This window comes from Anabrus simplex, chromosome 10, assembly GCF_040414725.1.
Source record: "Anabrus simplex isolate iqAnaSimp1 chromosome 10, ASM4041472v1, whole genome shotgun sequence".
NCBI classification, from domain to species: domain Eukaryota; kingdom Metazoa; phylum Arthropoda; class Insecta; order Orthoptera; family Tettigoniidae; genus Anabrus; species Anabrus simplex.
In genome coordinates this window covers 101,656,715-101,800,893 of record NC_090274.1, presented here as the reverse complement: position 1 = coordinate 101,800,893, position 144,179 = coordinate 101,656,715, and positions in this window count along the sequence as shown.

The window sequence follows — 144,179 nt, the reverse complement described above, 5'->3', positions numbered from 1 at the left end:
GCACTGATCTGGGTGTTAAAGTGTTTACTGATTGTGAAAGTACCATTCAGTTTGCAATGTTCCTAAATCATGCGTTTGATTTAATAAATTCATGCCATCTTACATGTAAGCATATCAAGGCTGCAAACAGATATTCCAATGAGGCCAAAATCTGTTCTGATATTGAAAAATGCATAAGTTATCCTAATAATATTAAATGATGGTTTGTCCTTCTGTAACTCTGTGAAAATAACTACAATGTAAGGTATCATTTATGATTTGTTAAGTGTGCAAGGTCTTGCAGAAATATATGTCTGGCGAAAGGATTCTGTACTAAGATACTTTCTCACATTCAATTTAAGCCAAGATCACCTGGAATTCTCCTCTCATATGTGAGGAACAGAGCTGGATATAAAATTCTGGTCAACTCAAAGCTGCATACAGGAAGTGTCCCTATGGTCAGATTGTTCGGCTCCATGGTTAAACGGTTAGTGTGCTGGCATTTGGTCAAAGGGGTCATGGCTTCGACTCCCGGCAGGGTCAGGAATTTGCCGCATAATTGGCTAGCTTCGCTGACACAGGAGCTGGGTGTATATGTCGTCTTCATCATCATTTCATCCTCATCAAGATGCACAGGCTACCTACGGGTGTCAAATCAAAAGACGTGCATCTGGTGAGCCAAACTTGTCTTTGGTCACTCCCAACACTAAAAGACATACACCATTTTTTCTTTCACTGTTCAGATCGACTCATCTTGTAATTCTATTACACGTTTTTGAAAGGTACTGCTTTATTGAACCCTGGTCTTGTACAGACAATTCAACAAGAAATTGATTTTGACAGACTTGATCTAGATTAAGTCACCAATTAAGTAGACCTTTCTTTATATAGTGAATATGTTGATTATATTGCAAACAGTATGTAAAATATTAAGAGATAAGTATTTCATAGTGTTCTGTATTGAGGTGAGTTCAGTATTAAGTTAAAAGAAGATATATGATGATTTAACCTTCCATTACTATTAAAACAAGAAATGTAATTTGTACATTCCTACTTAATTATAATTGGTACCGGTTTCGACCATTATTCTTGGTCATCATCAGCCGATCACAAATAGGTATAAAAGAAAATTAACAGGTAAATAAAATGTGAAGTTTAAATAATTCCTTCAGTTGCTGTTTGTGAAGCACTAAAACATTTTATGGAGCACTGTGTGTTAAAATTTCAGCCTATCACAAAAAAGTTTAGTATGCGCAGGTAAACAAAATGTGAAGTTTAAAAAATTCTGTCAGATGCTGTCTAAGAAGCACTATAACACTTTAGGGAGCACGGTGTGCTGGAAATTCAATGCTGTGAAGAAGTCTAGGATCAAAAACGTAAATGTAGTATGGAGCAAGTTCTTGAAAAGTACCAAGACATATGTGCAGATCAGTACTGCGCTTATTTAAACTTCACATTTTATTTACCTGTGCATTCTTTTAATACTTATTTTGTGACCGGCTGAAGATGACCAGGAATAATGGTCGAAACCGGTACCAATTATAATTAAGTAGGAATGTACAAATTACATTTCTTCTTTTAATAGTATTATAATAATAATGCTATTTATTTTACGTCCCACTAACTACTTTTTAAGGTCTTCGGAGACGCCGAGGTGCCGGAATTTAGTCCCGCAGGAGTTCTTTTACATGCCAGTAAATCTATTGACACGGGGCTGTCGTATTCGAGCACCTTCAAATACCACCGCACTGAGCCAGGATCGAACCTGCCAAGTTGGGGTTAGAAGGCCAGCGCCTTAACCATCTGAGCCACTCAGCCCGGCCTTTAATAGTATTGAAAAGTTGAACAATCATATATTCCTTTTAACTTAATAGTGTGCAAATATACCACTAAATCAATTAAACATTTGCATCCTCTGCAGTGTTACATAATACCTATCAGCTTCATATCCGTACAAGACTTTACTACATCCTCCTAACCAACACTAACTTCCAGGTAACTTCACTGATAACATCAGGCCATGCTACCAATAGGGTAAAAACATGGACACTGCACTTATGCAATTCATATCATGTATTGAATATGAGGATCCAATAGAGTCCTATAAAGGTATAATTCCATCGTAGTGCACAAGCACTGACACATGTGGATTGGTGCAGTGTAATGAGTCTACATTTAACACATCCTTTTCTTATCATCATGGTTGAGATACACAGTATGGAAGATATGACACATTTATTGTTCTTTGCCTCAGTGCTTAGACAGGCATGTTGTTCTATAGGTGTCAGTTCAAAAAATCTGCAACAGGCCACAATTATTATTATTATTATTATTATTATTATTATTATTATTATTATTATTATTATTATTATTATTATTATTATGAATACTCTGAATGGCTAAATTAAGAGTACAAGGACCATTCCTTGAAAATTTAGTTCCATTCTTATTCAAATAGCAAGACTCTTCCTTAATTGGGCTGACTGATCAAAAATCACCATCAAGGAGGTGAACTAAGAGTGAACCAACACTCGAATCAGATAGCATTTTTGTATATCATGTAATAAGGCAATAAACTAATGACTGTATGTAAGAATGCATTTAGTAAATTGTACTGCATAAAGAACAGAAGAATCTTCCAGATAACTTCAGGCCATGCTGCCAATAGTGGCAAACATGGACACTGCGCTAATGCAATTGTTATCCATGAGCACATTATGAAATGTCCTGTTAAAGAAATAGACACATGCATACATATTCATTATAAACCATTATTCCTTTTGGTGTTCAGTCTGTAAGCCTCTGTGAATATACAAATCACCACAACAATCCCCTATTTCTAACTAGTTCTATATCTCTTATCTTTAAATCATTAGAAAATGAGTCTAATCATCATCGCCTTGGTCTCCTTGTATTCCTCTTACCCTCCATGACCAACTCCATCATTCACCTAGGTACCCTATCCTGATCCATTCGCCTCACATGACCCCTCCACAGTTTGCTCATGACTACAACTCCACATCCATTGAGTTCAATCCTAACTTAGCCTTTATTTCTTAATAACAAGAACACTCCTACCATTGTTCCCACCTGTTTTTACCAGCAATCATTGTTGCTACTTTCATGTCTGTTACTTCTAAGTTGGGAATAAGTTATATTGCGCCCACCGAGCCTTCACTCCCGTATATCAAAGTTGGTCTGAAAAAACACCTATGTAAAGATAGCTTCGTCCAGGAACTGACTTCATTCTTCCAGAATACTGTTGATTGCAACTGTGAGCAGACTGAATTAGCTTGATTCAAGTTCACTTACTATACTACCAGCCTGGGAGTGCACACATCCTAAATAATTGAAATTATCTACCTGTTCCAACTTTGTATCCCCAATCTAACATTCATTTATCTTGGATGCCTTATCTACTGACATCAATTTAGTCTTAACAAGGCTAATACTCATACCATACTCATTGCACCTATTTTCAAGTTCCCAGACAGTAGACTGCAGGCTTTAGGCAACACCTGCCATTGACATAAATTTGTCAGCATATGCCAGGTGGCTTACAAAATTTTCACCTTATTGAATCCCTTCCTGCCACTTTATGCCTTATAGCAGATGATCTATGTAAACTACAATAAAAAAAGACTTTTCAAAATTCTGGCAAATACAGAAAATCCGATCTTGACAGTCCCGTTATGGTCTGATACCACACTGCTTTTCATCCTACTTCCTCAGAACCACTGACCTTACCTCCATTCCAAGATGCCACTGAACACCTTGCCTGGTATACTGATTATTAAGATACCTTGATAATTGTTAAAATCCTTCTTCTTTGCTTGCTTATAGGTAGGTGCAAATACAGATTTTATCCAATCTGAAGGTGCCTTACTAACACTCCATTATAATCTTATTTTATGAAGGCATTTCAACCCTTCCTTCCCACTATACTTCACCACATTAGGTCTAATTTCATTCATTCCTGCTGCTTTATGACAATGGAGTTTATCTACCATTCTTTCCAATTCCTTACTGCCTTCCTGACACAAGAGTTGAGAAACAATAGGGATTGCAAATAATATATGACACAGCGATGTTGCAGAAAAAAGACTGTGTTCGATGACTGAGATAATTATTCATGAGAATTAATTTGATGAGTATGATGCTGTACTGCCGGAATGGGCTAAAGATGGTATTGTTGAAGAGAGACATTATGAAGGGGCTAGAGGTAAAAGTTACATTCTACCTCATTGGGGTGTATTTAAGGACAGTGCGACGATGTGAATTAGGCTTATTTGATGTATCCAGTAAAAGGAAGGAGGAGTTCTCACTGACTGACTGACTGACTGTATGGCAAAGGTCCAAACTTAATTGAACTCATTCCCTCTGTTCTGTTCAGGTTTAGAGAGAGGCCAGTGGGTGATAGAATATTACATGTTGGCACTTGCATGTTACTGCTGCACTTGTGCGAAAGATTTTTGGTTATACAAGGATGAAGGAGAAGCAAGACCATGCAGTCAAAATGTGCGAGATGAAAATTGGCACAAAGCTAAGACGGTGGATGCTAATTCTGGAACTCTATCAGAAAACAGAATAAAAGATGCTGTGGTATTTGAGGCGACAGGTGTAGAACTTGCTAGACTCTTGATACTGAAAGTAAAGAGGAAGGGGCGGATTATGCTCTTTACATTTGTTGTGTATAGAGCAGTGCACTTGGAACTGGGCATCAATTTCATAACGAATGGATTTTTACTGAGTTTTTGACGGTTCATCACTCGATGAGAAAGACAAAAAGTGTTTACAAAAAACAATGGAACAAATTTCACTTGTACAGATAATTTGTTCTGAACTGTCAACTAAAACCACAGAGAAAGAGAATCCACAATGCAGCAGGCTGGTGGGGTGGTTGGTGGCAAAATCTGATTCAGATAGTAAAGAGAAATTTGAGTTGTGTCCTTGGGACAGCTACACTGTGTTGCAAAGAGATGATGACAATACTGTGCGAGTGTGAAGCCGTCATAAATTCCCGTACTCTTACCTACTTGCCTGGGAAGCCAGATGATCTCAACCAAGTTTCACCTTCAAGTATTTTGCAAGATGATGTCTGCCTGGCAATTTTAGATTTAGATCAACTGGATTCTGTGAACTTATCAAGGAGGTTTTGATTTCTACTACAGCTGCAACAAGATTTTGAGAAAAGTACCTAAGTCAGTTGATCCAGGAGCAGAATAAGATGTCTATAAACACTGGAGAAGGGGATGTGGTGCTGGTTGCAGCCGATGGGAAGAAATGGATCGACTGGCCATTAACACGGGTGCTGGGAGTATATCGTGGGAAAGAGTTTGAAGATTTGTGAGGTTGAAAACATTGTCAGGTGAGGTGACTAGTCCACATCAGTGACTTCTGAAACTGTTAAGGAGAATGCTGATGACTGTCCGAGTAGCTTTCACTCTCATGAACAGTCTGACTCATCACTCCTCAAAGTGGTATTATGACAGCACATCTACAGCTTCATGTGAATATAAAAACTGATTAAATTTAAGTGATTTACAAGAAATGTTAAGTTCCTCTCAGGTAGAAAGGAAGTTTCTCACAGGCTATGTGCATTAGGAATTAAGACTGTAAGGCAATCTGAAAAGATATCTCCCTCATTAATCCTCGTATCAAAAGAGTGTACATGAGCAGAAAGTTTTACAAATAGATTTCCAGTAAGGTTGGTTGAATTCAAATACGGTTGACCACGCACTTTTTTGGGAATGTAAAATCACTATTTCAGTCTTCACATAAATCCCCAATCAATTCACAGATGTTGAAATGATATTGAACCTAAAAACTATCCACGGATAAGACGTCTCTAAATGTGTGTTCAAATGCATCCGGTAGTTTTTCTGTAACAAGAACTCAAACAACAACAAAAAGAAAGGCAAGACCCCTAAGCTAAAATATTTAGGGATAATTACTACACCTGAAATGGATAATTAAAAGAGAATGCTGCTAAAATAATCAATACATAGATACACAGTTGTTACAAATTTTTCATATAGATTACAGTCATTACTAATATCCATGGTTTATCAGTCCATGGACTAGAATTATGCAGCTTTCCATGTCAATTTAACCTGTCCTACCAGCCTCTTCTTCTCTAAGTAGTGCAGTGTTTTCCCTAGAAATTTTGTCAGCCAGGTATCAGGAATGAGTGGCTAGGTGGGGAATTCTGTGCACTAAAATGGATATGAAATTTTTTTAAATTTATTCCTCTCATGGCATTCATATTAACAGACAGATAACAGTAACTGCAATATATAACTATTTTAGTATTTTGAAACTGAGCAAGACAACAGAGGATTTTGAACGTCTTGTGTTCTACTTCTCATTCATGATCATTCAATACCGGGCATTACAATTCCATTGCTGTGGAGTGCCATACGGGTTTGTGACATCATTCAAAACCACTAAACATTTAAACTCCGATGTAATTATACTGAAAATGATGATTGATCATTCAACCAAACAGTTTTTCAGTATGTAATTAGTGCATATCTAGGTTATGTTAGCTGGGCGGTCTGTAACCATGGCAGGGCACTTCACCCATCAAGAGGTCTTAGGGATAGCTCTGTAGTTCAACTAATATTTAGAACAATTCTTTTATCACCTGAACATAAACCTCTAGACTTGCTCCCAAATTAATTAATGAAATCCTGCAGGAATTTGTTTCTCTAAAGATAACAATCAGAAGGTTGTTATAACATTCCTTCAGTTGTGCTAGATTTCATAGAACATTAATAAAGCTGGCCCCGTTGTTTAGGGGCAACGCGGCCCTGGATTCGATTCCCGGCTGGGTTAGGGGTTTTTAATTGTAAATGACTAATATCCCTGGCCTGGTGACTGGATGCTTGTGTCATCCTTAACATTCCTTTTCTCACATTGAACACTCCATACTTCCTCCCTTCCAATTACACACGGGTTCATATCACATGTTGCAATAAGGGGCAAAAGATCTCTATAGGTCAATGGCCCGAATAGCAGTAAAAAAATATAATAAATAAAGTTGTTGCAGGACCTACAGCCACACAATCAGGTTAGGTGATACCAGTGTTGTAATATCATGGACGAAAAAGAGGTGGTCAACTATTCTGCCATTAATTGGTTTTTCAGTGCAGTTTAAGGTGAATTTTCATTTCAATGGAGTACCTAAAAATCTCACTATCCACATGACCCCTGTAAATTCCTTACCCTAACAGGGAATAATTATTCTTCTCCCATAGATTTATCCCTCTGTGCAATCTCAAAAGCAACACTTTAGGAAGCCTTAAGAGTATTGTGACAGTGGAAAATCCAGTTATCAAAGTTGACCATCAATGTTATAAAATCTTTTCAATCAGGAGAAAAGAAGAGTAAAGATCAATACTGATCAATGTCCCCATATAAACGTTATTTTAAATCTGTTGGTGCCAAAGAGGATAATACAGAATTATCAATACTGCATTAATGTACTCAATCCCCTCACGACTTTAGGTGAAAAATAAGCAACCAGTCACAATCAGTAATTTTATCATGAACAGTAACCTAAATGTCACTGTAGTAGTTTTACCTAATGAGAAGAAAGTCTGCAGCACTGATAGGATCGAGAATCAGCACTATTTTTCAGATACTCATTTCTCAAACTCATTGGAAATCTCACTGGGGCCTTGTAGGTAAGATAAAAAGGCTCATTCTTTACAGATAAGGACCTGTTCAGTTAATTTACACTGAAAATAATCAGTGTTACATAACCAATCGTTAAACTATCCATGGGGAAAAATAATGAATACAAGGTTCCAATGCGAACAACTATTCACTATTTCCAATAACAATGAATGACATCCAGCATACCTATAAAACACTACGGGTGACGGTTTGGACTGTGCCATCAATACATAATCAGTTTCTAATTTATTACAATTATTTCACTAGTACATGTTTCGAGAGACCCAACTCACTTCATCAGCGATTTCTACATTATAAATCAATATTCCCCATACCTTAAGGTCTAACATAATTCATCTATACAAAAGACATCATCAATACATACTGTTATTTATAACACATACACACATAATGACCATTTCTTGATAATGTTTGTCATAATGGAACACTTTAGAAATTTTTTTTTGCTACTGGCTTCACATCGCACCGACACAGATGGGTCTTATGGCGACAAAGAGATAGGAAAGGGCTAGGAGTTGGAAGGAAGCGGCCATGGCCTTAATTAAGGTACAACTCCAGCATTCTCCTGGTATAAAAATGGAAAACAACAGAAAACCATCTTCAGGAATGCCGACAGTGGGATTCGAATGCACTATCTCCTAGATGCAAGCTCACAGCCGTGCGCCCCTAACCGCAGGGCCAATTCACCCGGTTTAAAACATTTATAGACAGTTCAACTGGTTATTCTTATTTTATGTAACACTTTAAAACATGTATTAAAATGTCAGATCATTTACATAGAAAAATCGATCAGTGATAAAATGCTTCTTGCTACTGTTTTTTCTGTTGCCCACTTAAGCGTAGGCCTATTAAAAAATTAACTATTATACTAACCAAAGTTTATATTTGTGCCTTGATATTCTTAGAACACTTTCTAGAATGAACTGGTTTACCATTGAATTATTTCACTTGCAAAGATCTAAATGTGTAATTTATTATATCATGTCAGATGGAACCTTTCTATGTTGGTGTTGGGCTGGATTTTTGACAGAGCGGATCAAACCTCCCATCATGTTCTTGAATTCGCGGCTATTATTTGCTATTCTTATTGTAAATTATCAAAGCGTTCGAAGACTACCCACTCACCAGCCTAACACTTATTGATTCTATGTCATGCAAACTAGCCTTAAAGATGACAGAAATTGTTCCCTCGAGAGGCTAATGTATTTGAGCACCTTTAATACAAACAGGGTGGTAAAGGATTTAATATGCCAAGTTGAAACCAGCAGGCAAGCCATCCACATCCTGAGCTACTCAGACTGCCATTTTTCCTGACATAAGCTACAAAGCAAAGAAAGATGAAGAGAAACCCACTTCTTCTTCAGCTTTCAGACATGCTGTGCCAAATAAAAGGTGCATACCTGGAAATTCTGCATTTGTGTAATCATAAAAAGTATACTTAGTCAATTTGGGATTAGTATACAAATATACATGTGCCTTAAGAATAGACAGCAAGATACTCATATATATCTCGAACTTCAGATAAAAGTTGAGTTATGTAACCAGTCAAACTCAGACGACTGCTGAGGGTTTAATTGTAATCACTATAAAGTTACCTGGAATTGTACTTACGCATGAAGTATTTGAAGTTTCCTCTGAGCAAATTGGTTCCTCTTTTATCTTTACTTCCAAGTCCATTTTAAATAGCGTGAGAAGGTTTAGACGGTTATGGGATGCAGATTACCTCCACAGACCTTGCACTGAAACATGAGCAACAAACACTATTATTGTTGTTTTGTAGTCAAGTCTGTAGTTTTAGGTAACTTGATATTGTGCTCATAGCCACAAGACCTCCAGTTTTACCTGGAAAATGAACCTCAAGGATAAACATTTTCAATGAAAGAACAACCCAACCCACACAATGGGATTAATTTGCACACCCTATGTAGAGAGTGTGACTATGCAACTTGCATATCGCCCACTACACTGGGAGTCTAATGACTGGTTTGATGAACCTACCTTTCTTTTTACGACTTGTTTACATCACACTGACCAAGATAGGACTTAAGGCATTATGGCTAGGAGTGGGAAGAAAGTGACTGTGGCCTTGAGTAAGGTAGAGTCCCATCATTTCTTTGGTGTGAAAATGGGAAAACACAGAAAACTGTCTATATAGGGCTGCGACTCCCTTCACACTCCTAGCCCTTTTCTATCCCATCATTATCGTAAGTCCTATCAGTGTCAGTGCAATGTAAAGACAATAGTAACAACAACAAAAAATCTACAACCGAACATCCAAGCTATTCATCTCCTGCTCAACTTACAGGGCAAATGATACACTTTCAGCCACTGTGAAGACACAATCCCCGCGCCCAGCCCCCCGCTAGCTCTATTTTGTACTGCTCAATATAAACCTCACTTTCTCTACACTAGAGTCCAGCGGTGATTCAGATACAATATAAAATTTGAAAGTCTCCATTAGGAACGTTCTGATATAGTACATTCAGTTTTGTTTTCAATCCACAAAACCTCGGACAGTAAGTGGAGAGCCCAGTCTTAATCATAACACTTACAAATTATGTAAATCATCCTGGACGTTAAAGACAATTGGAGGTAATACCTGTGCCTTATGTATTTTAATAAGCCAGTTTCTTATACAGATATAGCCTTAGTTCGTCTCTCAAAGTACAGTAATCACCTGGGCTAGCAGCCCCTTTAAGAGCTACCGTACCAAATGGTATGTTGAATTCAGTAGCAGTTTAGCTAGATCCCTTATTGATCAAACAAATTACTTGACAGAGGATAGCCAGGTACTCATTGGCAATTTTATCCAAAAAGTTGCAACCATTATTGATTATGCTACAATATATACTGTATTTCCATTACACCAAACAGTTCCGAACTGGTTATGAACTACTTTGTTACAACAGTCCCGAACTAGCTAATAGTGCCTTCAACATTATTTCAATGAGCATATACGAATCAGAATGTTTCCAGGGTGACTGCTAATAATGGTTTGTTGGAATTATTAAATGGTATTTGTGAACTGTATCAATGCCATCTACGAATTCTTACAAAACATTAAACAATGGATGATGGAAGAGCTCACTATTCCAATGAGAAATAGGCCTACTGCATTTAGTTACACCATTTACTGGTCGAATCAAATGTGCATGTATACAACATGCAGTCCCTGGTATTGAACGCGCACTGCTGGCATTGGCTCTTGAAATGGTTCTGAATGTAGTTAGAACAGCATAAATTCAGAACTCACAGTTCAGAAGCAGTTCTGAATTTCTGTTGGAACAGCATGTACACTGGCACCAAAAAAGTATTGGCACAGACACCTTTTGGCACATAACACAATTGTATAAATACTAGGAACATCGTATGTATACCACTAACACTGTCTGTCTCCATGGCTAAATGATTAGCGTGCTGGCCTTTGGTCACAGGGGTCCCTGCTTTGATTCCCGGCAGGGTAGGGAATTTTACCCTTAATTGGTTAATTTCGCTGACAGGGGGGCTGGGTGTATGTGCCGTCTTCATCATCATTTCATCCTCATCATGACGCGCAGGTCGCCTACGGGCATCATATCAAAAGACCTGTATCAGCGAGCCGAACTTGTCCTCGGTCACTCCCGGCACTAAAAGCCGTACGCCATTTCATTTCACAACTAACCCTTACTCAATAAAGGAAATAATTTGTATAAACTCTTTTCTAAGCATAACATAAACACATGTAATCTATTAAATTAGGGTTTTCTCCTGCTCGAAAAAGTATTGGCACACTGTATGTCATCCGTTACTGAGCTTTACAGACAGCGCCGCGTCTACTAGATTTGTGAAATCGGAGTTGACAAGCAGTTCAGTCGCAAGACTTAGAATCTGAGGGCGAAGGAGCATTCCATGGCGTTCCAAACCGAGGCTGTTTTATTCTTAGAGCATTAATACTATACAAGGTCTGTCTAGGGAGGTCAAGTCACGAATGCTACTTACTGAGCCGCCATATTGGGTCTTTGAGCGAGAGTAACCAAAGGCAAGTGTATTCGAATTTAAAGGATTTCGGTACCGTACATTGAAATAAAAACAAGATACCAACTATTTTTCATAAATAACTTAATTGGGCATCTACTGGTCTGTATATATAACTGTATAACACTTAAATGATTTGAATACATTCACAGCTATTTGATACGAAGATAATTAACAGAGCCTCCATTTTTTTTTCTTGAGAAACAAGAATCAACAGAAAAGCTCACGTTCTTTCCTTTTACTTCCTTACAACTTGGTCTTACTCTGTTTCTTATTAATATCATCTGTCAAATATGTAATCTTATTGACAGAAACATAGAAACCTGTATCATATTATGATTACCGGTACATGATATACTGAACTTGAAGTACTGTATTTAAAGTACTAAAAGAGAGCTGTAATAAATTACCTTAAGCGTTTTCTTTATTAAGAAAGTAATTACCGATACTGCGTTTCTAAAAGGTACTCCAGTATGTTGACAAACACTGAATGCCATTTGAATTGAGTGCATTAAATTATGTATGGTAACTGTTGTTATCCATTCATGTGGTATTTCTTTGGGTTCTATGGCAAAAATATTCTGCACATATGCAACAAGAGTGATGTTCTTAATTACTCTTAACTAGTTTATTGATAACCGATGCAGCTGTATAGTAAAAAGTGGTGGTGCTTATTGTTTTAAGAGGAAGTACAACTGGACAACCATCCTCTATAAACACTAATCAGAAGAAAACAAATGGAAGGTGTCCAACACTTCGAAAAAATGAAGGTATCTGCAAATTGTTTATTATATAGCTGGCTTTGTTGTAAAAAAATTGTTGAAGACCATACAGTACCGGGCGAGTTGGCCGTGCGGTAAGGGAGCGCAGCTGTGACCTTGCATCCGGGTGATATTGGGTTCGAACCACATTGTCGGCAGCCATGAAGATGGTTTTCCGTTGTTTCCCCATTTTTACAGTAGGCAAATACTGAGGCTGTACCTTAATTAAGGCAACAGAAATGTGGTCTTCAATTTGCTTCAGAAGCAATGTTTAAAATAGTACAGTACTCAGAGAAGTGGTTCCGCTCTCTTATGAGGTTTTCAGATTGGAGCAAGCCATATATGCATGCTCACTTTGTTTATTCTGTCTCACACTATTTTAATCTTCATTGCCCAAATATTGTTCAAAATAACCACACAATTAATTCTGCTATTGATGTTGAAGATTTACATGAGACCAAGGTATTGAAAGACATTGTCTCTACATACAGTATATTTCAGTTAGATTAAGAGCAGTAACAAACAGTGCTACAAATACTACTGCACGACGACAGCTGACAAAGCTCATCTTATTTTCCAATGTGTAGTTTACAGCTGAATAATGTATGCTGCTCCTGTAATATGTTATTTTTCTTCCTTCCTGAAATTCTAAATATTTGTCAAATTTCTCACTTTTGCTATAGTAATGTACAATAGGTATGGTATAAAATGTGAACTAGTATTCTTCATCATTTTCATTTTCCCTTGTCCAGCTCCTGCCAGGTCGGGATGTGGATGGTACTTCTCCACCGCTGCTTCTCCTTCCACTACTTCTCTTCAGTAATTGTATTCCATTCCAGTCTACATTTTGATATATTGTTCTTGACAGAGTATATCCATCTTTCTTTGGGCCTCCCTCTTGCCCTCTATCTTAGCCGCCAACGCTTGATTTGGTATCCTTCCCTCCTCCTCCAGCCGGGCTGAGTGGCTCAGACGGTTGAGGCGCGGCCTTCTGGCCCCAACTTAGCAGGTTTGATCTTGGCTCAGTTCGGTGGTACTTGAAGGTGCTCAGATAACTCAGCCTCATGTCGATAGATTTACTGGCACATAGAAGAACTCCTGTGGGACGAAATTCCAGCACCTTGGCATCTCTGAAAACTATAAAATTAGTTAGTGGGACGTAAAGCCAATAACATTATTATTATTTCGTCCCTCCTCCATCCACACAACATGTCTCAATTTATTATTCTCCATTCTCTGTTTTTCTACCTATTTCCTTTCTGACCTCAACATTTGTTACTCTGTCTCTCCTTGTCTTTCCTAGCATACCCCTCAGGAACTTCATCTCACCGGCCTGAATTTTACTATAATTTCTTGCTGCCAGTATCCAAGTCTCTGATGTATACATTAATATAGGGGTTTAATACATCTTGTACATTATCTCTTTACATTTCATAGGAATGTTCCGTACCAAGTTCCTTACATTCTGGTAGAACATATTTCCCACTTGTACCCTTCTGCTGTTTCCAATCTTGCATTATTTCACTTCTCAAATATTTGAAGCATTCAAAAACTCAAGATTTTGTCCCCAGGTACGAACGATACCTTTCCTTCTCTTGTCATCACCACTGTTTTGCTCTTGTTTTTATGCAGTTTTCATTAACTTCTCCTGTGCTTTTAATATAAGTGGTCCATTATTAGAAATTATGAATTCTCCAGCTTTCTTGGTTGCCAACCTTTGTGTCCAGTGTGCCGATTTGGGCTCATTAGTTGGTAACTAGCACACCTACCAAGGCGCATGGCTAGTGCAATTAGTGGAGGCCACTGCGTACGCTTTTTTGAGGCACTGGAAGTGCCATGGATTGTGAGAGAATTTGTCTCTTACAAAAATTGATGCCTGATAGGCCATCAGATGATGTCAACAAGAATGAATTAGCTGGGATATTTATATTTTGCTATAATTGACCATTGATATTTGAATTATGAATTTACTCATTCAGGACAAATGATTTCAGGTTCCCGATGGGAACTGATGTTCTTGCTGGTGAGACCTAGTGTTTACAGTGCACTTTGTCATCTGGTATGGGCTAGAACAGATTTTACTTTCATTGGTCTGTCTCAATCCCATCCTTGGTTTTGACAGTATGAAAGTGACTGAGGTATGAGTGATGCTGGTAATGCCATTCCTTATGCAGCTAGTCCCTGCTATGAATGGTGTGAAAATGTTACTCATATAGTCGGTTGGTTCATGCATTTCAGTTGTCTTGGCAGGCTAATATGTAATAGCAACTTTTGGCCCGGCAAGAAAAAGAACAGGAAACGACCTTGCTCCTCATTTCCATAGAATACCTCTTCAGTGATTCCTACAACATCTACGAACTGTTCGGGATCGGACCAGCTTTTGGGCTGAATACTCAATATACTAACATGGTAATCAAAACCTGTATCATATGATGGCCTAGCTGGCATCAATTTTTGTAGGAAAGATCAAGACATTGGCACTTCCTGTAGCTCCAGGTAGCCTTCATTACATGCACTAGCCATGGTGTGCTGGTTACCAAATTAACACACTGGGGCGAAATACTGGTAACCAAGAATGAGTTAACTGGGAAATTCATTATTTCCAATAACGGACCATTTATAGAGAAATTGTGAACTTAGGCTACTCATCTGGGACAAATATTTCAAGTTCCCTATGAGAAGCAAAGTTTGTATCATCTAGTGGCCACCGGGGGAGTTTGCCGTGCGTTTACGGCCAAGTGGCTCTGTGCTTGCATCCGGGATATAGTGGGTTCGAATCCCACTGTCAGCAGCCCTGAAGATGGTTTTCCATGGTTTCCCATTTTCACACCAGGCAAATGCTTCCTTCCAACTCCTAAGCTTTTCCTATCCCATCGTCGCCATAAGACCTACCTGTGTCGGTGCGACGTAATGCCCCTAGCAAGATAATCATTTAATGGCCTAACAGGCATCAATTTTCGTAAAAGAGACCAAGTCTCTCGTAGTGCATTAGCACTGCCTGTGGCTCCAAGTAACTTACGCAGTGGCCTCCACTACCCATCCCACCCTCTACCAGCCTCTTCCATCCATGGAACGTCGCCTGGTTTACATTGTTCTCCGTCTCCCACCCCTCAATTGCACCAAAGACCACTATACCATATTCCCAAACTGAACACCCACGTCCCCCTCCTGTTCCAAAGATTCCTTGATAAAGCCCTGATCCCCAACAACCCCGTCACATCCCAACCCTGGTAACTACCCTTTAAGGCCCCTCGACATAACTCATCCCCGCTCCACTTTTACCACATCCTCGTCCAACCCACAGACCGGCCACCCCTGTAGAGACGACTGTGTATCCCACACACCCTCTCCACACATCATTAGCTCCCTAGTCCATCTCATAGGTCACTATTACTTTTCGATATTCCAGTTCCTAAGACACTACATCGACCACCACCCCATTGACCATGAAATAGCACTCCCCTTTTGATACACTTAGCAAGCATTCGAACCTGCAATGTGTTCCCGCCATAGAGACAAATCCAGCTTCTTGCTACAACGTGACATTCTGTACGGATGTATCTCTCTCTCTTTCTTAGCATTAATCCCGACTTGCAGGGTCTGCTGCTTTGCTACATCTCCTCCATTTCTGTCTGTCGTTGACATCTTCTGGTGTTAAGCCAACACTGTGCATATCTGACCTGATGTTGTCAGTCCATCTCTTTGCCGGTCTTCCTCGTGGTCTTGTTCCCTCTGGGTTGATGTGGAGCGCTGTTTTGGCAACTGAGTCGTCTTGTTTTCTCATGACGTGGCCGTACCAGCGGAGACGGGCATCCCTCATTTCCTCTATGATGGGCGCGACACCAAACCTTTGCCGGACGTCCGTGTTCCTTATGTGGTCTCATCGGGTCAGCCCCATGGACCATCGAAGCATCTTCATCTCCATGGTTGTCAACATTTGCTCCTGTTGTTTCGTCGTGGGGCGACATTCAGTCCCATAGATCGCTGCTGGCCGTACTACACTCTTATAAACTTTTGCCTTTAGATATTGAGGCATCTTTTTATCACAGAGGACTCCAGTGACCTGTCTCCACTTTAGCCAAGCTGCATTTACCCTCATCCGAGTATCAGGAGTGGTGTCACAGTTTGAGGTGACGATGGATCCCAAGTACTTAAATTGCATGGTCTTCTGCAGGTCTTCTTCACTGATACTTATGGTACCTCTGGTTTGGGGGCCACATTCCAGGTATTCTGTCTTCTGGATATTGAGGTGCAGTCCATTTTCAGCCAGTCTGTCCTTCCACGTTTGAACCTGATGCTGGAGTTCAGGGCGGGTTTCTTGTGCAAGTACCACATCATCGGCATAAAGAAGGGTCCAGGGATGTGAAGTCTGTATGTCAGATGTTGCCGTATCCATGCAGAGGATGAATAGCAATGGTGAAAGGGCAGAACCTTGATGAACAACCACAGTGATATCGAAAGGCGGAGAGATTCCAGCAGGACTCCGGACGACACTAGTGGAATTGCGATACAGAAGTTGCACCCAGCTTACATACTCTTCAGGGACGCCATGACAGCGAAGAGCTCGCCAAATAAGTTCGTGTGGGATACGGTCAAAAGCCTTTTCTAGGTCTGGAAATGCCATGTGTGCGCTCTTCTGTCTCTCTCTCTGTGCTTTTCCATCAAGAGGCGTGTGGCATGCATAGCATCGATGGTACTGCATCCCTTAACAAATCCACACTGGTTTGGTGTTACAGAGACAATACATCTGAGTCTGCTGTCAAGTACACGTTCAAAGATCTTGAAAGTATGACAGAGGAGTCGTATAGGGCGATAGGTCGAGCAATCACTCACATCTCCTTTTCCCTTCCAGATTGGAACTGTTGTGCTAGTTGTCCATGGGTGTGGAAGCTGTTTCTCGGCGATGATTTGGTTGAAGAGTGAGACAAGGAACTCTGATGATGATGATGATGATGATGATGATGATGATGATGTTTGTTGTTTAAAGGGGCCTAACATCGAGGTCATCGGCCCCTAATGGTACGAAATGAAAAATCAAAAATGTCAAATTCATCCATTGACCAAAAAACTTATAATGACATGAAGAATGAATGGATGAACATGAACCCCACAAAAAAAGAGGAAACAAACAGCCAAAATACAGTGGATCAGACTCAAACAAACATCATACATAATTGATTACTGACCAAGGGACCACTCATAAAGCACAATGATGCTTGATGTTTAAAGGGGTGCAAAATCCATGTCTAAGGCCCCACAGAATGGTACATGTCGCGAGTAAAGTAGAACCATGGTACTTGTCATGTTGCGGTACTAATCAAAAGTAGCGAAACCCACGGTGTTCCGCACAAGACGGTACTACTCACAAGTATTGTACTTCGTGCAGGTAACGCAGACCTATGGTGTTTCTCACACAATGGCGCCACTCATAGCCCACGCAAAGCAATGAGTTTCCTCACCTAGGTGTACTAGTCACGGCTGCCGGTCCCACGGGCCCCGTGGTGTTCCTCACAGAGTGGGTACTAATCAAAGGCAACGCAGACCCACGGTGTCGCTCATATAGTGGTACAACTCACAGGCCACGCCCAGACCCGCGGTGTTACTCACATGGGTACGACGCACGGGTACTGGAAAACCCACAGGGGAACCAACTCTCTGCTGCAACTAATCACAAACCCATTCCGTACCGAATATAGTGGTACAACTCGCAAGTACAGGCAACCCATGGTGTTCCCCGCGTGATGGCATGAATCAAAAGCAGTTTCATGGTTCCAATTTAATCATCCCTTGGTCGCCCCTTTTAGTCGCCTCTCACGACAGGCAGGGGATACCGTGGGTGTATTCTTCATCTGCGTCCCCCACCCACAGGGGGTAGTGTGTTTGGTCCGCGGGAGGTATTTTATTTCCCTCAAGTCCGCGGGCAAGCCGGTTAGGACTCCCCTATCCGCCACCTGGGACGCGCCACGTGGGAGTATCACCTCTCCCCCTGCTACGCCTGCGTAGCAGGTTGGTGGAAGGAACTCTGAAGCAGGCTTTCGGAGCATTTTCCAGATTTCCGCTGGTAAGTCATCTGGACCAGTTGCTTTTCAATTTTTCATTTTGCTAATGGCAAGCATTACTTCCTCGGATGTAATTGAGGGAACAGGGGCTACGACAGGATCAGGACTAGAAATTGGTGGATGCGTAAATTCTTTGTTGCTGATGTTATTAAAGTAATCTGCCCAACGCTGGAGAATGGATTGTTGATCTCGTAGCAGTTTGGCGTCGGCCCCCTTGATGTGCATGACGTGTCCAATGTCCTGAGTTGAACGGTGCCGAGACTTAGCAAGACGATGTGTATTGTTTTCTCCTGATGGTGTGTCGAGCTGGTCGTATAGTGACTGGTATTAATGGTCCTTTGCTGCAGCTACAGCTCTTTTTGCTGCAGATTTCAGGTAGCGATATTGCTGAAGATCAGTATCAAGACGTGAGTTCCACCAAGTCTTGTAGGCTATCTTTTTCTCCTTGATTGCTTGCCTGACTTCGTCTGTCCACCACCAGGTTTGTTTATCAATATATTTTCGTCCGGGTATGGTTTTTCCCAACGTTTTTGTCGCCGCCTGATGTATCTTTCCACATGTCTTGAACCGATTGATCGGAATTCACGGAGAAGTTTGCTAAGGCTGTCATCAACTCGTTTCGTTGGGCATTCATCCGCCACCATTTAATTCGGTCAGGCCCAGTCTTAGGTTTGGGTTGTGTAACATTGCTACGAATATCGAGGACAAGCAATTGGTGTTGAGGGGCAATGCTGTCATACGGAATTACTTTAGTGTCCGTTACCAGCTTAAAATCTAGTTGACGGATTAGCCAATAATCAATCTGAGTAGCATGACCACCGCTTGTATAAGTAGCCGGATGTGTTGGCCTCTTATTAAAATATGTGTTGGTAACAATCAGATCATGAGCCTCTACGCAATCGAGTATCCGACATCCGTCATCGTTTCGCACACCAAACCCATGTCCTCCATGTCATCGCATATATCCTTCTTTGTGAGCCCCGACATGTCCATTTAACCCTTTGTTGCCTGAATAGTGAAAAATAATAGGTGAACTTTATTTTTTCACCTTATTCTAATGGAATACGTTCAAATAGGGAATGCTAATACTTTCAAATCATAATTTTAATTTTTGGTATGTTTTTGGGGCCTGGTACTTTTACGTACCGTCAGGAAAATAGGAGGCTTCATATTTGGGTAGATAAGAATGTTCACATTTTGGAATTATATCACATTTATTGTCTCAAAATATTAGAAGAACATTTTTTTCATACTCAAAACTATTACAAAAATGTAAAAGCAAATTTTAAAGCAAATGTGTGTAATAAGAGTGAAGTTTCCTAATATTATTGTTCATATGTAGAACATCTTTTATACATCCTATACAGCTGACACATTATGATACTCTGCAAAGCAGTTCTTTTTTTCATTGCAGCAAAGCAAAACACTACATGTAGTAAACTTTGAATGTGGTCTTGACTGCACCTTCTTCCTCGAACACACCTCACATCGACCACGGTTTTTTACAAAAACAACAAAATGATTTCCACGATTACTGAGTCTGACATCACTAGGCATAGAATATTCTGTTTACCTCCTTTTTGGTAGACAAGTTTGCTCTGGTGACTTTGGTGATCTCATATCATGTGAAAGTTTTCCTGGAAGAGGATTTATTTTCTGGTTCATCAGTCCTGGGGCAACATTACGCTGGAATGCCATTAGAGGGACTTTTTCATGCAGATTACAGTATATGATGTAGGCATTGACAAACGCTATCTCAATCATTCCCCAAAAAATTTATGCCACCATTTTTGGATCGACGGTCTAAACCACATACGCCTCGAAGTCTGTCAGCATGGTCCACTCCACCCATATGTACATTGTAGTCTTGCACAACAACCGGGCAATCAACAGTAACATTACTTCCATCATTCTGTTTGCTAGAAACAGTTGTGGCTTCTGTTCCATGAAAATTAGATGCTAAGCACGCACCTTTACTGTCTTTCCATAGAAAAACACTGATGTCCATCGAAGGAAAGCATTACTTTCGGTTTTGGATATGATTAACATGAGACCCTCCATATGGCCTGACGGTACTTCTAAGTACCTCGCCATTTACTAGCTATATACCCACACCGATTGCAAATTTCATTAATTTTAGTATTTTATTGCATTACAGAAGCATACTTACATGTACTAAGATCACTTGCAGGTCGAATGAAACAATAGGAGCTAAGAAATAATCAATCAAAATGTCATTTGTTTACAAAGGTAACACTATGAGTACACTCCTAAGAATAAAACGATCTCCCGCGTTTTTCATCAATACCAACCTCAAAAATGAAATATCTCTGTTTCAAGAATTAGTTACTTGAAAGTACCATGAGGAAAATACAAGGGTAGGATTTTCTGAATAATTCCAAAGCCATGAAATATGAGATGGTACTTTAAAGTACCGTCAGGCAACAAAGGGTTAAATCTCCTCCAAGAATAATGGACTCATCCTGGGGAATTGCTCGAAGGAGGGCATCCAGACTGTTCCAAAATTCATCCTTCTCATCCTCAGTGCATCCAGTTTGAGGTGCATAGCAAGATACAATGTGGGCAGTGATGGAAGTTGAGTCAATCTTGATAGACATAAGCCTATCTGACGTCCTGTTGACACTGGTGACATTGTTGCGGTAGTTCTGGTCGACGACTATTGCTACACCATTTCGTGTACTGGTACCATGATAGATGAGTTTGTAGCCATCTCCGATTTCTTTTGCCTTTGAACCTTTCCACTTGGTTTCCTGGATGCAGGCAATGTTGACACGTCTGTTTTTAAGCATTTCTGCTAGTTCACGATGTCGGCCTGTCAACGTACCAATACTGAGAGTAGCAAATCTCAGTAGTTGTTTGGGTTGAACTAGCTTCTTTAGCCTACCCCGTCCATGAGTAGGTAACCCTTGCTCATTTATCACGTCACTCGGGCGTAAGTGGCGCGCGTCGCTTTGAGGGGACGCCCTAGTATGTTCCGAATTAAGAAGAGACGTAGCCATAGATGCGACAAATGATTCCTCAACCGACGGGTCGCTTCGTCTCTCGTTGAGGGCATTTTACAGCTGCTGCCAGCATATAATTAGGCCGCCCCTAACCTGGAGAACAGACGCCTTTTGCAGCCGCCCCTCTGGGGTACAGACGCTGCAGCTCAATGGTATTTCAGCAGCATTTCCTCTGCTGAGGGTCCATTATCCTCCCACAAGAGCTGATCCGCCCGAAGCCGTTGGCTCCTGTGGAGAGTCAGGTTATTTTCCGCCGTCCAACACTCGGCGTCGAGTCCCTGGCTGTACGGTCTACTCGGTTACCGTAGAATGGCAAGCATGGCCAGACAGGATCTGTACGGATGTATATATTCCTAAAATTGTGTTATATATAGTTAATATAGATCAATGTTTTCTCACCAATTTATTTACTCAGACGTTACGTTCGTAGCTTATAGTTGATTTAATTTCAGTTATTATACGTTTCAACAATCTTTACATATATTGAACATTACGTATTCATTTAGTTGGCGAAAATAGCTAAGCTGCTATTGGTTATGATGTCAAGAACTCAAAATTAGAACCCACAATGTGTTCCAGGTAGAGAACTGATGTAGCATATTGCTAAAATGTGGCAAGCTGTACAAGTTCCAAATTGTATTGTATATAGTTGGTATAGATTAATGTTCTGTTTAAGTACTTTGTAACATTCAATATTTTCTTTGCAGATTGCAGACTTTATTCATTCGTTTCATAACTAATAATACTAAGCTCACTGGACCCATTTATTTAAATACTCTCATTATTAATACTGCAGAAAATAGTGAAGTTTCTATCGTTTTGCTGTTAAAGAAATAAGCCTGTATTATCGTATTATTGTTTCTTGATACGTGCAATCAAGCAAAATCTTCTGTTCACATGTAGATGGTAGAAGACAACAAAACTAATTCAGTAAAAATAAAAATTAACAAACCAGAAGAGAGAGAGAAAAATAGAAAGACTATCGTTCAGAACAATGTGTATACCACAAGACTCCCTAGCTAAGATGCAAACAATCCATTCGCCCACTCCTATCATCTCTATTTACCCTCCCCCACATCTAACACATCACCTTAACCCGCCCCCGTACTAGGTGGCCTGTCTCACCCTGTAGGGGAGGAATTAAAGCTCGAATAGATAGCCTCCACTACATGCAATCTTGGTAGGTGTGCTACTTACCAACTGATGAGCCCAAATTGGCACACTGGGGTGAAATGCTGGCAACCAAGAATGACCTTGCTGGAAAACTTATCATTTCCAATAACGGATCACTTATATTTGAATTATGAATTAACAAATTTCGGACATATATTTCAGGGAATCAAATTCTGTACCTTCTCCTCTGCTGTCATAGCCAGATCCTACATATCCACAACTACGTACGTACATCTATCTATGTTTTTAATCCCTGGCCCATACTGTATAGAAAATACTTTTCTCATATATTTCTTTCAGATATGAGACATGCTTATATAGGACAAGGGCATTTAACGGTAGGGAGGTGAAATATCAAGGGCCACGAACATTGGGAGTGTAATGTAATGTGAAGCAACATTACATATTAAGATTGCCGGACTGAGTGACTCTGACCCCTCCTTCGCAGGTTCAATCCTTGCTCAGTATGGTGGTATTTGAAGGTGCACAAATAAATCAGCCTCGTGTCGATATGTAAAAGAATTCCTGCGGGACTAAATTCCGGCACCTCAACGTCTCCGAAAACCGTAAAAGTAATTAATGGGACGTAAAGCCAATAAATTTGTTATTATTAAAACATATGAAGATTAAAATGCTCCCTTTTTACTGGAAGATTGAAATTTAAATAATAATGGAACAAACAACCAAATTTTATACTCATTACAAAAATGTGCTGATCACGTAAGGTTATTGATTTTACATCCCACGAAATACTTTTACGGTTTTCGGAGACGCCGAGGTGTCGGAATTAAGTCCCGCAGAAGTTCCTTAACGTGCCAGTAAATCTGCTGACGTATTTCGACACCTTCATATATCACAGGACAGCCAGGATCGAACCTGCCTAGTTGGGCGATCACATAAGGTTCGTTGCAAGTAGTTAACACAGGTACAGTCCTAAAGAGTCTTAAGACATCCTCAAGATAATTAAATTATTAGTGCCCAAGAAAAGTGTAATACCGTATCGCAAAGTTTGTAATGAAAAGCTATTTACCGCTTTTTTTTAAATGCGACTACTTACTACCGTTTACCTTCAAGGTACATTCACACCAGATTCAGATTAAACGAATAATTTTAACAAACCGCTTTGGTATAAAATTATTTTCGTCACAACTTACATTAAAAACATCAAGTCGTTTAAATTTGAAAATATTCGTTCATAATAGTGGTTTAAAAAGGCCAATATTTTTCCATGATTCCAGTAATGTTTGCATGACTACGTACAGGACAGGAGTAAGAGAGAGACAGACATACGTTCACTGTCATCGCGGACCGCTAACTCTGTCGTCACGGTTTTCCATCATGCAGTGCTACCTCCAGTATATATTTGAGCTCACTGATTTCAACATAGTGTCAGCACATGATCATCGGTGCTGCAGGGCAGACTAACATTTATGATCAAAAAGACCACATCGGTTGATCTGAGTATGTAGCAAAAATGCAAGTTTGATAAGACTTGATGGAGGAGTAAAATAACCGAGCAGCAGTGCCAAACTAAGTCAGTTGGTTTGAGAGACCTGCCGTCGTGTGCTTGACCGAAATATAAATGCTTTTAAACTCCACATAATTTCAAGTATGTCATTTCTCAAAGCCAACCAAGTGCACAATAATAGAAAATTATACAACGAGTAGAACGTGGTGCCTACAGGGATAGAAACAGGATCAAGAGAGACAAGGTCTCCACGTCTTGATAAACAATCTGATTAACCGATTACGTTTACAGAATGAACTCTCTTGCTGTTTGCGGACTGTATTCAGTTTGAAACACACACACACACACTATAACCTGCATCACACAACTTCCATCGTGCTGTACTCTCCGCAAGGAAGTAAATCTCTCTTCCTGAAGAATTGTTTCGTTCAATAAAAAGGCATTACTCACTAAAGGGTTGCGTGCTGAAACAGGGCCGAAATTACAATTTGCAAATCAAAAAATGTCTGAACTCTAGTTTAATTATTGTAAAAATAGATATATTCTCTAAATACATTACGACTGGAGGAAAGCTCCTGTGGACAGCGATACTATCAGGTCTTCTTTTCCGAGCACTGATTTACAGTTACTGCTGGAAAGGGAATACAATAACAACTAATACTAACAGATTGAAAACAACTTAAAGTTCTAGCACACAAGGAAAAGATCACGCTGGGAATTGCTTTCCAGACAGCACTAACTGCACATTTATTTCTCAGTGTAAAAGCTGGTCAGACCATAACTGCAAAGTGGCCGAATAAAACATGCAGCAGTAGAATTTTATCCTAAAATCCAAGATAAAAAACGAGTGTTCATTGTATCCATTCTCACGAAACCGCTCATTTTATCCTCCGTCATCTGACTACATTTCAGACTACAATGTGCCATCCGTATGTGAAAAATAAAGTAAAATGATGAAAATGTACCCAAATTTCACCCCATTGAAATATCGTAACTCAATCGAACCCATAAATATGTGAGATACGAGAAAATGTTTTAACACCAAACATGTAGAGCGATAAAAGGGACGTCAGAGGGTGCAAACGGTTTGTTTGTATGATGTACCGTTTAGCAGTAAATCTCGAAATGAAGGTTTGCACTTTCAAACGTGCCCATGCTTATCTGTCATCTATATAAATATAATCGCAGCGAGCGTCTGTCTATACATTGGCTATTGTGGCGGAATTTCCGTACAGTTTTCCGTTTCAGTTGTAATAATGACCATCTGCATATTTCTTAAATTTGGTGTCTGCCGGTTTGATTGTATGAGTTTTTATAACTTGAAAACTACTGAATATATTTCTACCAAACTTGATATTTAGAATCCACCTGTCCTTGTGTAGGTTTTAGGGCCAATATTATTTCTGAATACCTAAATTCACTGGGGGTTTATCCGAAACCGGTACCATGATTTTGCACTTCCTCAAAATATGCACATCCGAAATTAATCGAAATCTACAATCCGTAATGGAAATCTATTTCTAAAAACTTTTGTTCACATGTGAATTTTTAGACAGAAGGATTAATAAGTGAGATATCATAAACGGCTGGTTTTGCAGGTTAAGTCCAGCGGACGTAGCCAAAATGTGTTGTACGTGGAGCAGATTCCTTATCTATCTATATAAATAAAATCGTAACGACTGTGTGTGCCTCTACATTGACTATTTTGGTGAAATTTTCGTACAGATACCCGTTTGAGGGTAATAATGACCGTCTGCATATTTTTTATTTAATTTCCTGAAAGTCTTAATTTTCACCCCCTCACCCAAAATCCAGATAGAAGCATAATCTGCCAGACAAGCAAGAAAATTGAAATTTGGCAAAATTATACGTTTCAGCCTGTAACAAACGAAGAACTTCACAGATCTTTATTTCTTATCACTTTTATCCCCGAAGAATATCGAAATATGCAAGTAATTTTAATGATGGTGCAGACCTTCGTTTCGAGGTATTCCGTGGAATAAACGGGAAGTCCTATCACATAACGGATGGCACAATCTTCGTTGAATTAGGAATGATCTTCCACCTTGGTCTTATGACTGTTTGTCGCATGTGTATCGCTTATACGTTAGATTCGTCTCTATTTCTCGATTTCAAGTAACTTTGGACTCTTTATCTATATAATTAATACTTTCAATCACTTACAGGAAAGATAATATGATCAAACTCTACACGAACATTGGCCCACAAAGTACCCATATGTGAGCCAAATGCTATGTTACATAACTATCCGAAAAGTAATGCAATGTAAGATAATCTTACACAAATTTCAACCTATTAAACGTTTCTGACTCAATCTGACCCATGAATAGATGAGATGCGTGAGAATAACATAGGACCAGCCATTTAGATCGCTAAATACTGCGCCTTACGGAACAATCCTTTGTCAATATGACGTACCCTTTAGCAGCAATTAATCTGTAAATAAAGGTCTGCAATATTGTAAACATGCATATACTTCCATATGTCCATCTATATATATTCATTGATGTCGATTTGTAACGATCGAGAAAGGGTGTGTCTGCTATTGTAATCAGTACTCCCTACACCGACTTTCACTGCTGGCAGTAGGAATGGGGTCCTTCTACAACTCCTGTGTAACTGGCATTAGTAAGGAGGGCCTACCATTTTAATGAATAATTCACTTCTCGATATGTCTTGCAGAAGGCAAGAGATCATGCAGTTTTGTTCGAAAGTCCCCTATCCTATTGTGTTTGGCTCCAGGCCAGGGTGCCCGCCATTATAAACAAATGTTCCAATCTAAAATTTGACTAGCATTAGGCATAGTGGCCTGCTATTTTCAGGGAAACTCACTAATTCTGTGTGACTGGCAGTAAGCTGGCTGGCGGCAGTAAAAAGGGCCTGTCATTATAATGATAACTGCACAACTCAATTTTGACTGGTTGTAGGTAAGTTGCCTGTTATTATAATAAAAACTCCTCAACTGTAATCTGTCTGTAAGTAGGAAATGGGTCTGCCATTGTAACTAAAACTCCCCAAACCGATTGTGACCCCGGAGTAGGCAATGGGGCCTGCAATTATAATGTAAACTTGCCAACTCGATTGTGAATGGCAGTAGGCAAGTGAGCCTGCCGTTACCATCACAACTCCTCAACCCTTACTTTACATTGGAAACAACGTATGGGGACCTCCCCGTGCTATTACTCGGATAAGGCTAAGAGACATGCAATTTCAAAACAATCTCATTTACTGCACGCACAGTATTTACGTCGATATCCGTATACAATGTAGAATACCGTAGCGAAGCACGGGTACATTTGCTAGTATTTAATAGCGTTGAAAGGAAAGTACATACGTGTATTCATCTTCTCAATGCATTTTTGGCTGTCTTAGTGGGATGGAGTGATCCGTTTTGTTGTTGCCTCAAATGTATGAATTGAAACACTTATTAACTCGGAGTGATGGATTGATAATCAACAACAATCCAAATCTACCCCAAACTAAAGAGTAAACCTTAATACATACAAGGTAGATACCATGTCCCTTATGCGTGCAAATCAGACAGAATTCCTAATTAAATTAAAAAACAGCCTATAAATAATATCATGTCTAACGTTGAGTTGTAGATTAGGTGCACCAGAATGCAGCACATAGGCTAATCAGCATCGGTGAGGATCGAGTCAAAACAGTATGTTCTCTCATTTGAAGATTCCTCGTGTGGCAACACATACGTTGACTGTGAATATTCATAACTTCAGTGCAAAATATCGAAGGTTTAATTACTAGTCCTGTGCTAATCATCACGTGAGAGCATGCCTGAACATTCCAGGTTAACTGAGACTTGGGTGTTCTATGATGAGTGTAGTGAACTCGGGAATGCCATCCAGAAGATATGCAAGTAGGAGAAATACCACGATAAAGTACACTTATATTTCTTTCTTACGGACCTCGTACACTCGGTCTTGAATTCATAACTCTGTCACTGTAATCGTCTCCATCATGGTGAGGATTTACGATTTATAGCTGCATACGTAGGTACATTATCAGAGGAAAGACAGAAAGACAAGTTTTATAATGCAATTAAATATATGAATGTGAAAGGTCCATTACCGTAATTTAAGAGTTTGTCTCTTCATTGACAACATTGCACAACACCTCAAAAATTTGTCATCTCCGGTGTCGTGTTATTTTTTCACTACTTTCCCAATTATGTTAATTAAAACACCAGATGTTTCCAGTTGCGTTGTAACTTATGGCCAATTTCCATAATGGGCCTTTGTCATACACATTTTCAGAACTCATGGGTTGTACATTTGTATAGGCAACTGAATATTCAGAAGTTAATTGAATAAAAGGTTTGCGTGATTTTACTGTAATGTTCTGCGTAATTCTAGTCAGCTTTAACTCAAGTGCCACATGTAGTAAGTACAAGCTGAGCAGGATGATGAATACACTGCACAATTTTCCTACATTTTAATATTTTCGTTTCATCTTTCTTGACATCTTTAAATTTAGCCATTATATTGCCACAAGAAGCAAGTATATGTTGCCATGTATAGTTGATACGCTTGGGATTGATGTCAAGTATTGTACTATTGCTGTATCTCCAGCATTCAATGCACAACTTGTGAGATTTAACTGATATGCTCTGCCTATTCCAACTTAGCTTTAAACCAAGTGCCTCATCATGTAACTATACGATGAGGTGGTATCTTGCATAGTTGTATCAGAGCCCCACGCCACGCGGACAATTTCAACACGGACGCCCTTACTAATAAGCAACATCAAAATTGGATGGAAGCAAAGAGCAAATTTCGTTATTCACCGAGAGAAAATAACGTCAGATTTATAGTTTAATGAATTTATTGAACCCTACCAAACAACGATCCCAGGACGTAATACGGAGTGCTTTTGTCGCGCCGATCCGTGAACCAGTAGCCCACAACGAAGGAATGCTCCGTTTCTCAGACAAGGTAGACAAAGAGCAGGGCGCGCCAAGCCCCACTGTGTGAGAGAAACGCGCAAGCGAGGCAGTCACAGAAATTTAATAACCCAAGCTCTTTCAATTTGTTCGGGGAAATACAACTGCCAATTGTGAGGGGGAAAATATGAGATGCTTCAACGTTCGAAAACCCAACGAACTGATTTCTATCCAGCACGGGTACCCGGTATGGGCGAAATAAAAAGACAAAACAGCCAGGATATAGTTACGGTAGCTGAGAACGAAAGAGTAACAACTCAAGAAATGATTTTTTGAAGTTTTTCTGTCAATGTCTACCATATGCCGACCTCTACAACCTCCGAAATTGTAACAACACAACATCTAATGCCTTCATTTTAGCAAGCACTTGAGCAGTTTTCATTGTTCTGAAATTCGTCGCTTTTATTATTTTATTATGAGTTGTAACTATTTTCCACATTATAACAACCACCTAATATTCGCGTACACAAAAATTTTCATAAAAATTATGTAACACGTCAATTTTTGAGAGGCAATGATGTAAACTGCTAAAACTCTAAACTCCTCTCTTGAAAAATATAGGATTTAAATTGTAACTCTTTCGTTCTGGGCCATCGAATTATGCAGCCATGCCCAATCATACTTTAATTCACCTTTCTGGTAGAAGCTAGGAAATTACAGCGAACCAATGACAGGAAGTCGGCTTCCCTCAGAAAGAAATGTTTGCTAGTGTCTATTGAGGGGCCGTGACTTCAAAGTATTAGGGTGCGATGCTCCGCCTTTTTTGGGTCCAGAGCTGTTGCTAGAAGTGCGTGTCACCCGCCGAGAAGTCGGAGCTCTTTGTGAGTTTTACATTTTGCTCATCGTTCAAAGCGATTGGAGAATAGAATCCAGTAAAAAATATGAAAACCTAGAGGTGTGAACACTGGATTTGTAAACAGATTTAATAATAATTGCAACCGCTAATGTGGGCGCTGAACTAGACAAGCTTATAAAATTTGTATTACGGGATATGTACTTGTGATGGACGAACTAAGAACTTGATGATGTTGATGCTTCTTATTTAAAGGGGCTTAACATCTAAGGCCATCGGTCCCAGCTAATACCGTTAGGTGTTATCTAATATCTGCTTATGAGTGGACGGACTAATTCCAGTGAGGCAAGTAAGCACACCAAACACTATCTGGTATTGTTTCAAAGCTGGAGACCTTGAGTTCGAGTGTCGGGCGCGGTAAACGTGTACCATAACGTTCGTGCGGCCCGCTAGTTGGGAGAGGTGTAAGTGAACAATTACTAAATAGACCAATGTTTCATTTAGCAGTGACGCATTTCTACCCATCAAGAATAATGCCTCACTAGTATGGTGGTCGATAAATGAAATGGACCCATGAACTTCCCTGCAGTCAATATTATCGCCATGAAACAGGAATCAACAATGAAAGGCACTACGAGGCCCTTGTTCATCACAAGACAAAGACCAGGTAAGTACTAATTATTATTATTTTATTTAGGAGAGCAGTAACTGCACACGATCATCTATGTAAATCTGTAAATATGATTCATTGTGGCGATTTAAATTTCCTAATTACCTTATGGTTGATTGATTGCCAAAGTGAGTATTAGTTAATGCGGTGTAAATATTAGTAATCACGAGTGTACAGGAGTATTTTCTTAATGATCAATTGACATGAAATAAATTTAGTTTATAAAATATTATAACTAACGTAGAAAAATTAATTTATATTTTGTCATAGACTATTCATTGCCTGAGCAAAAACGTCTCAGTCTTCAACTATCATGGCAAAACTATCGGGAAGGTAACATTAACTGAATGAAATATTTCATGATGATGAGGCAGATATAATTCCAATGGAAGGTGGGAACTCAGAAACACACTAATATTTCAAGAAGAAATATTTAAATTTAATTTATGATCTCCCTGAAAGGAAAGCTACTATGAAAAACTATGGTATTGCAGAAACTATTAAAAAGCTGAATTCCTCATCTTGCAAGTAATCCGAAAGGAAACTGTTTTATTGCATAGCTAACCAGGGTATTTCTGAAGAAAAGGGACGGCAGAAATCTAACAAAATGTTATATGCAAATATAAAAATAATTGTCAACGACAAAATTATTTGAGATTCTAAAATTAATGTAACACTGCTTGCGAAATAATAAATTATGATATTGGTAGGAGGTAATAAGAGAGTCAATAGCCATTGCACCCCATATCCTGATTTACTTTTTTATAAACAAGTACAAACTGGAAAATAAATTTGATATCCTTGAGGGGAGTTACAATTTACCTCCTGATATTCTGTGTCGCCATTTATTACAGATGTAATGATGTAAATTTAAGTGACATGAAATTACATTTAAAAGGCCTGCCCACGGTAACTGGTAGTACACATGAATTCTGTATGACTAGTGGCAAGTAAATAATAATATCCTTGTGAATAATTTATATTGCTCATATATCTACAGTTGCCATCGCATTTGTGTTGTTTTGCTGCACATGAATTCCAATTCTCTAATATTTCATATTCTCGTTTACTGCAGTACGACGGTATTTGCTCCTCTTATGTCGATTCATAAAATAACATTTTAAACGAGAATTACATGCTCGTACTCCTATGCCGCCCCTCATGATATTACACACCACAAATATAAAGAGTACAGGTGACTACACACGTATAGATTTCACACAACTTAATAATCAGCACGGAGCACTATTATAGAGTAAATACACTGCATAACAATACCTTGGAGTGTCATCGAGCTCGAAGTGTGGAACTATAGATTGCTGAGAGCAACAATATTATTCTATTCATACAGGAAAGCAGAGATCTACTTCCACTGTTGTTGTCACACTATTACACTTTTAAAGATATTTCCACAAATCGAACATCTAATCAGCCATACTACACAGTAAGTAAATAAAAGGGCTTCATGGGGGAACTGATGGACAAACAAACTTTTAGGCTCAGCAAAACTCCACGACACTTCTCCAGAGAGAGATAAGAATGCTATAGAATAATAACAATAATGTTACTGACCCACACATCCCGACTGTTGTTCAACGAAAGACCAATTAGAGGAACGTGGCACTGTATACGTGAGAAAAGTGCGGCCTGAATCGTGTGTTAGTGGACTGGTAACATCGACGATTTTACAGCTGAGAAAATTTCCTATTGTGTACATCGCTATGAATGGGCGTTCGCTCCAACCATGCTAACCCTAGAACAGTAGTGTGGTAATCGTAACATGAACGGCCGGGCTAGGTGTGATAGACCCATACAAAACAATTACGTAAACCATTTCGGTGATTAATTTTGCACCAGAAATGTTTCACAATAAAATGGCATGTCAATACTCTGAAAACATTCTTGGAATAGACGACTCAATTAAAAACTTTAAAATGTCCACTGAAAAATCAGGATATTTAGGGTTCAAAACACACACGGATATGAAAATTTGTGGCAAGCAATATGTATTTAATACATCCATCTGTTAAGAGTATTGTCCAAAAAAGTTTTTTATCCAAAAATGAACACAATAATTCCCAATATGGCAAGCAAAATGTAACATGTACATGACACTTAGAGAAGATCGAAATGGATCAAATTCGTTGCTTTTCTTCTGCCTTTATGAACAAAATAACAAGGAGAGCTATTTACATTTCGATCATGTGTATTCACCGTAAAATTGGAATTAGCTAGAGTTGCACCCCCAATGCTTTCTTCTCCTTCAATAAATTAGCTGTTGGATTCAATATTACTTGTTATCACAAAATCTGCGTCAGGGTTTGAATCATCATTCGAGGGTTAAATAGTCGTCAAACAAGATTAGACTTCAGATATAAACACATCTGCACGTTGAATGCAAGGGTGTAGCCTTTCTATACAATCTTTCCTAAGATTAAGATTACCAGAAAATAACGTTGAAACGTACCATATAACAACATGGGCGTTACCGGTATGGTCTATACATGTGTTCCTTGAGAGTGTACTTACAAGAAGAACAAACGACCAATGATACATAACACCAGTGTAGATGTTCACTGTGATGAGCTACCAGGTTTGTCCGAAAATGATTCATTTACTAAAATGCCTTGATCGTTCTGCAGTGTTAGCGGGTGAGTTCTTCTGAAAATAAAACTTCTACGAAACCTACTACCGCACTTATAACACAGAAGCATCTACTCTGGAGACTGAGTGAGCAGGCGTTTACGAAAATTACCACACTCGTTACAAGAGTGAGATACGTTCCACCAAATTCTTCGGAAGAACGTCCCCGTTCCACACTACAAGTCAGCATATGATGTTTTATTCCACACTTCAGAAAATTTACCATCACATTGACATGAACAGTGTAACCGTAGCTTGGGTTGAATCACCGGATGTTTTCCAATTTGCCTCTTCCCTCTTACATTACACACATGTACAAGTGACCTTGTACATTCGAAACATAGATTTTCTGAATTACTTACTGCTACATTCTTTACACATTTGTAGGCGCCCAGCACTATGCGTGGGCAGGTGTGCTTGAAGACGGGATATCAGGGGAACGTTCATCACTAGAGTAAGGAGACTTATAAATGTCTTTTAGCAGATGCCCATTAGGTGTGTTCTTTTCACGAATTATTTTACCACATTAATTACGACAGTTTGGGCGACAGATGTCTGCGAGAAATATATTGGCGGAAAACGCACTACAACATTCAACATGAGAGTGTTACCAATATTCATCCTGTGTTGTGATAGTACATCACATCCTCGCACTATATTCAAAAGTAGGAGATATTGTAAGTATTCGATTGACTATCAATATTTCATTTGTATATTTATTCCTAATATTTTAAACTGGAAGGTGTCCATATGTGATATGAGTAATTTCCTTTGTACAAACGGATGGGAAACATTGCTAATTACAGCGTGGAAATTTTTATGAGTCATGCGGACATCCCCGAGTCCGGTAACCGTGCTGATGTTTAAGATGGAAAGTTCCTTTGAGTAATGTGAATAGCCCAGAATCTGATGAGGTGGCCTTGTTGATGTCAGGAGATCCGGAAAAGGTTCGGGGTGTGTTCATGATAAGATCTTCTACACGTCATTGGATGGCAAGGATCAATCTGGGCACATCATGTAAGAGGTCTATATAGGCATGTGATCAAACGCCGAGCAGCATACTGGACTCTGCTCCATACTGGACTGGACTTTAAACTATGGTGGAGAAAACTTGACTTCTATCAGCAGAGGAGAGACGTAACTCGTAGGAACCTGGTTTTATTATGTTTGCGAAGTGTGGTAATAACCTATAACTGTGGAGTTCTTAGGCACTTGGAATTGTACCACTTAAGGCAGCTTTGTATTATATGTTGGTGAGAGGTATGTGGTGCTGTAACGTTCCACATTGTATGCTCCAGAACAAGCGTGTGTTGCTCGAGTGATACATCTTTAAAGCAAGTGTTAAAGTCAGTGAACACAGTATTATAAAGGTATAGTATCTGTTTGATATAAGTGCTAATAATGAGAATATGCAAGTTGTGTTGTTACATATAAACAGTTAAGGGTACTTATCTATATATGTTCTTTGTTCAAGGGGTTGACTGCAAGTGGTGGCTTAGACCTTGCTTTTGGTTTCCCACTGTATTTTTTGTCGATTATTGTGTAAATATGGAGTCTTCTAACGATATGTTGTGAGTGTACATTGTGTATATTTTGGTGTGTATATGTGGTTCCGATCACGGATATTTTTCAGAATATAGTTAATTATTTTAGAATCAGTGGAGTTATTGATGAATCTGGCAGAAGTTAAGTCGTTTTCAGAAGGGTAGGTAAGGCCTGAAGATGATGTACCCGTACTAAGCCTTACGTGCACGTCCTACGACAGAAAGAATTATCACACTCCATTAAAATTTAAGGGATCCATTCTGGTGAACTCTTGCGCCTATACAACGAACATTTCGAAATATTATTTTACTACTTTATTTTATGTTAATTATGTTAGTAATTTATTCAGAAAGATTTCATTTTATGTCCAAGCATGAGACAAGTAAGTATTTTATTCTTATCTAATTTTATTTTAACCATATTGCATTGGTTATTTGTGAACATTATATTTCAAATGGCACCAAGCGTGAGGTGCTTAAGTATTTTATATGATCTCATTATTTTAGTCATATGGCAATGGTTATTAATGATTTTAATAGTTCTACACATACATTACAGTGTGTGTAAGATATTGTATATAGAGTTTGCACTCTTCAAGAAAAGAAGTTACTACATCCAGCAGTGGGCGATCCACATTAATCGCAAAAATGCGTTGTCGAACATTAGAATACGTTGAAATATTACCACATTGATGTGGTCATGTCTGATAACCGCTGTCTTTTCTTCCATGTATCTAAGATATATATAAGCCAGTGCATATCAAACTCACAATTGTGACCAAAACTGTTACGTCCTTCTTAACGAAGTGGGGGAGCTGCAAAAAATCTTGTTTTTAAGGAGACTGGACTTTGTAATATAACTAATTACCGCATTCATTACAAGACTGTAGACATTCCGGTGTATGGGTCAGCATATGTTGTCAAAGAACTACACTTTCAAAAGACTCTTCCGCAGTGTCATAACCAGAACGTGGACGCGCACTAGTATGCATAAGCATGTGTTGCTATACAGTTGTCTTGTCTGGACGCTCAACAGTATGCGCACGTAGGTAATGTGGACGGTTTAGTATGCATAAGCAGGCGATTTCGAACATATGATTCCTGAAAAAACGTCTTCACACATTGATCACAGGAAATGCCAGCTCACCAGTTACGAAAGTAGGTGTGTTCGAAGTTGTGACCTGTGAGAAAACGTCTTACCACATAGCTTAGCTGAATGAGGAAACAGGCTTGTATGTGGTGGCAGACGTTGTCGAAGGTGGACGCTCATCTGTATCAACAACCAGGTGCTGGCAAAGATACGACTTCTGAGAGAACCATTTAATTTATTTTCCGGGTTGAACCGTGTTGTACTTGTACGCATATCACGTACAGTTTGCCGACGTTTCGAATACATTGCAGTATTCTTTGTCAAAGCGACTGAAATACCCCTACTCGATCCGAGGTAATCAGTCTCGCCGACAGAAATTTAACTACTAGAGTGGCCTTGATCTTGGCCTTTTATATCCTAGCCTATCTGGCTGACGTAAGCCCTGGCTGTCTCGTGGTCATTCATACAGACCACAACATAAACACACGGGCCGCAACCCCCATTACATAACAGCGCGGGCAAGCCCCCACTACCTGGCTGTGACATAAACTTTCCAGAAGCCTCGCGAGACAGCCAGATAGGCTAGGATATAAAAGGCCGAGATCAAGGCCACTCTAGTAGTGTAATTTCTGCCTGCGAGACTGATTACCTCGGATCGAGTAGGGGTATTTCAATCGCCTTGACAAAGAATACTGCAATGTATTCGAAACATAGGCAAACTGTACGTGATATGCGTACAAGTACAACACGGTTCATCCCGGAAAATAAATTAAATAAGTCTTCACACCTTGGAAGCTTCACTTCTGAGAGGACCTTTTACCAAAGTGTTCACAAGAATGTGGACGCACACCTGTATGAACAACAAGATGTTGCCGTAGTTGCGAGGTCCGAGAAAACCTCGCATTACATTCTTTACAGTGATGAGGACGGTCACCTGTATGAACAACAAGATGTTGCCGAAGGTGCGAGGCCCGAGAAAACCTCGCATTACATTGTTTACAGTGATGAGGACGGTCACCTGTATGGATAACATTGTGTTGTTGAAGTGCAGACTTCGTTGAAAACCTCTTACCACATTCCTCACAAAGAAGTGGTCGCACTCCGGTATGTGTAACAAGATGTTTCCGAAGAGTTGACTTATGAGCGAACTTAGAACTACACTGATCACAGGCATAAGGACGCACCCCTGTATGAGTAACGAGGTGTTCCCGAAGACGAGACTTCTGTGAAAACGATTTTCCACATTCATTACAGGAATGTGGACGTTCACCAGTATGTGTAGAATGGTGCCGGAGCAGATTACACTTGTGTGCAAACGTCTGACCACAGAGACTACATGAAAGTGAACGCTCACCGGTATGTATAAGAAGATGATTCCGAAGAGTTGACTTTTTAGCGAACTTAGAACTACACTGATCGCAAGAATAAGGACGCTCCCCTGTGTGTGTAACGAGGTGTTCCCGAAGACGCGACTTCTGTGAAAACGATTTTCCACATTCATTACAGGAATGTGGACGTTCACCAGTATGTGTAGAATGGTGCCGGAGCAGATTCCTCTTGTGTGCAAACGTCTGACCACAGAGACTACATGAAAGTAGACGCATACCGGTATGTATAACAAGATGATTCCGAAGAGTTGACTTTTTTGCGAACTTAGAACCACACTGTAACAAGAATATTGACGCTCACCAGTATGTTTTACCGGTTGTTGCCGAAGTTGAGTCTTCTGAGAGAACTTAGATCCACGGTCTTTCGAACACAGAACCGAATGATTAATGGGATGGATTGGCCTTTGATCAGAGTCACAGAACATGTGTAGGTTGCATTCATTACGATTGGGAAAAATGCATTTAACCTCACTTCCTTCATTCAATATCATGTACCTACTGCTACATGTAACCACTGGACCTCCAGTCATTAATGCAACGTTCCCAACTCTAGAAAGGAGAAAAAAAGCTATTGTATTTTACAATTAAGGTAAAAAAATCAAAAACAAAATCCAGAAGCAAACACAATATATGTAATAAGATTGCTTCTTATCACATTACATAGCATGCCAAATCTCAATAATTTCAGCTAAAGGCTCTAAGACTTCAGCACATATAATTTCCAATTGCCAAATAGAATGTATGACAAGTTAGCACATAACCACAGCACATCTAAACAATTCAAGAGGGTCCGATGTGGAAGCAATTGTAGTGAGAATGCTTCCCTTAGTGATTTCCTTATTCTTCAACTTTATTTTAACTGAGATTCATCATGTTTAGGATGACAAATAATACCTAATGTTTTAATAACTTCAGCCTTAGAGAGGTTAAATGTTGACTAGATTTCTCTATCATCTACAGGGACATTGGCAAGGGCTTCTGCACAATTTGACATCCAATTTCTGAGATAAACATGTGTACTAGAAAGTCAGGAAGAAATTTATGACTGAAGCTCCTCAGCAACTTCAAATGATCTGGTACCTGTCAACACGAGGTCAACATAAAAACAAGGATATGGAGTAGGGTGTGATTCTGTGTGTTCATCAGCAAGTTGAACTAGAAATCTCGGAGCAAGAATTGGTACAGAACTTGTATCAGTAGTAAGGTTGTAGTCCTTGACCTTTTCATCAGAGGATTCATGCCACACAACATTTTGAACTCTCCTGTGGTTGGGATGTATGAACACAAATTTGTATATATTAGAAATAGCAACTGAATGAGTAACAAGGTAAGTTATGAACCTTAAAACAATAGACATGAAGTCAGGCTGCATTTCAGGGTCAACCATTACCAAAGTTTCAAACCTATCCCTTTTCAAGATTCACAACATCAGTCAAACTCAACTCCTGGCTTGGTTGCCATGCTAGAATCAATGATGGGGCATATGAAAGCTTAATGAGTGAGAAGTCACAAGGGGTAATTTTTCCATCTGTCCCATTTTACTGTATTCATGCATGAAAATTATATATAGCTGTTTCAAATCTGGAAATATAGCAAACTTATTTTCAATGAGTTCGAGCATTTTAACAGCATTATGCTTAGACTGAGCTACAGGTGATACTTGGGGACGAATAGGAAATTTGCAATTAAACCTGCCAGAATCATCCTTTTGATCATTATGCAAGAAAATGTTCTTCACATGCCCTTTCTTCAGGAGTAAGAAATGGTTGATGGAGTTCTTCAAGCCTCCAAAACCTTTGCAATTTTGTGCAAACAGAATCAAAATTAATAAGCATGGCACACCGAACCTTGGTGTTATTCTTAAGAAAATTCCGGGATGGTGTCTGACAATACCCAATCAAATCTGGTCATCCAGCAAGGTGAGATAACTTTTCTCATGCAAGATATTAGAAGACAAAATATCATAGTAGACTTCAGCTCTTAGCAAGATATCCATAGCAGAACACTGCTCAAATATACTAACACTTAAAATGACGTCACGAGTAATATACCAACTGGAACAATCAATTTGCCGTGCTGGAAGTTGGCTTGTGGTTGTATTCACAAATCTCAAGCTTCGTGACAAGACTACAAGAGACAAAGTATAAATGACTCCCCAGGTCCAGGTACAACCTCTCCTGAACTGTTCTTCACTGCCACACAAGTGCTTAACTGAATATTTCAGTGGGTGGGAAAATTGCAGAGCTTCTAACATTCATAATATTATTGGGAATTAATTGTTCTTTGCAAACCAATAAGGTGTGGGGTCCATTGTACTGGGGGCACTTGTGTAGCTTACACTGTTTAGATAAGTGAAAAGCAAAAAACATAGATACCAAAGGTTATTTTCTCTCAAACTTGCGGTGATAATCAATGTTGGTTTGAACTTTCTACAATCAGAATTGCTTTCATTATAAATTTTTCAACACCTACAATTAAAAAAGTGCTCTTGTTGGTATAGTGAAATAAAATCTAAAACAGATGACAATGACAAAATGGCCACGATTCAAAGACAATCAGTGGATCCAATTAACAATGCCTTATTTTCAGAGACAAACCCAGTTGTCGAAAAGGGTCCAATATCCATGTCACTGAACCATGCAATAATATTAATTACTGGTAAAGCAGAACCATGGCCTACCTCCTGTAGTGGCACATGTATTGTACTCATGGCTCTCCTCTCATGGTGGTACTAATCACAGGTAATATAGACACATGGCATGTCATACATAATGGCACCACTCACAGGTAACACAGACCAATGGTCGACTTGCACGTCTGTGAAGATGAGAGCCCTACCGAGGATGACTTCTAATGCTGAATACGCCACACCCAGCCGCCGAGCCATTGGAATTGACCAATTAAGGCTAAAATAACCGACCCGGCCGAGAATCTAACCCGGGATCCTCTGAACCGAACGCCAATACGCTGACCGTTCATCCAGCGAGTCGGACAACCGGCTAGGTAACCCCCGGGTAACCAGAACCTATTGGTACGAGGTGCAACAAAATGAAACGATAATTAAAAATTCATCATGTATTCATCGACAAGAATCTAGAGTAAATGAAGATGAAAAATTAGCATGAATTCAAAACAATCAGTGGATCCGATCGACAATGTTTTAATGACTGTTCTATGGGGGGTAGGATTAGAAAGACATTTAGGATAAAACATACAACTTAGCTTGGAATCCCAACGCACAATGGTGCATCAGCCCGTTTGCATCCCAGAGTCGGCGTGCTTTCCGCTCCATAGAGCGAGTTTGCTACATGTTTTTAGGTCCTATAGCCAAGAACATCCACCCGAGGGATGGTAAGTTCGAATCCGCAGTTAAGAAGACTGTTTTAAAGTGGCTTCATATTTTCATACCAAGCTGGTTGACATAACGTCACTGTAGTGTGAAACTTCTCCTCAAAGACGTAGTACCACTTGACCTCCTCCTTATGGACAGAGTACTGTATGAGCTCTTCCTACTCAGTACTCATTCCTGTTACAAAATTGAATAAACCTCAGATTTATCTCTCTGATCTCTTAACAAACAATCAAACAGCTTTATCGAATACAGTAAAACCTGTCTTAACGGACACCTCTCATCGGCGGACACCCCTCATTGGCGGACGACTTTCTAGGTCCGTAATTAAATGCCATGTTGTGTATGAGTAATTTACCCCTGTTATACGGACACCCTTCATTACGGATACACCATAGCCACGAGAAACTCCAATTAAACCTCTCCTAACGGACACTTTCTTTCTCAAGAAATTCTGTATTTGAGTCCTGTACAGTATGTATTCGCTTACTTTTTGCACAGCCGGTACTTCCAAGAATCACAGACACCGTAACTTTTGATCCTGGCTGTACACATTCTTGGAAGGCAACACTATGCTACGTTATCACTTCCGGAAGTTGTGTGATCTGACATGCTCGACAGCCCTAGAATTCGTACCTTCACTGTCAGGTTAATTTTCATTGACTCGTGGGCTTTTGATGTGTTCAATTTTACGTTAGTAAGTGTGTGTAAACATGGCTCCGAGGAAGGTTTTAACTTTAAAAGAAAAGGTAGGCATAATAGACTATCATAAACGTGAGAAGTGTGGTGTGCGTAAACTGTCAGAAGTGTTTAAGACTGGAAAGACACAGGCATCTGAAATTGTGAAAAAGCAAGAGGAACTAGTGAAAGAATGGCATTTGAATGGCAACGAACACCGCATTAAACTGTTTCAAAGTGGTAGTGGAGCTCTCATTGACAAGGCAACGCTAGAGTGGTTCACTAAAATAAGAAGCCAGAATGTCCCTGTCTCAGGACCAATGATAAAGCAAAAGCGTTAGAATTCGCGACAGAATTAGGTATTGGAGATTTCAAAGCCTCGAATGGCTGGCTAGAAATATTCAGAAAGCGACATGGTATCAACTTCAGAGTGATTTGCGGAGACAACTGGCAAGACGGGTATGCTCCGGAAAATATTTTGAATGCCGATGAAACTGGATTATTTTTCCGTGCTTTTCCCGACTAAACTTTGTGTTTCAAAGGAAATCGTGGTACTGGTGGAAAAGTTGCGAAAGAACGTCTTACTGTCTTGTTATGTGCAAGTATGAGTGGAGAACGGGAGGAGCCCCTTGTGATAGGAAAAGCTGCAAAAGCAAGGTGTTTTAAAAATATGGACGTTACGAAGTTTGGCATTGAATGGAAAGCGAATAGGAAAGCATGGATGACCAGAGAAATAATGACAGATTGGCTAGGACAATTGGACAGAAAAATGAGACGCCAGGAGCGAAATGTTTTATTATTCCTCGATAATGCAGCAATGCATCCGGATACAATTAAGTTGCAAAATGTGAAGATCGTCTTTCTCCCACCAAATGTAACATCAGTTTCTCAGCCGCTTCGATAATGCAGCAATGCATCAGGATACAATTAAGTTGCAAAATGTGAAGATCGTCTTTCTCCCACCAAATGTAACATCAGTTTCTCAGCCGCTTGACCAAGGAGTGATCCAGAACTTCAAGGTTATGTACAGACAGTTAGTGATGAAGCACACAGTATCAGAACTTAACGGGAATGAAGTAACCCTTCAAACACTGACAAAGGGGCTGAATGTTCTCCAAGCAATTTCATGGATAACCAATGCATGGAAAAACGTCACGGCCTCAACAATTCGTAACTGCTTTCTGAAAGCTGGGTTTCCCGCTAGTGGTCGTCATCCCGAAATAGAATCGGATGCCCTTCCTGACAGCATAGAAACAACACAAGAGTTGATTAATGCAGCAGGTTACAGTGTACAAGTGAACACCTATATCGAAATTGATTCAGATATTCCAACAGAGTGTGAGAGTGGAAACACGAAAACGATTCTTCAGTCGATCCAAGGGAAGAGGGACAAAAATGAAGATTCTGACGAAAGCGGGAGTGAAGATGATGCTAATGACGACTTTGAAGAAAATACGGAAATGAATGTGCTGCCAATAACCTCGTACAGTGAGGCTCTCAGCATTGTTAAGCGACTGAAAGAATTTTATTGTAAACAAAACGATGAAAAAGGTGTAAATTTGACCCAGGATTTAATTGCACATAGTGAAAACATCATTGCTAAACCGAAATGGACAAAACAGACGAACATTAAGGATTTTTTCAAGTGCTAATGTTTTACTGTACTGTGCTAGATATTGCTACATCTACATACTGATTTGACGTTTCAAAAACTCATACGTTCTTTTTAATTTTAACATGGTGAACGGTAATAGTGTACAGTGTGCTCAATAGAGGTCTCCATAGAAGTGTTTTTGTCTCTTTAATACAGTGCATCGCAGCTGCAGCATCCCATCTACAACTTTCCATGTGAGTACAGAGCAGTATATTGTACAATACTGTATACAGTATACAATTAAAGGTACATTTGCGAGAATTGTTAACACATACTATACATGGGTTATTGTGTTCCAACTTATGTTTAATGGTACCGGTTTCATAACCTCTCGCGGGCGGACACCCCTTCATAACGGACATTGTTTCGGTCCAGAAGGTGTCCGTTATAGGGAGGTTTTACTGTATACCTTAATGACTTGCCGTTAAAATTTATACTTCATCCATTCAGATTAAAGTAAATGCCTTCCTCACCACCACAATTAAGAAACAAACGCTGAATCTCTGAGTTCTGAGACAGAGATTTGAACACCAAAAAACTACAACAAAACCTACACTCGTATTCACTTAGCAAACTGGTATTGATATAGTCTTTTTACAGAGAATCGGTTCATCATGAGATTCGACTATTGAGTAGTATCACTATTATAAATAAACTTATGTTTTAATGGTATACCTTTTCAATCCTATATTATGCAATGTGTATAGACTGTATAGCATTGGAAAGGTGGACCATTAAAACATACGTTTAATTACTATTGTGATCACAATTCAATACGGACCAAAACCATGCATTTTATATCCTATGATATTGAGTAGTATGGCAAAGCAACTATGAGCTGCGACATAACAACTTCAACAGAAACCAACAGAGAGCACATCAGTAAGAAATATACTACCTGCGGGGAAACCTTCGATGGTGTCTGGAAATTCTACATCATCACCACCACCATGAGGACAACGTTCGCTGTAGTGAGCAATTGCTGTATGTCTGGGGGAAATTGCTTAACAACCGACCGAACCATTTCCATTTGTAGCAAATCGAGTTCTTTTAACTGGTGGAACTGCACTGTAAAATAATGAGCGAATCCATTCGGTCCTGTCAGGGAATATTTCTCAGAATACAACTCGAGTCTAATTTCTTGCTGTACGCCAACTCCCCAAAATTTATCCAGGAAAGCTTGTTTGAAACCAGCGTAATCCTCAAAAATATATCTAAAAGCTTAGTACCAGATTAGTGGTGCTCGCTCTAAATAACGTTCATCTGTCTTCAATTGACGTTCTCGGGATATCTTAGCCACTTGGAAATATTGCCATATTTCCATAAGAAATCTGCGAGGATTCATGCTGGATCTTATGCTTCCATTAAATTCCTTCGGCCCGTCTTCGTGCGTCTGTATTACGTTGATAATCTGTGTTCCATTTACCGTGTGAGCTACTCCATTATCGCTTACATCGATGCTAAATTGTGGTATCTCAAACTGGCTACTTATTTCAGTTTTTCTTCTGTCCTCAGTTGATGTACGGCGGTCGACCAAAGACGACATCAAATTTTTACTCATTTAAAATTCTGAAGTTATGCATATCTTTTTGAATTGCATTTAAGTCATCCTTCAGCCCTTTTATTTGCTGATTCGCTGAGGCTTTACTTTCACCCTACTCTTCAATTACTAGATTAAATATGTCGTTAATCAGTTCTGTACCCTGCGTTGTCTCCTGTATATCTGGCTTGGTACTATTCACTTCATCCGTCACTCTTGAATTTCTCCTCCCAACTAATGTCTGATTCTCTCACATTTCCTTGCATCACATCAACCTCTTCTTTGAGTTAATTAAGGTCCTCATCGACTTGAACTTGTGATTCATAAACGTTCAATTTAAATTCGGCCTCCAATTCCTCAAATTTTTCTTGAACGCTCATTTTATTCTCATTCATCGCTGCATTCACTTCTTCTTTTAAATTTTGCACATCCCCTTGTACTTCGGATATCCTAGATCCTAGCGACACGATTTCTTGCATTACGTTCAGATTTTGTGGCACCATATCTGTGATTTTGCACAAGTTCCCTTGCATGTCAGTCTAAGATAGATAGATAAAGCCTTTATTTTCTGTGGCGAAGATTGGCCGTTTCTTCCACTTAACCACACACTTATTATTATTATTCCATACAATGACATTAACTTAAAATACTAAGAACTAGAAATAACATTAATTTTTAAGACAAACGTATGAATATATATACACGCAAAGAAAGAAAGAAGAAAGAAAGAAAAAGGAACTGCCTACATAATACAGGTTTGAAGAAAATTCAATACACAACGAAGGAAATGCAAACGTAAAAATACGAGTAAGCTTAATAAAAATATTAAATGAAACTTAACTAACTGTATGCTTACAATACTAGAACTAAGTTAAATACTGTAGTTACTACTAGCTATTTTAGGCTACTTCTACTTCGTAAATACAACATGGATGTTTTTAATTTAATTTAAATAATCATATTGACCCAAATTTTATTGTGCAATAATCTCAAATAATTTTCACACACAATAACTCGTTCCACTCTTATAGGTACCTTGCTGGAAGCACTTAACGAGGAGCTGCTGGTAAGAGGTTTTAAATATATTTTTGATGCAGCATCCTTGATGTCTTTGCGAAGAGCATTCCACCACCCCGAAGCGGTGATAGTAAATGGTCGATGGTATGTGGTTGTTCGGTGGACAGGTATTTCTAGGAGGGACACTGAACGAGTATCATGGAGATGTAAAGAACCAAGGTGACGAAAACTGCTGGAGAGATAAGCAGGGATGTCTTCAGACAGTACCTGGTACACAAGAGTATTTGAATGTAGTTTACGCCTGTCGTCTAGTCGTAACCAAGATAATTGTTTATAGTAGGGAGAAACTCGAGCGTCATACCGTAAATCCATAGCGTATCTAAGACAAGCATTTTGAGTGCGTTGTAGTTTCAAGCTTAATTCATTTGTTATATCCGTAAAAATTACATCACAGTAGTCAGAAATGGGAAATAATAATGACTGAACAAGTTGAATTTTTAATGATCGAGGGAACACATTTCTAAACCGTTTTACGGGGTGCAAGCCACAATAAACCTTTCTGCAGATATTCTGAACTTTCCGTTATAATAACTGATTCACAATAAGGTATAACAGTATTATTTAAAGTTATGGGAGGAATGCAATTTTGTTATAAAATGTGAAGATTCTTTGATGTACCGATGATAAGGGCTTGCGTTTTATGAGGGTTTATTTTAAGGTGGTTTTTAATTGCGTAGCCACTAATTTGCTCAAGGTCAGCGTTTACATTACATATTGCTTGTTGTACATTATTAGTTCTAGTGTGGTAATAAATTTGCAGATCATCAGCATAAAAATGGTACTTGTAGTGCTTAACTGATCTGGTGATATCATTTATATATAAAGTGAATAGGAGAGGGCCCAGGACTGACCCTTGTGGGACACCAATAATTTTTGTTCGCCACGCCGATTTGTTATTATTTGCAACCACACACTGCCGGCGGTTTGTGAGGTAAGAATAGAAAAATTCCAGCACTTTCTGGCTAAAGTTTAAGGACTGTAATTTAGTAAGAAGCAACCTAGGATCGACAGTATCAAATGCGCTACTGAAATCCACAAGAGTAAGTATTGTCACTCGTTTGTTGTCCATTGCATATCTAATGTCCTCTGTCACTTTCAGCAGAGCTGTCATGGTACTATGTTTTTCTTAAAGCCTGATTGGTAAGAGTCGAGTAAAGGATATTTATGCAAGTACGTAAGGATTTGCTCATGTACCAGGCGTTGCAGCACTTTCGACAGGGGTGGTAGAATAGAAACTGGTCGGTAATCTGAACGAATATTGGGTCCATCCCTTTTCGGGATTGGGATGACGAGGGCATCCTTCCACGCCGTAGGGAAAATTCCTTGGGTTAAACAGTAGTTAATAATGTGTGTTGCGATCGGCAGAATGATATATTTATAGAAAGACAGAGGTATGCCATCGTGTCCAGCAGCATTTGATCTGAGAGAATACATAACTCGTTTTACGTCATTTATACCAACCTCTTTAAACACAAATGTATCTTGAATTGGCATAGAGTAAACATTATTATTATTATTATCATTATTTGCTGTTACAGCGGATTCAGCCGATGTGAAGTGTAAATTTAAGTCATCAAGGGATACATTCGGCGCCTGCTTTAATGACTTTCGACCTATACCCATCGTTCGTAATTGTTTCCATATTTCTGTCGAGTTCTTGCATTTCGATACTTGACATATGTGTTTATATTTACTGTTTCTGATTAACTGTTTAACACTGCTGCGGAGAACGCGATAATTTTCAAAGTCATTAGCATTACCCGTTCGTTTAAACCGTCTGTACCATGAGTCACGGTTTGCCATTTCTGATTTAATCTCACAAGTCAGCGACGGAGAAGGTGGTCGAGTTACCCGGATCTCTTTCGTGGGAGCAAATCTGTCATAGAGTTCTAACACCAGATCAGATAGTTTATTTATTTTTACGTCAATATCATCCATGTGTAAAATATCGTTCCACGGCAGATAATATGCTTCGTGTCATATTATTTCCTTGTCCAGATTTCTTATATCCCTGCGTGTTATATATTTAGTTTCATATTTTGGCATCTCTAATGAATAGCAGACATATATTAGATCATGGGTAGAAATACCTGGCACTGCAAGCTGTCCGTGATTTAAAACTTTCTGAGGATTGTTAGTTATGATCAAGTCAATCAAAGTATGAGTCAACCGGTTTACTGTATGTAGATGATTAGTAGCATTTAGAGGTAGGATGTTCAGGTCTAAGCTAAAGAACATATTTTGTAAATGTAATGAGTCGTTTGTCGCAGTCAGCAGATTTGTATTAAAATCTCTAAATATAATTATAATTTCGTACAGTGGAATTAACTTGGCTAAGCAAAGTTCAAGGTCCGATATATGTCTTACGTCTGGGGGTTTATAAACTACTCCGATCAGTACTTTTTGATTGTTAGCCGAAACTTCTAAAAGCATAAACTCTGGTAGATTGGGAATTGTCTGGTCTGAAGAAGCCACTATTTTACTTATGAGATCATTACGACAGTATATAGCACACCCTCCCCCTATAGGTTTTCTTCGGACTAGACGATGTAAAGCCATGTTATTTAATTCAACAAGGCCTGAGTTTAGTGCAGGTTGTAACTAAGTCTCAGTTACACATACGAGGATCAGTCAATGGATGACCCCAAAAGAGGAACTCCCTCCTGGCCATGTCAGAGATTGGGTGAATTGGAGAGCACTGAATAGGCTGCGCTCTGGTGTTACGCGGTGCAGGGCAAATCAGAAGAAATGGGGTTTCGAAGTGAACAGTACCTTGTGTGTATCTGGAGAAGAGCAGAACACAGCCCATTTGCTGCAATGTAGTTCATGCCCATTCAGCTACACAACAGAAGACCTGGTTAAAGTGAAGCCAAATGCACTTGATGTTGCAAGATTTTGGGCTCACGTAGTTTAACGTGGGTTTCCGTCATTGAAGTATTTATATTGTTTTATATTTTTCCCTTATATTTAATTTTAAACTTGTTTGTGCTTCTGACAGATATAAATAAAGTTACACATTTGCAGTGCAAGGTATTACTATCATGAAAGAGGGATTGTATTTCGTCAATTAAGCCATTAACGATTGTGCGTTAATGTGACAACACTGTAGGGCTCGCCGATATCTTGAAAGACGCGCCCTGAGAGTGTTTCCCGCTGACGCTGTTAAAGGGTAGGGTGAGAGGGGCGACTGGGGAGGGGGTGGGAGAGGCTCAGTGACATGAAGGTCACCACAATCGATAGAAATAACACTTGTATTGTGACTAGCCATTATCTAGAAAATACTTCTGCTTACTCACTTTGTTTTCTCCACAAGTACTTCCAGGGGCACAATCACATTCACTCACACACATACACGCACATGTACTTAAAACTACAACATTACGCGTTAATGGCATCTCAGTAACGAGCTCGTATCAATGCTCACTCGTGTTTTACAATAAACAAACAAGTTGTACCATTGTAGTAATTAACACCTTTCGTCCATTGTCACATAGCAAAACAATGCGACCGTCCTGGCTCAACACACGGTTTAAACCAAAGTGATCTCGTGCACGGTTTAACATGTTTTTCCTGGTACCCGTGAGCGATTCCGTCCGGAGAAGGTGCGTGCCGTTTAGCCCTCCAGGTGCGGTCACGATCCTGGTACCGCAGGAACTTAATAATCAAAGGGCGTTTACCCGTGCCAACCACACCAGCCGTTGTTCGCTTCGGACCATCTAGGCGATGGCAACGGTCAATGTCCGACATATTAAGCTCGATATCCAGTTTGTCTTTAATAGTTGATAATATTTTAGGGTACATGTTTTCACCTGGTGCTTCCGGGACGCCATGCAAAATTAGGCAGTTTCGGCCGCTATATTGTTCCGCTTCGTTCATCCGTTCACTTTGCTCGTTCAGCCTTTCCTCTATTTTTAAAATATTGTTTTTTATGTCCTTCAGTTCACCAGACACTTTCTCTTGAAACGCGCAGAACTCCTCCTCCAGCCGCTGTAGTTTCTCCTCCCGGCTGGCGCTACTGCTCGCCTCCTTGAGTTGAGCGCGGAAATGCTGCATTGCATCTTCAACTGCCGATACCTTTTGAACTACATCCCGTAGCGTCATGAATGTTGTCAGTCTTGGACGGTGATTACGAAAACTATGGAGATTAGGTCGCGAATGGCAATTAGCTGCTGTTTATCTTGCAGATTTACGAGTTTGCCTTGACACACACTTTACACTATGACTGAGGTCTCCGCCATCTTGGTATTGTAGTCTAAATTCCTTATCTGATTTATTTTCTGGTAATCTCTTGCATTCCTCTAATGTCCTTCCTCGCAATTTCCTGTATTCTTTCCTGTGATTCGTGCATCTCGTTCCTCGTCATTTCTTGCATTCCTTCTTGTGATTCAGGGATTTCTGTCCTCGTATTTTCTTGTAATTCACGGATTTCTGCCTTTGTATTTTCTCGTGATTCACAGATTTCTTGCATTCTCCTTTCTGTGTTTTCTTGTGACTGACGTATTTCCTGCATTCCCTTTTCTGTATTTTCTTGTGATCCCTGCATATTTGTAATTTTTCCCGTTAGTTCCTCTAGCAACACCTTAACCTGCGCTAATGATGACATTTTATTTCTCTTATTCATTGCTTACTCTTGCTATAACTCATTTTTAATGTCTAAAGGACCTCTCACCTATACCAAAATTGTATCCGCACACGGTACCTCCTACAACTACCTAGCATGACCTGTTCAACAAACTATATTATTCAATAACCTGAACATATGGGTCCCTCCGGATCTGGATTATGCTGAGATGAATGACTAAATGACAAGTGCGAATGAAAAATCTCTTCGTATCATTTCCGAGTTAATAAATTAACCCATTTCTCACCAACAGAAGTCTCAGTTTGCGGAATATCCTTCGAACATCTTATCAAACTTAAATTAAATAAATATTCCAAGCTTCCTTCGTAAGTAAGTATGCCAATGCCTCAACATCAGATGTCATAAATTTTAGTGCCTATTCTCGCGGTGAATATTATCTCAGATTCCTTTCTTTATAAAGCCATTTCATGAGTGATACTTGTCTTTCAGGCTTTGACTATCATGTATGTTTATCTTCTGGACTCAAGCCTCTATTTATACTTTGGACTCGAGCCTTCATGTTGGTCGCCAAATAACCTTCTTTTACTTCTGTGACCTTTCATGCATCTCTACTCTCCTCTACAACTCAGTCACACAGATGAAGTTTGTTCGATAATATCAATCTGTAACATGCATATTATGTGTATTACTGAAACCTGGTTATCCGATAAAATTAGCTCGACCCTTGTAAATCTCTATTGGCATGATCGCACTGCCAGACGCGGTGGTGGTGTAGCAGTATATTGTAGAGATGATACTGACCGTAGAATAATTATCAAATCATCATCTGGCATCACTCCACACACGGAATATATGTTTGCTGAGACCATAATTAACCGTCATAAAGTATCGATAGGAGTTGCCTATAAACTACCGAATGTTACAAATATCTCAGACCTGGAATCTGACCTTCTCAAACTAGTACAAACCTACGAGCATATACTACTTCTTGGTGACTTTAACTCAAATATCTTAGCCCCGACTGGCAAATCAGAACGAATCAGCAGCCTACTTACATCCGTCGACATGACGATCTTACCGCTTGGTACAACTAATCATGTTCATACACTTAGATATACAAGCCATACTGGAATTGACCTCCTGGTTACAAATAACCCACATCAAGTTCTTAAGTACGGTAAATTTCCTGTACCTGGCATCTCAACTCATGACTTAATTTACCTGTGTTACTCTCTACGTGTACCAAAATACAAAGCCAAATACATTAGTTATAGGGATCTGAAAAATATCTATATACAACAACTCCAAAATGATGCGTACAGCTTACTTTGTGAAGATATAAAGGACACGGACATGAAAGTGAGGAGATTTCACTCCCTACTCATAGGACTATACGACAAGCATGCTCCAGTTAGGCAAGCTAGAGTCACTCGCTCGCCTGCACCTTGGTTAACAAGCGATATAAAGGCAACAATGGCTCGCCGTGACGCAATGTTCCGCCGATACAAGGAAACTAATAATGAACTAGATTTTGAACAGTATCGTCTTTTACGTAACAGAACAAAGCAATTAATTCGCAATAGCAAATGTAATCACATTAAAAACGTAACAAGGAACTTAAATGCACGTGAAACCTGGAACGAACCCTACAGAAAACGAAAATTATTTCTCCTTTTACCCTGTCAGTGTAAGTGATGTAATGCGTACTTTAGATTCAGTTAAGTCATAAGCTAAAGGAGCAGATAACATCCCAATAGGCTTTTAGAAAAACATTATTGGCGAGGTCCTACCAATTATTATCCACATTGTAAATCACTGTCTCACCACAGGGACGTTTCCAACTGCATGGAAGGATGCTCTAGTAACCCCAATATTAAAGCATACCGGTACCAAAGCAAATGCGCCATCTGATTACCGGCCTGTTTCGATTCTTCCCCCTCTCTCGAAAGTTTCTGAACGGGTTGTACACTAGCAGCTAGTAGAATTCTTAACCAGACATTCTCTTTTTGACCCACTGCAATCTGGCTTCAGAAAGGGACACAGTACTACGACTGCACTTCTTCGGGTAACAGATGACATAAGACTAGCAACGGACAAACGGCAGGTGACGATACTGACACTCCTTGAATTTAGTAGTGCGTTCGGCACGGTAAATATAGACATACTATTATCCAAGCTACGCTCTCTGCATATCGGCGCGATAACCCTTAATTTTTTTAAGGCGTACCTTACAAATCGTCGTCAGTGCGTAGTGGTAAACAATCAAAGATCCCAATAGGCTATAAAATCATCAGGTGTCCCTCAAGGGTCTGTTCTAGGGCCCTTACTGTTCGCCTTGCATATTAATGCCATATCTTCCACACTACAGTATTGCAACTACCACATATATGCTGATGATATGCAGATATACAAACACACCACTACAAACAATTTACATGAAACAGTTCAGCATATTAATTAGGATATTGAAAGGCTTACCGCCTATACTAAAAACAACTACTTACTCCTAAATCCTCGTAAAACACAAAGTATTATCATAGGAAACTCTAAATTATTACATGTAATAAGCAATATTAATCCTTCTCCAATCATAATCAATAACATTGCTGTACCGTACCTTAAAAATGTAACCATCAATGAGAATCTGACCTGGAATGAACACGTAACAAATGTATGTAGAAAGGTTCATGCAGCACTATATCCCCAGAAACGTCACAAGAATTCTTTTCCTCAAAAACTTAAATTAAAATTAATCCAAGCACTATTATTCCCAATTTTAGACTACTGTGATACGGTACTAGTCAATCTAAATGTTGAACAAGCTTTGAGACTTCAGCGAGCACAAAACTCATGCATACGATATGCCTTCCAACTGCGACATGACGCTCATGTTACACTATATTTCAAAATATTGGGATGGTTACGCATAAATGAACGAAGGAATTTTCACCTAATGACACTTGTTTACCAAGTGCTCTCGACGAACACTCCTACTTACCTCTCTTCTACTTTTCATTTCCTTTCCTCATTCCATGAAATTAGTACCCGTTCTGGTTCCCTACTTAAAATTCCACTACGTCGAACGAATTCCTACAATCATTCCTTTTTAGTCACTGCATCGAGACACTGGAATACACTCCCAATGGACATTCGGCACCTTACTTCGTCTCATAAATTCAAATCTGCCTGCCGAAAGTTTTTCCTGGGAACATAAAACTGAGTTGTGTGAGTCATTATGTGTATGTTGTGTGAATGGGTTTTCTTTATTTATTGTTATTATTATTATTATTATTATTATTATTAATGTCACATTAATTGCTGTACTGATATGTAGGCCTAACTTAGTCTTAGAATTATCTGTCCGTAGTATTATTCATTTTTAGAATGTCTATGTCTTACTTTTATGTTTAAATTTTTTTAAATTTTATTGTTTATAGCTGTTAAGTGTAAGAGAGGGCCGTGAGCCCTAACTTCGCACAAATGTAAGTCAGGAATAAATAAATAAGATTAAAATATGACTCGGCTGGTGTCACGCGAAGATGCAAGAGATTCCACTCAAGGGACGTGAAAGTTCATAGAGCCTGGCCACAGTATCGCACCATTTATTCCTCTAAGATCTGACTGACATATGGAGATGAACATGAACTACTTACTTAATGTAAACCATTATGATATAAACTTACCCTATTAATGAAAGAATCGAGAAAAATTATTTTATGGAAGGATGTTCCGTTTAATAACTATCAAATCGGAATATAAATCACAAAAAAATTAATTGGAAAAGCAACACAAATGGATGTTTAGTAGTAATTGAAAGTCAAGTTAATCAAAATTATTCCAAATCCGTAAATTTTGTGGTTATGATCTTTACAACATCAAGCTCTTATCATAATCAAACATGTTGGTTGCATTATTAATTTTTAAATTTCAACAAATCAAAAAGAAAACCAACATTCGTGTTGCTGGAGGCTTAACTCAAAATATAAGTCCATCATTTACTTAATCTATTTGCTGGTCAATAAATAAAATTAACGAAATCTTGTTCTCCTGGGACTCATATTCACTGACCTGAAAATATAACTCACAATATCCCATTATTCTCTTAAAATCATCATCTGATTCATTAAAATCTAGTGAAACAACTTGAACACACCAATAACCTGTTCGTACTGCTACTGCTCATATCAACAAGTAATCAATGAAACACAGGACAACGTTATGATCGTTCCAAACACTACGGTTGCATAATAAAGAAGAAATCAGCATCCTCTGAAATCCGGCAGCAGCTGCACGTAAACAACAAATCCCTGAAAATACTATCTTCACCAATAACAATAATTCAAGATCTGCGATGACTCTGCAGCCTCCGGGATTCTCCATGAAAGAAACCTGAAAATCTACTTTCAACTCTAACCACCAACTTTGTAATCTATTAGAAGAATATCAGCAAGCAGGAAGACCAATCTACACACTACCTACAAATAAAGTCTACACATTTCATCCGTAACATGGCTTACATCCGCATGATGTCATTAAATAACAAAGATCCTGTCTCATCCATTCATATTTGTGTGCAATTACCTATATTGAATCACAAATTAAGGCATCTTTGATGATCATCATACAAGCCAACTCATTCGATGGCCTCTCCATCGTTGATGTTTCATGCCATTTACTTACATTTATTCATCTTCTGCCTGAAGAAAATGCAATGTTTATACAATACAAATCTAAATCTTCGTACTATGACATTCTATTACCGACCGTAATTTAACAAGATATCACGGGGTTCTGAACTTACTAATTCACTGGGACCTTCAATCTGTTGTCTGTTATTTGTTCAGTTAAGCGAGTTATTTGACTTACTGACGTACTTGGACGTATGATTTCATTAACTTAACATTACTATAAACTTTCAATGTTTCCTTTAACTCTAATGCAGCATTCATTGGAAGGTTAAATATATATATATATATATATATATATATATATATACACAATTAAAATATCTTTTTAAAATGAACAAAGCTAAAAAAATGAAGAACAAATACCATTTAATGAATTTTAAATAGAAATAAATGAAAAGCAGATACTATGACCTTTCAATGACCTGTAGCAATATGTCGGCCGGTCATTGAAAGTCATAAGTGAAATGAAATGTGTATCAATGACTTGGAAAAAGATGTAACGTGTCAATGTGCGGCTTACGCGCATATTTATAAAAGAACCGATACAACTCGTAAGTGTAGAATAGACATAATGGATGAGAGCCGGTGGATCGAACTCAAGACCCCGTGGTATATGTCGAATTACGTCAAGATCAGCTTTATCTACAAGCAAGAGCTCAGTACAATGTCAGCATCAGCGGAGAAGAATGTGGCTAGACATGATATCTAGTTTGAAGTTGTAAAGGGGGCCATGGATTAGCATGAAACTTCATATGGCAAATCATCTAATGGGCCCGTGCTGACGTGTTTCATAGTAAGAAGAAGAACAATAGTGTGTGTTTTCCTTTAGCAACTTCTATGATGAAGGTTAGAGTTGTTATTCAGTTCCTCAAATGTCAAAAACACATGTATAGCTAGCATAGGATTTCTCTGCTTATGGAAAGCAACTTATTATTATTGTAAATAATAATGGAAGGAGTTCGTGTTTTACTTACTGATTACTGTATGAAGGAAGATAATAGAAGCAAGCTTAAAGATCTGGTTCTGTAATTGATAAACATAAAGAATAAGCCCAGATATAAGTTATATAATAGCCAAAATCATTTGCAAACCTCGAATTATATGTTTCCTCAGGCCAGTATCAAACTGGAATAGTGAAGATACAATTAGTGTGAAATTGTATTCCTAATTATATTGTACAAGTTTCAGGTGGCGGCCGGAGATGTTAAATCACTATCTGACCAGGGAATGTAAATGAACAACATGAAGTGCTAAACCAATATAGTGCCCTGGCGGACTCAGGCCTCTGCCGGAATGGACGGAATTACAAAAATGATGATTAAACCGCTGCGGAATTACCATGAAGAAGCCAGATAAGTTATTGTACTTGTCTATCTTTTGCTTTCCTAGAATGCTTTAGTAGCGTTAGTCCTTTTGTCAATGTCACGTAGGTGACAAGGGTGTGTTAACTTGAACGATCTAACAGATTTTCGGTTGTATTTGTCGGGTTGCGATTGATCATATGTAGGTAAATATTGTATGCCGTCAATTACCGTGGATGAGACGTTTTACTGCGTTGTGTCCGTATTATTTATCGCTGTGAAACAAAAATAATATCATTTACTACAGGTAAGTTGCAGTGTGACAGTGTGTGTGAAATATTGGTGCGTGATCTTGGTATAATTCCATGATGTGATATGGATGTTCATTAAGGTGTATTAGGTAATGTTCATGTATAATGTTAATAAGACTCTTCCTTAATATTGCTTGTGCAGTTAGGATGTGATGATTTTGTGCAGTATACAATGAGATGACGAGCGTAGGGTCGTCATAAAGCGTGGCGGACACGAGATAATTTAGGTTGATTTTTATGGTTTGCGTGTCGAATTATATTGAGTTTCGAGACGTGTTAAGTTGTTAATGGAGTTGTTAATAGAATTTCCGCTGCATATTTTGTGAGATGATTGAACAAGCTAGTCCAGCGTTAGGCATTGGTATTGAAGAGAGTCATCAAGTACATGAATTAATAAATTAAGATCCGTAGTTGCAAGTAATGAAATGTTGGAATATGCGCACGGTTAGGGTCTTAAAATGCAATTCAGTGATAGTTATGTTTAAGATCAGAGTCACCTATTGCGATCGATGTACATGTAGTAGATGCTTATAGTAGATTCATGCTGTAGTAGCATTTCAGCTGATGGTGAAGGCAGACCTCGACGCAGTCCAGACGGCACCAACTTATATTTTCATGCCAGTAGATAAAGATTCATTTCAGGTGCAGCCCAGCAGCTCGATGGGTGGAAACGACGTGCATTTTACTCATTTATGTGTATTGTGTTGCCATGTGTGATCATTTATAAATGCTGAAATCTGTTGGGGGGGTTCAAGTTAACCGATATTTAGTTAGTCAGATAGGAACAATGATAACTATGAAAGGCAAGGCGGAGTAGACAGGTACAATTAACATTTGCGACGGCGAGTGAATGACATAATATGACCCGATAGACTTTGGTATATCCATAAGATTCTACATTTCTGTGAATTTGTGTTAAATAATTATTTCCGGTTTATGATGGACAATGCAAGATGGACTCGGTCCTTATTTAATGTTAATGAATGCATATGATTTATTTTACGTTGTTCATTTCAGTTGTTCATATTCAATCAATTGATTTTTTTTTTATTAAAATGTGATCCTTCCAATTTCTGTTGCGATTTATTTGAAAACTTTGCCTTAGTGTAGAATTTACACTTTATGATTGGCAGTATCTATAGCTCAGTCGTCGTTATCTGAATGTGACCGAATACTCTTCGAAGGGCCATGCCCTGAGTGGAGTATCATGCGAACCTTCTGAATACTAGTCGGCAAATAATTTGATAGTTCATGGTTATCTACAAACCACGGCGTCCACGAACGGTCACATAGTGAAGTAGTGTTTTTGGTCGCCCACAGTTGGGCTGAGTATTGACGAGTGAGCAGGTTAATATATTATATTTTGATTGTCAATCGCGAGGCATTGAACGAAAATAATGATGTATTTTGTCCGCTCGATGATGATGCGTATAGTAGGCAACGGAGCGATGATGGTAAAGACTTAGTTTGGCAATGGGAAGTTGGAAGGATAAATTAATCAGGGTCAGATTATTCGTTCATTCATGTGAGTATGGTAATTATTCGGTCATTTCGGTATGAGCTTGGGTTCGTCAGGGCTTAATCAGTGAATTTTGTGACTGCTAAAGCAATAGTGATAGGTTAGGTGATATTTGAGGAACGTAGGATAAAGACATTTACTGCTTGAATATCAGTGTTATTAGTAATGGCGTCATTAGCGCAAGTAAAGTTACTGCTAGAAGAGTTAGCGGGTAGATTGACGAAAGTGCAGGAATCCCAGGAAACGACCGTTAATGAAATGCGGAAAGAAATTAGAGAGTCGCAGGGAGTCGCATTAAAAGAAATTAGAGAATCGCAGGAAATGTCGGCGAGAGAAATGCGAAAAGAAATTAGAGAGTCACAGGAAATTGCAGCTATTGAAATGCGAAAGGAGGTTAGAGAGTCACAGGAAGCAGTGGCAAATGAGATGCGAAGAGAAATACGAGAAAGGCAGGAGGAGACCAGTAGAGAGATTAAAGAGAATCAGCGTGTTGTTTCAGAATTAGTCATGCAGAACTCAAGGGTGATGCAGGAAGAAATATCAGCACTAGGGTCGCGAATAGCCGAAATACAGGCGGACATACAGGAGGACATGAAAAGCTTGAGAAGTGAGGTGACAGTAGCAATAAATGAGAATAGAAAAGGGATTAACGAGAGGTTCACCGAACTTCAAGCTGAATTGAAGGTCAACGTGAACGATATTCAAACACAAGTTGACCGTGATATTAATGAATTAAAAGAAGAAGTAATTATTATGCAAGGGAAAATTATCGAATCGGATACTAGTTGGGACGATAAGTTTAGGAAAGTGACTGAAAATATTGAAGAAATCAATAGAGGAGTTCATGAGGAGATGGATACGGCGAAAGAACACATTAATAGTAAATTTCAGTCCATTATTGATGAGACAGATAGAAACAGGACCCAAACGGATCAGCAGATAAAGAAATTAAGTGACGAGTTGGAAAATGTACAGAAGAACATCCAGAATATGAGGATTGATTCTGAAACAACCAAGAAACTTGTGTTGACGACTTTGGAGAAACAGTCATCGGTCGATAATGAAAGGAAAACTGAGCTAGACTATCAGTTTGAAATACCGGTATATAACACTGACAGTAGTGAGAATAGTGTTGCGCATACGGCGAATGGAACCCAAATAATAAATGTAATACGCACAAACGAAGATAGACCAAAAAAGTTCACCGGAAATATAAAGTCGGGGATGACTCCTCGAGGGTTCATTCGAGAAATCGAAGAGTATTTCCGCGAGGCAAAAATAATGCCGGAGAGGCAATTAAAGGCAGTGGAACGACATTTGGACGGAGCACCACTGATATGGTACAAAGCGTTCAGGTACATTTTTGAAGACTACGCCGGATTTAAGAGCGCGTTCTTAGAACGTTTTTGGGGAATTGACGTTCAACAAAATGTCAGATTGGAGCTGTATTCAAAAAAATATTCTCTCAGCGGACCGAGTTGTTTCTCGGACTATTTTACCATGCAGTTTCACCGTTTGAAAGAGCTTGACTCACCCCCAACGGAACTCGAAATGGTGCGAGCCATAATTAAACAATTTCCATCTGATGTTCAACGGTTGATGACAACAGCGAACGTACAGTCCGCGGTGCAAGCAGAGGCAATTTTGAGGCAGCTTGACAGCACAAACACGCAAGTCGGAAATAGAATAATAAGGCATGTAGATCCAGTGGTAAACGTCGCAACAACAGTGGAACAGGAAAATGAATGTCGGGGGAATAATCAATGCTACTGCATGAGGAGAGAGAAGCAGGAGAGACATGATAATTCAGAAGACAACCAACGCGACCGAAGATGGACATCATGTCAGAATGGTAATGGAAGATATCCACGGTTTAGAAGAGGAACACGTTGGGGTTACCAACGAGATAGATGGCCGTACCGGAGGAATAGAAGTCAAGGAAGGATAGGATATAGAAGTGAAAATCGAGAAGGAGACGTTGACCAAGAAAAGAGGAAATATGTAGAAGAATTAAAACGCCAACAAGAGACTAAACGTTGGGAAGAAGCGATAAGGAGTCAAGAGATGAACGCAGATTGCATTGGTGCGTCGAGTCTCGAGTATCAGCGGCAACAAAGAAAGGATGCTGCAGACCGGATGCTCAATCCTAATGCAACCTCATTTGATGATAACTCCCACGAGAGGAATGGGGTGAAAAAAAAAACGCCAAATTAGAATTTAAGGAGAATAAGATAGATTTCAAGCAGCAACTGAATGAGCAACGTAAAGGGGTGATTGGAAACATAGAATCTTGGGAATTTGAACCCGAAGAGTTGTTGGAAGACCGCCAATTGGGCGAATCTGAAATTAAAAGAGGACTTCCGGTCATATGGGTCACAATATTAGGTATTAAAATTTACTCGTTGTTGGATACAGGCGCCAGTATTAGTATTATTTCAAAGGTATTATTTAACAGAAACTTCCGGAAACCGCTAGAAGTTGGGACTTATGTGTTGATTATGAAACCTGTTTCTTCTGACCCTAAAGCAAGGTTCTTTTCAAAGTTCGCTCCATTGTATATTGGTCCGTTTAAGGTTATAGAGGATCTGGGCAATAATGCTTATAAGATTCAGAGCTTGAATTCTAGAAATATGTCAATATTCAATTCAGCAAATTTAAGACAATATTATTTCCCTGTTACTGATGATGATGAAGAAGCCAATCTCGTTTTTGAGGACGATATAACAGACGATACCTTGAGTGGAAACGATCTCACGAGCGAGGAAGTAGATGTTCATAAAGCTGATACCAATGCATATTTCTGAAGATGAATGATGAGACGTAGCAAATAAATACACGGGTTTTGATCTGAGTGATAAGCACGAGTTGTTCGGAAATGAGGCTTGGAAGTATTGATATTTTAAGAAAGGAAGGATTTAGCCAGTCAAAGACTGATATAATAAGAAATTTCTCCCCATGTTCGAAATTTCTTCTCCAAGTAGAGGGGGAATATGACCTTTCAATGACCTGTAGCAATATGTCGGCCGGTCATTGAAAGTCATAAGTGAAATGAAATGTGTATCAATGACTTGGAAAAAGATGTAACGTGTCAATGTGCGGCTTACGCGCATATTTATAAAAGAACCGATACAACTCGTAAGTGTAGAATAGACATAATGGATGAGAGCCGGTGGATCGAACTCAAGACCCCGTGGTATATGTCGAATTACGTCAAGATCAGCTTTATCTACAAGCAAGAGCTCAGTACAATGTCAGCATCAGCGGAGAAGAATGTGGCTAGACATGATATCTAGTTTGAAGTTGTAAAGGGGGCCATGGATTAGCATGAAACTTCATATGGCAAATCATCTAATGGGCCCGTGCTGACGTGTTTCATAGTAAGAAGAAGAACAATAGTGTGTGTTTTCCTTTAGCAACTTCTATGATGAAGGTTAGAGTTGTTATTCAGTTCCTCAAATGTCAAAAACACATGTATAGCTAGCATAGGATTTCTCTGCTTATGGAAAGCAACTTATTATTATTGTAAATAATAATGGAAGGAGTTCGTGTTTTACTTACTGATTACTGTATGAAGGAAGATAATAGAAGCAAGCTGAAAGATCTGGTTCTGTAATTGATAAACATAAAGAATAAGCCCAGATATAAGTTATATAATAGCCAAAATCATTTGCAAACCTCGAATTATATGTTTCCTCAGGCCAGTATCAAACTGGAATAGTGAAGATACAATTAGTGTGAAATTGTATTCCTAATTATATTGTACAAGTTTCAGGTGGCGGCCGGAGATGTTAAATCACTATCTGACCAGGGAATGTAAATGAACAACATGAAGTGCTAAACCAATATAGTGCCCTGGCGGACTCAGGCCTCTGCCGGAATGAACGGAATTACAAAAATGATGATTAAACCGCTGCGGAATTACCATGAAGAAGCCAGATAAGTTATTGTACTTGTCTATCTTTTGCTTTCCTAGAATGCTTTAGTAGCGTTAGTCCTTTTGTCAATGTCACGTAGGTGACAAGGGTGTGTTAACTTGAACGATCTAACAGATTTTCGGTTGTATTTGTCGGGTTGCGATTGATCATACGTAGGTAAATATTGTATGCCGTCAATTACCGTGGATGAGACGTTTTACTGCGTTGTGTCCGTATTATTTATCGCTGTGAAACAAAAATAATATCATTTACTACAGGTAAGTTGCAGTGTGACAGTGTGTGTGAAATATTGGTGCGTGATCTTGGTATAATTCCATGATGTGATATGGATGTTCATTAAGGTGTATTAGGTAATGTTCATGTATAATGTTAATAAGACTCTTCCTTAATATTGCTTGTGCAGTTAGGATGTGATGATTTTGTGCAGTATACAATGAGATGACGAGCGTAGGGTCGTCATAAAGCGTGGCGGACACGAGATAATTTAGGTTGATTTTTATGGTTTGCGTGTCGAATTATATTGAGTTTCGAGACGTGTTAAGTTGTTAATGGAGTTGTTAATAGAATTTCCGCTGCATATTTTGTGAGATGATTGAACAAGCTAGTCCAGCGTTAGGCATTGGTATTGAAGAGAGTCATCAAGTACATGAATTAATAAATTAAGATCCGTAGTTGCAAGTAATGAAATGTTGGAATATGCGCACGGTTAGGGTCTTAAAATGCAATTCAGTGATAGTTATGTTTAAGATCAGAGTCACCTATTGCGATCGATGTACATGTAGTAGATGCTTATAGTAGATTCATGCTGTAGTAGCATTTCAGCTGATGGTGAAGGCAGACCTCGACGCAGTCCAGACGGCACCAACTTATATTTTCATGCCAGTAGATAAAGATTCATTTCAGGTGCAGCCCAGCAGCTCGATGGGTGGAAACGACGTGCATTTTACTCATTTATGTGTATTGTGTTGCCATGTGTGATCATTTATAAATGCTGAAATCTGTTGGGGGGGTTCAAGTTAACCGATATTTAGTTAGTCAGATAGGAACAATGATAACTATGAAAGGCAAGGCGGAGTAGACAGGTACAATTAACATTTGCGACGGCGAGTGAATGACATAATATGACCCGATAGACTTTGGTATATCCATAAGATTCTACATTTCTGTGAATTTGTGTTAAATAATTATTTCCGGTTTATGATGGACAATGCAAGATGGACTCGGTCCTTATTTAATGTTAATGAATGCATATGATTTATTTTACGTTGTTCATTTCAGTTGTTCATATTCAATCAATTGATTTTTTTTTTTATTTATTAAAATGTGATCCTTCCAATTTCTGTTGCGATTTATTTGAAAACTTTGCCTTAGTGTAGAATTTACACTTTATGATTGGCAGTATCTATAGCTCAGTCGTCGTTATCTGAATGTGACCGAATACTCTTCGAAGGGCCATGCCCTGAGTGGAGTATCATGCGAACCTTCTGAATACTAGTCGGCAAATAATTTGATAGTTCATGGTTATCTACAAACCACGGCGTCCACGAATGGTCACAATACCTACATAGACAATTTCAATAAAATTAAATATTTGGAAGATTTAAAAAAACTTATATCTTCAAATAAATTAATAAATAATATTTAATATGTTGAAAAATTAAAATACTGGAAAGGTTCCAACGAATTTAATAAATTTTCATTACTTGGACCAAAAGGAAAATTCATAAATAAATACCATTAATTAGATGATCCCAAAAACCCAAACCCCACGGCACTAAGCGCCCTTGAAAGGGCCTTGGCCTGCCCAACGACCGCCGCTCAGCCTGGGAGGCACGCAGATTATGAGGGGTCGTGTGGTCAGCACGCCGCATTCTCTCGGCCGTTATTTTGGGCTTTCGAGACCGAGGCCGCCATTTCACCGTCAGATAGCTCCTCAATTCTAATCACAAAGGCTGAGTGGACCTCGAACCAGCCCTCAGGTCGAGAGAAAATCCCTGTCCTGGCCGGGAATCGAACCCGGGTCCTCCGGGCGAAAGGCAGGCACGCTACACCGACACCACGGGGACGGCAATTAGATGATCATTTAACATAAAATTAATTCCCACTTGATAAATGAAATACGGGCCCGCAACTTCTATGAACTGTTCAAAATACAAATTTGCTAAACATTCCTACATCAATAATTAAGCAATTCACACGGACACACGCACCAGAAACCAAATCTGCCTCCAACAGCAAATAAAAATGACACGAATAAATAAATGAAGTTTATATGACAGTAAATAAATGACAGAAAATTTCCCAGCTAAGTTGAATATCACAGGGAGAAAAAAATATAAACATTCCACAATTAAGAACAGAATAAGGACGCACACACTGGAGCTAGTCGTTACCGAAGCCAAGCTATATTACATTAAAAGTAGCCAAAGCCACCAAAATTAATGTGTGCCAACAAGATAAGATAATACATGATGCAACAATTAACAAAGCATACGACCGCAAACAAAGGGGAGAATGTGACAAGAGAACGTTAACCGAATGTTGATTTATAAAAATGTAAAGGCAACAAGCAAATCTCACAAGCTCGACGTTTTAAATAATAATACCGGGCTGAGTGGCTCAGACGGTTAAGGCGCTGGCCTTCTAACGCCAACTTGGCAGGTTCGACCCTGGCTCAGTCCGGTGGTATTTGGAGGTGCTCAAATACGACAGCCTCATGTACATAGATTTACTGGCACGTAAAAGAACTCCTGCGGGACTAAATTCCGGCACCTCGGCGTCCCCGAAGACCGTAAAAGTAGTTAGTGGGATGTAAATAATAATAATAATAATAATAATAATAATAATAATAATAATAATAATAATAACAATAATAATAATACCGGGCTGAGTGGCTCAGACGGTTAAGACGCTGGCCTTCTAACCTCAACTTGGCAGGTTCAAACCTGGCTCAGTCCGGTGGTATTTGAAGGTGCTCAAATACGACAGCCTCGTGTACCTAGATTTACTGGCACGTGAAAGAACTCCTGCGGGACTAAATTCCGGCACCTCGGCGTCTCCGAAGACCGCAAAAGTAGTTAGTGGGACGTAAATAATAATAATAATAATAATAATAATAATAATAATAATACGCCAATAATAATGATACTAATAATAATAATCCCTAAGAATGAGATAAAAATTCAGCACAAGCGATGAGTTAATAAATTTTAAACAAATATAAGAATACATAACCTCATAGTGATTCCAAATTACCTCACAATTTAATTACAATTAGATCTTGAAATTTAATCCACTAAACGTTTAGAAGTAGTTACATATTTAAAAAAATGAATCTTCAAGTTGAATTGGTCCCTTTTAAGAAAATTTCACCTGGAGAAGTTAACACAGTTCAATTACATAAGCAAACGGTTGCCAAGAAGGTCCATTAATATGTAGACCAAATTCACGCTAAAGTCTTTTACTGCAAATAACCCACAGCCATAGAAGAGCTCCCAAATATATTAAGATTTGGCAGTACTTACATCCTTGAGGTAGAATATATACTTTCACAACTTGTGCCACATTTATAAGCCAGGCATGCCAGTAACGGTCAACACTCACACAACATTTCTAGTATAGCAATTTAAATACAGGATGGAGCCACAATAAATCTATATTAAAGGCATGTCCTTAATTTTCCACCCCCTAGCACAGAGTGTCTAACTCCATTTTCAAGACTCTCCAACTACACCAAAATGTCTTCCAAAGCACACACAGCCATCTTGTATTACTGCCACCAGATAAGTCGTGTTCTCCACTCGCAAGCAACCTGTGCGCACAGAGCAGAAGTGAGTGATGTACATGAACGCAACTTATTGATCCACATATTGAGCGAATGGGGGAAGATCCAGCAATTGACGTAATAATCGCATATAACAGTTTTAAAGTAAATTTGCATTGTAGACTGCACAAAACAGATGAGCGTTCCAAATAATGGATGATAATGGGAGATAACATTCCAGTACATAAGCAGACATGCCGCCATTTTCATGTCACTCATTTCCTTAACACGTATGCACTCACCTTATTGTTCAGTATTTTCCGATCAAACCTTGAGTATTCATGTACAATTTGGTCCCCATGTTGTACATATTATCGAAATCAAGTCAAAAGAGTGAAGAACAGCGTTTTAAGAATATTTATCATAAAAATATAATATATTACCTTTTTGGAATTATGTTTCGTATGAATTTTTGTTGAATGAATTTAAATATGTGTCGCTAGCATTGGGCGTATCTCTATGAGGTTGTTAATGCATTAATCGACGAAAATAGTTTGCTTCACGAGATATGCTTTAATGTCAGAAAAGCAAATTTAAGATTTCTCCAGTCTCCAAAATGTTTTGTAAGAACTCTCCATTTATCAATATGTGTGAAACATACAATAACTTAATAAATATCATATAGATCGTGAATTTGTGTATGAATATGACACATATGTAAATATCGTCGCTGCCGGGACAAAACCTCCTATGTGAAATATTTTAGCTTAGAACTTTGGCCGGTAAGGTTCTGTCATCTAAGATGCAACATTGTGTGAATACTGTCAAGGCATTCCCGCTCTCCATAATGTATGTGCTGCGGGTCAGTATATCTCCAGAAATATCATCACATAGGAGGTTTTGTCCCGGCAACGACGATATATTGAAAGAATTGTACTCATCAAAGTGATTTGTTTATATGTATAATATTTCCAAGATTTGGTTACAATTTATTTTTTAAATGTACTAACAGACTTCTGTATATGAAGTACTGTTTCATCCATTTCATCATCTCATTTACATAACATTTTCATATTTTCTTCCTTTTGGTATTTCTGTGTGATTTGTGTCAAATAATTTGTAAAAGCCACCAATAATTGGAGTGTGACTCTGTTGGTGGCACATTTAATCTTATCTTACTATATATAAAAATGGATGTATGTATGTAAATGACACATCTCCTCCTAAACCACTGGAGCAATTTCAATCAAATTTTGAACACTTATTATTTGCTATCCACAGACGAGCACTGTGGGGGTAAGCCACCTCGAGCCCCATTAGCAGTGGGGGTTAGGAGGCCAACGTATAAAAATAAGCGAAAATAGTGTCGAATCCATAGTTTTTGGGGTCGCTGAGGTGAATAGTGACACTCCCGATTTTTTAAAAGTAAAATTTCTGCTCCCATTTGGGTGGGGGCGAGGGGGGACTGATATATAAACTTAATCGAAAATAGTGTCGAATACATAGTTTTCAGGGTCGTCGAGGTGAATTGTACACTCAGGATTTTTAGTATCAGGAGACAAACCACGTGGGGATAAGACAGCCCAGGAGACCTTAGGGGCGGGGGGGGGGGAAACAAAGAGGTCAGGTATACAAATTAACGAAAATAGTGTCGAATCCATACTTTTCGGGGTCGCCGAGATGAATAGTGACACTCCGGGTATTTTAAAGCCAAAGTTCAGCCCCCCTTGGGGGATCAGGGGGGAGTGATATATAAAAATAAATGAAAATTTTGTCAAATACATAGTTTTCGGGGTCGCCGAGGTGAATTGTACACTTCGGGTTTTCAGTATCAGGAGATAAACCATGTGGTGGTAAGACAGCACAGGAACCCTTGGGGGGGTGAGGGGGGTCAGATTTAGAAATTAATGAAAATAGTGTCGAATCTATACTTTTCGGGGTCGCTGGGGTGAATAGTGACACTCGGGATTTTTAGTAACAGGAGACAAACCACGTGGGGGTAATACACCCCAAGAAACCGTAGGGCAGGGGGGCAGGGGGCTCAGATACAAAAATCATCAAAAGTAGTGTTGAATCCATGCTTTTCGTGGTCGCTGAGATGAATAGTCACACTCCGGAATTTTTTAAAGTCCAAGTTCAGCCCCCTTTGTGGTAGGGGGCGATGGGAGAGTGATGTATGAAAATAATCTAAAAGAGTGCCGAATCCATAGTTGTCGGGGTCGCTGAGATGAATAGTGAGACTCCGGATATTTTTTAATGTCCAAGTTCAGCCCCTTGGGGTGAGAGGCGAGGGAGAGTGATATATAAAATTAATCAAAAATAGTGTCGAATACATAGTTTTCGGGTTCGCCGAGGTGAATTGTATGCTTCGGATTTTTAGTATCAGGAGACAAACCACGTGGGGGTAGGACACCCCACGAATGCTCAGGGGCGGGGGGGCGAGGGGTGAGACACATATATCATCGAAAGTAGTGTCGAATGAATACTTTTCGGGCTCGCTGAAATGAACAGCAACACTACGGATTTTTTAATGTCCAAGTTCAGCCCTCTTCGTTGGGGGGATGGGGGAGTGATATATATAAAAATCATCAAATACAGTGTCGGATCCATATTTTTTGGGGTCGCTGAGATGAATAGTGACACTTTGGAATTCTTTAAAGTGGAATTTCAGCCCCCATCGTAGTGGGGGAGATCGGAGAATGATATATAAAAATAATCGAAAATAGTGCCGAATCCATAGTTGTCGGAGTCGCTGAGATGAATAGTGATACTCCGATTGTTTTATAAGTCCAAGTTCATCCCCCTTTGGGACCGGGAGTGACGGGGGAGGGATATATAAAATTAATCGAAAATAGTGTCGAATAACTTACACTGTTTTCGATTTCGCCGAGGTGAAATGTACACTTCAGCGAGGGGGCTGAGATATAAAAATCATCGAAATTAGTGTCGAATCCATACTTTTAGGTGTCGCTGAGATGAATAATGGCACTACGGAATTTTTTAAAGTTCAGCCCCTATTGTGGTGGGTGGCAATTGGAGAGTGATATATAAAAATAAACGAAAATAATGTTGAATCCATAGTTGTCGGGGTTGCTGAGATGATTGGTGAGACCCCGGATATTTTACAAGTCCAAGTTCATCCCCCTTTCTGGTAGGGGGTGAGGGGAATTCGGATTTTAAAATAATCGAAAATAGTGTCGAAGCCATAGTTTTCGGGGTCGCTGAGATGAATAGTAACACTCCAAATATTTTAAAACTCAAAGTTTAACCCCCTTTAGGGGGGAGGGGGAGTGATATATAATAATAATAAAATATACTGACTAATCCATAGTTTTCCGGATCGCTGAGATGAATAGTAACATTCCGGATTTTTAAAGTACAGCTTCAGCGCCCTTTGGCTTAGAGGATGAGAAAGGGTGAAAAAATAAATTGTCAAGAATGCTCAAGGTAATAGACGTGTGTATGTTCCAGTATGACTTTCAAGTATGACTTACTACCTGGAAAACATACTGTGGGAGTAAGACGCCCCTAGAACCACTTCGGAAGCGGGTGAAATATATAATCCATATTAATAAATAGAAGTCAGTTTGGCGCGATCTATATATACTGTACTATATATATATATAAATTAAGGCTTAAAAATGAAAACAGACGTGAATAAATTAGACCATTCTAGGCATCCTAGAAACTTAAAACTTGGTACCAGACAACCTGATGACTTCAGGATCCCTAGAAAACATTAAAATTCTCAAAATTCTCTGAGAGGGACACGTTGGGAGTTTCAAAATTGCATAAGAGCACAGTCGGTGATATTTATCCTGAACGATAACCTATAGGTTTCATGGGCTTAAAAGTTTCCTGAAAGTCCTCATTTTCAAACCACTCCCCCATATCAAGATGGCACCACAATCTCCCAGACGAGTTAGAAAATAGAAATTTGGAAAAATTATACCTTTTTGCCTGTAACCGATGGAAAATTTACGAGATGTTTAAAAAAATTATTTTTTTACCCCCAAAAGTATCACATATGGAGGCAATTTTAATGAAGGTGCAGACCTTCCTTTCGAGGTATTTGGTGACCAAATGATAAGTCGTATCACAAAACAGATGGCACAATCTCCATTCAATTTCCAGTAACCTACAACTTTGGTCCTATGACTTTTTGTCGTATCTCTACCCCTTATGTTAAATTTGGCTCTATTTCTGTATTTACCTAAATTTTGCACTTTGTACACTTATAATTGATGGTTTGATTCAGTTATAGGAAAGATGGGATCATCAAATTCTACACGAATATTGGCCCAACCAGCCAAATTCTATGTTTGAAGCTGATTCTCTTTATCATTAGGTATTGGTGCCCCCGATTATAAACAGATTTACCCATCAAAATGCGACTGACGTTACGCATAGTGAATTGCGGCAGACAAGTGGACCTGTCGTTATCATCACATCTCTACAACTCGCACTTCATATTGGAAACGTCTGCGGACCTCTCTATGCTTTTTCTCAGATAACGCCAAGAGACATGCAATTGAAAATTTTTTATTCACTACATGTACAGCAATTTACTTCAATATCCGTATGCATTGTAGAATACCGTAGTGAAGCATGGGTACATTTGCTAGTAAATAAATAAATATAATGCTAAGTTCACTTCTGACTATCTTTCTTAGGCCATGCAGTATTTCAAGACTCAAGAAGCTAGTGCTCTGCCACCTGAACTACTCAGCCTGAGTCAGTCCGCAATGTTTTAACAGCACAAGTTTACTTTGCTTACCTCTGTCCAGTGATCCTTAGATCAGCCCTTTAGTCTGATGACAATGGAGCACTCACCTCCTCAGTTAGTCTACACAGACTTGATAGCTATCTTTCAACACATTTTTCAAATTCTGAAGCCAAAGCTTTAATCTCTAAGTGATGCAAACATTATGGTATGCAATTAGAAGTTTCTAAAGTACAAATCTATGAGCTCAAAACGTTAAAATCAACGAGTGAAACCATGGTCGCTCAGCTCTGAGATCAACCTCCATTACATCCATGTAAGCAATTCAAATTTGTTAGGCCTTACACCACATCCATATATACTCGCTACTTTGTACAGAACTACAAGTTCAACTCCGATTCCCTCAGGTTGCCTTCCATTATGCCCCTGTCATTATTAAACGTTACACAATCTTCCTAGTCCCATTAGCAAAATGTGTAGAAAACATCTTGTTGCAAGTCCAGCTCTGAGTCCCAAAGATCACCCTCCAATCTTTCCCCTGTATGAGTAAAGCATACGTATTAAGCCTTACACCTTGTCCCTAGTTTTATTAGTACAATGTGTAGCCAAAATTCTGTACCAAGGTCTGCTCCGAGGGAGCTAATGCTTCTGCATATTGCACAAATGATAATTGGAGGTATGTTGTCAAGTTCGGAAGCAGCATATTGAAGGCTGTTAATTACCTCGATCTCCATGAAGTTCAGGATGGAGAGGAGGAGGGGTAAAGGTTTAGCTGTGTTTGGGTGCAAATTTGTACTTTTCGTTGCCTCATTATAGCCAAATTAAATTTCTCACTGAACATTGAGGCAATGGGCTCAGGGGAGGCAACTATTGTCATTAGAGTAGAATGCAATTTGTGCCCATTTCCCATGTTTACTATTAAGGTATTAACACATGTCTTTGCTGTTGTTACTTATCTCTTTTCTGTGCAGTTTTTGTATGCTTCATGGACAAGTTTCTTGGTGGTAGACCTCACACATTTATAATTGTCCCACATAAGATGGCTTGTATCCTGCTTCCATTTCCTGTAAAGCATATTGCTTTTGCGTATAATTTTGTCTATTTAATTTGTGATCTATGAAGAGTTTTTCTCGGTAATGATGGGTAGAAGGCTTCTTCGAGGTTATGATAGAAGTTCCCAGCCAGCTTTTTTGTAGTAATAGACTTCTCTATTACATTTCTTTACTGGTGGTTTCTTTTATTTTGTGGTAACTGCTAGGTGTTCAAAGGAGCGGGGGATTACTGCTGTTTCCAGTACTGAGGATGGAGGGTTAGTAAGGACAAGAGTTTTCATTATACAGGTTGGTTCAGTAATTAATTATTCAAGGAACACGTTGCAAAATTCTACAACAAAATTTGCCGCTAATGGACTGCTGCCAGAACATTCCCAAGATAAAATCACCAGCCTTCCAGATACTTTTGCATCAATGCTGAATATTTTGTACATGGCTTAGAGACAGTAGTAATTCCCCATTGATGTCACCGGTCGAGTTTGGAGCTCGGTACATGGAACACAAAATGAACTTGCCTCCAGCGCACATGAATTCCACCAAAATAAATTCTGCATTTGTTTCCAGCAGCTCGAAGTGCACACGGATAAACTCGGGTTTCATGACAATAAGCGATCCTCCCACTGAGGTTACCTACATACTGTGTATGACTGAGATACCACTTCTATGTCATAGATTGAAGAATTGAGCCAGGTTTCACTAACGCACACAATTGGTGGTTCTAAAGCAGCAAGAGTGGCCACAACTGCCTGTTTACACTTCACATATTTCAGGCTGCAAGTACTAAATCACAACACACACAGTAACTGTCCTGTTATGTGCAGTCCAATATTCTCAGTTGCTAACATCATCATTTACACTGCTTGATGTCATGTTAAAAAATGATTCTGAGTTTGAGGAGAACTACACTTCCAACATGACCATGTCTGCACCCCTGAGTTAATTCTCTACAGTAGAGATGTATTAGTCATTGCACACGTTCTCTGGACTGGTGAGTAGAAAAATGTACATGTCACTAACAGCTGATTTACATTATGTTTAGAATTACACATGTTACACAGGCATTTGAATGAGACTTCTGAGTTTGGTCCTGGGATCAATTCCACATGTCCACTAAGAGCAATTGAACACATCACAATGTGGGGAAATAATATGGAGTGTTTGGAAACTTTGTTCCCTCCGGCAACCCTCCAATCCCCAAGACATCCGATACCCATTTCTAAGGTGGACTGTAGACCTTCATGTCTACACCATGTCCAAGAATTGGGAACATGCATAATTTTCAAAAATATTTTTTTTGAAAAGTACACCAATGAAATAGTACGTAAACGTATTACACTGTGGTATGTTGCCTTGTTTTCTACCATTAAAAAAATGTTTAATTGTGCCTTTCCGCAAGGCGAGTGAAACGGCCTCTGACGTAAGCGGCGCGCTGTGACGTCACGATCCAGTACCGCATGGAGCTCTACCAGCCGTTGTGCATCAGCCGTTGCTAAAAGCCGATTGTTTATTATTCATGATCGCGAGTAACTTCGAAATGACAGAAGAAAGGTTCGAAACAGCACAGTCAGACAATCTACCATGTGTAGATGTCATCATTCTTGAAAAATGTGACTTTTGTGACCGCAGAAATTCGCGGATAACAAGCAAGTTTGTAAGTGGCGTCTTTTATATGCGTGCAATGTACTGAAACCCATAGTATTAGGATAACAATGAACCTGGATAGATATCACATCACTTTCAACATTTCCTTCTAGACTGATTCCCCTATTAAAGAATAACATTACATTTTCGGGCTTTCAGCATTAGTAAAGTAAGAAATCGGATTTCAGCACTAACATAAACATATAGGTAGCATTATAGTACTAGTCCGCTTCTGTGGTGTAGTGGTTAATGTGTGCCACTCCCGGAGGCCCGGTTTCGATTCCCGGCTCTGCCATGAAAGTTGAAAACAAATAGTATGAGGACTGGAACGGGGTCTACTCAGCCTCGGGAGGTCAACTGAGTAGAAGGGTTTCGAATCCCACCTCAGCCATCCTCAAAGTGGTTTTTCGTATTTTCCTACTTCTCCTCCAGGCACCTAAGGCCACGGCCGTTTCCTTCCCTCTTCCTTGTCTATCCCTTCCGATCCTCCCATCCTCCAACAAGGCCCCTGTTGAGCATAACAGGTGAGGCCGCCTGGGCGAGGTAATGGCCCTCCTCACCAGTTTCATCACCATACTCAAAGTCTCAACGTTCCAGGACACTGCCCTTGAAGTGGTAGAGGTGAAATCCCTCGCTGAGTCCGAGAGAAAACCAACCCTGAAGGATAAACTGATTAAGAAAGAAAGAAAGAAAGAAAGAAAGAAAGAAAGAAAGAAAGAAAGAAACAAGGAAAGAAAGAAAGATCATAGTACTATAGGGCTATAATCTATCATTCCCAAAAAAATATATATTTATGGTTGGGACAACTGGCCTACCCACTTCCAGGGCCCATGAAAGAGAATTAAATATCTTTGTGGAGGGAAAAAGTTAAACATGATAAAGATAAATATGACTTCATCCAGTCTTCACAAGTCGGGCTGAGTGGTTCAGACTGTTGAGGTGCTGGCCTTCTGACCCCAACTTGGTTCAGTCCGGTGGTAGTTGAAGGTGCTCAAATACGTCAGCCTCGTGTCGGTAGATTTAGTCACACGTAAAAGAACTCCTGCAGGACTAAATTCCTGCACATCGGCGTCTCCGAAAATCGTAGTAGTAGTTAGCGGGGCGTGAAGCCAATAACATTAATTACATTTGGCTTTTAACAAGCTGAACATATCAGGAAAGAAAAGTGTCCTGGTGACATTTTAGTCGCTCAATACAGGAATGTCTTTGGGTGCTGTGACTTTTACTTTTTTTTTTTTTTTTTTTTGCTTTACGTCACACCGTCACATATAGGTCTTATGGCGACGATGGGAAGGAAAGGCATAGGAATGGGAACAAAGCGACCGTGGCCTTAGGTACAGCCTCAGCATTTGCCTGGTGTGAAAATGGGAAACCACGGAAAACCATCTTCAGGGCTGCCGGCAGTGGGGTTCAAAACCCACTATCTCCCGGATGCGAACTCATGGCTGCGCGCTCCTAACCGCACGGCCAACTCGCGCGATATTTTTACCCTTCGGTTTATTGACTTGGCTTGTATAACCTAAAACTTAGGCTAAGTTGGATAATATTTTAAACACCTACATCACTATTTTCACCTGTGTGCAATTATGTTATTTATCTCATTAATATTATGATAATTATTATAATTGAGCATTGTTAACTTATAAGACCCCAACAGACAAGCATTGGTTTTGTGTAGAGTTATACATTTGTTAAATTCACGTTGTTTCCTTTCATGATGTACACGCCTATTCTTTGTTACATTATAGAGTATTTAGATATAGCCTAAATTTCTTTACCAATTAAGCTCTTCAATAAAGACATACATAACTGTCCCATGCCAAGATATATTGGTAGAATTAGAGCTGTCAAAATGGTTCATAACCCCTTTGATTTATTATCTTGACATGGATCACCCAAAACATAGGTTAGGTTTGGAGAATACTTTAATAATCAGCATTATTTAATGCACTGTTTATTACTTTCATATTCCAAAATGTAATTGAAGCATTTAAATAAAGCATCATACATTAAAATTTAAAGTTTTACCACTAGAACAGCTGACATGGAAAAGTGATTTGAAAATTCAAACAAATTCATCTTACGTTAAAATATTTAAAAAAAAACACAAAAAAACTGTAGACTTTTCCGACATATCACCAGCATTTCTCCGGCTCGCCAAAATCCATTTCTTCCTAGTTTTAGCGTCTTTGGAACATTTATAAACAATTTGTTTGGTATGGTATGCGATGTGCTATTGCACATCGGAACTCTACACCATTTATAAGTTTTCTGCCTCACTGTCTGCGCAGGATTCATTTTAAGTCTAAAATATACCACTCAGATTATTATCCAATGTATAGACCTCGAATTTAACCATACTAGACACTAACGTAAAGTAGAAATACGCGAAGTGTATCCTGCTTCTCACAGCACACTATGTGTTATTTCGTCTGCTAATTCAGTCAACCTGTACGATGACGTCAGACCAATGAGATCGCGTGCATGCGTGACGTGACATTTTCGTAGATTTTTATCATGTTTGGAGTTATTATTTGTACATTCTGATCACATTTTTGAATTCTGCATGAAATTTTGAATCAGATTAGCATATTTTTAATTAAAACCCCGGATCATGCATGTTCCCTATTAATCTCACATTTAGGTACTACTAATAAGCGGTTATTAATTTCTAAATCTGTATACAATTCTCTGTTTGTCAAGGAGTACTTGATTCCACTTTTGCATACGTTATTACACTTTATACCATTAAAAATATGACACAAACTCGGAGAACTCATATCACTACGAAGTTACCTGCCACCTTTTTGAACTATTTTCTGGTTATTTTGTTGTGATGAGCTGCAGATTTAAATATTTAAGAATAGCATTCCTGCAAAACTAAACATTTGAATCCTTCACTTTCATCCAACACAGCCAGACAAGTGGCAGAATATACTTTCCACCTGCCTGAACACTGAGGATGCCGAGGCCAACTTCTCGCTCTGAATCAACCGCACTTTTTCTTTTGTTTACTCACTTAATTTAACCGCACCAGGATGCATTTCTCAAATAGGTTGCTTACCTGTTATCTATGATCATATTTCAGATTTATTGATTTGATAGTTCTTGGAATATTGTGATGAGTGAGTGAGTGGTGTTTTGCATTTCTACCATACATTGCCTGTGATTGTGCAGAAATCAGCTACTACTTACACAGTCAGATGTAAGAACAAAGATTGTGAAAGAGCAACAGGAAGCCAAGTTATATGTTGGAGAGCAATAAAGAATTGATATTTAGACACATACATATCTCCAAACTGCATGGAGCAGTGTTTATAATGAGGTGATAGAGGTGAAGAAGAATAAACAAAATACAGATGGAATATAACACACCAGCCACTTTGGATCATTGCTGGATTTTTAGCCACTGGACTCCAAGATCAATTTCTCAAAGGTCAGAATAAATTCTGAGTATGGAAAGCAAATTGAGTACATCAGAACATGGGCATCCAACTGCAAATAATCAGGCCTGGAAATATAAGAAAGATTCCAGACAGGTTTTTGATGTTATTCTTCCACCGGAAACAACATTAAAAAATATGTACCTAATAACACCAAGATAAGAATGTACTATGCCATCAAAAGAGCCATTATATTTAATGGCTTTGAAACTTAACAAGCCACTGATGGCCACAGTAAAAATATCAATATCACAGAAAGAAGGTATTTGCAGTTTCACTAATGAAAGAAATAGGGGTTTTGAAATAAGAATCATAAAGATGTACAGAGGTATGAAAGGAGACAGAATCACATGCCTAATACACAGCAGATTGATTTTCTGAACTGGTCATGTTGCATGAATGGCCAACAGCAAAGTCATGGTCAACCAGATACCCCAAGAACACCTATTACAAAATGGAGAAAAGAACTGGTATGGTAATATTAATAATCATTGTACTGGCTCAGATACTGAGTGGTGCCAACTAGACGGCCTGCTATTCACTAGATACTACAGGCTGACTTATTTCAATTTTGTGGAAATTTCTCACGAGCAATGATCAAACCAACAAGTTCGGACAATGAGTGAAGTATAGGAGACAGAATTTGAAAATGATCTGGATGGAGCTGTGCTCACCTTGAACCCAAGATATTGGGATATCAAGGACTTCACTCGACCAATTGTCTGCAGAGGGAACTACTCAACTTTAAATACCAAATTCCATATTATCGAGGGTTAGGGTGTAAAATCTAAGTAAAATAAATGGTACTTACTCGTCTTCTTCTTTGAAAGAAGCGACCAACTGGCCTACTCGGTGTTCATCTACACTTATTTCATTCTTAATATCACTGGAAGGCTGTAAGGAACAAATATGCAAAACAAAGTAAGAAATGTAGAGTAAACAGATAAATAGAGTAAAAGGTTACAAAATAGACATGACATAAATGACAAAATAAACTACATAGTTGCAGAATAAATATATCAATTTATTCTCCCAATGTAAAAAGGAAACAAGTAGACAAGTGTCAAGTCAAAATTATATGAAGAACAGGAACATGAAAAGGAACTCATGACAAGATCAAGAGAAGAGCACTGGAAGAGGGAGCAAAAAAAGAAGAAAAACTTGAAGGACAACAATAATCTCTGCAATTTTTTCTTCTCTTCCTACAACTTCCTGTCATCGTATTCATCCTATTATGTGTTCTTAAATCACTGGTCACTTGTTTGTTTCTTGTGTTCGCACAGATGACTCTGATTGTCTGACAGACATAAATTGGATCTTAACCTGAGAAAGGCCGATCTCTTTCTTGCCTACCATGTTCAAGTTCGTAAAACAAATAGTCAGTTGTTGGACTTTTCATTGACTCTAGGCAATCTGAAGGCTTTATTAATATAGATTTGCAACATTTCCATTCAGATTTTAAAGGACAATGCTGGCTGTGTTCTCTACGCACAGTAAGTACACCGCATTCCCAAAATTGAATCACGGACAAGTTCAAGATTATTATCAGACTCTGACAGCTAGATGTTGGTCCACTCAGGCTGTATAAGGAAAAAGTAGTTGTTAACTGCTAGAGAGGTAGAGTCCATATTCTAAAAAGCCAAGACTAATGGCCCAGAAAATTTGTTTCATTCACCACACACCGACTTTTAAACTACAGGCCATCAGGTTGAGCAGGGGTCGCTTGACAGGGTAATGCTTATCAGAGCTCTAGAGTCACAGGTTTGGGTTTGGTCTTAAAAGGACTCTATTGAGAGAGATTTAAACTACCTACTATGTTTCCTATACAAGACCAGAACAGCCTAACATTTTTAACAAATTATCATTCAACTGAAGAAGTCTACACGTGACTTTGTATGCAACGTTAGATTAATGTTATCTCTAGGGTTTTTTGAAAGAGAGAAACCTTACACTTTGCTTCCACACAAGTGAACCTTCCACTGTTCTAACAAAGTTGAAAGGATTCTATTTAGTAAAATGACATTGATTATTTCATCAACAGTGCAATATTCAAATGAATTCATGAATCTAAACCTTAATAATGACAGTTGAAGGATCATAACTAATGTTGTATATTTTGAAACTAACAACCAGCTAAAGAGAAAAACTCCCATTGTCCTGTGTAGCAAATGCTGCAAAAAAAAAAAAAAAAAAAAAAAAAAAACAATCAAGGATCCAAAGCACATGTGAAACAACAATCTATATTAACTCCATGAGAAGAAACATGCTTGAAACAGGCGATTCTCCAGATATACCCATAAAATATTTACAATGGACTGGTCATATAAAGATTAAATAGGCCACAGGTGGATGAAAACAGAAATGATATTTAATTAGCTGTAGAAAATGAAGTACAGGAGATAAGGTGATTGGAACATTAAGAGTGACAACACTGCTGATGAGACGCCATGCAACGGAATCTAATAATGTCACGGACAGCGCACGTTACTTGTATACCTGCCTTACCTTACAGCATACCTTCTCATATAACAACCATGCAAACTGGCTTAATGAACACAGCCTCGGATTAGCTGGCAATCTAAGTCAGTACTGTCAAGATGTTTTTGAAACAGGAACAATGTAACTGATTGTGCCAGAGGTCGTACTGCACGAGAGTGTCCTCAAGGTCTTCAAGAAGCTTGCAGTGAAACTGCACAGCCTTAAAGGACAGTGGCACGGTGGGTAAAAGCCTTTAATGAGGGACACCAATAAGTGACAGACGCGTGTCAGCCAGGTCATCCTAGTGTCAGTGAAGGAGATGTGCATTCTCTTGCTGTGTTAATGGACACGGGTCGATGTCATATGATATGAGAGACACCGGGTTAGGGAATATGACTGTGCTTCATATTAGAAGGAACACCTGAGCATGAGAAAAATTTCATATAAATGGGTTCAGCATGAATCAACGGAAATGTAGAAATACAATATGATGCCTTTTGTAACCATTTGGAGTACCGTGATCATGAAGAAGGGGCTTTCTTATGCAATATCGTTATACTGGATGAGACAAGGGCTAAATTGTATGAGCCACAGCTGAAATGCTGATCGAAATAATGGCATCATTTCGGGAAACCACAAAGATTGAGAGTTCGTGAGAACCCCAGCCACGTGAAAGTTATTGTTATACTCATGCATGACTGTGATTGTTTTATCCTAATGCACTATGTTCCTACACAACTTCAATGTGTATTAGCCATAATTTTCCACCACAATGCACGGCCACATACAGTGCAAAACGTGGCTGATTTGTTCGGTTGATGGGGCTGGGAATTGCTATACCATATACTACAATCCACAGATTTAAGCCATTTTGACTTTGATTTGATTCACAATGAAGGAACCACTCTGGGGCCTTTGCTCCAGAACTGTTTCAGAGATTGATCAGGCAGTAAACTGCTCCATTTGAACTATCAAAATAACAGGCGCTGCAGTACATATCCTATGATGTCCACATCGTTGGTAGCAGGATGTACACAATGCTGGTGACTACTCTGAACGACAGTAAAATATGGTATAATATTCAAACCTTCTGTATGAGTTGTAATTGAATATTTGCCACTATTAAAGTTCCAACCCTCGTATGTGTCCAATAAGTTTCTATTTACAACTTGCTTCAAGGTGCTCTGGCAAGATATGTCTTATGGCAATGATGGGACAGGAAAGGGCTAGGAGTAGGAAGGAAGCAGCCTTGGCATTAAACCATTCCTTACACCAACAATTTGAACCAAACACCGACATACGGAACTGTTCCGTACCAACCTATAAACGTTTGTCGTTTTAGTTACTAGCAAGCGATAAGTCTTGCACCACATGTAGATTACTCCTTGAAGTTCAGTGAAACTTCTCCACTTGTGTCCAGAAGTTAAGCATAATCACGAAACTAGGCCATACTGCCTATAAGGAATGTCAGATGGATTGCTGAACAAACAGAAGCTGAACAAACACCGTATGTCAAACAACTTGTCCAGAAAACAGGTTCAGAATGGTTTTGATAGCTAAGGTACACATTTGCCAACAACTAACAAAACTTGCCAATGTCTACTACAACAAAACATGCTGTTAATAGGGTGTATGGTTACCCATGACAGCCACACATGCTTCACAGCGACGAAGCATGCCCTCTATCAGATGGCCCAAGAGCTCTTGTGGAAGTCGATCCCATTCCTCCGAAAGGGCACATGCAAGGGTCTTGGAGGGTCCTTGTTGGAGGCTTACAGATCACAATTCACCTACCCAATGCATCCCACCAAGCATGTTCTATAGGATTCAGATCCACAGACCTCACTGGCCATTCCATGTGATGAATGACTTTCCCAGCAAGAAATTCATCCACCAGAGCAGCGCGGTGCAGTCGGGCATTATCGTCAATTAAGAGGAAGTCTGAACCAACCACACCTCTGAAGAGTCGCACGTGGTCCCAGTATCTCATCCCTATCTCTCCGAGCATTAACAGTATTCCTCGGACAACCCTGGAAGATGTGCAGGTCCATATGGCCATTTAACATGACGCCGCCCCACACCATAACGCCACCACCACCATACTGGTCGTGTTCCACAATTGTTCCTGTGGTTGTTTCGGCTACCCGGTTCCCTCCAGATTAATGTGTGATGGGAATCATTCTACAAACTGAAGTGGGATTCATCTGTGAAGAGCACACTGCCTCCATTCATTTATGGCCCAGTTTCGATGTTGACAGCTCCACAGTAAACGGGCACATCCCTGTGCTGGAATGAGCGGGACGCACACCGTTGGATGTTGGGCAAACAGTCCTGCTGTTCTGAGGTTCCAGTACACAGTTTACCAGGAAACGGCAACCCCTGAGACAGCTGAAAGCTACGCAGACAATTGTCTTGCAGATGCATTCCGATTTAGTCAGGCAGTAAAGGCCAGATATTGGTTCTGCTATGGAGTGGTTATCCTTGGTTGACCTGGCACTGGCCTACGGCTAACATCTCCTGTGTCTTAAAAATGTCTTCAAAGCCTGGAAATGAAACTTGGTGGCACATTCAAGGATACGGCAACTTCAGTCTGTGTCTGGCCTGCTTTCAGGCGGCCGATTATTCTATCCTGCAAAACAGGGTACAAATGGTGTTGTTGTGCCATTATGTTGTCACGTTCACAATGAGGCTACACTCCACAGACTATAACAGGGCAAACACGACAGGAAATATGGGGCGCAGGCACCAGCTGTGCTTACCTTGCATTTACGCCGCTAAGCAAAGCTGGGAGCACTCCTTACCTATACAGAGCAAACACGCAAGGTTGATGGGTGCATAACACAGAGATAAGTTTTTTTAAGGTTCAATCTCTTCAATACAAGTTACGAATTGTGTAAAATATTATTTACAACATTTATTTAATAATGGTACCGGTTTTGACACTGAAATGTCATCATCAGCCATAAAAGACATTAATCACACAATTGAGAATGGACATGATAAATAAAATTGATGTTATGATACATAAATATATACATAGCTTTTTAACAATAAATGATTAAAAAGTTTTGACATGTCATCGACGTATAAGTCTTTTGAAATGTTTTTTTACAATGTGAGCTGAGTGAAATATTAAAAAACTTATAGCAATCACTTTATACACTGTTTTTGTTGATCTGTTTATGAGCTAATAATCAAATCATCACGTCATATTTTCGGTTGCATTTGAATCTTTGGTGATAATTTGTCCATCCTGTAAGACACTTGTTATTCAAATGTTGTCAAAGTGAAAATGTAACTTTAGTTGATTACACCTTGTTCATGTAAAGAACTTGTAGAAATATGTGGTAGTATACCTCATTACAATCGTTGTCTCAAAAGGCTTGTTGTGTTCGTTGAAATTATACAATGATGTATTAATAAAATTATGAAGTAAGAAACGGTTATTGGTAATTGGTTGTCCTTCTATCTTCTCTACTGATGTAATACAGGTGAACTATAATTTTCCAGTTCAATCCGAAGGATTTGCATTAGCCTGAAGCGAAATCAAAACAAGGAATTATAAGTATTAAAATATAATGGGCATGGACTTAATAAAGTGTGTGTAATATATGGTATATGTGGCTCACCTTGGACAGTGTTTTGAGAAGCTACAGCTTGTGAGAAGGTACGGACTAATGCTGATGGGTGGTGGAGGGTAGTGAGGTAGGTTATATATGGTGGGGAGAGGGGAAGGAGCTGGTTGGCTGAGGAGAGGATAGGAGGAAGGCTTAAGGCGGGTCCTGCGAACAGTGTGGTAGGGGTTTGCAACGTGATAGGGTATTGTGTATTATGCTAAATATAAGACCGTCCATTCGGAAGATCGACACATCTAAAAACCTTCAATAAAAAATCAAACAGATTATTAATTTTTTCTGAGATTTCATTCAGGTCGAATTGGAGTTAAAGAACTGATCCATGTGAATGAAGCACTCCTCTGTGACATTGAGAACAGGGCCTTTGTTTACATTAATATGAACCTCTAAATCCTGATTTATGTTACTGAAGTTATGCTTGAAATCTTGAATCTGTTGTCCGACTGCCGAGTATCTATTATGTTTTATGGCAATTACATGCTCCATGTGTCTGATTTTGAAGCTCATCCCGGTCTGTCCGATGTACAAGGACTCACAGTTTAGACATTGGAATCTGTAGACATCTGATTTTTGAAAAATGTCAGTTTTATTAATTGAGCTGGTATTATATATGATGTCCATATTTCTGTTATCAGTTCGATATGCGATTTTTGTGTTATGTTTCTTCAAAATATTGGTAATGCTGTAAATATCTTCATTGAAAGTAAAGGTTGAATAATGATCAGGTTTAGTGTCTCTATAGTTAAAGTTGAATTTAAGCGATATCTGCATTTATTCATAATGCACTCCATAAATGCATTATCATATCCGTTATATTTAGCTATGGAGCAAACTGTATTTAATTCTTTGTTTAAATTTCCTTTATTTGGTGGTATACTGTTTGCCCGGTCTATCATACTGCTGTAGGTAGCACATTTGTGTGCTTTGGGATGGAAAGAATATTTCTAGATGGTAGTAGCTGTCTCTGTCAGTTTACCATATGCTAAATATTGTATTATATAGAAGTTGGAAGTCTGTTTAATGTGAGATCTAGAAAATTTGTGCTTCCATTTGACTCAGATTCCAGAGTGAACTTTATCTGCGGATCAATATTTTTTAAACTGTTAAGGGTGGAGCCTGCAACTGTAATTCTTTTGTCAAGGATAACGAGAATGTACCCTATAAACCTGGCACAAAATTTTATGTTCGCAAAGTCACTATTGTTCTTAATTGCCACATGCTCTACTCTATGTATATTTCCCCTAATATCCCTGAGGCCGGCGACCCTATAGCCAAACCATCCTTCCGATATATACAATTATTAAATTGGAAGAAATTATTTTTAACTACTAGTTTCAAAGCTCCCATGAAATCTTGCAAAACGAATTTACTGAGGTTACTATATTTATTTAAATTACTTTTCTTCTTCTTCTTCATTTTGCCTCATGACTGAGGTGTAGTGACTAACATAATATTCAGCCCTCTAGCCGATGAACCATACTCCGCCATTCTTCCCTATCTAAAGCTTTCAATGTGGTTGCTCTGAGAGAATTCTGTAGGGGGCCATTCACCATGTCAATCCATCGCGTTGGTACTCGTCCTCTTTGTCTGGTTCCCTGGACTTTGCCCTCAAGGATTAGCTTCTGAAGACTACAATCTTGGCGCATTATATGTCCAAAGTAGCGTACAATCTGCTGAGAGACCTTACATGACAGACAAACTTTATCTGAAGATGGTACAGGATTGATGCGTTTGTGCGATGAGCTGTCCAAGGAATCCTTAACAGACTTATTCGAAAATTATAATTTTTCTTACAAATCTCTGGATAAATTGTGTTAATATGTACAATGACCTTGGCCTATAATTGATGATGGCTATTTGTTTTACTTTGGATAAGAGGAAAAAGTTCCTTAGTGTTGACACTCGGATACATATTTCTTATGATACAGATGTTGATTCCCATTGGGAATCTGTAATATTTGTTCCAAATGAGCAAATTTATAATACCAATATAAATGGTCCGTTATTGGACATTATAAATTTTCCAGCTAACTCATTCCTGGTTGCCAGTGTTTCGTCCTCGTGTGCTAGGCTGGGCTCATCAGTTGGTACCTAGCACACCTACCAAGACGCATGGCTAGTGCATACCGTGGAGGCCACTGCGTAGGCTAATTGTAGCCACCGGCAGTGCCAATGCACCATGAGACACTCCGTCTCACTACCAAAAATTGATGCCTGCTTGGCCATCAGATGATACAGATGTTGATTCCCATTGGGAATCTGTAATATTTGTTCCGAATGAGCAAATTTATAATACCAATATAAATGGTCCGTTATTGGACATTATAAATTTTCCAGCTAACTCATTCCTGGTTGCCAGCGTTACGCCCTCGTGTGCTAGGCTGGGCTCATCAGTTGGTACCTAGCACACCTACCAAGATGCTGGCAACCAGGAATGAGTTAGCTGGAAAATTTATAATGTCCAATAACGAACCATTTATATTGGTATTATAAATTTGCTCATTCGGAACAAATATTACAGATTCCCAATGGGAATCAACATCTGTATCATCTGATGGCCAAGCAGGCATCAATTTTTGGTAGTGAAACGGAGTGTCTCATGGTGCATTGGCACTGCCGGTGGCTACAATTAGCCTACGCAGTGGCCTCCACGGTATGCACTAGCCATGCGTCTTGGTAGGTGTGCTAGGTACCAACTGATGAGCCCAGCCTAGCACACGAGGGCGAAACGCTGGCAACCAGGAATGAGTTAGCTGGAAAATTTACAATGTCCAATAACGGACCATTTATATTGGTATTATAAATTTGCTCATACGGAACAAATATTACAGATTCCCAACGGGAATCAACATCTGTATCATCTGATGGCCAAGCAGGCATCAATTTTTGGTAGTGAGACGGAGTGTCTCATGGTGCATTGGCACTGCCGGTGGCTACAATTATCCTACGCAGTGGCCTCCACGGTATGCACTAGCCATGCGTCTTGGTAGGTGTGCTAGGTACCAACTGATGAGCCCAGCCTAGCACACGAGGGCGAAACGCTGGCAACCAGGAATGAGTTAGCTGGAAAATTTATAATGTCCAATAACAGACCATTTATACTGGTATTATAAATTTGCTCATTCGGAACAAATATTACAGATTCCCAATGGGAATCAACATCTGTATCATCTGATGGCCAAGCAGGCATCAATTTTTGGTAGTGATACGGAGTGTCTCATGGTGCATTGGCACTGCCGGTGGCTACAATTAGCCTACGCAGTGGCCTCCACGGTATGCACTAGCCATGCGTCTTGGTAGGTGTGCTAGGTACCAACTGATGAGCCCAGCCTAGCACACGAGGGCGAAACGCTGGCAACCAGGAATGAGTTAGCTGGAAAATTTATAATGTCCAATAATGGACCATTTATATTGGTATTACATATTTCTTATGTCGAAAGAATGCAGTGAGTGGAAAGGCTGTATTTCAAAGCTATCTATTTTTTTAATTAACTCAATGGTATTTTTCACAGACTCATTCGACAGAAAACTATAATTCTTTCTTAGAAATTTCTGGATAAATTGTGTTAATTTGTACAATGGCCTTGGCCTATAATTGATGACGGCTATTTGTTTTATGTCGCACCGACACAGGTAGGTCTTATCGCGACGATGGGAAAGGAAAGGCCTAGGAATGGGAAGGAAGCAGCTGTGGCTTTAATTAAGGGTCAGCCCCAGCACTTGCCCGGTGCAAAAATGGGTAAAAATGGATAATCATCTTCAGGGCTGCCGACAGTGGGGTTCGAACCCACTATCTCCCGGATGTGAGTTCACAGCTGCGCACTCCTAACCGCACAGCGAACTCACCAAGTAATTTATGATGGAGGTTATGGGGATGCCGACCTTATGGATCTTAGGTAAAGCTTTAGCTACTGGCAGTCTGTGCTTCATAAGTATTAGTTTTGTCTTCTCTTGTTCTGTAAACAAAAATGATGTGTCTTTTAGGGTTGATTTTATGGGACATTGTATCTTTTGGGTCGGATCTTCTTTATTCGCAGTAAAAGAGCACTTCTTGAAAAAAACTTTTTTTTGGTGTAATCTGTTTTTTCCATTATAACTGTCGTGTTCCCTTTATCTGCCCTAGTGAAAATGAGGTTCTCATCTATAACTTTCTTTTTGAGGTTTATTACCTGTTCCCATTCTACAAAATGTTCTTGGTTTCTATTGGTACTAGTATATAATGTTCTTCCTTTTGATACATAGATTTTGTTCAGTTTCCTCCTAATATAAAATCTGATCTCACCTTTAATTTCTTGGGGCATTTTATTAAGAGCTACCACCGACTCTATAATCATTTTGGTAGCGGCATTGATTACATTCGTGTTTGCCCAATTGTGTATAGGACCTTTTTCAAGTATCTCGCTTTCCCGATCAGTTAGTACTGTTTTTGACAAATTAATGTCCAGCTCCATAGCTAAATGGTTAGCATGCTGGCCTTTGGTCACAAGGATCCTGGGTTTGATTCCCGGTGGTGTCGGGAATTTTAACCATCATTGGTATCGCTGTTACTGGGGCCTTTATCATTTCATTATCATCACGACGTGCAGGTCGCCTACGGGCGTCAAAGAAAAGTCCTGCACATGGCAAGCCGAACATGTCCCCGGACACTCCTGGCACTGAAAGCCCTTCGCCATTTCATTTTATTTCCACAAATTTATAATGGCAAGGTGAAATTTCCCAATCAAGTAGATTAAATGTTATGATTTTCTGTTTCCCTTTTTGTACCCCTGTTTTTGTCCCATAGCCATAAGTGTATTAAGGACTTTGTCTAATATCAGCTGTTTTGGGGCTAATATTACAGAGTCGGAAGTAGCTGTTAAAATTTTTTTTTGCTATTGGCTTTACGTCGCACCGACACAGATGAGACAGGGAAGGGCTAGGACTGGGAAGGAAGCGGCCGTGGCCTTAAGGTACAGCCCCAGCATTTGCCTGGTGTGAAAATGGGAAACCACGGAAAACCATCTTCAGGGCTGCCGACAGTGGGATTCGAACCTACTATCTCCCGAAGACTGGACACTGGCCGCACTTAAGCGACTGCAGCTATCGAGCTCCGTAGCTGTTCATAAAATGCCCCCCGGAAATACAAGATGAGGTCAGATTCAATATTTGGATAAAACTGAACAAAATCCATCCATCAGAAAAGGAACATTACCTACTGTAAAAATAGAAACCAAGAACATTTTGTAGAATGGGAACAGGTAATCAATATCAAAAAGAAAATTAGAAGATAATAACCTCATCATCACTAGGGCAGATAAAGGGAACATTACAACAATAATGGAAAAAACAGATTACACCAAAAGAAACTAAGAATTTTCCAAGAAGAGCTCTTTTATGGTGACTAAAAAAGATCCGACCCTGCAGATACAACATCTCCTAAAATTAACACTAAAAATACGTCATTTTTATTTACAGAACAAGAGAAGAAAAACCTAGTAACTATGAACCCCAAACCGCCACAGCAAATGCTTTACTTACGATCCATAAGCCTGGCGTCCCCATACACCCCATCATCAATTATAGGCCAAGCCCATTGTAAAAATTAACACAATTTATCCAGAAATTTCTAAGAAAGAACTGTAATTTTCTGTCGAATAAATCTGTGAAAACAACCATAAAAACTGGATAGCTTTCAAGAACAGCCCTTCCACTCATTGCATTCTTTCAACATAACAAATATATATCCGAGTATCAATACTAAGGAACTTTTTCCTTTTATCGAAAATCATTTAAATACGTATAATAACCTCAGTAAATTCGAGATCCAAGATTTCATGGAAATTTCGAAGCTAGTAGTTAAAAATAATTTCTTCCATTTAAATAATTGCATATATCAGCAAGGATGGTTTGGCTATGGGGTTGCCGACCTCAGGGATATTAGCGGAAATATACATTGACTATTTAGAGCATACAGCAATTAATAACAATAGTAGTGACTTTGTGAACATAACATTTTGGGCCAGGTTTATAGATGACACTCACGTTATCCTTGCCGAAGGAATTAGTGATGCAGGCTCCACCCTTAACAATTTAAAAAATAATGATCCACAGGTAAAGTTCAATCTGGAATCTGAGTCAAATGGAAGCACAAATTTTCTAGATCTCACATTAAACAGACTTCCTTCTTCTCCAGAATACAATATTTAGCCTACAGTAAACTGACACAGACAGCTACTACCATCCAGAAAGATTCTTTCCATCCCAAAGAACACAAATGTGCTACCTACAGCAGTATGGTAGACCGGACAAACAGTATACCGCTAAATAAAGAAAATTTAAACAAAGAATTAAATACAATTTGCTCCATAGCTAAATATAATGGGTATGATAATGCATTCATAGAGTGTTATTATCAATAAACGCAGATATCGCATAAATTCAACTTTAAGTATAGAGAAAACTAAACCTGATCATTATTCAACCTTTAATTTCCATGAGCCAACGGCCGTAGCCGTGTTGAAACACCGGATCCCGTGAGATCTCCGAAGTTAAGCAACATTGGGCGTGGTCAGTAGTTGGATGGGTTGCCATGCGCTGTTGGTGGAGGGTAAGGGAATGGAGGAGCGGAAAGGAACTGGCCACCCTACCGCACGTAAACTCCGGCTCAGGAACACCTCTGCAGAGGTTCGGACCTGCCTTCGGACAGATTAACCCTTACCTACCTACTTTCAATGAAGATATTCACAGCATTACAAATATTTTGAAGAAACATAACACTAAAATCACATATTGAACTGATAAGAGAAATATGGACATCATATATAACAACAGCTCAAATAATAAAACCGATATCAAAAAACAGGTGTCTACAGATTTCAATGTCAAAACTGTGAGCCCTTGTATATCGGACAGACTGGGAAGAGCTTCAAAATCAGATACATGGAGCATGTAAACACCATAAAACATAGTAGATGCTCTGCAGTTTCACAACACATTCAAGATTTCAAGCATAACTTCAGTACCATAAAACAGGATTCAGTGGTTCTTATCAACGTAGACAAAAACGCTGTTCTTGACGTCACTGAGGAATGCTTCATTCACATGGATCAGTTATCTAACTCCATTTCGAACCTGAATGAAATCTCAGAAAAAAATAACATTCTCTCTGATTTTTTAATTAAAGTCTTTAGATGTGTTGATCTTCCAAATGAACACCCAAGATCTAACACGACACACAATACCCTATCACGTTACAAACCCCTACCACACTGTTCACATGACCTGCCTAAAATCCCTCCTCCTATCCTGTCCTCTTCCAACCTGCTCCTCCCCCTCCCTCTCCAGATATAATCCTACCTCATTACACTCTACTTACCAGTATTAGCCCGTACTTTCTCACAAACTGTAGCTTGTCAACATGCTGACCAAGGTGAGCCACATATACCATATATTACACACACTTAGCTTGTCCAGACCCATTGGGCCGATTGCAGAAACGATGACTAGTTTTAAGCCTTAGACATCATCTACCTAAACAACGTCTAAGTCATTCACGATCTTCCATTGCATAAACAATGTTCAGTCGATGTTTAACTAGACATCCCTTAAAGTTTCAATTTTGGTTTGGAAATGGAGACAGAAGTATCTTTCATGCAACTCTTTGCTTGTCGCAACCAATGAAATTCGTCGGTGCACGCGCCGAACGCCAGTCAGCTGTTTGTCTTCCTACACATTACTCAAATATGGCTGAGCATGACTTGCCCACAGATAAGAGTACCGCTTTGGGTGCAAATTAAATCTCATAATATTATCGACACTAGTCCGACTCGTTGGCTGAACGGTCAGCGTACTGGCCTTCGGTTCAGAGGGCCCCGGGTTCGATTCCCGGCCGGGTCGGGGATTTAAACCTTAATTGGTTAATTCCAATGGCACGGGGGCTGGGTGTATGTGTTGTCTTCATCATCATTTCATCCTCATCACGACGCGCAGGTCGCCTACGGGTGTCAAATAGAAAGGCCTGCACCTGGCGAGCCGAACCCGTCCTGGGATATCCCGGCATTAAAAGCCATACGACATTTCATTTCATCGACACTAAAGCGACACGCCACCGTACGGGGAAGTGTAGCTTTCATTATAATGTTGTTACAGTGAGTGTAATCTACTCATAAATACGGTAGCTTCGATGAAGGGAAGATGAAGCAGTAGTAATGTGTAACCGAGTGTGTTGTACGGGCCATATAGATGTAGCTTGCATTCTGGAGATCATAGATTCGAAGCGCATCATCGACAGCCGTGAAGATTGTTTTCCGTAGTTTCCCTATTTTTACACCAGGCAAATACTAGGGTTGTTATTATGGCCACAGCTCTTCTTCCGCAGTCCTCTTAAAACGATAATCGTAGGTTCGAATCCCACTATCGGCAGCCCTGAAAATGGTTTTCCGTGGTTTCCCATTTTCACACCAGGCAAATGCTGGGGCTGTACCTTAATTAAGGCCACGGCCGCTTCCTTCCAACTCCTAGGCCTTTCCTATCCCATCGTCGCCATAAGACCTATCTGTGTCGGTGCGACGTAAAGCCCCTAGCAAAAAAAAAAAAAAAAAAAAAAAACGATAATCACCACCACTTGCCTTTTCCTATCTGATAGTTGCCGAAAACCTATGCAATTATATATACAAAAATCCCATACAACCTACTTTTTAGTTTTCACTATTATGTGTGTTTACTTGGCAGTAAATATAAGTGAATCTTTCCCGGTTGATGTATGTGACAGCCCTCGGACGATCGAGACACGTAATTGCGATATGTATATTGTCGATGTGACCTATAATTCCATGGAAATTACCACATGTATATAATAAAATATATCGACTGCTAAGAATTTATTCAAGTTGACAGTTACCGGACTGTCACTTAGTCAGTCTCAAGAAACAAGTCTCTCGTAAAGCGAAACCTTATTTTATGATTATCACCCCGTGCATGTCACGAATTGCTGCAATTTAGCAGCGGGCGACCCACAGAGAGGCCGTTGAACTAACCTTTCTTCCCGGAATCGTCTCAACATGATAATACAAATTACATATTTCACGGTACATAACCTATCACTGTGAATTCACTCCTGTCATTTCAGGTTAAACAGTGCTCTCGGCAGTGTTTAAACATGACCGGTTGAACATCGGTTTTAGACAGTGTCTAAGCGATAAATAACGTCTCTGCAATGCGGCAGCCATACTTAGGCATTGTTTAACTGTAGACATCGTCTAAATGCCGTTTCTGCAATCAGCCCATTATATTTTAATACTTATAACTCATTTGTCTTGATTTCGCTTCAGGCTGATCCAAATCCTTTTGAGTAAATTGGGATATATTAGTTCACCTCTATTACAATAGACGAGTAGATGGAAGGACAACCAATTACCAACCATTAACCATTTCTTACCTTATAATTTTATTAATACATCATTGTATAATTTTAACGAACACAACAAGCCTTTTGAGACAGGTGTAATGAGATATACCAACGCATATTTCTACCAGTTCTTAACATGAACAAGGTGTTATCAACTAAAATTATGTTTTCACTTTGACAACATTTGAATAACAAGTGTCTTAAAGGATGGACAAATTATCGCCAAAGATTCAAATGCAACCATAAATATGACGTGATGATTTGAGTATTAGCACATAAACAAATCAACAAAAACTGTATCAATTGATTGCTATAAGTTTCATACTATTTTATTCAGCACACAGTGTAAATAAGCATTTCAAAAGCCTTTTATTCGCCGATAAAATGTCAAAACTTTATATTCTTTTACTGTTAAAAAACTATGTATATATTCATGCATCATAACATCAATTTTAATTACCATGTCCTTTCTCTATTGTATGATTAATGCTTTTCAATGTTGAAACCGGTACCGTTATTAAACAAATGTTGTAAATAATACCTTATACAACTCGTAATTCATATTGAAAAGGTTGAACCTTAAAAACTTTCTCTGTGATCCCAGTTCAATACGGAAACAAAAATGAAGTTTACATCTTTGAACAGGTGCATATGTCATGTGATTTGAGGCCTATTTCCTGTTGCCCTGTTTACTCGTAACTTACGCTACACTTTTGGACACTAGTGTAAATGGAATCTACCCTTCCCAGACCACAGAATACTGTATAAGAAACAAAATGCTATCTGCTTGTGCTTGTTAGTAAACAAACATGGCTGATGACTCCGTGGATACCTTCAAGTGGTTAGAAAATGATAACGAGAATGAATTTTCTCCCAAAGACTGTGCTATTACATACACTAATAGTGATAGTGTTATAGAAAATTATTCTAGTGATGGAAACAGCATGGACAATGTAAACGAAGACCGAGGTGGTGAGACTGCTTTACGAGGTGGATCTTCCACATGGAATTCGTCAAACATTTCCAATACACCAAAAACTATTCTATTCACAAGTGTTTCTGGTCACAGTGCTATGGTTTTGAGAAGACTGTATTTGATGTGCATTCAGAATTTCTTGGGGAAGAGTTCTGGGAAATGATTGCGATAGGAACCAATGACTAAGCTATAATTTGATGACAAAAAAATCTGACATGTGACAGTAAATGGTATCCTTGCATGGTTGATGAGATAAAAGTGTATATTTTGCTAATGTTTCTCAAGAGTCGGGTAAGAAAACCTAAACTCAAGTTGTGCCGGTCTAACAGGAAGGTTCAGAAAGTAAAATGTTTTCAGAAACTATGACATTCGAACTATTCTGTCATATTTCACAATTTCGCGCTTCACTGATGACAAGTTTTCAGATCCAAATGACCATCTAAGAAAAATCAGACCATATTTGCAAACAAAATTTGAGAAATTCTACAATCTTGACAGAGATATAGGTATTGATTACAGTGTCATGAAATTTCTAGGTAGACTCCCATTTGTGCAATACAATTCTTTAAAAAAAAAAGCCAGGTTTGTTATTAAAATTTATAAACTCTGAGAAAGTGCTTCTGGATAAAAGACAAGGCAAACAGGGTGTTATTCCAGCAACTAAAGCAGCAGTGTTGGAACTAACGGAAGCAAACTTGAACCAAGGTCATGCATTATATCTTGATAACTAGTATGTTTCTCCTGAACTTTTTCACACCTTGTTGGACAATGGAACTCATGCTGGGGGTACCGTATACTGTAACAGGAAGAATGTGCCTCCAGAGTTCCACACAGTAAAAGTGATGAAAGGTGAGGCCATAAAGTGGAAAGACAGAAAGGATGGTTTTTTACTTTCAAATGTTGATACGGACTTGGAATTTGATCTGAAATTCAAAGACAATGAGGTGGAGGAGAAGTAGTGAAAAACCCCAAGGGTATTGGAAGATACAACCGGATAATGAACGCAGTATATCAAGACCAAGGCCTTGCATGTTTCCCCATAATGCGATGGACTATGAAGGGTTATAAAAAGATAATGCTGTATCTATTGGATATGGCTATCTTCAATTCATACATTGTGTTCATGAAGGTTACTGGCCGGTGGCTGCATTATACAGAATTTCTCACAGTGTTAGCCGAGGAATTGTTGCAGAGTGTTGCTCTCCTGCCTAGGACAACAAAACGAAGAACATCCAGTCAACACAGCCAACTGCGGCTTCAGGCAAATGTTTGGGGAAATTTTCCAAGGCCTATTCCTCCAACAGAAAGGAAGAAACTTCCTTCTAGGCCCTGAAAAGTATGCAAGGGTCATAAAAGAGTTAATGAACTGTTAGACATTGATCTGTGATGTATGTGGCTTTGAAAAATATGTCACTTTTTGATTAATCCTCAATATACAAAATTAAAACATAATTTTCGAAAATAATTTTCTGTCCCCGCTGGTTAGACTATTAGTGAGGTTCCTATGGGTTATTTAAAGCATAGTTTCAGAATGTGCCCGGTTTAAAAATGGGAAATAACAGGAAACCCTCTTTGGAAGAATGGCTGAAGGAGAAGTGCAAGGACGTTCAAGGTTTTATGGTCCTAGGAAAGGTAGAAGCTGCATGCAGGAAAATCAAGGAAGCCTTTGGAGAAAGGGAAACTAGGTAAGACAGAGTAGTGATGCGTGATACAACAGTGCCAATGGATTGGATATGGAGGAACATAGTCAACAGTTTGCTGACAATTCTATGAGACTGCAGTCCAACCATTGGGCTCATTTCATATGTGCAACTTTCCCACTGTATCCAAACAAATCCCCTCAACAAGAGCTCAAATGGAAGAAACATCTAGTGAAAAAGACAAAGAAAAAATATGGCAGGAATATATCCAACACCAGTATCAAGGTAAAAAGGTACACGATAGGGTTCTGGAAAAATAACAGGCTGTTGTCGCTGATGAAATCGGAGTCCCAACTTTGAGATCAGAATTCAAGAAGTTCTGAAAGTCCTAAGTATAAACAAGGCACCAGAAATTGACGACATACCCTCAGAATTACTGACTGCCTTAAGAGAAACAAGCATGGTGAGTTTATTCCCCTTAGTGTGCAAGATGCATGGAAAAGGAGAATTGCCATATGATTTTTGGACGAATTATGTCATATCTATTATCCTGGAAGCCGGTGCTGACAAGTGTGAAAACTATCACACCATTAGTTTAGTTTGGAAATACAATTTGACAGTGAGTTGGAGGACATCAATTTAGCTACAGAAGAAACGTAAGAACACATGAAGCAATCCTGACTTTACATGTAATCTTAGAGGATTGAATTAAGGAGGACAAACACTCATACATAGTGTCCGTAGAACAAAAAAAGGCATTCATTATCAGATACCGAGAAAGAAAAATAATTTACAATCTGCATAAAATCAGTCTGCTGTGATAAGAATCGAAGACTTTGAGAAAGCAGCAGTATTCCATACGGGAGTGAGGCAGGACTGGAGGTTCCCCCTCCTTTACAATGTTCACATACAAGAAAGAGGCAGTAAATAAAATCAAAGAGGAATTTGGAGAGGGTATCACAATAGAAGAAGGGGAAATCGAATCTATGAAGCTTGCTCATGATATTGTTATTTTATCTCAGTCTGCAGAAGGTCTGGAGAAATTATTGAATGGTAGAGACAGAGTCTTGGGGAAGGAGTACAAGAACAAAATAAATAAATCCAAAATGAAAGTAATGGAGTGCAGTAGAACGAAGTCAGCTGACACAGGAAAAATTACATTAGGAAATGAACTTCTAAAGGTAGTAGATGAATATAGTTACTTGGGTAGTAAATAAACTAACGAGAGCAGAAGTAATGAGGACATAAAATGCAGACTGCAGGCTAGCACAAGCAAGGAAAGCCTTCTTAGAAAACAAATTTTCACCTCTCAAACAGTGATAAATGGACTACTTAGATGTTTTTGAACACATTTGTCTGGAGCATGGTGCTCTATGGAAGAAAAACATGGACGATAACTAGCTCAGGAAAAAAAGGGTAGAAGCTCCTGAAATACAGTGTTAAGGATGAATGCTGAAGGTGAGTTGGTTATATCGAATCATGATCAGAGAAATATTGAATTAAATTGGTGAGAGATCAATTTGGATAAATTTGACAAGAACAGATAGAATGATAGGACATACCTTAAGACACCCAGGACTTGTTCAGTTGGTTTTTGAGGAGGTGCAGTCAGTAAGAACAGTAGGGGTAGAACAAGATATGAATATGACAAGCAGATCAGAGCAGATAAAGGATGTAGTAGTTATCTAGAGATGAAAAGGATACCACATGATAAGGGCACATGAAGGGCTGCATCAAACCAGTATTTGGACTGATGACTCTAAAACAATAACAAGTACGATATTGTGTCCTGTTTAACAGAGACTGCAATTCGTTTCCAAGAGGACATGCTGAGAACCTGGTTATATTCATTAAGCAAGATGAGCAAGCACTAATTAAATAGACTGTATTAAGCCAAACATAGTCATACTGTATTACACCTTTCTCCATATCACCCAGAATTGAATTCCATTAAACTGATATGTGCATGTGTCAAGAAAGGCATTTTTGACAAAATGTAATGAGCGGAATAGAAGCATTACTATAATTTATGGTGAACAAATTGCTACAATTGCAAATGAGAACTGGAAGTAAAATTTGTGAGCACGTAAATAAATTTGAAAATCAGTAATTTCATGTGAAGGTTTATTGGACCACCACATGGGAAGTGAAATGGACAGAAATAGTGACAGTAATGGAAGCAATACTGAAACACAAGAGAAAGTGGTAATGAAACCACAGACACCACCAGCAGAAGTGGAATAGGCATGGATACAGAGTATGATGAAACAGTGTGAGGGGCATTCCCTAGGAGATTTAGTATGCCTAGATATAGTGACAGTCTTCTACCAAGTGATTACCATACTGAGTTATGTGTAATGTGCAGTTATAAGTGTGTAATTATTATAAGTATTTGTGAAAGGCTTCTTAACAGGAACGCTATAATTTAGGGTGAGACTGTATGTATCATAAGGCATGCACTGTACAATATCCTCACTTATACTCTCCTATGTACGCTCGAACCTAGTCCTTGTCACCTTCCACTACAGCGTACTTCCTGTTTTGCACTAAAATGAGTGTTCTCCACAATTTGCAAAAGCTGTACCCAAAGATAGTGACTTTGTCCTCAACACAACAGAAGCAATGTAAAAAAGAAACCTATACTGTCAGAAATGTTTCTGATGTACAACATACAGGCAAACAAGGTAAAAAATTATTGTATAGACTGTATAATTTTGCTGAAATTGAATGATGGACAGAGACAGCAGAGCCCATCTTCATTAGCATGTGGCAACTCCTATTCTGAAACGATCTCAGAATAAAACTCGAAAAGAGAATAACAAAGTGCTGTGTCCTCTCCACCCTACTAAATACTGTAGAGCCCTACATATTTTATTACCCACAGAAAAGAGAATTAGAATTTCAAGACGTGGATATATAATGGCAAACTGTGTAATTCCTGTGGGTTATTTTCATGTCGCACCAATGGAGATAGGTCTTATGCCAACAAAAGGATAGGAAAGGGCTAGGAGTAGAAAGGAAGCAGCCGTGGCCTTAATTAAGGTACAACCCCAGCATATTAATGATATGAAAATGGGAAACCATAAAAACGATCTTCAGGGTTGTTGACAGTGCGATAACCCACACAATGAGCTGTCAAGCTCAGTTTATCAAGACAATTTAACTCATGCGACTGAAATACATGTATCACATTATGAGGACTCCTAAAAAGGACAGCCTGTCACAAGTAATACTGTAAGGAAAAAATTTAGGCAAAAGAGGACTCAGAAGAAGCCGGACATCTCTGATCAATATTTTGAAGAAATGGGTTGGAGTTCTTTGGCAAATGACAAAAGGAAGATAGCCATGATCATAGCCTAAATCTGGTTAGGATAAGTTTGCAGTAACAGTGAGGAAACCAGCCACCGTATGCCAAGCATATGAGGGACTTTGATCAATAATAACTGCTATATATTACCTAGCACAATTAAATTAGAATCTAGTGGGTTCCACCTTTTCAATACAAAATACAATGTTGTTGGATGGTATTTACAACATTATTTATTACAGAACATGTTTAGGTGTTCAATTTTTGACACCATCGTCAGCTGCTCAGAAAGTGCGAAAAAACTTGGCAATCTAAACATTAAACAACATATTGTCATACGTAACTCCTTAATATACATATATACAAACAATAGAATATTGCACTAGTTAAATCCTAAAACATCTACAGTATATTATGCTATATTAAAACTCTAATATGTAACAAGAGAATTCTTGTAAGTCATAAATATAAAATTTCTCGTCTGTTTGATGAGTTGTCTTCACATTCTTTAATGTCTGTGATTTTGTACTATCGTACTATCGAATTCAAATGCGAACTTAAGCTTGAGGATTTAAAATTGTATGCAGTCCATTTGATGTTAAAATGTTCATTTCACGTATATAATAACCACTTAGATGGATTAAAAGCTCGTTATATACAATATGATTGTTAAATTTATTAAGTACAAAAAACTTTGTATTTTTAATGCTGTATGCGTGGTTGGAACTGTAATTTCATTTGCCCTACAGTTGTTAGGCGGACATGTCTTCTCAGTTCAATAGAACCCTGCAATAATGAAACCCAAAGTTAAGAGAAAAGCGAGAATATTGATAAAGAAAACTAATTGAATCTAACTGTTGATACGTTCCTTACGTTTAATGATGAAGCCCACCAGGCATTTTTGATAGCTCATCTTTATATGAATTTAAGAATAAAAGTGGGAAAACTTGGTAAGGATATTAAATTTATTAGACAAATTTCTTGAAAAGTGTTTTAAAACGAGACCCAGGTGTGCTGCATCGAAGTAAAAACTGGGTAAAGTCAAAAAGGCTATGGCTCATTAACGAATTAAAATTCCTCCACAAAAAGAAATCCTTTTTGAATCAGCAATTATATGAGACTCACCTCAAAGCTACATTCTTGCTCTCTGCATCACAATGGAACCTTTTTCAAAATAAAGTTCAATTCAAATTATCTAATGTACTTGCAAGTAAACAATTAACATTGGAGGAAAAGCTAGAAAGACTAAGGAAGGAAGCAGAAAAAGGTCGAACCCAATCTTCATCCCCGATTCAAAGATCCAATTTTACACATAACGGAGATCCATTGAAACAGTTTCATACTCCACTCATTAATCTTTCCCATGTCAACTTGAACGAAGAGGAAAGACTTATCCTTGAGAAAGGTCCTAAACATAATTGGCCGACCTTCAATCAAGCTAAAGTAACTAAAAATCTGATTATAGAAACAGAAATCGCACTCGGAAAATTGCTACTCGACTTACAGGATGAAGTCAGAATAGAAGTAAAGAAACAGCTGAACAAAACGGTTAATAATAATAGTAATAATAAAATAATAATAATAATAATAATAATAATAATAATAATAATAATAATAATAAGTTTGTCATCCCTAAAGATTCTTTCAAGGATAGGAAACAAATATTTGTACTCAAAAAGAAAATAAAAAACGAAGAGCTTATAGTCACTAAAGCAGATAAAGGCAACGTAACCGTTATCATGCATAAAGCTGATTACATCCAAAAAACAAAGAACTGTTTTTAATGATGACTCTTTCTATTATTAAGAAGGACCCGACTAAGTCATTGCAGAAGCAATTGAAACTAACATTGAAGACATCTTCTTTCCTCTTTAATGAATATGAGAAGCAGAAATTAATTAGCATGAACCCCGGCCTTCCTATCGCTAAAGCGCTGCCAAAAATCCACAAGGCCGGAGTCCCCATTAGGCCAATTATCAATTACAGACCTAGCCCCCTTTATAAAATAGCACAGTATATTCAAAAATTCTTAAAACAATATTACAGATTTACTGCAAATAAATCTGTAAAGAATGCCGTAGAATTCACTAAAGAATTAATTAAATTTCGATTACAGGATCACCACACAATACATTCTTTTGATATAGTAAATATGTTTCCTAATATCAAAACTAATAAATTGCTCCCCATTATTGCAAAAAATTTGAAAAAATACAGTCACTTACGCAAGCTTGAAATTGATGAATTCATGACGGTTTTAAAATTGCTGATCAATAACAACTATTTCACTTTCGACCAGATCATTTATAAACAAAACGGCCTTGCAATGGGGTCTCCGGCCTCAGGAATTTTGGCAGAAATTTATTTAGCTTTTCTAGAGGACACACAATTAATTAATAATGAAAACTTCAAGAATGTTCTATTTTGGTCTAGGTATGTAGACGATGCGTTTGTTATCTTGGATGAACGCATAACCAACGCCTCTACGACTCTTAATAATCTTAACACAATAGATACGGATATAAAATTTACTTTAGAATCCGAAATAGAAAAATCCATTAATTATCTAGACTTAAAGATCAATAGGCACGCTTCATTTTCTTTTAGTATTTACAGAAAACCTACATAAACTGCAGTTACAATACGTAATGATTCGATACACCCCTTAGTTCATAAATGCACGACCTATAACAGCTTGGTGAATTGCGCTTTTAGTATACCAATGTCCAAACAAAACATGGACAAGGAACTGAACATCATTCGAGCTATGGCTAAAGCTAATGGTTTTAAAGAGAATTTTATAGAACGAATAATAAGCAAATTCAAATATCGCCCTCACACGAGTCTGATGAAAAATAAAATAGAAGCAAAGGAAATTGAAACCTTCACGTTTAATAAAGATGTATTCAGAATTACAAATATTTTCAGGAAACGTAACATTAGGATCGCATTCAAGACAGATAATAGAAGTACAATAGTTTTACGTAAAGTTTCGGTTGCCAACAAAGTCAATCCGTATTCTAAATCAGGGGTATATAGGTTCGAATGTAGGGACTGTGGAAGCGGATACATAGGGCAAACTGGGCGTAGCTTTAATGTCAGGTAGCAGGAACACCTTAACGCTGTAAAATATCACAGATTCTCAGCAGTAGGCAAACATATCCATGAGTACAAACATAAATTCACAGACATAGATAAAAACCTCGAGATCATGGAAACACTATCTAAGGGACAGAAGCTTGACATTACGGAGGCATGTCTAATACATCTAGACCAATACTATAATGCTAACCTGAATTTGAATGAAATCTCGGAAAAACCCAAGATTTTATTTGATTGTTTGATTCAATTACTTAACAAGTTAAAAATTCCAGAAAATTCAAGCGTATTCCGAACTCTACATAACAACTTTGCTTACTACTGTCTTCGTCCACAACGCCCCCCGGACTCTCTCCCAAAAAGTTCGACGTTCTAGAAACTTCCCCTTTGCCGGGGCGGCATCACAGAGCACAAGATACTAGCAGACACACTCATTGCGCCGCAGCCGTCACGTGAATTACACAGCTTTAGAGGTGAGTCAGACGTATCAACAGTTAGATTCAATTAGTTTTCTTTATCAATATTCTCGCTTTTCTCTTAACTTTGGGTTTCATTATTGCAGGGTTCTATTGAACTGAGAAGACATGTCCGCCTAACAACTGTAGGGCAAATGAAATTACAGTTCCAACCACGCATACAGCATTAAAAATACAAAGTTTTTTGTACTTAATAAATTTAACAATCATATTGTATATAACAAGCTTTTAATCCATCTAAGTGGTTATTATATACGTGAAATGAACATTTTAACATCAAATGGACTGCATACAATTTTAAATCCTCAAGCTTAAGTTCGCATTTGAATTCGATAGTACGATAGTACAAAATCACAGACATTAAAGAATGTGAAGACAACTCATCAAACAGACGAGAAATTTTATATTTATGACTTACAAGAATTCTCTTGTTACATATTAGAGTTTTAATATAGCATAATTTACTGTAGATGTTTTAGGATTTAACTAGTGGAATATTCTATTGTTTGTATACATGTATATTAAGGAGTTACGTATGACAATATGTTGTTTAATGTTTAGATTGCCAAGTTTTTTCGCACTTTCTGAGCAGCTGATGATGGTGTCAAAAATTGAACACCAAAACATGTTCTGTAATAAATAATGTTGTAAATACCATCTAACAATATTGTATTTTGTACTGAAAAGGTGGAACCCGCTAGATTCTAATTTAATTGTGATCTCAGTTCAATACGGACCAAAAAATGAAGTTCCTTACATTTAATATATTACCTAGCACAAAATTTCGAACTACGTAAAGAAAATTGCTTCAAAATGTTGGAAATCTAACTATATATCTTTCTAAGGATCTTCAAAATGTCGGAATTAAAATGAGGAGTTGCTCAGTAAAGTCTATTCAGCAGTTTATTACAATGCCCATTATCAGAAAAATGGCATCAAAGTATTGGATTACCGTACTTCAAATGTAATCACCTGTGTTTCTTTTGGCACTGCCAACTCTGATTTTGGTTCTTCTTTCAAATGCATCTCTTCTGACATAATTTTGTAATTGTCCTGTGGGAGAGTAAATATATTAGACAAATTTTTCAGACACATCTGGAAATGTATTTATATACAAGTGGGGTTAACAATTCATCATTTCCGATTAAATGAGACAGTTTCAAATCATTATTATTTGTCAGAAAATCTCCATGTTGAGTATCCATAAAAGCATGACAACTAAGAGACCTTTAGGAGTGGAGGAATGTCCTGTTTGAATGCATAGAATCATTTTTGAAGAATAGAACAATTATATAACATTTAACCTTCCAAAATAACACCAAATGATAAAGAAAATGTACAGACATACTTACAAATAATCTGCTCTTTATAAAGAAACCAATTCTGAAATATTAAGAACTTCAAAATTTATCACTGTAATCTTTGACATCCTGTACCAACAAACACATCTCAGCAGAAAAATGTATCTTCCATATTTTATCTTGTATATGAAGTGCTCAGCCTGAAGGCAGGGAGGATCCTCAACAGCTCTACCATCAGCTACCATTCAGAGCTAGGTGCCACTGAGGAGGCAAACTAAGGAAATGAAGAGTAAGGTAGTTTTTCATTGCTTTCCTCTTCCAGCCAGACAGTGCTGTTACATGCCAGTCTTTCTTGTTCACTCTACCGTACACACATACCAGCTATTTCACCAATTTTCTTATAGGATTTGGCTGTATTAGGAATGCTGTTACCCATACTGCTCATATCTCAGTCACATTCATATCGTGAGAGCCAAGGATGAGACTGATACCCAAAATACAAGTGACAAACTTGTTCTGGGCCAATCCAGAAGACAACAGGCTTTGAGCACACAGTATCTCACCAGAAATGGATTAGGGCAGGAAGTCACAAGTCCTAAACAACAACATGAACCATGACCTACAGGTTATCTACAATATCATACACGGCCTTATGCCTGTCATCAGTGCTCCATATGGTCAGCTGACTGGGATACTGAAACTTGCTTTACGTTGCGCCGACACAGACAGGTCTTTCAGCGATGACAGGATAGGAAAGGGCTAAGAGTAGAAAGGAAGTGTCCCTGGCACTAATTAAGATACAACCCCAGCATTTGCCTGGCAAGAAAACAGGAAACCCTGGAAAACCATATTCAGTGCTGCCAACAGTGGGTTCTACCCACTATTTCCCGAATACATGCTCACAGCTGTATGACCTGAACTGCATGGCCACTTGCTCAATATAGATTTATTGTGCCTTGTGACAGGACTTCATACGTATTGAGAAGCAAAAGGTCAGATTGCTGTCTCAAGAATGCCAGCCCTATGTTCAGCATATGGCTGCACTAATCAATGTAACTAATCCAAGGATACATTTAGTTTTAACTAAGTGTTACTGAATTATAACTGACATTGTTTTTGCAATTCCTGTTTGATATTAAAGCCATTTTGATGTTTAAACAGAGGAAGTACTGTGGGACAGAGTTATTATTAATTTCATCACGTTTCTGATTTTAAAGACCAAGGAATTAACTCAACAATGGGTTGAGAGGATGAAAAGAGAAACATTGTATCCCAGGCAATACAGTAATTTATACCATGCACACTTTGAATTTAAGTACATGTATTAAATGACCAGTGGCTATTACTGCCAAATATGACATGGTTCTAAGCATTTTAATTTCCCTCACATTTACAAACAAAGAAAATGGAGTGAAAACACACGAGAGGCAACCTGCTAAAATTAAACTATATAAAGTGGGGACTATTAAATAGTTTTAAATTATCTTTCCCTAACCATTTGCTGCTCATGCAATTTAAAACTGTAGTGATCTGGGTGACATTGTTTTACAATTGTTTTAATTTTATTTTATAAATCACCAAACGTATTACCAAAACTACAGCTTTTGTCCCATCCCTACGAAATTAAAGCAGCAATTGGTGTAGGCTACCAAGAAAATAAATAACTGAAATCATAGCTAAGCAAACTAAGAGGAACAGCAGGAAAGTCTTCCATCAGCAAGAAATCATTGAAGTTCTTCACAAGAAACATAATGATTCAGGTCTCAATGTTCTGGGTAGCTATTTCCAAGAGATGATACAAGACCTTGTCTGGCTTCAGGCCTAACCAACCATGCATTGTATCCCTACTCTTACCGGTACCTCAGGAAATATTTACACCACCACATCTTCAAAATCTTTGTCACTGTGGAACATCTATTGATGGCAGTCCAGGTTTTACAGAGGAGAGTTTTTGAAAGAAAAAGTTAGGGCTATTTCACAATCAATTCTCGGAACTTACATGTTAAGAAGAACTTGGTGCAGGACAATAACACGTTTTGTGTCTATGATGATTTAGGTCGGGGATATTTAGGCACTCGTGAGTATGAAGTGGCCATGGAAGCATTAGACTTTATGGTGGCAGCACTCAATAGGAGTTCAAAAATACCAGTGAGTGGAGGGCACATACAAAAAAATCATATAGTCAGTAGCTGTGATGGGATTGCAACTAATAGCCTTAAGAATGAAGTTTGTTGGACTGACTCCCTGTGCTCTTTTCCACATCCAGCAGAGTTTGAGCAAAAGGCATTAACTATCCTTGATGCTACCCACAATAAAAAACTTGCAATGAATTCCCTAGCAGAAAAGCAGGTTCTTATAGATGGTAGTGCTCCAGACCAAGAAAATATTACTGAAGTGAAATACCTGGAAGAACTTGGTACTATTACAGGAAGTAAAAAGGCTTGCACACTGGTTATAGATTATGGAGAAAGAATTTAGAGTGGGTGAGACAGAAGATAAATATTTCCTTTGGTGCATGAACTTTTAGTAATTCTGTGGCTAATACAATTAAATTTTGAAGTTATCTAGTTCATGAAGTGTTTACTGGTTACGAAAGTACCATTCAGTTTGCAATGTTCCTAAATCTTGCATTTGATTTAATAAATTCATGCCATCTTACGTGTAAGCAAACCAAGGCTGCAAACAGATATTCTGTCAGTGCAAAATCAGTACTGATATTGAAAAACGCATAAGGTATCCTAATAATATTATGTTAACTGATGGTTCGATCCTCTGTAACTTTAAGAAAGTAACTGGAATGGATGGTATCATTTCTGATTTGTTAAGTGTGCAAGGTCTTGCGGAAACATATATCTGGGGAGAGGATTCTGTACTAAGATACCTCCACACATGGAGTTTAATCCAGGATCACCTGGAATTCATCCTCTCATGTGAGGAACAGAGATGGATATATAATTCTGGACAACTCTAAGCTGCATACAGGAAGTGTCTCAATGATCAGATTGTCCGGCTCCATGGCTAAATGGTTAGCATGCTGGCCTTTGGTCACAGGGGCCATGGGTTCAATTCCCAGAAGGGTCAGGAACTTTGATCATAACAGGCTAATTTCGCTGACACAGGGGCTGGGTGTATGTGTCATCTTCATCATCATTTCAACCCTATCAAGATGTGCAGGTCACCTACGGGTGTGAAATCAAAAGACCTGCATCTGGCAAGCAGAACTTGTCCTCGAACACTCCCATCACTAAAAGCCATATGCCATTTCATTTTTTTACTGGTCAGATAGGCCCAGGGGGTAACTCTAATAGTGTTTTTGAAAGGCACTGTTTTACTGAACCCTGGTCCTGTACAGAAAATTCAACAAGAAATTGATTTTCAGAGACTTGATCCAGATCAATTATGTTGTCATTTCTTTATATCGTGAATATGTTGAATATATTGCAAGCAGTCTGTAAAATATTAAGAGCTAAGAATTTCATAGTGTTCTGTATTGAGGTGAGTTCACTATTAAGTTCAAAGAAGGTATATGATGGTTTAACATTTCAATACTATTAAAATAAGAAACGTAAATTTTACATTCCTACTCAATTATGATTGGTACCGGTCTCAACCATTATTCTTGGTCATCAACAGCTGATCACAAATAAGCATAGAAGACAATGCACAAGTAAATAAAATGTGAAATTTAAATAATTTATTCAGTTGCTGTTTCTGAAGCACTAAACACTTTAGGGAGCACTGTGTGTTGGAAATTCAATGTTGGAAGTCTAGGCTCAATATGTATTTTTAGTTGTAGTTCGTGAGGAACTATATAATTTTAGGGATCAGCACTGAGTGCTGATAGTTCCAGAATCATGAAGAAGTCGTTGATCAAATACGTGAATGTAGTACGGAGCAAGTCCTTGAAGAGTACCGAGACATATGTGCGGATCATATCATTGAATTTCCAACGCACAGTGTTCCCTGAAGTGTAATAGTGCTTCTTAGACAGCATCGGATGAATTTTTTAAACTTCACATGTTGTTTACCTGTGCATTGCCTTTTACACTTATTTGCGATTGGCTGAAATTTCAACAAACAGTGCTACCTAAAGTGTTTTAGTGGTTCACAAACAGCAACTGACGGAATTATTTAAACTTCAAATTTTACTTAACTGTGCATTGTCTTTTATACTTATTTGTGATTGGCTGACGACAACCAAGAATAACGGTCGAAACCGGTACCAATTATGATTAAGTAGGAATGTAAAAAAATACAATTCTTATGTTACTAGTACTGAAAGTTTGAACCATCATACATCTTCTTTTAATTTAACAGTGTGTAAAATATACCTCTAAATCAATGATATATGTACAGTATTTGTGTCTTTTGCAGTGTTACATAATATCAGCCTCATATCCGTACTGGCAGTACTGAATTATACACCTACAAGACTTTATTATATCCTCTTAATCAACACAAACTTCCAAGGAACTTCACTGATAACTTCAGGCCATGCAACCAATAGGTGAAAACACAGACACTGCACTAATGCGATTCATATCTTGTACTGAATATGAGGATCCAATAGAGACCTATAAAGGTATAATTCCTTTGTAGTGCACAAGCACTGACACATGTGGATTGGTGCAGTGTAATGAGTCTACATGAAACACATCCTTTTCTTATCATCATGGTTGAGATGCACAGTACGGAAGATATGACACATTTATTGTTCTTTGCCTCAGTGCTTAGACATTCATGTTTTTCTATGGGTGTCAGTTCAAAAAATCTGCAACAGGCAACAGGCCACAATAACAATTATTATTATTATTATTATTATTATTATTATTATTATTATTATTACTATTATTATTATTATTATTATTATTATTATTATTATTATTATTATTATCATCAATATTCTGAATGGCTAAATTAAGATAAGAAGGACCATTCCTTCAAAATTTTGTTTCATTCTTATTCTAATAGCAAGACTCTTCCTTAATGGGGCTGACTGATCAAAAATCACCATCAAGGAGGTGAACTAAAAGTGAACCAACACTCAAATCAGATAGCATTTTTGTATATCATGTAATAAGGCAATAAACTGATGATCGTGTGTAAGAATGCATTTAGTATTTTGTACTGCATAAAGAACAGAGGAATCTGCCAGGTAATTTCAGACCATGCTGCCAGTAGTGGCAAACAAGGACACTGTGCTAATGCAATTTCTATCCATGAGCACTATATGAAATGTCCTGTTAAAGGAATAGATACATACATACATACATACATACATACATACATACATACATACATACATATTTGTTATAGACTGTTATTCCTTTTGGTGTTCAGTTTGCAAGCCTCTGTGAATGTACTAACCACCACAACAATCCTCTATTTCTAGCTAGTTCTATTACTCTTATCTTTAAATCATTAGCAACTGAGTCTACTCATCATTGCCTTGGTCTCCCCTGTATTCCTCATACCCTCAATGACCGACTCCATGATTCTCCTAGGTAACCTATCCTGCTCCATTCGCCTCACATGACCCCACCACGATTCCTTTCGTTACTGCAGCTCCATCCATTGAGTTCAATCCTAACTTAGCCTTTATGTCTTCATAACAAGTACGCTCCTGCCATTGTTCCCACCTGTTTTACCAGCAATCATTCTTGATACTTTCATATCTGTTACTTCTGAGTTGGGAGTAAGTTATCCTGTGCCCACCGAGCTTTCACTCCTGTATAGCAAAGTTGGTCTGAAAACACACCTATGTAAAGATAGTTTCATCCTTGAGCTGACTTCATTCTTCCGGAATACTGTTGACTGCAACTGTGAAGAGACTGCATGAGCTTGATTCAAGTTCACTTACTGCCTGGGAGTGCACACATCCTAAACATTTGAAAATATCTACCTTTTCCAACTTCGTATCACAAATCTGACATTCATTTATCTTGGATGTCTTACCCACTGACAACAATTTAGTCTTAGAAAGGCTATTTTCATGCCATATTCATTGTACCTACTTTCAAGTAGACTGCAGGCTTTAGGCAAAATGTGCTGTTAAGATAAAGTTGTCAGAATGTGCCAGATTGCTTTCACATTACTGAATTCCTTCCTGTCACTTTATACCTTTTAGCAGATGATCTACATAAACTATGAACAACAAAGGTGTTTCAAAATTCTGGCGAATACAGAAAATCCGATCCAGACAATCCCTTTATGGTCTTAAACCAAACTGCTTTTCATTCTACTACCTCTGAATCACTGACCTCACCTAGCTTCCACGATGCCAGTGAACATCTTGCCTGGTATATACCTTGATAATTGTTGCAATCTTTCCTCTTTGCTTGCTTATAAGTAGGTGCAAACACAGATTTCATCCAACCTGATGGTAACTTACTAACACTCCTTGATAATCTTCTTTTATGAAGCCATTTCAACCCTTCCTTCCCAATATACTTCACCATTTCAGGCCTAATTTCATTTATTCCTGCTGCTTTATGACAATGGAGTTCATCTACCATCCTTTCCAATTCCTTAAGAATAATTTCACGAACATCATTGCCCTCTTGTCACAAGAGTTGAGAAGCAATAGGGACTGCATGTAATACAAGACACAGCGATGTTGCACAAAAAAGACTGTGATCCATGACTGAGAAAATTACACGTGAGAATTAATTTGATAAGTATGATGCTATACTGCAAGAATGGACTAAAGATTGTATTGCTGAAGAGAAATATTATGAAGGGGATAGAGGTAAAGGTTACATTCTACCTCATCGGCGGGGTGTATTTAAGGACATTGCAATGATGTGAATTAGGCCAATATTCGACACATCCAGTAAAAGGAAGAGGGAGTTGTCACTGAATGACTGTATGACAAAGATCCAAACTTAATTTAACTTATTCCCTCTGTTCTGTTCAGGTTTAGAGAGAGGCCAGTGGGTGTTAGAATATTACACGTTGGCACTCGCATGTTACCGTTGCACTTGTGTGAAAGATTTTCAGTTATACAAGGCCGAAGGCAAAGGTAGAACATGCTGTCAAGATGTGTGAGGTGAAAAACGACACAAAGCTAAGAAGGCGGATGCTGATTCTGGAACTCTATCGGAAAACAGAATTAAAGATGCTGTGGTATTTGAGGTGACAGGTGCAGACTTTGCTGAACTCTTGATACTGAAGGTAAAAAGGAAGGGGTGGAATATGCTCTTTACATTTGCTGTGTATAGGGCAGTGCACTTGGAACTGGTCAGCAATTTTATAACGAATAGATTTTTACTGAGTTTTCAACGGTTCATCACTCGATGAGAAAGACCGAAAGTGTCTACAACAACAATGGAACAAATTTCACTGGTACAGATAATTTGTTTTGAACTGTCAACTAAAACCACACAGAAAGAGAGTCCACAATGCAGCGAATAGAGTAGAGGATTAACCCTCCCACAGCAGGCTGGTGGGGTTGTTGGTGGCAAAGTCTGATTCAGATAGTAAAGATAAATTTTGAGATGCATCCTCGACAGAGCTTCACTGTGTTGCAAAGAGATGATGACGCTACTGTGCGAATATGAAGCCATTGTTAAATCCCGTCCTCTTACCTACTTGCCTGAGAAGCCTGCAGATCTCAACCAACTTTCACCTTCAAGTATATTGCAAGACAATGTCTGCATGTGAATACTAGATTTAGATCAACTGGATTCTGTGAACTTATCAAGGAGATTTTGATTTCTACTGCAAATGCAACTGGGTTTGAGAAGAGTACCTAAGTCAGTTGATCCAGAAGCATAATAAGATGTCTATAAACACTGGAGAAGGGGATGCGGTGTTGGTTGCAGCTGATGGGAAGATCTGGATCAAATGGCCATTAACATGGGTGCTGGAAGTGTATCGTGGGATTACATAAGGTTGGCTATGTATGTTTTTTTTGGGAGAGTAAAATCACTGTTTCAGTCTTCACATAAATCCCCATTCAATTCATGGACGTTGAAATATTATTGAACCTAAAAACTATCCATGCATAAGAGGATTCTAAATGTGGGTTCAAATACATCCAGTAGTTTTTCAGTTACAAGAACTCAAACAACAACGAAAAGAAAGGCAAGACCAATAAGCTAAAAAATATTTAGGTATCATTATTACACCTGAAATGGATAATTATAAAAAAATGCTGCCAAGATAATCAATATATAGATACACAGTTGTTACAATGTTTTTAATATAGAATACATTCATTACAAATATGCATGTCTTACCAGTCCATGGACTAGAAAGATGTAGCTCTCCATGTCAATTTATCCTGTCCTACCAGCTTCTTCTGTAACTAGTGCAGTGTTTTCCCCATAAATTTTGTCAGCCGAGTATTAGGATTGAGTGTATGGGTGGGGAATACTACGTATTAAAACGGATATGAAAAAATTTAATTTATTCCCCTCATGGCATTTGTACTAACAGATGGGTAACAGTAACTGCAAAATTCAACTATTTTAGTATCTTTACTCTGAACAAAACAGAGCATTTTGAACTTCTAGTGTTCTATTGCTCATTCATAATCAGTCATGCTGTGGAGTGCCACACGGGTTTGTGACATCATTGAAATCTGATAAACATTTAAACTCTGATATAATTATGTTGAAAATAATGATTTAACTAAACAGTTTCACAGTATGTAATTAGTGCATGTCTAGCTGGGCAGCCTGTAACCATGGCACAGCACTTCACCCATTAAAGGGTTCACTGTAGTTGAACTAATATTTACTACAATTCTTTCGTCGCATTAACATCATGGCCTGCCCTATCACTCTAAACCTCTAGGCTTGCTCCTGAACTAAATTAGTGAAATCCTATAGGAATTTGTTTAAAAAAGATAATAATAAGGTTGTTATAACCTTCCTTCAGTTGTGGTTGATGTCATAGAACATTAATAAAACTGGCCCCATAGTGTCCCCTAGCAGCTCTGGGTTCAATTCCCAGCTGGGTCAGATGTTTTTAATTGTAAATTATTAATGTCCCTGGCCTGGGGACTGGGTGTTTGTGTCATCCTTTTCATTTCCTGACATTCAACACTCTACACTTCCTCCATTACAATTACACGTAGGTTCATTTTACGTGGTGCAAGTAGGGGCAAAAGATCTCTATAGGTCGATGCCCCGAACAAACAGCTTTAAAAAAAAAAGATGAGGCAGTACCTACAGCCACACAATCAGGTCAGGTGATACCAGTGCTGTAATAACATGGTGGAAAAAGAGGTGGTCAACTATTTTGCCATTAACTGGTTTTTAAATAATGTATAAGGTGACTTTTCATTTCAATGGGGTACTTAACCATCTCACTATCAATATGACCCTGTAAATTCATCACCCTAATAGTGAATAAGTGTAGTACTCCCCTCTGTGCAGACTCAAAAGCAACACTTTAGGAAGCCTTTAAGAGTATTGTGACAGTGGATGATCCAATTATCAAAGATGACCATCAATGTTATAAAACCATTTCAATCAGAAGAAAAGATGAGTAAAAATCAATAATGAGCAAGCTCTCCATATAAACCTTAATTTAAATCTGTTTGTGCCAAAGAGAATAGTATAGGAATTATCAATACTGCATTAATGGAAACAATCCCCTCACGATTTTATACAAAAAGGAAGCTACCAGTCACAATCAGTATTTTAATCATGAACAGTGACCATAATAACACTGCAGTAGTTTTACCTAATGAAAAAAAGTCATTAGCACCGATAGAATCAGCACTAAGTTTCAGGTACTGATATATAAAATTCATTGGAAATATTACTGGGGCCTTATAGATAAGATAAAGGTGCACATTCTTTAAAGAATAGGGCCTGCTCAGTTTAATTTACACTGAAAACAATTAGTGTTATGTAACCACCATGCAACTATCCATGGGGAAAAACAATGAATACAAGGTTCCATTGCCAACAACTATCCACTACTTCCATTAACAATGAATGACATCCAGCACATAATATACTACGGGTGTTGCTTTGGTCAGCCCTGTAAATATATTATCAGTTTCTAATTTTCAAAAATTATTTCACTCGTACATGTTTTGGGAGATCCAACTCACCTCATCAGTGATGTATACATCATAAATCAATATTCCCCATATGATAAGGTCTAATATTACAGTAGAACTTCGATAATTCGAAATCGGTTAATTCAAAATCCCGCCTAATTCAAAGAAGCTCTCGTTCCCAGAAACATGAGATAGAGTTATGCATGTTATTTCAATTGTTTAATTCGACATACGGATAATTCGTAATTCGAAGTACAATGTCGACCCATTACCGAAATTCAGACTTTTAATTTGAAACTGCCTTTACATTTTAAAACAATAGTATTGTGACCTGCACTGGCATCGTAGCCCTAATTCTTATCAAGTTCCACGTTGGACCGACAACAATATATGTATAACCATCGCGCTGTACTTCCTCTCAATTTGCTTCATGTTATTATACTAATACAATACGTTGTTGCCCGTGCTATATTTCCTCTTAAATGCTACTAATTAACTATACGAAATCGGGGACGAATATACAGATCAAGCGTAGTGGTTACATGTCAACGTTTAGTCAGCATCTCAGGGTAAAACATCCATATATATCCGATAATACTATCTACATTCGTAAGTTCCGTTGAAGAGGGTGAATTTGTTCAATAAGTTACTTATTTTCCCCGAAATCCTATCGTAAAATCAACATGAGCCTCTAAATATATCATAACTCCGAAATACCAGTCTATATATTATCTTATAACTAATCTTCCTATCGCTACCTTGGTACACAAACGGTTAAATAATCTCAAAACTAATTTATTAGCATGCTAATACAACAAATAATAAAATAATATCAATCTCTGGTAATAGAGGAAAATAAACTCAAATGCAACACATTATCATTCTTGACAAATCAAATTATTGAATTAATACAATTAAAATTGAGTAGGTCTCATTAATTCATTTGGACATTAATTATTGTTTTGTTGTGTGACCACATTTCATGATTTTATTTCATCATGGGGATAAATAAGGTTTATTCTTTATTAAAGGAGGGAGTGGTCTTTCTTTCCTTTAGGTCTATTTGCAGTCTTCTTTAGGATTGGTTTGGAAATACGTATTGACTTGTCTGTGGCGTGAGATAAGTAACTCCTTTCCAACTATGACTTCAAAATGCCATCTTAAGTAATTAAAAGAAATTAATCCTAACCATATTAATATCAATTCCAACATCCTTATATTTTAAAAAAATAAGTGCCAAAATAAAATTTTAAAAAATCTTCATTTACGAGTGCTATATCAATGTTCTTCAATCGTCATACCTGCTAGAGTCGTACAGATCAATTAAATACTATGTGCATTTTCAGTTAAGATGAATCCTTTTACTGCCTACTGATGTGCCATGTTTAGGTTAAAACGTGCTCCAATATTATATATTTACTATGTGAGACAAATATATTGCTAGGCGACTATATCTCTTTCTCATAGGTGCTTCAAAACACATGTAAATTACGATCAATCTATCTCAATATTTGATTTAAGTTCAACCAATCGACCATCTAACCTCTATGCTATACTTAATATTCACGTATCTAGGCCTCAATTCCATTGCTTGCCTCATTTTCAATCATAACATAACCGTAGCTAGGCCATAAATTCGCGCCTATGTCATTCAATCATTCTTTACACAATAACTATTCAACATTTAAAAACACCAACAACATATTATTATTCACGCATCTAATTACTGCGATTCCTCCGCATACAACCAATATCTTTATTCAACTTCCCCATAATTAATACTATGTCACAGTAAAACACTTTGTTTACCTCAGTATCTATTCATAACACTGCAAGCTGCTACTTTATTCCAATTCTTCGTAAATATGAACGATATTGGCCTTGTTAGTCGATCTGGTCGTTCGGTAACCTAGTCTTCTTACTATACACTTCACTTTCTTACTTTAGCCTCGCCTAGTTTGATATACGACGTTCTTTTAAGCATATAGGTTCAAAAACATCATTCACTTCCCGATACTGCTCACATTAACCTAAGATCAACTTATGAGCACGGCAGTATATTACTATACATACGTAACACATATCTGTGGTTATTTTCTCCGGCATATGCCTTAGAATTCACATATTGACACAAACAAGTTATATTTTGGCACTTCAGCACTTCTACAATTATACTACACTAAATGAAGTAATTTGATAGTTAAATTTCTTGAAAATGTTACTTATCTCAAGCCATTTTTATGTCCGATGTTGGTTTCTTCTTCCTCCTCATGGCATCTGAGAACATCTAGCCTCGTGCTGGATTACGCCATACAGGATCTCTCTAAGTCACCGGGCCTGAGCTTACGAAGATCTGGGCAGCCTTCCTCCATCGATTACGCTAGCTCCATTTCGAGTCCAAATTCCACGTAATGACAAGACATTGTTAATTTCACAGAATGCATCTTAGTTTTTCATATACAAAGCTCTTCCAAGTACATTGACTAATTGTATTCATGCTTCGTATTCTTTAAGGATAATGCTCAGAGTTAATTATATCTTTATAAATTGGTTCTTTCTTGGTGAAATATATTGCCTAAACAATGTTATTTGAATCTTGTAGATGGATTATTCTTATTATTTGAGAAAATCTGGCCGCTTATTAAGTTACTATTGGCCTTATTTATGAATGCCGTAATCCGACACCTCTTCTTCAGCTCAGTACTAGGAGTGGTTTATTCTTTATTAAAGGAGGGAGTGGTCTTTCTTTCCTTTAGGTCTATTTTGCAGTCTTCTTTAGGATTGGTTTGGAAATACGTATTGACTTGTCTGTGGCATGAGATGTAACTCCTTTCCAACTATGGCTTCAAAATTCCATCTTAAGTAATTAAAAGAAATTAATCCTTCCCTGCCGTTTTTGAAAGTAGTTTTCAATAGTTTGTTATTGGATTCTTCCCGCGTACGGATTCTAGTACGGTTCTCTCGATTATAATAGCTGTTCTTCTGGTTAGGTAATCACAATTTTATAGCTTGTTTCTGGTGTAATCTTTTTCCCAAAGTAGATAAGAATAGGACGTTTTCAATTTTTTTACGTACAATTGTTCATTTTTCATAGAGTTTCCTTTCCTTCTCGCCGGGCAATGCCTCTCAATTGCGATCAACTTGTCATAAAAGGTTACTCCGTGCATTCTTGACGCTTGAAGCTGACCTGGGCCATTTTTCATCCGATCTATCTTCATGCCAATTCACGTCAATTGTAACGTAATGGTACATTTTCTACTCTTACTTATTTTAAATATGTTGGTTACAATATATTTACATTAAGCTTCCATTTACGCAATAAATGGACCTTTACGTTACATAACTTCCTTCTCCGTACTTCACTTCATGATTATTGACTTCGTAATTGACCATTTTTTTTTAAACAGCTTCGTCTTCTCTATCTGACTGACATTCTGAATCAATGTATCCTTCCTTTCCGCACATTTCCGGTATATTATTTAGGAACTGTTCATGATTCTCTCTATAATAATATTTGACATTTGCTGCATTATGGATCCAACTTATAATTTTGTTATCCGTTTTCCTTCCTCTATTACCATTTCCATCATGACCTAACTCAAAATTGTCATTTTTCTTTTCTCAGGAACGTTTAATCCTGCATCGAAATTCTGTGCATTCGGATTAAGACGACGTTTCTCTATCTCCAAGTTTTTATATGCTGGAGCTCTAAACTCTCTGCGCCCTCGATATCTCCAACAATCTCCTTGTCCTTACTTGCTTGCTTCCATTTTTCTTGATTTCTCGAGTCTTCTTTCATCTCCTGGGCATATCTTCTATTTGCAAACTCCCTTTCTCTGAAGTTCCGTCCACCTCTTTCTCCGTAATAATTCCTTCTTCGGATCATATTTCTATTTCTCGTATATCTGTTATTTGGCCTGTCATATGGCACATATCTTCCATTCATCTGATATGTTCGCCGATATTCTTGACCTCTTTGACGTTGGTATCCTCTCATCTCTTTTCTTTCATCCATCTCCTGATTCGTAGCCATGTCTCTCTGTCCTCTTCGTTTGCTAATTTCATAATTCTCATTGATTACATTGATTGACTCTTCATTTCCTGTACTACGTATTAATCTACTCGTGGGATGAGCAGTTGTCATGTCAATCTGTCTCAGCCTATCTTCCATTTCAATTGCCGTTTGAACGTTTGAGGTCACCAATAGTCTTTGTATTTCAGGTGGAAGTTGGCTTTGAATAGTCTTAATAGCTTCCAACTCACTGGGTGCATAATCCCAATCCTGAAAACGTTTTAATTGGAAAGCAAAATAATCACTGTATCTTGTCTGACCAGCGAAAGAGAATTTTCGTGAATATAATTCCATTCTAAGCTGCTGTTGTACTTCCGGACTCCAATATCTCCTTAGGAATGCCGTTTTGAAATCCTCATACTTATGGAAACTGTACTTAAATGCCTGGTACCAAATACTCGGGTTAGCATCTAAATGTTCCTCAATTACTTTAAGTCGTTTCTCGTTTGGAACGTTATTATCTCGGAAATAATCCTCCATCTCCCTTTAAATCGTTTTGGGGATAAACTTGCAGTATTATTAAAATGTTTTGGCCTATCCTCGATGGTTTTAATTACATTTATTATTGCTGGACTTCCATTATTACCATTTCCGTTCCCCATCGAACCTCCATTAATAACATGGCTTGAATCCGTAGTCATTGCTGGCGTTGTTTCCCTATCACAAGCCTGAATTTCTACTGTTCTCATTATATTAGGCCTTGTTGTGCGGTTCTCTACTCTTATCTTTTGAATTTCCTTACGAATCGTGTGTAATTCTCTCTCCGTTCTGCCGATTCTGTTGTCAGTTTCCTTTTTATTCCGTTCAGCTTCTTCTTGTATTATTTTAATTTTATCTGACACCTGCTCTCTTAAAATAACATTAAGTTATTTATTAGACCACCTAATCAATACAAAATCGTCTTGGATGATTTACATAAATTTGTTAGCTAATAATGGGACCTAGTACCTCTAATTCAAATACAACCAATAAACCCATAGCCACACCCACCGGAACATCGCTCCCTCCAATAGCCTTACACCGTTACAACACGCGCAGTAATACACTCTCTTCCTTCCCTCCCACCAATAGCAGCCCCCCTCCAATAGTTACGTCAACGCAAACAGATCCCCCTCCAGCACAAAACTTCAGTTATAACACACGTAGCAAGACGTCTACGGTTGCAAATTCTTCTAACTCATAATATTACAAGCTATCTTTGTCACCGTCAAATGGTAAGTGCATACGATTCTACTTCAATATTTTTCATATATCTTTTCACACAATTAACTCTACGTATCTTGCTTCCATTTACAGATTCCACTTTTATACGCTTTTTCAACTAGAATATCTACAAACTCACAATTTACAACATTTGAACATCACTTCAAATTTTGAGATGGTCCATAGTGATCCTATTTGAAACTGTTCTTCAACTTCACCATATGCATCTGACTTTCGTCTTTTATCTTCAAGATCATGATGAACTTTGGATCTCTCGACTAACTTCGACTTTTATTCTCTCCTCTTTACTTTGATTATATAAGATTTTTCGCCATCGTCTAATTATAACCGCCTTGACTATCAACTTTACTTTCATGCAATCTTACTACTTGTTGTATAACAATCTGTTGTTTTATCCATTGTACTTATTTTAGCAGCCTTCTAATGTTAATTTTGTTAATACTTCCACTATTGTATCTCATCACATTGTATTTTCAAACCATCATTGTTATTTTTAATGTTATTTTACTTCAAATCTCTTCAAGATTTTTAAAATTCATTTCATTACTACATGTTATTTAGACGCTTATTTTTAATTTAAGGTTAAGACTATGGCTGATGATGCCTTCAGGGAAGGCGAAACATGTCCCATTATTAGCTAACAAATTTATGTAAATCATCCAAGACGATTTTGTATTGATTAGGTGGTCTAATAAATAACTTAATGTTATTATTTTAATCTAATATCAATACGGACCAAAAATGATATTTATTACATGTAATGCCAATGCCAACCAGGCAATAGCAAAACCTAACAAGTACTTGAACCTAAAAATTAAAATAGGCAAGATTTCTAGAGATATCAAGTTTCTTAAAGATTGCTTGAAATTAGAGTTGGTACCTAAATTTCTCAAATCTTTACAAAGAAAAAGTCATCCCTATTCAAAATCTAATGCCACTCAAAAGAAAGTAAACAACATATGGTTGAAAAATGAAATTAAACTATTATACAAGAAGAAATCTTTACTAAATTTACAATTATATAGGACTCATTTGACCATCTCTCAGAAATTACCCCCACTTGAATGGAGCTCATTTTTAAGGTACACTGACATCAAACTATCTTACGTATTAGACAAGAAACAGAAAACCCTAAACCATAAATTACTTTGTCTTCAAGAAAACAAATGTAAAACTCCTGACCAAAATACAAACAACAAAGTGTCCCCTTCCCATTTGACTAACATTCCCACTACAATCAACCTATCTAATGCAACCTTCTCTAACCAAGAATTAAATCTATTAAATAAAGGCATCAAACATAATTGGCCCAATCACAAAAAGGCAGAAGACATCATCACTACCATCGCTGAAACCGAAACTAATATCGATAAACAAATCCCAATTGATAAACAGAATGACGTACGATATGAAGTAAAAAAGAAACTCCCAACTTTGATTAATGAGATAACATCTAATAATAACTACAATGTCTCGAAACAAATTCTAAACCTGAAATCCAAAATCCATAACAACAACGTAGTAATTACAAAAGCAGATAAGGGCAACACCATAGTAATAATGAACAAACAAGATTACATCAATAAAACTGAAACCTTTTTTTTCAGACAATACCTATACCTTAATTAACAAAGATCCAACAAACAAAATACAGCGTAACTTAAAGAACCTTCTTAAAAATTCTAACTTCATTTTAAATGATCAAGATTATCAGAAATTAACTGTAATGAACCCAAAATTACCTACAGTCAGATCACTGCCCAAAATTCATAAAAATGATGTCCCTATTCGGCCTATAATTAATAGTATCAATAGTCCTACCTATAAAACCTCTCAATTCCTACACAAATTCCTAAAAAAACACTTCAAATTTCACAACTCCAACCCCATAAAGAACTCGATCGAACTTTGTAATTCCCTAAATAATTTCAGTCTACAACCAAACCACGTTTTATGTTCTTTTGACATCACCAACATGTATACTAATATCCCTATCAACAATACTATTAACATCATAAAAAACAATCTGTTGAAACATAGCACATTGAGTAAAATCGAAATTGATGAATGGTTAAAATTACTTAATTTCGTTTTAGACAACAACTATTTTACCTTCAATAAGAAAATTTACAAACAAGAAGGTCTAGCGATGGGAGACCCATTGTCTGGAATACTAGCCGATATATACTTAGATAATCTCGAACATAGTAAGATTATTAATAACATCAACGGACTCTGTCTTTAGCATCGCTATGTTGATGATACCATAGCTATCATTGATAAACAAATCAACAACAGCAATAACATACTATCATTCCTCAACAACTTAGATAATAATATTAAATTCACTAAAGAAGATGAGTTCAATAACTCTTTGAACTTCTTAGATATCAAAATCACACGAGCATTGAACAAATTCGACTTCCAAATATACAGAAAACCCACCTTTTCTCCAACAACCATAAAAAATGATTCTTTACATCCCAACTCACATAAAAAAGCCACTTATCACAGTTTAATATATAGAGCATTAAAGATCCCTATGTCCTCTACTAATTTAAAGAAAGAATTACTATTCATCAAGGAAATAGCTAAATTCAATGGATTTAACACGAGTATGATTGATAAAATCATCAATAAAACCAAATTGAAACTAGCTACCAATTTAACCCCATTAAAACCCGTCAAACCAAAATACGCTAAATTCACGTTCACTAACCATAGCATTTACCCGATAACCAATTCATTAATGAAGCACGAAATAAAAATAGCCTACACAACAAAAAACACTAATCGTAATTTCTTCTTCAATCACAACTCTATCAACATCACAGACAATAGTTACTCTGGATCAGGAATATACAGATTGAAATGCTCTACATGTAATTTTTCTTATGTTGGCCAAACTGGCCGCAGCTTCTCTACCAGATATGCCGAGCATTACAATGCCCAAAAACACAACAAATTCTCCGCAATGGCCAACCATATGAGGGACACTGGGCATAAATTCACCACAATAGAACAAGACCTCCATATCCTAAAAAGAGTCGATAAAAGCAAACTCATGACAGAATATGAAAACTTATTTATTTTCCTCGACCAACATTTTAATAAAGATAAAAATCTAAACGACACTATTGATAAAAAAAGCCCCTTGTATGAACAGATTCTTATTTTATTACGAGAATCAACTTCCCTCACCAACAAATTCTTAAAAATCTTCAACCTCACATCAATTAGAGTTCCCACCTCCCCTACAGCTAATATACCCCCCTCCCTTCCCCCCGCCGCTAGTACCTCTAATTCAAATACAACCAATAAACCCATAGCCACACCCACCGGAACATCGCTCCCTCCAATAGCCTTACACCGTTACAACACGCGCAGTAATACACTCTCTTCCTTCCCTCCCACCAATAGCAGCCCCCTCCAATAGTTACGTCAACGCAAACAGATCCCCCTCCAGCACAAAACTTCAGTTATAACACACGTAGCAAGACGTCTACGGTTGCAAATTCTTCTAACTCATAATATTACAAGCTATCTTTGTCACCGTCAAATGGTAAGTGCATACGATTCTACTTCAATATTTTTCATATATCTTTTCACACAATTAACTCTACGTTTCTTGCTTCCATTTACAGATTCCACTTTTATACGCTTTTTCAACTAGAATATCTACAAACTCACAATTTACAACATTTGAACATCACTTCAAATTTTGAGATGGTCCATAGTGATCCTATTTGAAACTGTTCTTCAACTTCACCGTATGCATCTGACTTTCGTCTTTTATCTTCAAGATCATGATGAACTTTGGATCTCTCGACTAACTTCGACTTTTATTCTCTCCTCTTTACTTTGATTATATAAGATTTTTCGCCATCGTCTAATTATAACCGCCTTGACTATCAACTTTACTTTCATGCAATCTTACTACTTGTTGTATAACAATCTGTTGTTTTATCCATTGTACTTATTTTAGCAGCCTTCTAATGTTAATTTTGTTAATACTTCCACTATTGTATCTCATCACATTGTATTTTCAAACCATCATTGTTATTTTTAATGTTATTTTACTTCAAATCTCTTCAAGATTTTTAAAATTCATTTCATTACTACATGTTATTTAGACGCTTATTTTTAATTTAAGGTTAAGACTATGGCTGATGATGCCTTCAGGGAAGGCGAAACATGTCCCATTATTAGCTAACAAATTTATGTAAATCATCCAAGACGATTTTGTATTGATTAGGTGGTCTAATAAATAACTTAATGTTATTATTTTAATCTAATATCAATACGGACCAAAAATGATATTTATTACATGTAACCTGCTCTCTTGCCAGAATGATATTTACTTCCACTGATTTATTCATTGTTTCGATTGCCTCATTCAATTTGTTTATTCTTTCTGTGGAATCTATCCTCAAACTCTCCAAATTATCCGTTATACTCTTTATCTCTTCCATTTTCAACTTTAGAATGATATTTCTGATTTCTGTCAATTCTTCCCTAACTATTTATTTCTTGATTTAGCTCTTGATTCTTATTTTCCATAATCCCTGTCATATCCTTACGTAAAACGTCAATATCCTCTTTAATTTGTGTCATTTCACTTCCGACTTTTTCCACTTCCATCCTTACAGCTTCTCTCACTTCCTTCATTATTTCCTGCCGTTTTTCTTCTTGCCTGTTAATGAATTCCTGAAGTTTTCCTTCAATCATTTGCTTTTGTTTCTCATCCTGTCCATTGATTATTTTCTGAAATTCCTCATTCTTCTCATTCATCCTTTCCAAGAGCTTCCCTTCCAGTCTGCTAATATTTTCTTCATTATGCTTCCTATTTTCTTCATTCTGCTTCCTAATTTCTTCATTCTGTTTCCTAATTTCTTCATTCTGCTCCCTAATTTCTTCAGCCATCTGTTGTTGTCTCTCCTCCTGACTTTTAATCATCTCCTGGAGCAGCTTCTCATTCTGCTTCCTATTTTCTTCAGCTATCTGTCTAGACACTTCACAAATCCCTATTTGCTCTTCCTTGGTTTTCTGTATTACTTCATCTCTCTTCCTGTTATCCTCCTCAATTTCTTTTTTGTAATCCTCAAATTGTGATTTTGAGCTAAGTTCGACATTTTTTTTTATTTCACTTAAAATGCTCTATAATTCCAGTCTAGTTATCTATAACCCTAATTCTCTATTTATCCTTCAACTTCAACCAATGATCAAATCTCAACATAAAATAGTCTATCAGACTTATAACTATATCTATTACTATAAATAATTCAAAGTTTACTCTGTACTATCTTGTTTAACTGGGAAGAACTAACCCAGACCATCGTAACTCAGCCACAACAACCTATACAAGTCATACGAAAATCCAAACATTAACATATATACCCAATTTTAATTATATTTATGTTCTATTCACACAATCATATATATATAAAAAATAATATGAAACTGGCATTATATAACTCTTCCCTCATCATCATTCATGCATTCAAATTTCTTAAAGTAACCTAAATATATATATAGTGGACTTTCTCCTTCCACGAGACTGTTAAATATTGCAAGACTCCGCATCAAATTCCTTGCTACCCCCTTCCTCTCCATCCAAAAATATCAATCTTTCCATGAGTTAAGCTCTCTCTTCCTTAATTCTCATGGCTATCAATCCGTTCTGCATCGCACGCCATATCTATGTTCATAAACTACCAGGCATCATCTCCTTCTTCAAATTAATTTCATGGCTGTGGTCCAAGATGTAATTCAACAACTCCGGTATCTCTCTCTTGAAACTATCTCATTCCTCAATTCGTCCTTCTCTTCAGACTTGCTCGATGCTGCGGCATCACACAACATATGTCCAAGCCTAACATCCATATCTCATCTTCAAGATTTGCTCCACGATCAAGTTATCAAATTTCTGTATATCCAAAACCTAATTATTCATCAGACCTCTTCAAACTTGCCTCACGTATGGGACACCAAATTTAATGTGACCTGTACTGGCATCGTAGCCCTAATTCTTATCAAGTTCCACGTTGGATCGACAACAATATATGTATAAGCATCGCGCTGTACGTCCTCTCAATTTGCTTCATGTTATAATACTAATATAATACGTTGTTGCCCGTGCTATATTTCCTCTTAAATGCTACTAATTAACTATACGAAATCGGGGACGAATATACAGATCAAGCGCGGTGGTTGCATGTCAATATTTAGTCAGCATCTCAGGGTAAAACATCCATATATATCCAATAATACTATCTACCTTTGTAAGTTCCGTTGAAGAGGGTGAATTTGTTCAATAAGTTACTTATTTTCCCCGAAATCCTATCGTAAAATCAACATGAGCCTCTAAATATATCATAACTCCGAAATACCAGTCTATATATTATCTTATAACTAATCTTCCTATCTCTACCATGGAACATAAATGCTTAAATAATCTCAAAACTAATTTATTAGCATGCTAATACTACAAATAATAAAATGATATCAATCTCTGGTATTAGAGGAAAATAAACTCAAATGTAACACATTATCATTCTTGACAAATCAAATTATTGAATTAATACAATTAAAATTGGGTAGGTCTCATTAATTCATTTGGACATTAATTATTATTTTGTTGTGTGACCACATTTCATGATTTTATTTCATCATGGGGATAAATAAGGTTTATTCTTTATTAAAGGAGGGAGTGGTCTCTCTTTCCTTTAGGTCTATTTGCAGTCTTCTTTAGGATTGGTTTGGAAATATGTATTGACTTGTCTGTGGCGTGAGATAAGTAACTCCTTTCCAACTATGGCTTCAAAATGCCATCTTAAGTAATTAAAGGAAATTAATCCTAACCATATTAATATCAATTCCAACATCCTTATATTAAAAAAAAAATGTGCCAAAATAAAATTTTAAAAAATCATTTATGAGTGCCATATCAATGTTCATCAATCGTCATAACCTGCTAGAGTCATACAGATCAATTAAATACTATGTACATTTTCAGTTAAGATGAATCCTTTTACTGCCTACCAACGTGCCATGTTTAGGTTAAAACATACTCCAATATTATATATTCACTATGTGATACAAATATATTGCTAGGCAAATATATCTCTTTCTCATATGTGCTTCAAAACACATGTAAATTACGATCAATCTATCTCAATATTTGATTTAAGTTCAACCAATCGACCATCTAACCTCTGTGCTATAATTAATATTCAAGTATCTGGCCTTAATTCCATTGCTTGCCTCATTTTCAATCATAACATAACCGTAGCTAGGCCATAAATTCGCGCCTATGTCATTCAATCATTCTTTACACAATAACTATTCAACATTTCAAAACACCAACAACATATTATTATTCACGCATCTAATTACTGCGATTCCTCCGCATACAACCAATATCTTTATTCAACTTCCCCATAATTAATACTATGTCGCAGTAAAACACTTTGTTTACCTCAGTATCTATTCATAACACTGCAAGCTGCTACTTTATTCCAATTCTTCGTAAATATGAACGATATTGGCCTTGTTAGTCGATCTGGTCGTTCGGTAACCTAGTCTTCTTACTATACACTTCACTTTCTTACTTTAGCCTTGCCTAGTTTGATATACGACGTTCTCTTAAGCATATAGGTTCAAAAATATCATTTACTTCCCGATACTGCTCACATTAACCTAAGACCAACTTACGAGCACGGCAGTATATTACTATACATACATAACACATATCTGTGGTTATTTTCTCCGGCATATGCCTTAGAATTCACATATTGGCACAAACAAGTTATATTTTGGCACTTCATCACTTCTACAATTATACTACACTAAATGAAGTAATTTGATAGTTAAATTTCTTGAAATGTTACTTATCTCAAGCCATTTTTATGTCCGATGTTGGTTTCTTCTTCCTCATCGTGGCATCTCAGAACATCTAGCCTCGTGCTGGATTACGCCATACTGGATCTCTCTAAGTCGCCGGGCCTGAGCTTACGATGATCTGGTCAGCCTTCCTCCATCGATTTACGCTAGCTCCATTTCGAGTCCAAATTCCATGTAACGACAAGACATTGTTAATTTCACAGAATACATCTTAGTTTTTCGTATACAAAGCTCTTCCAAGTACACTAACTAATTGTATTCATGCTTCTTATTCTCTAAGGATAATGCTCAGAGTTAATTATATCTTTATAAATTGGTTCTTTCTTGGTGAAATATATTGCCTAAACAATGTTATTTGAATCTTGTAGATGGATTATTCGTATTATTTGAGAAAATCTGGCCGCTTATTAAGTTACTATTGGCCTTATTTATGAATGCCGTAATCCGACACCTCTTCTTCAGCTCAGTACTTGGAGTGTATTATACGTGCTTCCCTGCCGTTTTTTTAAGTAGTTTTCAATAGTTTGTTATTGGATTTTTCCCGCGTACGGATTCTAGTACGGTTCTCTCGATTATAATAGCTGTTCTTCTGGTTAGGTAATCACAATTTTATAGCTTGTTTCTGGTGTAATCTCTTTGGCAAAGTAGATAAGAATAGGACGTTTTCAATTTTTTTTTACGTACAATTGTTCATTTTTCATAGAGTTTCCTTTCCTTCTTGCCGGGCAATGCCTCTTAATTGCGATCATCTTGTCATAAAAGGTTACTCCGTGCATTCTTGACGCTTGAAGCTGACTTGCGCCATTTTTCATCCGATCTATCTTCATGTCAATTGTAACGTAATGGTACAGTATGTTACAGAGTAATTTCAACTCAAAATTTATCTGCTCCGCATCACAGAACACACGTTCCAGAATGTAGAGGGGTAGCTTTCCGCACTTCCACTTCGGTGGGTCTACAGTGCGCTTCATGATTGCATGTTGAATGGAATCGGAATTCTTTTGTGCTCAACCTTTTAAGGAACGCCGTAATATCATGCAACATGCAGTGTTTGGGAAAACAGAATCTGCGAACACTGGCGATGCTGACAGTTGACGAAAAAACGAGGCAAACATAATAAATTCTGTGGCACACCATCAATCGCAGACGAGGGCAACAAATCAACAGGCGGCGCAACACCGCAGCCCAAGCGCGCGATTGGTAGCGCAACCACCAAAGACATAAGAGGCTCTTCCCAGCGCTATCACGCCAGCTACGTAGAGAAGGGCCTCGATAGAACACAAACACAGGAAAAGGGAAGCGATGGAATCTGGGCAAAGGCCAATAAGTTCACGACCATAACAGAGGGTGGAAAAGGGTACCAGGGTAGAGCAATTCACAACAATAACAATTCACTGTTACACATAAAGGACCAAATTTCAATGTAAACTAAGAAAAACAAAGGGGTGAGTGAACTAGCTAAGACTAGAGTACATAATTAACAGAAAATCAAGTACCAATTTACCAAGTAGGTCTCCAAGAACCTACTCAAAACATCACCATTAGCAGAAGGTCCCCAAACACACTGGAAACAACATGGCTTAACGACCTTTTTTCTTTAAAAACCACATATGGTTGCTATTATTTTAAGAAAATTCCAATTCGGTATTGACATGAAATTTAGAATAATGAGTACTCTTAAAATTTATAAATAAGGTGCACCATTCCCGGGTGCGGCCGTCCCTAAATGTACCTAATCAACAAAATAGTTTTTAGTTACATTACTTACAAATAATAAAATAATTCCAAATTATTTTTCAAAAAACAATAAATTGCCAACAGGCCCCTACGACCACACATACTCGGTTTCAAAGATACCTTAGTGAACACAGAAGGGCTTTAAGGCAACAATTATCCGCGTTCCCAAATCAGAATGGCAAAGTCCGGAAGAAACATAAGATAGGCTCAAATAAAATTAAGGAAGAGCCCACTTCAAAGGAGAATCAATAGATGTTTGAAAGATATCAATAATGAGGAAACACAATAACACTGAAAATGATTTAAAACTCAACTTGTGAACCATATCATCACACTCTCGGCATAAGGTCACAACACAACAACGTGCGCCAGCACACCACCAGCATTGTTACCAACTCAGGTTACGCCACAATAACGCAAGCTAATCAATCCGTTATCTAATCAACAAAAGACAGAAGCATTCCAGAACAATGCCGTTAACGGAGGACAGACCCGGAATTCGAAACTACGAATATGAAGCAATGACAATAAGAGATGATAATAATAATAATAATAATAATAATAATAATAATAAGTAAAACGTTAAGAATTAAATTTTAAGAAATCTAAAGGTAGGCACAGATAACGAGAAAAATCAACTAGAAGCACACTTCGGTATTCACCTTGGTACAGAATTATAAATCATTACATTTAGAATGAACCATTACGTCATGATTTCCCTCGGGGTGGTCAGCCTTATGAACAGATCCCTCAATTAGTTTTGAAAAAACACTTAATTTTCAGTTTTTACACAGACGTGCAACTTCGAACAACATTCAACTCTTAAAGATAAATAAAAACCAACCCACTTGGGTTGCAGATAATCAAGATCACGCGCCAGCCGTTACCACAACCCTTCCACCAACTTTAAATTACACTGTTCAATTAGTGAATTTTCACCCAACTAAATCGTAGATATATTGAAAGGACACGTCGAATTTCACCTTAGAGGATAATTTCCAGCACAGAAATGTTCGCATCTTTAAAAATGACCAAATTCGAAGCCGAATGTCACTCTTAGGTGCAATGCAGTTAAAAGAAAAATGTTGCTCCGACATTTTGAATATCTCAATACCGGAGCTCCAATGTAGTGATACACTTCAGCCATCCACAGATGAGAGGTAATTTATACAGGTACTGACTTACCAAGGTGATGACGATGATGCGTAAGGTGAATCCTTCACATAACTTACTATAGGAAACAACAGTAATGCCTTGGGAACAGGCACGCACAGCAGAAGAAGTGATGATCAAATAGAACACATTTTAAAATACATTGTGGTCCAACAAGTTGAAATTTCCACCCTCCACACAAGTTTTACAGATTAAGAAGCACTAAAAATCATGCTAGGGTGGTTCGTAGACACACACAGCCCCATTGCAGGCCATAGTTACAGCAACCAACTTCACCGGCATCTTGCCTGTCGGGAAGTCGCTTCACAACAACCTGTTTCATGCAGGCGGCACAAGAGTGCGCTCCAAAAACAGTTGAAAGTCGAGCGGCGAAACTCGCCAATACTCAGTTCGTGAATAACAATGTACCTCTAATATCCAATAACGAAGTGATTGTCCACCGTTATATATAAATTAGTCCAATCAGGTCTTTAATATGCATGACAATTAGCGATTTACGTCCAATAGTTGTGTAGTACTCCCTGGCGCCAAATTAAATGATAATTTCATTTTTGCTTTTAAATTCTGCACTAGAAGGTTTTCGGTGTAGCGGTAATTTTACATAGTCCTCAAATTATACCGCTACAATTCGTAGGCACCGAACAATATTGACATTGCCGGTGAAACTGCATTGCTTTATTTTAATGCGAGCCCAAACAGTCTTATGGTTTTAAAGGAGGAATTGCCAGCCGGGAAATCGTACAGTGTGAGGTAAGGTAAGGGTGTCTTCTGCCCGAAGGCAGGTCCGAACCTTCGCAGAGGTGTTCCTGAGCCGGAATTTATTTGCGGTAGGGTGGTCAGTTCCTTTCCGCTCCTCCATTCCCTTGCCCCCACCAACAGCACGTGGCAACCCATCCAACTCCTGACCACGCCCAATGTTGCTTAACTTTGGAGATCTCACAGGATCCGGTGTCTCAACACGGCTACGGCCGTTGGCTACAGTGTGAGGGATGGGGGTCATAGTAGTGCATTGCAATGCACATGGAAGCGAGATACTTTATCCCCTCGTCATAGGAAACTTCGATAAGCCAAAATGTTTTAAGAGCGTCGGGCACTTTCCATGCCAGTACAAAGCATCTATAATAAAAATACAAACAGTACAGAAATCCAAAAAATAATGCATTTGCACAGGGGAACCGGCATAATTTATCCTCGTCTTTGAATTTGCGATTTTTTCTTTCGTTGCGTGAGGTTATGTTTGTCAGTGATTTATCCAAGTGAATTATTTGAACATTGTAAATGCACCTTGTTGGATAGATTTTGGAAATAGTTTTTTCCATGGCATTTGAAAGGTTTAAACTGTGAATCGAGGTGATTGCATGTATTAATGGGTGTTAGAATACTTCGTGACGCGGCAAGTGTTTACATTTCTGAAGTATGAGACAAGTGCCATGGCGGGGAATCGTACATGGATAGGGTCATAGGAAAGTTCGATTTTAAGGGCATCAGGTACTTTCTGTGTAAATACAAGGCATCTAAAATGCATACGGTATAGTAATCCAATTAATAAAGCACTTGCACATGGGAGCGAGCATAGATTTCTCGTGATGATACAGATGTTGATTCCCATAGGGAATCTGAAATATTTGTCCTGAATGAGTAAATTTATAATACCAATATAAATGGTCCGTTATTGGACATTATAAATTTTCCAGCTAACTCATTCTTGGTTGCCAGCGTTTCGCCCTCGCGTGCTAGGGTGGGCTCATCAGTTGGTACCTAGCACACCTACCAATACGCTGGCTAGTGCATACCGTGGAGGCCACTGCGTAGGCTAACTGGAGCCACCGGCAGTGCCAATGCACTACGAGACTTTGTCTCATTATCAAAAATTGATGCCTGCTTGGCCATCAGATGATACAGATGTTGATTCCCATAGGGAATCTGAAATATTTGTCCTGAATGAGCCTACGCAGTGGCCTCCACGGTATGCACTAGCCAGCATATTGGTAGGTGTGCTAGGTACCAACTGATGTGCCCACCCTAGCACGCGAGGGCGAAACGCTGGCAACCAAGAATGAGTTAGCTGGAAAATTTATAATGTCCAATAACGGACCATTTATATTGGTATCATAGATTTCTCCTCATCTTTGAATCGTTCTTTTTTTTCTTTCTTTCATTGGGTAAGGTTATGTTTACCAGTGAGATATCCCAGTGCATTTACTGTAAATGCACCTTCTTGAATACATTTTGGGAATAGTTCTTTTTTCATGGCATTTGAAAGGTATAAACTGTGAATCAAGGTTAAATGGATGCAGTAACGGGCCTTAGAATATTTTGTAACGCGGGAAGAGTTGGTACTTCTGAATTGTGAATTGGCGGTTAATTCGAAATCACGTAATTCGAAGTCCAATTCTTGAGTCCCAACGACTTCAAATTAACATGGTTTTACTGTATTCATCTATGCATAGGACATCACAATTATTACACATAATGACCATTTCTTGATAATGTTTGTTGTAATGGAAAAGTTGTTCTTATGTTAAGTAACACTTTAAAACATGTATTAAAACATCAGATTGCTTCCTTAGAAAACCTGATCAGTGATAAAATGTTTCTTGGTATTGTTTGTTCTGTTGTAGCCACTTAAGCATAGGCCTATTAAAAAATTAACTCTCATACTAAAAAATTAACATTTTTGCCTTGTTATCCTTAGAACACTTTCTAGAATGAACTACTTGACCACTGAATTATTTGATTCCTTAAGATCTAAACATGCAGTTCATTATATCATGTCAGATGGAATATTTCTATGTTGGTGGGCTGGAATTTTGAAGCTCCCGTCATGTCCTTGAATTCGTGGTTATTATTTGCCTTTCTTATTGTAAATTATCGAAGCGGAGCAAGACTACCCGCTCACCAGCCTAACACTTATTGATTCCATGTTGTGCAAACTAGGTTTAAAGGTTTTGAAACACTAAGATGACGGAAATTGTTTCCGCAAGTGGTTAATGTATTTCAGAACCTTTAATAACATCAGGGTGATATAAAGGATTTAATATGTCAACTTGAAACCAGATGGCAAGCCCTCCACAACCTGAGCTACGCAGACTGCCATTTTTCCTGACAAGAGCTACAAAGCAAAGAGAGATAAAAAGAAACCCAATTCTTCTTCAGCTTTCAGACACGCTGTGCCAAATAAGAGGTGCCTGCCAGTAAATTCGGCATTTGTGTAATCATAAAAAATATACTTAGTCAATTTGAGATTAGTATACAAATATTCATGTGCCTTAATAATAGACAGCAAGATACTCATATATCTTCTGAACATCAGATAAATGTAGAGTTATGTAACCAGTAAAACTCAGATGACTGCTATGGATTTAATTGTAATCACTATAAAGTTACCTGGAATTATACTTACGCATGGAGTATTTGATGTTTCCTCATAGCAGATTGGTTCCTCTTTGATCTTTACTTCTAAGTCCATTTTAAATAGCATGTGAAGGTATAGATGATTCTGGGATGTAGATCACTTCCAGAGACCTTGCACTGAAACATGAACAACAAACACTATTACTGCTGTTTTGTAGTCAAGTCTGTAGTTTTAGGCGACTGTTGATATTGTGCCCATAACCACAGGACCTCCAGTTTTACCAGGAAACTGAACCTCAGGGATAAACATTTTCAATGAAAGAACATCCCACACCAACTGAATGGGATTAATTTGCACACCCCTTCTGAAAGGCCTAAGACTATGCAACTTTCATATCGCCCACTACACGGGGGGTGTAATAACAGGTTTTACCTCTTTTATTTTTACGATTTGTTTACATCACACTGACACAAATAGAACTTATGACATTACGGCTAGAAGTGGGAAGCAAGTGACTCTGGCCTTGAGTAAGGTAGAGTGTCAGCATTTCTTTGGTGTGAAAATGGGAAAACACAGAAAACTGTCTCTAGGGCTGTGACTTCCTTCCCACTCCTAACCTTTTCCTAACCCATCCCGTCGCGGATTGACATTGGTTACGTCAACATCGAAATATCTATGTATTCTTTGTATATGTATAGTTGCCTTCTTTACTCTGTGACGTGTGTGTATTGTTGATAATAATAAACGTGATATTGTGAACACGACGGTGAAATCCTCTTATAATTCAGTAGTTACGATTTATAACACAAAATCTTGTGTCAGTGCAATGTAAAGCCAATTGTAATGAGAAAAAAAAAGAAATTCTACAATGAAACCTTCAAAACTATTAATTTCTTGTTCAACCTGGAGGGCAAATGATCCGCTTTTAGTCACTGTTAAGACACAGTACCCACGCCCTGTCCATCCGCCTGCCCTACTTGTCGTGTACATTTTGTACTGCTCAATATAAACACTCTTTCCACTAGAGACCAGCAGTGTTTCAGATACAATATATAATTAGAAAGTCACTAGTAGGAATGTTCTGATATAGTACATTCAGTTTTGTTTTCAATCCACAAACCTTCGGATAGTAAGTGATGAGCCCAGTCTTATTCATAACACTTACAAATTATGTAAGTCATCCTGGATGTTAATGACAATTGCGGGGAAGCCCTGTGCCTTATGTATTTTAATAAGCCAGTTTCTTACATAGGTATAGCCATAGTTCTTCTCTTGATGTACAGTACTCACCTGGGCTAGCAGCCCCTTTAAGAGCTAATATATAATATGTTGAATTCAGTAGCAGTTTAGCAAGATTCCTTACTGATCAAACTAATTATTTGACAGAGGATAGCCAGATACTCATTGGCTACTTTATCCAAAAAGTTGCAGCCATTACTGATTACACAATAATTTATACTGTATGTCCATTACAACAAACAGTTTTGAACTGGCTATGAACTCTTTTGTTATAACAAACAGTTCCGAACTGGCTATGAACTCCTCGTTATAACAGTTCCGAACTGGCTATGAACTCCTCGTTATAACAGTTCCGAACTGGCTATGAACTCCTCGTTATAACAGTTCTGAACTGGTTATACACTAATTTGTTACAACAAACAGTTCTGAACTGGCTATGAACTCCTTCAAAATTATTTTAATGAGCATACATGAATCGGAATGCTTCCAGAACTGATTGGTAATAATTGTTTCTTGGAATTAGTAAATGGCATTTCTGAACTGTATCAACGCCATTTATGAATTGTCACAAAACATTTAACAATGGATGATGGAAGACCTCACCATTTGAATGAGAAGTACTGCATGTAGTCACACCACTCACTGGTTGAATCAAATGTGCATGTGAACAACATGCAGTCCCTGCTATTGAATGTGCAATGTTGGCATTGGCTCTGAAATGGTTCTAAACGAAGTTAAAACAGCTTGAATTCAGAACTCACAGTTCAGAAGCAGTTCTGAATTTCTGTTGGAACAGCATGTACACTGGCACCAAGAAGTATTGGCACAGACACCTATTCACATATAACACAACTATATAAATACTATGAACATTATATGTATACCATTAACCCTTATTCAACAAAGGAAATAATTTGTAGATTAAAATATTTTCTGAACACAACTTAAATACATGTATCTATTCAATTAGGGTTTCCTCCAGCTCAAACAAGTATTGGCACACTGTACATCATTTGTTATAGTGGTTTACAGATTTGTGCAATCGGAGTTGACAAACAGTTTAGTCGCCTGTTGACTTGTTATGATGAATTTGAAGGTAAAGGGGCATTCCGTGTCCTTCCGCACCAAGGTGGTTTTCTTGCATTTGCAGGGTAAAAGTTACCATGAAATTGGTAAAGAACTTTCTGTTACTTATTCAACAGTGCGGGCAATCATCCAGAGGTTTCATGAGACTGGTACAACAGACAATAAACGCAGATCTGGACGTCCAAATCTTCTTACATGTAGGGAGCGTTGAAGCATAGTTGGTCTTGCACTAAAGGAGTTCGTAAAAACGGAGGGTCGATTGTATCGGACATTCAGTCAACGTCCAACAAACCGGTCAGTCCTCAAAGTATTAGGAATGTTTGGAATGCAGCTGATATTCACGGGTGATCTCTCAGAAAAAAACAATTTATTTTGGAAATTAACTGAAGAAAACACTTCCAGTTCACCAAAGATTATGACAATAAATCGACTGAATTTTGGAATTCAGTGAGTGGTATTTTCTGACAAATGCAAGTTTAACTTGTTTGGATCTGATGGAAATGTAAAAGTGTGGTGCAAACCAAATACAGAGCTCCAATCACAACATGCCCTACCTACAGAAAAACGTGGGGGAGGAAGCATAGTGGTATGGGACATGGTAATTATTGAAGGTGTCATGGATCATCATAAATATACCGATGTGTTGCAAGGCCAATTATGTAGCAGTGTACAGAAACTGGGTCTTGATGGCATCTTTTACTTTGAACAAGACAATGACCCGCAACATACGGCTCTGCGAACGCGGGAGTGGTTACTATATAATGCACCAAGAAGAGTTTTAACTCCACAGAGAGCCCTGATCTTATACCCAACAGAGCATCTTTGGAATCACATGGAGACGAAAGTTTGAAAATATCGTTCTACAGGGAAGCGCGAGCTTCAGATGGTGTTGTAGTTGGAATGGTGGAAGATCTCAGGAGAGATTACTCGCAACATGGTGCCCTCCATGCCAAGACGTCTAGAAACTATCATCAGTGCCAACGGTATGCACACAGGCTACTAGACTTGAGTTGTGTGAATTACAGAGACTTTAATTTCATTTGTGTACAGGTGTACCAATATTTTTTTGATGTTTAGAGCAACTAATTTCATTTTGTAAACATTTATTTTTGTAGTGAGAAACCAATTATACACGAAGAACCTTATATTTACTTCTGTACATTTCAATCACTTTTATTAGCGTGGAATTTGTATATAATGGTAGGTGTGCCAAAATTTTAGGTGGCAATGCACATGAGCAGACTATTCAGAATCAATTCGGTACCATGTTGGGGAAGGTTTGAATGGAACTGAACAATAAAAAGTACCATATTTCCTATCACGTAAAGTTCGTATTTGAAGTTCCTTATGGAGATGCACAAGACAGACTCCTTTGGACGCGGTGTAAAACGTAAGAAACTGCAATTACCTGTATCAGAAAATCTTAAGTGAAACAGCACAATCCACAGTACAAAACAAATTAATTGGAACATTAAATAACAACAAGTCAACCACTTGGAAAGTAAACCGGAAATAGTGAATAGGGCTCCTCACAAATTTATAACCAGTGTGTCGTTCCTCGACCATATGCATACACACCCTGTATAATTCACTTATCTGCAGCTAACTACTGCACATGGATACAAGTCAAAAGTCATCTAGGACAACCAAGACCAACCATTACACTCAGACCAAAAGACAGAATATACATGGCGTGCAAACCTACCGAGAGGCGGGAGACTTCTTCTTCTTCTACTTAGGATTTTCTTCTTCTTCAAAAGACGGGAGACGAGAAGCGTACACTAGTAACGGGACTATAGAATGAAAACTACCGAATTGTTCGATGGTCGCCAAGTACCGTTACAACCGATTGTTTCCGTTTGCATTCGGTTTTTCCACGGCCGACTGGATCCCTCGCTGCGCTCCTTATACTGGCCTTGACAATCGCTTGTGAAGTCCAGCATAAACCTGTAATTGGAAAGTTTCACCGTAATGCCGCTGGAGCACTGGCCTACTACACTTTGACAGGAAGCTGTATACCGCAAATTGCCGCATTTCCAGTTTTATTTATATGGTTTTGCTGTCGTAAATGTTGGCAATGTGTTCGCAATGAGGTGCTTGCTGGCTTGGTATTGGGATCTGATATATGCGCTAGTGAGTTAATTTTTTATTGTATAGTGTGGTGATAATATTTTTTAAATTGTATTTACAAATCTTGGAATTTGTGATATTCTTGTGCACCTTTTCGTACTTCGAGCAGAAATTTTATGGAAACAAGAACAAAGTGATTTCTCGCTGTAACTTTGTCCTGAGCAAGGATTTTAATTTATGCGCTAATTCGTTTTTAATGTTGTGGTGATTTGCTTTTCTTTAACTGTGTTAGGAAATTTTCGAATTTATATTGCTGTGTGCCTTTTTTGTATTCCAAACAGGAAAAAAGGCAAAGGGGCACTATCATTTCATGAATTATCTGTAGATGAGGACAAAACTACGGAGTGGCTAAATGCAGGTAGCACTCTCATCTTACTTTTCCGTTTCTATTTCGGGTATTTACCTTCGTACTTTCTTTCTATCTTTCTTTCCTCCTTTCTTACTCTGTTTACCCCTCCAGGGTTGGCTTTTCTCTCGGACTCAGTGAGGGATCACACTTCTACCACCTCAAGGGTAGTGTCCTGGAGCGTGAGACTGTGGGTCGGGGATACAACTGGGAAGGATGACCAGTACCTCGCCCAGGCAGCCGCAACTTCTATGTTGAACAGGGGCCTTGTTTTGGGGACGGGAAGATTTGAAGGCATAGACAAGGAAGACGAAAGGAAGCAGCCGTGGCTTTAAGATAGTTACCATCTCGGCATTTGCTTGGAGGAGAAGTGAGAAACTATGGAAAATCACTTCGAGGATGTCTGAGGTGGGAATCGATACCCCTCTCTACACAGTTGACCTCCCAAGGCTGAGTGGACCCCGTTCCAGCCTTCATACCACTTTTAAAATTTCGTGCCCGGGCCAGGAATCGAACCCGGGCCTCCGGGAGTGGCAGCTATTCACGCTAATAAGGTATTTTTACCCATGAATTTTCTTTCATAGAATAATCCTTTAGGCGGTGTCGTATTTGCCATATGACAGCAACACAACACATTTATATCCATGATAAACTGAACTTTAACATTTAAACATTGACAAGTAAGAATCACTACTGCTATGACGGTAAGGCCAACGTATGAAGTGTTGTTATTTGAACAATGGGGCCGATGGCCTAGATGTTAGGCCCCTTTAGACAACAAGCATCATCATCATCGAACATAGAACACTTTACAATTTATTTACTCAAAATACTTTTCTCTCACGGAATTTTTAATTAAATTCTTCTTCTTCTTTTCTCACTGTTTGTTTTACGCCGCACCGACACAGATTGGTCTGATGATGCCGGCGGAATAGGAAAGGGCTAGCTGTGGGAAGGAACCTGGCGTGGCCTTAATTAAGGTACAGCCTGATGTGAAAATGTGAAACCACGGAAAACCATCTCCAGGGCTGCCGGCAGTAGGGTTTGAACCCACTATCTCTCGGATGCAAGCTCACAGCTGCACGCCGCGCGGCCAACTTGCTCCACCCTACTGCATTTCAAGTAAAATTTATTGTCTGAATTTAGCACAGCCAACTTACCCGGTGTTTAATATTCTAGTGTAGGGTATGTATGAAATGTACCGGTAATCTGGAACTATATATAATGAAATTAAAATTTAAACATGTTTGAGTCAAAATATTTTTGTTATGCATACAACGAATATGGAAAAAGTAAGACTTTTAAATTCTGTCCAGCCCCCTTCCTGAGAGCAGCGCTTGAATAATTTTAAAACTCTAATTGAACAATGACTCTTAATCTCAATAATAACATCAGAAGACAAACGTATTGTGGCAAGTCCTGCTTTGTATCTAAATGCCATGATAATAACAACGATTACTATTATTCCTCACAATTAAGGAACGGAACGTCAGTTGGACTACTCCATCCTCCGCAGTTTCATTTCACGACGTTATTTTGGCACATATCAATGAAAGTAGCCTTTAGGATTAATCATTTTAACAATATTAGTCAATGTAACATACTATTTTATTCCCTAAATTAAGATACATCGGCAATCAGTCAATGGGTGGTGTGAATAAAAATGAGCACGCACTCTTTACTCGCGAATTTAGAGCAGGCACTCGCAATGAGGTGAATAAAAACCGCCTGTCGGAAGCCATCACTCACAGCAGACCTGCGACCTTGAGCATACACTCCAGTCGCTCGAGTAGCAGAGCGGGCGCTTTAGATTTCTGGTGAATAAAGATAAAGCAGGCACTCATTTCCGTTAGCGCCTGCACGTGTTTCCTTGAGCTAGTTCAGTAGGTGACTCAAAGCGATAGTGTCAAGTTCAGTACCATGGCAGAGTTTATGACAGTGGTTAATCGGAAAAGGAAATTATATAAACTTCGCAGAGAATCATCTCAACTTGATTACAAAGTGTTATATAGGTTCAGTAAGGAACATGTTAAATGGTTAGCGGAGCATTTCCTTGGGCATTCCGAAGAAACAAGAGGTGGTGCACTAACAAACGAAGAAAAAATTAGAATCTTCTTGCGTTATGTTGGTGACCCAGGATTTCAGAGTGGAGTTGGTGAAGACGTCGGTGTAAGTCGGAGCACCGTGTCAAAAACATTTTCGCAGGTTTTGACTTCAATACAAATGAAAGCAGATTATTGGATAAAATTTCCAACAAATGTTGCTGAGATGCAGGAAGCACGGGCTAAGTGGCAAGAACGTTTTTCGTTTCCTTATGCTATCGGAGCTGTGGACTGTACCCATGTACAAATTAAAAAGCCACATGTTCATGGGGATGAGTACATTAACAGAAAGGGCGTCCCTAGCATTAATGTACAGGCCACTTGCAATGGAAAGGAAGAGTTCACCAGTGTAGATGTATCGTGGCGAATTTGGAGAAACTCCGATGTTTGCAGAGTTATGACCAGACGTCATGGAAATGCACTCCTGCTTGGTGACGTAGGTTATGGAATCTCTCCAAACACTGACACTCCTGAACAGAGGGCATTACAAGAGAGCGAGTCGTGATAGAAAGATGCTTTGGTCAGGTAAAACAGCGCTTTCCTATTCTGCAGAGCAAAATTAGGTTAGCTACAGAGAAAGTTCCAGCAGTCATTTTATGCTGTTTCATTCTTCACAACGTCGCGAAGCATATCCAAGATGAAGATTTTGAAATCACAGACTTTAATGACGAAGAAGACGATAACGTCCCGGTTGAACATGATGGTGTTCGTAACAGAGAGCGGGGACAGCAGAAATATATGGCTTACAACATTAGGTGAGTAAAATAAAAGTGGCAATTTCTATCAATCGACTTCATACCTTCTGTTCAATAACTCATTGCGGGCCGTGGACGGCGTAAGACGTTTAAGCTTGCTCCTATAATGCGGGCCGCGGACGGCGTAAGACGTTTAATGTTCCGCGCGAAGCAAGGCTGTTTCTATTCGTCATCTATGCATTCTTACACCTTAGCCAGCGCTACTGGTTGTAGCAGGAAGTTGGTTGACCTTTTTGAGATAACCGTCGCGTTGAGTGGGCTTATGTTTATCTTAGCTGTTTTAGCGGGAATATCTCAGCACTTCCTCGCGCGTCAAGACGGTACTTGAGATTTCAATGCAGTGCATGTCGTTCTTACCGAGAGTAGCATAATGGCTTATAAAACAAAGTTTCTTACGGAAGATAAAGTATTAAGTATTGTTCACAATGATTATCCTGGTGCTAAACTTATTCCTGAAATAGACTCAGAGAGTGAAAGTGAGAGTGACCAGAAAATTCCGATTCCCGAATCCGATAGGCTTACAGAGAAAAGTGAAGTGCCTGATACATATCATCCTAGTTATTGTCCACCCGCTCCACCATTTACAGAGAATTCAGGTATAAACGTTCAAATAAAATGTAAGCAGGATATTTTGAGTTACGTGAGTATTTTCATGAATGATGAATTTTATCAGTACTTGTGTGAGCAGACCAATCTATACGCGAGTGAAGTGATAAGTGCGGCGCCGCGGCCTTTCAGAAAGATTTCGATCATGCAATCGTGGAAACCGATTAGTCCAACATCCTGATATAAAAATGCACTGGACCGAAGACCCTGTTTTTCATACTCCGATATTTTCTAATACAATGTTCCGAATACGCTTCCTTCATATTCTTTCATTTCTTCACTTCGGTGACAGTAATCATTATGCCGAAAATACAGATAGGCTGTAAAAAATTAGACGTATTTTGAAACCTGTGACACCAGATATCACACCCTAAATATTTACTAGTGGTAAGCACAAAGTATCATTTTTCGAACATTTCTAGTTTAGGAGTAATCGTAAATTGTATTAAGTGATGCAAGTTAAGAGGGCCGGGCATCAAAATGGCCGGTCCAGGCATTCAAGTGTCCCGCTCAGAAGCTGGTATTGAACGTGATAATCATGAGACTTTGAGTGTTCAGTGTATTTTCATGCAATAATTATTCTATAAATTACATTTATCCATGACTTTCCATATACAATAATTTTCCTATAGTCTACAGAGAGGGAGGAGCAATTTCAAGGTTTAGTTATATCAATGTAATAAAACAGTATTAGTTCTTAACTTTATTTTAATAATAAATTAATTAGAAATAATGAGCTACCATTTTAAATAACACAGTACTGTATGTTTACTACTGGCAATAATCAGTACCTTCACACTGCGTTACTGGTTATTCTCCTTCCCTCTTTCCCATTCCATTTTTCTTTCCTTATCTCTTTCTTTCTCCTTTAGCTGTTTTTCATGTAATACCAAAACTTTACGTTCCTGTTCCAAAACATTCAATTGTTTCAAAAGTACCAACCTTTGCAGTTCACTATTACTTAAGTGTTTCGTTTGTTCGGTTTCATCCAGCATGTCTCTGTTAGCTGCGCTCGCTGTTGGTCTTGGTGATGCGCAGACTATTGAAGGTGGTATGCTTGGTGTGTTTTCCGTACTAGGCCCTGCAGCAACTTCCTGTGATGAAATCTCTTCATAATCATCCGTAATGGGATTGGTGACCGCTCCAACTTAAAAATTATAAGTTATGTAAAAATTAGTACACAATTTAAAACCACATTGCATTATAAAATCTATCTTCCTCAATTTATTAGCGTTGTAATTTACATATTTCCTTACCATTGAGATTTTCACCGTCGCCTCTGTTGGAAGTCAAAGTGATGACAACTCTTGCAGATCTTGCTCCTTAAAAGATACATTCAATTGTTAATATATTAACGAACATTCGTTATTTACATAATACCATTTTTTCTTAATTTATTAATGCTGTAAGTTTCAGGCTATGATTTATTACCTTTCAGGCAGCCGATGGTTGGGTTATCCTCCCCCTGCATCAGATTCATCAGCTGTTTTCCCATTCTTTTAAATATATGGGTTTGTGCGCTTTAAATCTACTTTCAATTTCAGTCTTGTCTTCATGTTTTGCAGCTTTTTATAAAGCTGTTGCGCCGACAATTTTAAGTTGCATTTAGCAAGTAGTTCACACTGAACTGCATTTATTGCACTTGTTTTCTTGTGCTTCTTATCCGGTAACTGTGACTCGATAGCTGCAGTCGCTTAAGTGCGGCCAGTATCCAGTATTCGAGAGGTAGTGGGTTCGAACCCCACTGTCGGTGGCCCTGAAGGTGGTTTTCCGTGGTTTCCCATTTTCACACCAGGCAAATGCTGGGGCTGTTCGTTAATTAAGGCCACGGCCGCTTCCTTCCCAGTCCTAGCCCTTTCCTGTTCCATCGTCACCATATGACCTAACTGTGTCGATGCGACGTAAAGCCACTAGCAAAAAAAATCGTGATTGAATGTTCCTTTAACAAGGATATAAAAGCGGACTGTCGTCGGCCATGTTAAGCACTGAACTACCCGGAAGTCATACATGTCACGTGCACGACCTTGATCAGTGACACTGAGTTGCTGCTCCAGACACTCGAGTGTATACTGTGCTTCCGTATTCACCGCAAATGCTGAGTGGAAGCTCATCGGCAGGAAGACACTCAGGCACTCAGCGAGCACACGCTCACTCGCTCAGACTCATTTTTATTCACACCACCCAATATCTGAAAGTCGGCTGGACTAAGTCATCTCCCCGCAGTTTCATTTCACATCATTTTGGCAAATATCAACGAAAGTAACCTTTAGGATTAATCATTTTGACAGTATTAACCTATGTAACATTATCCATAACTCTATACTGCGATGAATCTGCAATCCAAGTCAGTATATTTTCCATAAAGAAGTATGCATTTCTACCGCAAATAAGTCGGCCGCCAGCGCCACGTGTCGAGCTGTGTAACTACTCCGATTACAGTGCGTGGACCTGATTGTCAAGGCCGGTGAGGAGCTAGCTAGAGCGACGCATCAAGTCGGCCGTGATTTTTCATTCGGATCGCAAATTCCAATTGTTTCCACTTGTCGGCGCTGAAATCAGTCTCCTTTTTCGCCATGGAGTAAAGTCAGAGTTGATACTAGACTATACTCATTGGCATGAATCCCTTGACCGGCGCTAATTATGATGTAAATATAAACTAATAATATGTTCGGGTTCATCCCGCACCCCCCCCACCTTCGCTGAAGTGAAAAAACTTGCAAGCTTGCGCAAATTTTTCGAAAAGAAATGAATAAAAGTAATGTGTAACAAGCGATTTTAACGTGTGGCAATTATTATGAACTAGCCAGCCTGCAATAGATATTGTCTTAATTTCAAAATATTGTCAACCATGCTATTACTATATCTAGTCTGGCGGGTTTTTCTCTCGCTGTCGCCATCGGGACTTGTGTATTGAGTATTGCTTGTGTCATGGACATTCTATTTTGCGTGCATTTCTTAATTTTAAAATAGATAGAAGGAATAGATCTTTGGTTTCGGAGCATTTTGAAAAACTTACGAATTTTCAGCTGAATGTTTAATATATAAAAATGAATTCAAGTGCAAAAACAACACTTCTAATTTAACTGATCATTTGAAACGGAAGCAGTTTACAGTGTCTCCAGTGCCAATACTGGAGTGATGCAAGATTATGATGATCCTTCTGACAATCAGCAGCCACCGACATCTGTGTCCATTCTTCCAGCTGCATCCAGTTCTGTGTCTCTAACCATCACGTCTCTCTCTGCGTCAACTTCTCCATCTGTAGCCTCAACTTCAAACGCAGTTAAACGATCTTATCAGCTCACCCTGGGAAACAGCTACAAATTTGGTCAGGGACCTCAAGGAAAAGGAAGGAAACTTGATACTCTAGTACGGTAGCTGAAATGGTGGCAGATGACCTACAGCTTCTATCGCTCGTCGAGAATAGAGTATTTACAAACCTCATAAAGGAGCTAGAACCAAGGTGTACACTGCCTAGCCGTCGCCTACTCACCGACATTATATTACCAGGACTTTACCTGACAACGAAGGCAGCACTACAAAGGAACCCACATTCAACATCTCATGTAGCTATTACAACAGATATATGGCCTA